Source organism: Hemicordylus capensis, chromosome 6, assembly GCF_027244095.1.
Source record: "Hemicordylus capensis ecotype Gifberg chromosome 6, rHemCap1.1.pri, whole genome shotgun sequence".
NCBI classification, from domain to species: Eukaryota; Metazoa; Chordata; class Lepidosauria; order Squamata; family Cordylidae; genus Hemicordylus; species Hemicordylus capensis.
This window is the reverse complement of record NC_069662.1, coordinates 11,951,450-12,053,123: the sequence shown is the minus strand read 5'-3', so window position 1 is coordinate 12,053,123 and position 101,674 is coordinate 11,951,450. Positions and strand designations below refer to the sequence as shown.

The following is a 101,674-nucleotide window of genomic DNA, read 5'->3' as shown; positions in this document are numbered from 1 at the left end:
AAAATGGAAAGGGTTCAAAAAATGGAAAAGATTTCCAAAAAAAGAAATTTGAGACTGAATCCTGCAGAAGCAGATTCTAGAAGCATCTCTGTATCAACATTCCTTCATATGAAACCATTATTTCATACAAAGAGATGTTTATCTTACTAGAGATGTTTCTGGGTTCTGCTTCTACTGGATTCTGCCTCAGATTCCGAGACAGCTCCTGGAAAATCTCTCAGAAGCAGAGTGGGTAGGAACCTAAGAACTGCATGTGGCTGTCACCTATAATAGATTAAAAACAAATCACTGAGGATGATAACAAAATGCTGTCTTGAGGGGGAAGTTCAATTAAAATTGAACATCCATCAGAGTTAAATCTCATCTGGTTGGGCAGAGCTTCTATCATAAAAATGAAGATCCAACTTTTATTTTGATTAAACAAGTTTTCATATGTGTCTGCACAGTTACTTGTTACTTAAAATGGTTAGGAAGTGTCTAAGTTTATATATTCAATTGGAGCAAATCTCTGGAATACAGTGGAATTTCTGAATAAATTTGCTTGAAATCACACAGCAAGATTGTTTTTAACCATTCTAACAGGTTAATGAGAGAATCAGCGCTAATGTACCAAATTTATTCTATTCCCCCCCCAAAAAAATTCATGATGCGACCTTTGCATTATTTGACAAATATGCATTCATCAGGGAAGGAAGAACACATGAGGGTTTAATCTACCTAATAAAGCTCACATTGATCCAATTTACCACTTCTGTCTGAACATACATTTGGTTTTTAATCTTATTAAAATAAGGTTGCATCAGCTATAGCTTTCCACAGTGTTAGATGGGAAGATATGATGAAAGAGGATCATTTGACATTCATGCCATGGTTATACGAATGACTCCAAAGCAGTCTCATGCGGGTTGTGTCTACAATCTATTAAGACCTTCAACGTTCTTATCTCCCTATCTGACTGGAACCAATGCAAATAGCAACATGAACATTGTGGTGTTTGGGGTTAATCCATTCCTTGATCCAAGACAGCTTTTGAATAGGGCTTTAGTTACTCATATTCCAGTCCTAGAGTAGAGGTGGGACTAACAAATAGCCAGCAGCAAGAGCACAGAAAAGCAGTCTACACTTGCCTTTCTGTACATTGTATCTGTTACGTTAAACTATTCATATTTGTTATTCCACTCCACTGCCTTGTCTTTGCAGACCACAACTCTTTCCCTTGGATTCTACAAATATTTCACATTAAATGCTCTTTAGCACATGCAGCTGTTTCATTTCTCATAATTACTAATCTCACACACATGCATCCTTCTCTTGTTTGGGGAAGCAGAAGATGGATTCCGTGGGCTTCCCTGTCCATCTCCTATTCAGGATGATCCTTGCTGGTTTTATAATGTAAAAGCATCATGTCTATTCTCTAGCCTCATTCCAGGTCTGGCAGGAGGGTTTCCTATCATTACAAAACTTGGCCAAATCTGCCAGATGAGTGCCCTGTAATTAACTTTATTGGAGTGAGCAGAGTCTTATAAAAAAGTAGATTAAGAGGGGCTTTACAGATGCAAGTGTAAAGGACTTCAAAATTTTCAAGGGGAAGTTCAGGCTGCCCTATTATTACCTGGAAAATTTACAATTGGGAGAAAAGGAATTGGCGAGCCTCTCTCCGTCTCTGCCAGAGAGAACTAACTGTACCATGATCTTCAGCAGGCTTGTGACTACAGGAAGTATGATCAAATCATGCTTGGACTTTGTGTCCTCAGTTCCAGCTGAGAATTTCTTTGTGACTACCAGCTTCTCTTTGGCTCCTTCCCAAAGGGGGTACTTTCTATCTGTGAGGGGAGTATAAGGTATTGAAAACGTTAGTAATAGTCCTTAATAAAATGCAATGTTCTATCATGCATGCTTACATTCAATATTTTTAGTAAGAATATCATCTCTCTTTTCTTGGGGTTTGCTGTGAAAGGGTGAGAACAGAAAAAGATGAACGAGGGTAATATCCAGCTTTCAGTTCCCAGATGCATGCGACCCATGGAAAAGCTCTCTCTGAAGAGAAAATGAGACTACTTAAAATGTTGAAGTTCGGGTAGTTGAATGTTTTGTTAATAAAGGAAATCAATGATTTTTTAAAATAGAGAACTCTTTCTGCAGGATAGTTGTGTGTGTGTGTCTTTGAAAGAATTTGGAGTTTGTGGGATCTGAGTGGGTAAAGCAGCTGGTCAAAAACTTTTGCTTAATTGCTAGTTGATTTGAAATCAAGAATAAAACTTAATCACGGGCATTTCTCATAATCTCTCTCTTTTATGCATCTCCACCCCCCCACTATAATTTCTTAATGACCTGTCAACATTTCTTGCAAGACGCCCAGATCTTTTTCCAGAAAGGGGCACCCATTCAAATCCATTCCTTTGCCGTTCTTATTCCTGCCCCTTTTGCCTTGGTCCTGCTTCCCATATCTGTACCTCAGTAGCACTCAAAACGCTCCTCCACCTCATATGTCAGAATGAGACGAGACTATCCTGCTGCTTCCTGGTAAAGTGGTGTAAAGCTGTGGCATTGGTGGGTTTTGGAGGAAAATAGCAGGCATGTTGCGTGTATGAGAGTCTCAATGCTGGCTTAAGTATTTTCTGGCCCTTGGGAATGTGTCGCTCAAGAAGAACATCATTTTCCACCAAGCCAATCTCTCCCTGGAGACGACTTACCTCCCCAGCTGTGTTGAAACACAGATAATTCCCACAGGTAATCACTGTTTCCCCTAACTCTATTTGCTTAATATGAAGCATTTTTGAGCCACTCAGTGGATGCAATGCAATGTGGAAGAAGTTCTATGTCCTGGAAATGTAACAGAAGAGTATTCTGGCCAAAAAAAACCCACCACCGCTCTGTATATATACGGTGAATATTCCTCCCAAAGAAGGTGGATGTTACAGGTCAGGAGATACAGACTGGCAGTAAACATCTAGTCCGACTGATGTGTAAATATTGACTGATATCCAGACAAATGCTGCATTAGAACAATAAGCCAAGGTACACCTATGCAAGAAGGAGAGCAGATGCTCAGCTGAGCAGATGCTCAGAGTTGCTCTGAGGTTGGCAAGGACAGTGGATAGTTTTGCACCAATCCCTGCAATGTATATGGACTCAGGAAGAGGTTTCCGTTATTTATATATAGCAAGGGAAGAACTACTGACCCTACTTAGCCCCAGAACAGCATCCTTCCAGTACCTGTTGCTGGTGTCCACCTCATCTTGCTTTTTTGCTACTACGAATATTTATATACCGCTCTTCAACCAAAGTCCTCACAGCGGTTTATGGAGAAAAATAAATAACCAATAAACAAGATGGTCCCCTGTCCCCAAGGGCTCATTGTTTAAAAAGAAATACAAGACAGACACCAGCAACGCCCACTGCTGTGCTTGGGCTGGATAGGGCCAGTTTCTTCCCCACTGCTAAATGCAAGAGAACCACCACCTTAACGCGACCGTTGCTCATTTAGGAGGAGTACACTGTGAGCCCTTTGGGGACAGGGAACCAACTTATCTATTATTTATTTATTTTCCCATGTAAAATGCTTTAAGAACTTTGGTTGAAAAGCAATATATAAAATATCTGTAGTAGGAGTGGTAAGCAGCAGTAGTATCACTTACAGGAGGTGTGCCACAGTTTGTCCAAGTGCACCTTGTAGCACCAGCACAAAACTAGTCTAGAACACAAGCTCCCAAGGTAGCAGAACTAGCTAACACAATATCCTTGCACTAGTACAAGATGTTTTGCACTAGTGCAGCATTAGTCTGGAAGTCAGTCAGTATTTTTGTCATGTGGATCAAGGCAGTTAACAAAAATAACTTACAAAGGAATATTAAACAAATATTCATTCCCGACATTTCTGATACAATAGGGCTTTAAAATGTCATGTCAGAATTTCTGATATTTTCCCGATATGTTCAGTGTCAGATCCAACAGAAAATATCAGAAATTCTGACATGACATTTTAAAGCCTTATTGTTTCGGAAATGTTGGAATGAAATCTCTGTTGTGTCGGATTTCTGTTGGAATTGTAGGAATGAAAAAGAGCTGTTTTCAGGCTTTAGAAGCCAACCTGAACAATGTTGCCGTAGCAAATGCTTTATTTAGATCAGGCTGTGGGAGATGAGGGAAGAGCTGTGGAGTGACAGATCAAACTTGGCAATGTAATATGTCAAATGGTCTGAGTCTTGTCTTCCAATCACAGCATTTCTGGGGAGGGATGCAGATTCCTATATTCAATTAAAGAAAAAACCTTTGGTTTACAGGATATTTATGGATGTGGCAGCTCCAACTGAGCTCCAAAACCAGGAAATTTGATGGCCCATGATGTTCACACCATGAGGTCGTGAGATCTGATGTTCAGTGTGAGATATTGTACTGGTCTACAAAATCATAACCATGGGAACACAATTTGGCTAGGTCCTTTATGCTCCAATGTACTAATTGCATTAGGAGTGTGCACGGTTAGGATTATGCTTGCAAAGGGGAATTTGGTGAGGATGAGGCCACAGGAGCCAAATAGCCACTTTTCTTCGCTTCATAGGAACATAGGAAGCTGCCTTATACTGAGACAGACCATTGGTCCATCTAGCTCAGTAATGTCTACACAGACTAGCAGAGGCTTCTCCAAGGTTGGGCCGGTTCAGTTTGAGTTTGTACTGGTTGAACCAGGCCGGTTCGGATTGAACCAGGTTGGATTTGTACTGTTTCTGCACACCCCTAACCTGCATAGGCTGATGGCAATACCAAAAGCTGGGGATTAGTCTTAAAGTGATACTTAAGACAAATTTGGTAATAGTGCCATGAGATTTTTTTACTTTTTATTTTTTGGTGGTGATGGCCCCTTCCACAAAGCACCACATCAGTCACTCCTGCTCCTCCTCCACCTGCCACCACTTACCGTGTTGCTCTTGGCCTTGCTGACCTGCATTTGCTGCCACCACCACTTAGGAGCCAGTTTACCCCAGAGATTGGAGCCAGATAGCCACTTTTCCCTGCTCAAGCTAGGAAAAGCAACCATCCAGCTTTCTATTGGTAAGGGAGCCAGAAATGGAGGGCACACATATGCCCTGATGCATAACACATAGTGTACATGCGTGCCCTTCATTTTTTGGCTGGCGACCACAGCAGGAAGGGGTTTCATAGCTTCTCTCCTTACTTGAGCAAAGAGAGAAGCCATGGAACTCCTTACCACTGTGTGAGCCAGCTACCAAGCTACAGGAGGCAACAGGAAGGGGGCAAATGCGGCAGTGGGGAGGCAGCAAGCGGCAGGTGGGATATCCTTGGCAGCCCCTTTTTTGTGTTGACCGTGGGTAGTGGGTCTTCTTGGAAAATGTCTGTCCAAATATAGTTATGCCCCTGGATAAACTTCTTAGCTTCATAGTTGAATTTGGGACTTGAACCCAGGTCTTCTTGCTCCGAGTACACCAGTCTTCCCATTCCATGACAGTGGTGCACCCCTCATCCCATTCTTTACTCTGAAAAATGGGCAACTTTTGCCAAAAAGGCAGCAGTTTGGAAAAACAAACATTAATATGAGCTGCTGGAATCCTGTCTCCCGAGAGAAGTAGTTTCATTGGAAAATGTTGTTCACTGGAGACATGTTCCCATGGTTCATTTTAGTCACTGCTTAAAACTGCAGTCAAAAGAACTCACTGGCATTGAAGCACTGATAGGTGCTCACACATACATGGTGTATCTTTCTTCCTTAAAGCCCACACCATGGTCCTTTATGCCCTTTGTGCCATCAGTATTCGAGATGATCATCCAAGCAAGACAGAGAGCACAGCACCCTTCCTCCCAAATTCTGAGAAAGCAATTGTGGAGAGGCTACAACGGGATGAATCAGGGCTTTGACTCCTGCTGAGGTATAGAAATGGGAATTATGACCCAGGCAAAAGGGATGAGGGGGATTGGTGGGAATCACAGCAGGATGGACATAAATGGATGGTACCTTTAAAAAAACAAGGATTAACAAGGGGTGTCCCAGAAAAAGTTGACAAAGAGGGATAAGAGGGAGAAATGGATCACAAGAAATGCCTATGACTATATCTGATTTAAACTTGATTAAAACTTAAGCCAAAGACGTGGATCAGCTGCTTTCCTCCATGCAGACCAGATGAACCCCAGGCTTTTTCAAAGCTCCTCCTTCACCTTGCAAGTAGACACTACCAAAATGCACAGAGCAGACTAGCAATAGGCCAGGATGATATCCTGGAAAGGACACAATCATACTATATATTTGAAGCTAAGCAGATCTCAGCCTGAATGGGAGATGATCAGGGAGGTCCGAAGAAGCCACACTGGCCATACATTTGATAGATGCAATTTGAATTATGGAGCACCAGGACTAAACAGATTGTAGCAGACACAAACCTTTTGATATTCTTCTGGGGTGAAAATGTCTTGCCAAGGCAAGAATAGCTCTCTTATCACATCTTTATAACTAATTTTCAAGCTTCCTTTCTTAGGCTGATAGAGTTATTATCACTGGGAGCAAATGGAGTTGGGAGATGTTCTCCTTAGGGCTGGGGAATGTCTGTCCTCTCCTCTCCACTCCTCTCCTCTCGGAAGGTGGCACCCTTCAGAGCCAGAGATGGTAGAGCAGTTCACATGACCATAAAGTGGGTAGGAGTCATGTCTTACCCAGTAATGGTTGCTGGCCAAACTCTTGTTTTGTGACAGTGTGTTAGAGAATAACTAGGTTGGAGATGGGGAGCTAGATTGTCCAACCCTGCTGGATTGTTCAACCTTGCTGGGTCAGATGGTTCCTCCCCCTCCTTCAAAAGCTGGGGACAGAACCTTGATAGGGCATGCCAGTCCTGCCCATCTGGGGTATGATGAAGCTCTCCACGGCCTACCTTGTGTAATTTTATCTAACTCACCATTGCAAAAGAGGAGCTCATCCAGTTCCCAAAACTGGATAGGACACTTCTCCTATGTGCTTCATAGTTGTGTGAACTGTCCTAGTGTGTGAAGCCAGATTTTGCAAGAGAGGCAAGAAGAGCTGCAAGTTGGTTGGAGTGGAAGTATCCTTTCTTTTTTTTGGAGAGCAGATGCAGGGCTAACAGTTTCTCTGTCTGCACTATGCAGGATTCCATTTGTTGCCAGTATGCTTATTTATTTATTTCACAGTAGCACAACTTGCTTGCATGAAAGGTTATTTTGTTGAAGTACTCTTGTGTGGTTTGTCAGCTGGTATTAGGTGAGATATTTTTGCACCAGATTTGTTTTATTCTGATTTTTAGCAACAAATTGAGCTGGAGTGATTTCGTGGAGCTTCTGTTCAGTGTTCAGTAGCAGTCGTAGGGACTTTGAGGCAAATCTGACTGATATGTGAATGCACACCCTCCATACCAGGGGAGATGTGAACTAAAAGCTATGTGTGAAAAACGTCCTTGAGTGATTCGGTCTGGCATCTGTTCAGGATTCAGTAGCAGTTGGGGAAATATATTTTGGTGAAGCAGAAGAAAATATAAAAAGCATGGATCTGAACAGTTTTGTAATTAATCTGCCCCAAAGCAGTCTGCTTTAAATGCATTTGTAGGAAGGTAGGTAGGTAGATGAAAGATAATTTTTTATAAGAGCTACAGAGAAAACATTATCCTTAGAGTAATAATCACTTGTGATTGGAAACATATGGGGATAAAATGCAAATGGAATGGCCTGTTGAACTTTCCTACAGCATCTGGGGTTCTTTACCTTGGAAAAGGGGCGATTAAGGGGAGACGTGATCAAGCTGTATAAAATTATGCATGGAGTGGAGAGGGTGGACAGAGAGAAATTTTTCTCCATCTCTTACTAGAGCCAGGTGTCACTGCATGAAACTGAAGGTCGGGAAATTTAGGAGAGACAAGAGGAAGTACTTTTTCACACAGCACATAATTTATCTATGGAATTCTTTGCCATGGGATGTGGTGATGGCCACCAGCTTGGATGGCTTTAAAAGGGGCTTAGAGAATTCATGGTGGACAGGTCTACCAAAGACTACTAGTTTGGTGGCTGTGGGCTACCTCTAGCGTCAGAGGCATAATGCCTCAATACCAATTGCAGGGGAGCAACATCAGGAGAGAGGGCATGCACATACTTCTTGCCTGTGGGCTCCCCAGAGGCATCTGATGGGTCACTGTGTGAAACAGAATGCTGGACAGGCCTTGAACCTGATCCAGCAGGGCTGTTCTTATGTTATGTTCTTGTGCCTGCCTGCTTAGTCCTTACTTTTCAATAGAAACAGATGGGTTGATGCTCTGCAATATCATGTGTATTTCCATAAGTTACATGATGATTTTCTACTCTGATTCCAGATGGAGCTGGCCAATGGGACTGCAGTGCAGGAATTCATCTTACTAGGCTTTGGAGTCACACAGGAGAAGCGGTTCCTGCTGCTTGTCTTTTTTTCCATTCTCTATATGCTCACTTTAGCTGAGAATATCACTGTTATCACACTGGTGAACCTGGATGTGCATTTGTGCCAGCTTCCCATGTACATCCTGCTAAGCAACTTCTCCTGGCTAGAGATATGTTATGTATCAACCACTGTGCCCCGTATGCTCTTTGATCTGACATCGTCTCATGGGATCATCTCCTTCCAAGCTTGCTTTTTCCAGTTCTACATCTTTTTCTCTCTTGGCAACACTGAATTCTTCTTCCTCTCAGCTATGGCCTTGGATCGGTACTTGGCCATCTGTCACCCACTGCGCTACCCACAAATTATGACCCCCAATTCCTGTTGTGCCCTGGTGGCTGCTTGTTGGGTCCTTGGCTTCCTGGGGTACATTGTGTCAGTGATTTTGATCTCCAAGTTGTCCTTCTGTGGCCCCAACATCATTGACCACTTTGTGTGTGATCCTGGGCCTCTTCTGTCTCTTGCCTGCCCTCCCTTAGGAAATGTTCCACGTTGGTACCAGATATCTGTTCTCACTCTGTTTTTAGGCAATGTATTCTTTGTTATGATATCTTATGGCACCGTCATTCTTACCCTGATGAAAGTGTCTAACCAAGGCAGCCGTCAGAAGGCCTTCTCCACCATTTCTTTCCATTTAATGGTGGTCACCCTTTTCTATAGCTCAGTGGCAGGGATGTATTTGGTTCCAGGTGGGGAGAGCCAGTCAGAGGTCACTAAGGCAGTGGCACTCTTCTATAGTGCCATTACTCCTTTTCTCAACCCCCTGATCTATTGTCTGAGGAATGATCAGGTGTGGGAGGCATTGGGCAGGTTGTTGAAGAAGAAAGAGAGATGGATGAGGAGGAAAGTGAGGGAGTGAGAAAGAAATGTAGCTCTCCTTTTCAGAAGCTGAACACGAAGCAGAAAACCAGTTGGGGCAGTGCTTGGGCTGACTCAGCTGTTATAAATATTATGTCATAACTGATATAAAGTTGATTATCGGTTTGTTTTTTTAAAGTGGTATGATTTTAACATGTTCTGTGAAATGGAAATAAATGGAAATTCCCAAAGTTTTTGTTTGTTTTTGTCTGTACAATTTATTTATTTATTTTTATTTATTTATCAGATTTGTACACCACCATTTGTACACTGTTGGACGGTGAACCATAGCATAAAACAAGTTAAAAACATATACAAATAACTTAAAACAATTGAACAATTTAAAAATAATCCAGAGATTAAAACCTAAAAAAAATTTAGGAAGCTGAGAAAGCTTGGGTGAACAGATGGGTTGTCAGGTGTTTTTTTAAAATTGCCAGAGATGGGGAGGATCGTATCTCAGCAGGGAGCACATTCCACAATCTCGGGGCAGTGACCGAGAAGGCCCGTCTCTGTGTAGCCACCAAACGGGTTGGCGGTAACTGGAGACGGACCTCCTCAGATGATCTCAATGGGCGGTGGGGCTCGTAATGAAGAAGACACTCTCTTAGATACCCAGGGCCTAAGCCATTTATGGCATTTTAAGTTATGACTAGCACTTTGTATTTTGTTCGGAAACCTATTGGCAGCCAGTGTAGCTGGCTGACATTTATCCTATGTACATACCTATGCATGTATGCAAGGGCATGTGTGTCAGCAATCTGGCCACCCGGAAGGGAAGTCCAGGAAGATAGTCCACAATACAAACTGGGCTGCAGAAGCAAAACACAGCTCGGGAGTAGTTCTCTCTATCTGGCTTGGGCTGAAAGCTGTCGACAACTCGACACAAGGGTTGACAAATGTTGTCTTCCAGCGGCAAACCAAAAGCTGTTAATGTGCTTTATAGTCCAAGCTGATAACTCTCAGCTGGCAGGGATTCAAGGCTTATCAGCTCTCTGCAAGAGGCGTTTACTTCTCCTGATAGTTTCCAGCTGTGTTCTTCGTCTTGTGACACGCCTCTGTTGTGGAGTCAGTGGGGGTTGCCTGCACAGATCATCTTCTGATTTGTCCGTCGCTGTCTCTGCTGCCTCAGACTGCTGTGCATGCTCTGAACCATCAGCCAGACCTACCTCAGCTATCTCTTGGGAACTGACAGCCGGGCTCTGCCCCTCAGGCACCCCTGCATTGGCTGCAAGGCTGTCAGCTTCCCCTTCCTCCTCACTATCTGAGAGCGAGGGCGTGACACTGTGTTAAATTGAGCTGTTTGGGAAAGAGTATGGGATTAATCGCTTAGATGATGATGACTGATGATGAATACAAAAACTACTTTATTTGTTAGCTAAAGGGATCCTGAGTGTAGCAAAAGGGGGCTAATGTTCAAGCCCCCCTCCCAATTGGCACATGGCTCCCTGGCATTGGCATTTTCCTCTCCTGCTCACCATCAATGGCAGTGCAGCTATTGCTCCTGCTGCCACCTTTGGCGCTTGCCAGAGACCCATGCCTGTTGGGAAGGAGGGAGGCTCTGGAGACAGGGAATGAGACCTCTCTGCTTCTGAGTAGCTCCCAAGCCAGCTGGGAATGGCCCTAATGCCAGCACAGGACACATAGATGCCCTCCATTCCCAGATGGCTCGGGGACTACCTGTAAGAAGGGAGGCCTTGTTCCTTCTCTCTAGAGAATCAACAGGGCCTCCCTCCTTCTGACCAGCTCCCGCCACCACTGAGGAGGGTGGGGAGCTGCAGCTGATGAGTATTGATGCCCCCACTTGCTGCAGTGGCTCCTGCCACCTGCCACAGCACTTGCTTGCCAAGACCTGCATCCTTTGAACATGGACAAGTCCTGGTAGCTCCTCCCCTGAATGGAATGCCAATTTTACAGACTACAACTTTGAAAGAAAATCATTAAAAATCAATAGGTGGACCAATAGGCTTCAGAATACACACACTGAAGCCTAGGGTCATGAATCGCCATATGGGAGATTTGACAGCCTTCTGCCCAGCCATTCTGCAGTTATAATATGGGCTTAATAAAAAGGGAGAGGTGACACCTTTCGTATGGATACAAGGAGCATTTCCCCCCAAATAAAGCATTTCTGATGTTCATGGTGGGGGGCTTCTATTGCTGCACTTTTTGTAACTTTCTGTTATGAGACAAAGTATTTATGGAACTTTAAAATGTTGTCAAAACTCTTTTCAATGTCCAAAATCAATGGGCGAACCAATCCCCTTCTAGTGCCACACATTTAGAGGTACCCTCATGCACTACTCCCTTGAGAAATCGGAGAACCTGCTGCTCAGCCATGCTAGAGTTATACCATGAGGTACCAAAAGGGGGAGAATATGCATTTACACTGGTTGCCGATAATGTAAAGATCTACACTGGTTGCTGATAAGTTTCCGGGCAAAATACAAGGTTTTGGTTATAACCTATAAAGCCCTAAACAGCTTGGTCCCTGGGTATGTAAGAGAACATCTTCTTCACTATGAACCACACCGACTATTGAGATCATCTGGAGAGGTTTGTCTGCAGTTGCCACCGGCTTGTCTGGTGGCTACTCAGGGATGGGCCTTCTCCATTGCTGCCCTGAGGCTTTGGAACACGCTCCCTGCTGCAATAAAAGCCTCCTCATCTCTTACAACTTTTAAAAGGGCAGTCAAGACGCATTTGTTCACCCAGGCTTTTAATTAGATATTGTTTTAATTGTGTTTTTAATAGTTTTAACTTATTAAATTTTAATTGTAATGTTTTAATCTTTTTATCTGTTGTTTTTATTGTTTTGTTGTAAAGTGCTCAGAGACTTGTGTTTTGGAAGGTATACAAATGTGTTAAATAAATAAATTATATATATATATATATATATGGTCAAGGATCAATTTCTTCCGAATAAACCACGCTGGATGTTCTGCGTGAGAGCTTCAATTCAGTTAGAAAATAGTGCAATAATAAAGGGTAAAATGCCCATCCTGTTCAAGATTCTGGCCCAACATAGCTCTTAATCATCAGTAATTGCAAGCCTCCAACTATAAAATGTGGGCATTTAACATCACAGGCAGTTTGGTCCCGAGACAAACCACATTCGCCCATCCTAGTTGCTTATACACCAGAAAAACCTAAAATCAACACATCATTGGTCTAAGCCCTCCTACTAACTGAAAAGACATAGCATAACATTAAAGATATATTTCACCGCTATTCTGATTCAGGGCTGAATTCCTTCTTCTGCAAATTAGCACCTGCCCACCAACTTTTATCTTTAGAAACAGCTATCAGTATCACAGGAGCAGCAGTATGCTATGTGTGGAGGATAACTCATACCATTATCAAGAGATGCTTTACATCCATCCCAAACATCAGATGGAGCGCTTTAGTTTATCATAAAGTGCCCTGCTGGTTCAGACACAAGGCCCATTTAGTCCAACATCTTGCTTTATACAGTGCCCAGCCAGGGGGAAAGAAAGCAATGCCCCATCCCATTGGTGCTCTTGAGCACCTGGTGATCCTAATGGAAATTAACAGCTACCAGGGCCAGAGTACACTGATAGCACTAGCCTCCATGAAATTGTTCTAGCCCTCTTTTAAACCCATCTAGATTGGCAGCCATCACCACATCTGGCTGCAGTGAATTCCATACTTGTCTCTAATAAGCCCAATGTGTTTTGGATAAAAATTCTTTGTTAAGGGCACTTTCACAACTTCAGAAGGAGGCTAAATCCAACCAGCCTCACCAGCCTCATTTCTACAGCCAAACCTTTTAGCTTTTTAGTGGCTTTTAGCTATTTTAATTTGAACTTTTATATGTTTTAAATTTTTGGAATTTTTTAAAAAAGTGTTGTAAACTGCCTAGAGGCTGCGGTAGTGGGTGGTATACAAATATATGTAGTATTAATTAATAAATTAATAAATTAATAAATTGATAAATTAATACATTAATACATTAATACATTAATACATTAATACATTAATACATTAATAATTAAATTAAATTAAATTGAGGCTGGTCTCCTTGGTGGTGCCTTCACCATTGTCTTTTCCTATGTATCTCCTGCTGGATAACTCCCCCTGACTGCAGATGTGTTACATTACAGCTGCTGTTTGATCTGTCCTTTCCATGTGGGGTCATCTCCTTCTGTGACTGTTTCCTCCAGTGTTACATCTTCTTTACATCTTCTTCTCTTTTGAGAGCACTGAAAGGCAGCAGTTTGGAAAAACAAACATTAGTGAAGAGATGGTGGAATCCTGTCCCCCAAGAGATGTTGTTTCATTGGAAAATGATGTTCCCTGGAGACATGTTCCCATGGTTCATTTTATTCACTGTTTAAAGCCGTAGCAAAAAGTAATCACTGGCATTGAAACCCGGATAGGTACTCACACATACATGGTGTATCTTTCTTCCTTAAAGCCCACACCATGGTCCTCTATGCCCTTTGTGCCATCAGTATTCGAGATGATCATTCAAGCAAGACAGAGAGCACAGCATCCTTCCTCCCAAATTCTGAGAAAGCAATTGTGGAGAGGCTACAACGGGATGAATCAGGGCTTTGGCTCCTGCTGAGGTATAGAAATGGGAATTATGACCCAGGCAAAGGCAATGGTGGTGGTGGTGGGGGAATCACAGCAGGCTGGACATAAGTGGGTGCTACTTGTAATAAAAATAAGGATTAACAAGGGGTCTCTCAGGAAATGTTGACAAAGAGAGATAAGAGGGAGAAATTGATCACTAGAAATATCCATGATTATATCTGATTTAAACTTAATTAAAACTTTAGCCAAAGACTTGAATCAGCTGCTTTCCTCCATGCAAACCAGGTGAACCCCAGGGGCTTTTTCAAAGCTCCTCCTTCATCTTGCAAATAGACACTACCAAAATGCACAGAGCAGACTAGCAATAGGCCAGGAGAATATCCTGGAAAGGACACAATCATACTATATATATTTGAAGCTAAGCAGATCTCAGCCTGAATGGGAGATGATCAGGGAGGCCCAAAGAAGTCACACTTTCTGTACATGCAATAGATACATAATTGTGAGAAGAGGAAGTAGGCATGCTCTGTGCAATAGGGTGCCATGTTGATGATGTAATTTGCATTATCAATCACCAGGACACCAACAGAGTGCAGACAGAAGCCTTTTGATATTCTTCTTGGGTGAAAATATCTGGCCAAGGCAAGGATGGCTCTTGTATGTATGTATGTACATATGTATGATATGTTTATTCCACCTGATATGCATATCTCTAGGCGGCGTACAAAATTTAAAGTATTTAAAAGTCACAAATTAAAATACATGACAATAAAAACAATATAATAAAATTATTAAAACAAGTTTCTTAAATTATTCAAAATTCTAATTAAAAGCCTGAGAGAACAAGAGGGTCTTGAGGTTCTTCCTGAAAACAAATAGAGAAGGAGATGCTCTTATTTCAGCAGGAAGCTTATTCCAAAGCCCTAGGGCAGCCACAGAGAAAGCCCAGTCCTGGGTCGCCACCAAACAAGCTGGTGTCAACCGTAACCGGACCTCTCCAAAAGATTGTAACAGGTGGCAGGGATTATGACAAAAGAGGCACTCTCTCAAATATCCTGGACCCAAGCCATTGAGGGCTTTATAGGTAATAACCAGCACCTTGTATTTCACCTGGAAACATATCAGCAGCCAGTGCAGTTCTTTTAGAACCGGTGTTATGTGGTCCCTTCATGTTGTCCCAGAGAACAATCTGGCTTCCGCATTCTGTACCAATTGTAGTTTCCGGACTACATACAAAGAAAGCCCCACATAGAGCACATTACAGTAGTCAAGCCTGGAGGTTACCAGCATATGTTTTAAGGTCATTCACCTCTAGAAATGGACATAGCTGACCTATCAGACGAAGCTGATAAAAAGCACTCCTGGCCACCGCCTTTTATCATACCTTTCCAATAAACTTTCAAGCTTCCTTTCTTAGGCTGATAGAGTTATTATCACTGGGAGCAAATGGAGTTGGGAGATGCTCTCCTGAGGGCTGGAGAATGTCTCTCCTCTCCTCTCCTCTCCTCTTGTAAGGTGACATCCTTCAGAGCCAGAGATGTTAGAGCAGTTCACACGACCATAAACTGGATAGGAGACAAGTCTTACTCAGTTGGGCAAACTCCTGCTTTGTGACAGTGTGTTAGAGAATAACAATGTAGGAGATGGGGAGCTAGATTGTCCAAGCCTGTTGGATCAGACTCTCTCTCCCCCCCCCACCTCCTTCAAAAGCTGGGGACAGGACCTTGGTAGGGCATGCCTTTCCTGCCCATCTGGGGTATAATCAAGCTCTCCACTGCCTACCTTAGTTTGATCTAACTCACCATTGCAAAAGAGGAGCCCATCCAGTTCCCGAAACTGGATAGAACTCATCTCCTACATGCTTCATAGTTGTGTGAACTGTCCTAGTGTGGAGCCAGATTTGGAAAGAGAGGCAAGAAGCCCTGCAAGTTGGTTGGAGTGGAAGTATCCTTTCTTTTCTTTGGGGAATGGATGCAGGGCTAACAATTTCTCTGTCTGCACTATGCAGGAGTCCATTGGTTGCCAGTGTACTTATTTATCTATTTCACAGTAGCACAACTTGCTTGCATGAAAGATTATTGGGCTGAAGTACTCTTGTGCGGTCTGTCAGCTGGTATTAGGTGGGATATTTTGCACCAGATTTGTTTTATTCTGATTTTTAACAACAGATAGAGCTGGAGTGATTTCGTGCAGCATCTGTTCCGGGTTCAGTAGCAGTTTGGAAAGACATTTCAGTGAAGCAAAGGAAAATGTACAAAGCAAGGCTCCTGAACAGTTTGGAAAATAATTTCCCCCAAAGCAGTCTGTATTAAATGCATTTTTAGATAGGTAGAGCAACACAAAAAAACATTATCCTTAGAGAAATAATACCTTGTGATCTGAAACATACAGAGATAAAATGCAGATGGAATGGCCTGTTGACCTCCCCAAATGGCATGCCTGCTTAGTCTTTATTTTTCTATAGAAACAGATGGGTTGTGGTCTGTGGTGCTCTGCAATATCATGTGTGTTTTCATATGTTAAGCCATGATGATTCTCTGCTCCCATTCCAGATGGAGCTGGCCAATGGGACTGCAGTACAGGAATTCATTTTACTGGGCTTTGGAGTCACACAGCAGAAGCGGTTCCTGCTGCTTGTCTTTTTTTCCATTCTCTACACACTCACTTTAGCTGAGAATATCACTGTTATCACACTGGTCACTCTGGATGTGCACTTGTGCCGGCTTCCCATGTACATCCTGCTGAGCAACTTCTCCTGGCTAGAGATATGTTACGTATCTACCACTGTGCCCCGTATGCTCTTTGATCTGACATCATCTCATGGGATCATCTCCTTCCGAACATGTTTTTTCCAGTTTTATGTCTGTTTCTCTCTCGGCAACACTGAATTCTTCTTCCTCTCAGCCATGGCCTTGGATCGGTACTTGGCCATCTGTCACCCACTGCGCTACCCACAAATCATGACCCCCAATTCCTGCTGTGCCCTGGTGGCTGCTTGTTGGGTCCTTGGTTTCCTGGGGTACATTGTGCCGGTGATTTTGATCTCCAAGTTGTCCTTCTGTGGCCCCAACATCATTGACCACTTTGTGTGCGATCCTGTGCCTCTTTTGTCCCTTGCCTGCCCTCCCTTAGGAAACTTTCCTCATGGTTTCCAGATCTTTATTCTCACTCTCTTTTTAGGCAATGTATTTTTTGTTATGATATCTTATGGCACTGTCGTTCTCACCCTGATGAAAGCGTCTAACCAAGGCAGCCGTCGGAAGGCCTTCTCCACCATTTCTTTCCATTTAATGGTGGTCACCCTTTTCTACAGCTCAGTGGCAGGGATGTATTTGGTTCCAGGTGGGGAAAGCCAGTCAGAGGTCACTAAGGCAGTAACGCTCTTCTATAGTGCCATTACACCTTTTCTCAACCCCCTGATCTATTGTCTAAGGAATGATCAGGTGTGGGAGGCACTGGGCAGGTTGTTGAAGAAGAAAGAGAGATGGATGAGGAGGAAAGTGAGAGAGAGAGAATAGAAATGCAGCTCTCCTTTTCAATCATTTTTATTCAGTCCATTGACCAGTAAAACAAATAAATACATAGCAAGAACAAATCACAAAATACATTCAGATAATCCCAAAAGACTCACCCTACATCAATATACTCCGGATTCTGCTAGCAATGTAGCAAAACTTTGCCACTGGGTAAGAAATATCAGCATCCTTATCTTCGAGAAGAAAATTCACTAGCAGATCATTAGGAATGCTGCTTCGACTGCAACCAAATCGTCGTGATAAATAAGGGTACAATGAAGCGTTTCCTAACCTCTTTATACAATTCACAATGAAGCAGGTTATGTGCAACTGTCTCAATTTCATTAGAGCTACAAGGGCAAATTCGTACTTCTATCGGCCAATGATGGAATCTGCCATAAAGTAATGCAGATGGCAGTGCATTAAAATGGGCTCTAGAAAAGGCCCAGCAATACTTGGAGAAGGTGATACTAGATAAATATTGAGTGGTAGAAGATCCTAGCCATGATTTTAAAGGTCTATACAGTTTTGAGAGAAGGGCACTCTCATTTTGTAGCTCAGTATCCAGAAGACGTTGGTAAACCAGAGCCTTTGCACCCTGGAGGCCCAACTCCAACAGATATTCAGGGTCTAACCCTATTGACACTAGTTTGTTGACTATCCTTTCAGATCAGGAGGGACGTGGGGAGATAGCAAGAAAGAAAGGTATTAAACCTACTGGCTGCAAATGAATCTTCAGCCAGTAGTTAATAGTAATTCTCCAAACCCTAGTTTCCACCTTGGGTAGCCCGGCCTCTTGATGCAGTACTGCATTAGCAGTACATTTGGGAGTACCAAACAAAGCTCTAAGAAAACCTGATTGTGTTCTTTCTAAGCGGGTAAAATTTTTATAAAGGCCTAATTGGGCTCCATAGGTAAGTTGTGATAAGGATTTAGCGGTAAATAACTTGATGGCCGCTGGAATAAAGCCATTCCCTTTGGTTCTAAAGAATCTAAGGATAGCAGCAGAACTCCTTTGAACAGAGTCTGCTACTGATTGGATATCAGCAGCTCTCCTTTTCCGAAGCCGAACACAAGGCAGAAAAGAAGTTGGGACAATGAGTGAGCTTACTAAACTGGAATAAATATTATGTTTTGTTTGCTTTTGTCTGTACAATGACATTTAACCCATGTACATACATATTCATGTATGCAAGGGCATGTGTTAAATTGAGCTGTTTGGGATTTTTGTGGTTGGGAGAGAGAGATAAGGACAGACCATTGCCTAGGTGACAAGAGTTTTCAGCTAGCAGACTGAAATAGATAATGAATTTGTTTTTAGAACTAGTGGGGGGAAATGCTTCTTAGCGGCTTCATTCATACTGAAGGAAAATGATTTTACTCCTATTGAAAAACACTACCCTACACTGAGAATGGAGACATCTGACTGAGATTGCTTACGTGCTTGTGTGCTAATTGCTTGGCTGTAACAATAGTTTTCGAATAAAGTTTTCAAATTACCAGCTGTGTGTGTGTCTGTGTGTAAACACCCCCCACTTCACTTTCCTCCCGATTGCACGTGATCTCAGGAATCAAACTGGGAAGAGTAGTCTCTGTTGACTACTAGAAGGGAGTGGCAAAGCCAGCCTGCTCTTTTCTCATCACCAGACTCCTTCTGTCAATATGATATGAACATTGATGCAGGGGGCATAGCCAGACCCTGGGAGGGGCTGTGTGATCCCTCTCCCACTCCTTGCCAGCTGGCGGTTTGTTCACCAGAAGGATGCTTTCTTTCTCTCCCTTGCTTAGAAAGAGTGAAAGATACAATGAAACAAAATTTCATTACGCCCACTAGTAGGTGAGTAAATTTATTGCGCTCCTTAGACCAGCTTAACATTTAAAATTACGCCCACTGTGCTTCAGTCCAGTACCTGCGTGGGTTGGTGGCAACCCACAGTGGTGGATTGGAGCATGGAGGACCTAGATAAATGGCACTTCCATTGTTATGATTTAGTAGGCCCATACAATATCTCAAACTGGACATCAGATCTCATGCCCTTATGGTGTGAACATCACGGGCCATCAAATTCACTTGCTTTTTGGAGCTCAGTTGTAACTGCCATACCCATAGCTATCCCTGTAAGCCAAAGTCTCCCCCCCCCCCCCGTAAATTGAATGGTCTGAGTCTTGCCTTCCAATCTCAGTGCTTCTGGGGATGGACACAGATCCCTATATTATCCTTGATCCACTGCTCATCTTATTATTTGCTAGCAGTCTCTGTGTAGAGGTATTTGACCTTACCACTTGGATTCATTAGTGTAGCTGGAGGGGGTGTATATAAAGAGGGCCTGTGTGTAGCTAAAGGGGGCCAAGCTACAGTGGTGTAGCTAACGGGGGTTTGTGTACACTCCCCCCTCCCCAGTGGCACATGGCTCCCTGGCAGTGGCACATTGCTTCCCTGCTAACCATCAATGGTAGTACAGGTTCTCCTCCTCCTGCTCCCACTTGCCAGTGACTTATGGCTGCTTGGAAGGATGGAAGTTCTTGAGAGAGGGAATGAGACCTCTCTGGTTCTGAGTAGCCCCCGAGCCACTAGCAAGCAGACACTGTGGCAGGTGGCAGGGGTCCCTGTAGAAAGTGGGGGGGGGGGAGGTTGGGGGAGTTATAGCTGATGAGTCTTGGTGCCTCTCCCCCAATGACCTGCATCCTTTGATCATGGGGGAGCACTGGTAGCTCCTCCCCTGCTTGGACTGCCAATTTTATGGACTATAGCTTTTTGGGGGGGAAATATTAAAAATCAATAGGTGGACCTATATGCTTCAGATACATACACTGATTCCTAGGGCCATGAACTGCAATATGGGAAATTTGACAGCCTTCTGCCCAGCCATTCTGCAGAAACTCATATTATGAGTTTCAAAAAAAGGGAAAGGTGACACCTTTCGTATGGATACAAGGAGCATTTCCCTCAAAATAAGGCATTTTTGATGTTCAGGGTGGGGGCTTCAATTTCTGCACTTTCTGTAACTTTCTGTCATGAGACAAAGTAGTTATGGAACTTTAAAATGTTGTTAAAACTCTTTTCAATGTTCAGAATCAATGGGTGAACCAATCTCCTTCTAGTGCCACACATTTAGTGCTATCTGCATGTACGGCTCCCTTGAGAAATCTGAGAACCTGCTGCTCAGTCAGGCTAGTGTTATACCATGAGGTGCCAAAAGGGGGAAAATACACACATTTCTTAACAAAGGCAAGGATCAATTTCTTCCAAATAAACCACACTTGATGTTCTGTGTGGGAGCTTCAATTCAGATAGGAAACAGTGCCGTAATAAAGGGTGAAATGCTCATCCTGTTCCAGATTCTGGACCTATATAGCTCTTACTTACTCTTCAGTAATTGCAAGCCCCTAACTATAAAATGTGGACATTTAACATCAGGGGCAGTTTGGTCCTGAGACAAACCACATTTGCCGAATCCCAGTTGCATATATACCAGAAAACCCTAAAATCAACACATCATTGGTCTAAGCCCTCCTACTAATTGAAAAGACATAGAATAACATTAAAGATATATTTCACAGCAATTCTGATTCAGGACTGAATTCCTCCTTCTGCAAATTAGCACCTGCTCACCAACTTTTATCATTAGAAACAGCTATCCATATCACAGGAGCAGCAGCATGGTCTGTGCAGAGGATAACTCATACCATTATCAAGAGATGCTTTACATCCATTCCAAACATCAGATGGAGCACTTTAGTTTATCATAAAGTGCCCTGCTGGATCAGACCAAAGGTTTGTGTGTTTGTGTATTTGTGTGTTTGTGTGTAAGTACGTAAGTAAGGCAGACTGATTGAGGCTGGTCTCCTTGGTGGTGCCTCCACCATGGTCTTTTCCTAAGTACTGCCCTGGCTGGAGATGTGCTACATTATGGATGGTGTTCGATCTGTCCTTTTCACGTGGGGTCATCTTCTTCTGTGACATCCAGTTTTACATCTTCTTTACATCTTCTTCTCTCTCAAGAGCCCTGAAAGCTTCTTCCTTTTTTCATGGCCTGGAGGTAAAGATACATTTATTCGGTTATTTGTTTTCATTCTCTTAATTTGTAGTAAGATCACAGTGATCAGATGACAATGACAAACTATTTAGCTTCATTGTTGAATTGGGACTTGAATCCAGGTCTAGTCCCTGTGCCAAGTATCCACCAGTCTTCCGGTTACATGACAGCGGCACACCACCTGCAACATTCTTTGCTATGAACAATGGGCAACCATTTGGAAAAACAAACATTAGTGAGGAGATGGTGGAATCCAGTCCCCCAAGAGATGTTGTTTCATTGGAAAATGGTATTCTCTGGAGACACGTTCCCAAGTTCATTTTAGTCACTGTGTTAAGCTGCAACCTAGAGTAATCACTGGCATTGAAGCCCGGATAGGTGCTCACACATCTATGGTGTATCTTTCTTCCTTAAAGCCCACACCATGGTCCTTTATGCCCTTCGTGCCATCAGTATTCCAGATGAGCATCCAAGCAAGACAGAGAGCACAGCATCCTCCCTCCCAAATTCTGAAAAAGCAATTGTGGAGAGACTACAATGGGATGAATCAGGGCTTTGACTTCTGCTGAGGTATAGGAATGAGAATTATGACCCAGGCAAGGGGGATGAGGGGGATTAGTGGGAATCACAGCAGGATGGACATGTGGGTGCTACCTTTTAAAAAAAGGATGAACAAGGGGTCTTCTAGGAAATGTTGACAAAGAGAGATAAGAGGGAGTAATGGATCACTAGAAATGTCTATGATTATATCTGATTTAAAACTTGTTTAAAACTTGTTTAAAACCTAAGCCAAATACTTGGAACAGCCGCTCCAAGGACACAATGATACTATATAGCTGAAGCTACACAGGTCTCAGCCTGAATGGGAGATGATCAGGGAGGCCCATAGAAGCCACACTAGCCATACATTTGATAGATATATAATTGTTAGGCTGATAGAATTATTATCAGTGGGAGCAGATGGAGTTGGGAAATGTTCTCCTGAGGGCTGGAGAATGCCTCTCCTCTCCCTTCCTCTTGGAAGGTGGCACCATTCAGAGCCAGAGACCGTAGAGCGGTTTACACAACCATAAACTGGGTAGGAGACAAATCCAGAGCTGGGCAAACTCCTGTTTTGTGACAGTGTGTTAGAGAATAACAAGGTAGGAGATGGGGAGCTAAATTGTCCAAGCCTGTTGGGTTAGACACTCCCCCCCGCCTCAACCGCCTTCAAAAGCTGGGGACAGACCAACTTGTTTTTATCGAACTCACCACTGCAAAAGAGGAGCCCATCAAGTTCCTGAAACTGGATAGGAATCGTCTCCTAGCTGCTTCATAATTGTGTGAACTGTCCTAGTGTGTGGAGCCAGATTTGGCAAGCGTATTAGAGGCAGAAAGAACTGCAAGTTGGCTGGAGCAGAAGTATCCTTTCTTTTCTTTGGAATGGATGCAGGGCTAACAGCTACACTGTCTGCACTATGCAGGAGTCCATTTGCTGCCAGTGTGTGCTATATTTGCATATTTGTAAAGAAAGGTGAAAAAGACATCTTGAGGGTCAAACTAAACAAGACCTTCAATAATAAAAATAATAATAATAATTCGATTTCTATTCCGCCCTTCCAAAAATGGCTCAGGGCGGTTTACACAGAGAAATAATAAATAAGTAAGATGGATCCCTGTCCCCAAAGGGCTCACAATCTAAAATGCGTTATTTTCTAGTTAAGGGCTTAGTTTTACTCTGAAGTACAGTTGCATGAGACTGTGATTTATTTAACCTTTTATAATCTGTGCTGCTTTCACTGAAAAACCACTCTCTGGGTTCTGGCAACATGCTGTTCATTACGCTGCTGACCTTGAAGCTCGTACTCTCTTTTGCAGAAGGAAGGGGATTTTTTGGCAAGAAATGTTTTGACCCAGAGTGTCTTCTTGTATTATGCCCGAAGATTCCAGTGCTTGTTTTCCAGGAAGGAAACTGAAAGCTTCTGTACTGATGATGGACATTGCACTCTGCAGGGAAGTGGGGAATGCAAACCAACATAATTAAATGAAATAACATTTTATTTCAAGGGAAATGTATATGATTGCAAAGCATACATTTAAGGAAAATACCTCTTCAAACATATTCCCTATAGTGGCACAAAGGTACATCAGTCCAGTAACATCGTGTGCAGAATGTGTCCAGTTGCATGTTTAGATGTCACTGGTTTAGAGAAGATGAGGAGCCCTGGAGTGAGGGGCCTGCCTGCTGGGCAAAGGATGCCAGTGAGGGAAACGGTAAGAGGTAAGTCAGCGTACTGGCCTGAGGCCCACCCAGGGCCGAGAAGACCTAAGGAGAGAGGCCAGAGCTTCTAGCCATTCAGAGTGGAGGCACACCCTCAAGAAGAATGGCTCCCATGGGCAGAGGGGAAGCCCAATAGCCGGTGCTTGAAGAAGAGGCATGGCTCTCCAAACTCCAGAGGAAAATTGGCCCTATGAAGGAGAAGATGCACCCTACTAAGAAGACTGGGAGTTGCGTACCTCAATGCGAAGGGACATTTGAGAGAGTCCAAAGTTGGAGAACTTCCAGTCCCAGAAATGACTGGCCATTGTATCAAGGCCAAATATAGCAGATTTGTATTAAAGAGCATCATGTGATTTTGAGTTTTTTGTTACTGTATGTTCCCAGTGAGTCATTCTAGTCCCTTGGACATGGAGTTACGCCTGGGGCGACTCAGACATCACGTAGAGCTACTGTAGAAATCACACATGAAATGCACAAATGTTGTTACATGAGAGTAATTCTGTTATTTGTAGTGGGATTCCTCTTGTTTAATGACTTTTGCATAATGTTTGTGCTTATTTATTTTAATTATTTCACAGTAGCCCTACTTGCTTGCATTCAATGTTATTAGGCTGAAGTACTCTTGTGCAGTTTGTCAGCTGAGATCAGGTGAGGTATTTTGCATCAGATTTGTTTTATTCTGATTTTTAACAATGAATTGAGCTGGAGTGATTTGGTGTGGCATCTGTTCAGGGTTCAGTAGCAGTCGGGCTACTGAAAAATCTTTCAGTGAAGCAGAGCAAAATATTCAAAGCAGGGCTCTTGAACAGTATGGAAATTAATTTGCCCCAAAGAAGTCTGTTTAAAATGCATTAGTAAGTAGGTAGTTAGGTAGGGAGGTAGATAGATAGATAGATCATTTTTATAAGAGCTACAGAGAAAAACATTGAGTAATAATCATTTGTGATTGGAAACACTCAGGGATAAAATGCAGATGGCATGGCCTGTTGACCTCCACGAATGGAATGCCTGGTTAGTTTTTATTTTTCAATAGAAATAGATAGTTTGATGCTATGCAATGTCATGTGTATTTCCATATGTTAAGCCATGATGATTCTTTACTCCCATTCCAGATGGAGCTGGCCAATGGGACCACAGTACAGGAATTTGTTTTACTGGGCTTTGGAGTCACACAGCAGACACGGTTCCTGCTGCTTGTCCTTTTTTCCATTCTCTACATGCTCACTTTAGCTGAGAATATCACTGTTATCACACTGGTGACTCTGGATGTGCATTTGTCCCAGCTTCCCATGTACATCCTGCTGAGCAACTTCTCCTGGCTAGAGATATGTTATGTATCTACCACTGTGCCCCGTATGCTTTCTGACCTGGCATCGCCTTATGGGATCATCTCCTTCCAAGCTTGTTTTTTCCAGTTCTACATCTTTTTCTCTCTCGGCAACACTGAATTCTTCTTCCTCTCAGCTATGGCCTTGGATCGGTACTTGGCTATCTGTCACCCACTGCGCTACCCACAAATTATGACCCCCAATTCCTGTTGTGCCCTGGTGGTTGCTTGTTGGGTCCTTGGCTTCCTGGGGTACATTGTGCCAGTGATTTTGATCTCCAAGTTATCTTTCTGTGGCCCCAACATCATTGACCACTTTGTATGTGATCCTGTGCCTCTTCTGTCGCTGGCCTGCCCTCCCTTAGGAAATGTCCCCCATACCTGCCAAATCTTAATGCACACTTTCTTTTTCAGCAATGTCTTCTTTGTTCTGTTATCTTATGGCACTGTCATTCTCACCCTGATGAAAGCCCCTAACCAAGGCAGCCGTCGGAAGGCCTTCTCCACCATTTCTTTCCATTTAATGGTGGTCACCCTCTTCTATAGCTCAGTGGCAGGGATGTATTTGGTTCCAGGTGGGGAGAGCCAGTCAGAGGTCACTAAGGCGGTGGCACTCTTCTATAGTGCCATTACGCCTTTTCTCAACCCCCTGATCTATTGTCTGAGGAATGACCAAGTGTGGGAGGCATTGGGCAGGTTGTTGAAGAAGAAAGAGAGATGGATGAGGAGGAAAGTGAAGGAGTGAGAATAGAAATACAGCCCTCCTGCTTTTCAGATGCCAAACACGAAGCAGAAAACCAGTTGGGGCAGTGCTTGGACTGACTCAGCTGTTATAAATATTATGATATAAATTTGCTTATATGAGGTTTTTTTAAAGTGGTGTGATTTTAACATGTTCTGTGAAATGGAAATAAATGGAAATTCCTAATGCTTTTTTTGTTTGTTTTTGTCTGTACAATGACATTTTACCTACGTACATACAGATGCATGTATGCAAGGTATGTGCTAATTTCAGCTTTTGGGGAAAGGGTGAGGGATTAATCAACACATAATAATAATAATCAATAACAACAACAATAAATAAAATAACAACTTTATTTGTTAGTCGCTGCATAACAAAGACAACATTAAAACATGCCATAAGGTGAAAATAAGGTAAAAACAAGTAAAAACACATATTACATGAAATCACAACACACCAATAATTTTGTTTTTGAATTGTTTTTATATTATTTTTAGCAATGTGTCTTAAATGGTGTGTGATTTTATGTCTTTTTAACTTTGTTGTACACCACTCGGAGCCTTTGGATGGGGTAGTTTATAAATGTAATGAATAAATAAATAATAAAAATTAAAAAAAATTGAAAACTTTTTAAAAACAGTTTTAAAAATCAAACTGAAAAATCAAACCTTTTAGAAGGCCTGAGTGAACACAATTCAGTTAGAAAATAGCATCGCAATAAAGTGGTTTTTTGGCTCCTTCCCCCCATTATTTTCCGTTGTAGCAAGATCACATTGATCAGATGAGGAGGAGCAACTTCTTGGCTTCGCTGCTGAATTGGGACTTGAATCCAGGTCTTGTCCCTGTGCCTAGTCCATCAGTCTCCCCATTACTTGACAGTGGTGTACCACCTGCAATATTCTTTGCTACGAACAATGAGCAACATTTGGAAAAAAGACAGCAGTTTGGAAAAACAAACATCAGTGATGAGATAGTGGAATCCTGTCTCCCAAGAGATGTTTCATTGAAAAATTGTATTGTTCCTTGGAGAAATCTTTCAAGGTTCATTTTAGTCAACACTTAAAACTGCAGCCAAAAGTAATCAATGGCATTGAAGCCCAGATCTGCACTCACACATACACAGCGTATCTCTCTCCCTTAAAGCTCACACCATGGTCTTCATGACCTTCATGTCATCAGTATTCCAGATGAGCATCCAAGCTAGACAGAGATTATAGCATTCCCCCCCCCCCCCAATTCTGACACAGCAATCGTGGAGAGGTTACAACTGGATGAATCAGCGGTTTGACTCCTGCTGAGGTATAGAAATGTGTGTTATGACTCACGCAAAAGGTATGGGGGAGTGAGAATCACAACTGAATGAACATAGATGGGTGCCACCTTTGGTGGCAGGGGAACTTGAACGATGGGTCTTCTAGGAAGTGTTGGCAGAGAGAGATGAGTGTGGGAGAAAGGAGTCACAAGAAATGTCCATGATTATATCTGATTTAAATTCAGTTAAAACTTAAACCAAATACTTGGATCAATTGCTTTCCTCCATATAGAGTGACTCAATGAACTCAAGGGTCTTTCAAAGCTCCTCCATCATCTTGCATGTAGACAGTGCCAGAATGTACAAAGCAGACCAGCAATAGATGAGAAGGACAGCCAGAAAGTACACAATATAGTTAAAGCTAAGCAGATCTCAGCCAGAATGGGAGATGATCAGTGTGGACCACAGAATCCACACTGGCCACACGTGCAATGGATGAATCATCATGAGAGGTGGAAGTAGGCATGCTCTGTACAACAGAGCATGATGCAACTTGCATTATGTTGTTCCTGATCCTAATGTTCATAATGCAATTTGGATTAGAGGGCACCTGGATTGAATAGATTGCAGACACAACCCTTTTGATTTTTCCTTGGTGAAATGATGCAAAAAGGATTTTTTAAATTATGAATGACAAGAAAGCATTCTTTGTTATGATGATAGAAATATTATCAGTAGGAGCAAATGATGGTGGGAAATGTTATCCTGAAGGCTGGAGAATGCCTCTCCTCTCAGTGGCACCCTTCAAAGCCAGAAACAGTGTGTGGATCCACATTTTGTAGCAGGAATATTAGAGGTAGGAAGAGCTGCAAGTTGGCTGGAGAGGACATATCCTTGGAGGGGGTGAAATTCTTTTCTTTGGGGAATGGATGCAGGCTTAATAGCTATATGTCTGCAGTCCATTTGCTGCCAGTGTGCTGCACTTGCATATTTGTGAAGAAAGGAAATTTGAAGAGGATATCTTAATGGCCAGACCAAACAAGATATTGGCTACTTTTGCATGAAATGGAGAACTGGAGCTGCAGGGATCTGAGGTTTCCTTATTGTTACATCCAAAGGCATGCAACTCTGGTCCCGTCCATTGTGCAACCCAAGGTGTTGCTCCAGAGACTCCATTTTGAACCCTCAGTTTGTAGTGAGTTTTACTGCAAAACCAAGGGTCCACAGAGCCTCCATTGTGTCTGAATGCAGCACTGGAGGATGCATTTGGCTGGTCTGGAGTTGAGGGATGGAGTTCCTCCCTTTCTCGCTCCATGACTGGCTGTGTGGGCTGCCCTTCAAGCAAGAAGGAAGCCCACACAACCAGTTCCTCTTTCTTTGCAGTCTCACTTATTTCAGAGAGGACGCGATCCCTGTTGTCTGAATGTGAACGGGAGAGTGGAGGCAGGGGAAGTGGAACCACTACTCCATTGGACCCATGGTTCCATGTGATGTGAGAATGCGACCATTCAGTGTGTTCATATCCAATTAAATTTTGAGTTATACTCTTAAGTACAGCTGCATGAGGTCCTGATCTGGATCAGGATGATGGCGTTGATATAGAAGTGTTTAGCCCCTTAATCTGTGCTGCTTTTCCACTGGGGGTGGGGGGAACCGGGGTTATGTAAATTGGGGGACTGAGCATTAATTCAATGCTCAGTTGGGGAGATTGGATCACTGATGAATCATTGATGGGGTCCAGGTTGCCATGATAGAAATGGTGAACCCAAAGTTCCAATGAGAATCTTGGGCACAATAGCAGTCTGAGAAGACAAAGGGGAGAAATTTGAGGTATAAAATGCTAAGTCATCAGGAAAACAGCAGATCATCTCCCTTTATTTCAATCTATTTCCTTCTTGTATACTTCTCCTTTGTCTCCTCTTGGGCTGCCCCTCTTAGAAACTGTTTTCTCTTTCTTTCCATTTTTTTACACAAATCATCCTTCTTAAGTCACAAATATACTATCTTCTTCTATGTATATAGGCTTCATCTATGCAAGTCATTATATCCCTATATAATTACCTATCCACTGAGTAACATATTGCATTAAGAAAGTCCACAACTTACAAACACCAATCCACACACAGAAACAAGATGTCAACCTAGGGAACTACATGCATTCTGAGTTATGAAAATCCAGCTTACAAATCAAGTATTTGAACACAACCCATTTGTAAGGAGAGGTGAGCTGGTCTTGTGGCAGAAAGCATGATTTGTCCCCTTAGCTAAGCAGGGTCTGCCCTGGTTGTATTTGAATGGGAGACTAGAAGTGTGAGCACTAAGATATCCCCCTTACGGGATGAAGCTGCTCTGGGAAGAGCAGAAGGTTCCAAGTTCCCTCTCTGGCATCTCCAAGATAGGACTGAGAGAGATCCCTGTCTGCAACCTTGGAGAAGCTGCTGCCAGTCTGGGTAGACGTCGATACTGAGCTAGATGGACCAGTGGTCTGACTCAGTATATGGTGGCTTCCTTTGTTCCTATATAAGTTGGGGACTTCCTTTACTTTGTTTGTTTTTTTACTAAAGAATAAGTTTGTCCTGAATTCTTTTTGGAGAAGCCTGAACACTTCTAAAGATGCCAGAAGGGTAAGTGTATTTTAGATTAGGGGTATGAGTTAACGGTTTAGAATAATTTTGTATAGAAAGGGTTAAGATATTGGGGTGGATTTTATTATTCAAAACCTCATTCTTAATAGTAGCTTTAAATGCCACATGTATTTTATGCTTCATAGAATTGTATACTTTACTCATGATTATATTTTGATGTATTTTTTTGCCACAGATTTACCTTTATTCAAGATTTATTCAAGATTTTGAATAAAACTTGTAAGCTTTACTTTGTGTAGTCATGGAGTTTGGGGTCTGATAATATGAAAAAGCCTACAGAAGCATTAAAAGAATTGATTTGCCATGCTATACTGCCCTCCTGAAAAGACATGACTGCTTATTTTACAGTGGAAGCAAATGAGTTGATGCTCTGCAATGTGTATTTCTGTATGTTATGTGATGATGATTCTCTCCTCCCATTCCAGATGGAGTTGGCCAATGGAACTGCAGTTCAGGAATTCATTTTGTTGGGCTTTGGAGTCACACAGCAGAAGAGGTTCTTCCTCTTTATCTTGTTTGCTATTCTATACATGCTCACTTTAGCTGAGAATATCGCTATTATCACACTGGTGACTCTGGATGTGCACTTGTCCCAAGTTCCCATGTACATCCTGCTACGCAACTTCTCCTGGCTAGAGATATGCTATGTAACTACTACTGTGCCCCGTATGCTTTTTGACCTGATGTTGCCTCAAGGGAACATTTCCTTCCAAGCTTGCTTTTTCCAGTTCTACGTCTTTTTCTCTCTTGGGACCACTGAATTCTTCTTCCTCTCAGCCATGGGCATGGATCGGTACTTGGCCATCTGCCATCCTTTGCGCTACCCTCAAATTATGACCCCCAATTCCTGTTGTGCCCTGGTGGTTGCTTGTTGGGTCCTTGGCTTCCTGGGGTACATTGTGCCAGTGATTTTGATCTCCAAGTTGTCCTTCTGCGGCCCCAACATCATTGACCACTTTGTGTGTGATCCTGGGCCTCTTCTGTCCCTAGCTTGCCCTCCCTTAGGAAACGTTCCCCGTGGTTTCCAGATCTTTATGCACACTCTGTTTTTAGGCAACGTTTTCTTTGTTTTGCTATCATATGGTGCAGTCATTCTCACCCTGATGAAAACTTCTAACCAAGGCAGCCGTAGGAAGGCCTTCTCCACCATTTCTTTCCATTTAATGGTGGTCACCCTTTTTTATAGTTCAGTAGCAGGAATGTACTTGGTTCCAGGTGGGGAAAGCCAATCAGAGGTCACTAAGGCGGTAACACTATTCTATAGTACCATTACACCTTTTCTCAACCCTCTGATTTATTGTCTGAGGAATGATCAGGTGTGGGAGGCACTGGGCAGGTTGTTGAAGAAGAAAGACAGATAACTGAGGAGAAAAGTGAGCATGTGAAAATAGAAATGCAGTTCTCCTTTTCAGAAACCAAACACAAGGTAGAAAACAAGTTGGGACTCTATTTGGGCTGACTCTGCTGGAGTAAATATTATGCCATAAATGAAAGAAAATGAATTATCTGGGTTTTTACAAAATGGAAATGTTTATGGTGTTGTTTTAGCATGTTCCATGAGGTGGAAATAAAAATAATTAGATGCAAATTCCAAATGTTTTTTATTAGTTTTTATATATACAGTGTCATTTCATCTATGTACATGTATATGTATATATGAAAGTGCATGTGTTAAATTCCATTTTGGGAGGAAGGGTGGGGATTAATCACTTAGCCCTTAAAAGAAAAGCCACATCACTGAAATACCATTTCTACTATCTTGTTCATATCTTTCCTCCAAAGTGTGTGTGTTCTTTTCACCTCAGTAGCAATGTATTGGTTTATTTCAGGATTATTTATTTATTTATTTGGGAGATTTTTATGTTGCTCTAATGAAGACCTCTCTGCCCCATCACTACACACCTTACTTGAGAAGGCAGAGGGATTTGGAGGAGGACCGATGATGATGAATAGAGCACATAACCTATGGAATTTGCTGCAACAAGTTCTGGTGGTGGTCCCTAGTTCAGGTGGATTGGAAGTGCCTTCAACAAAATAGAGAAGTCTATCATTGGCTACTAGACAACCTGTTTATATGCTGCCTCAGCTTTGATGGCAGGATGCCTCACAATACAATACAATACAATACAATACAATACAATACAATACAATACAGCACAACAAATATTTATATACCGCTTTTCAATGAAGGTTTCCAAAGCGGTTTACACAGATATAAATAAACAAATAAAACAGCTCCTTGTCCACAAAGGGCTCACAATCTAAAAAAGCAACAACATAAGATAGACACCAGCAACAGCCACTGGAGGGATGCTGTGCTGGGGACGGACAGGGCCAGTTGCTCTCCCCCTGCTCAATAAAGAGAATCACCACTTTTAAAAAAGTGCCTCTTTGCTCAGTTACAGGGGAGAAACAGCAGGAAAGGGTCATGACTTTTCCTTTTCCTTGGGAATCTAATTTTAAAAAGAATCCTATTCTGTGAGGTTCTCCCTGCTTCCGGGTATCTCAGCTGCCACCATTCAGATCTAAAGTGGGATGATCTGAAATCAGAAATCCACTCCTCCACCCCATCCCATATCTGCGTAGCAGTAGTGTGAGGGTCTCTCTTTTGATGACATGAGAGGGGAAATATAACAATCTGTATTCCTTGACAGAACTTTAACAAGTTTTATTGTTTAAACACAGGTGCTTAAAAGCCGAATGGTTACAGATGTACATAAGTAGAGTGAATTCAAAGGACTGCTAACTTGGCAAAGAGGCACCTTTTAACGTGGTGATTCTCTTTTATTTAGAAGAGGGAGAGTAACTGGCCCTCTCCACCCCCAGCACAGTACCTCCAGTGACTGTTGCTGGTGTCTATCTTGTGTTTCTTTTTAGATTGTGAGCCCTTTGGGGACAGGGATCCATCTTATTTATTTGTTATTTCTCTGTGTAAACCTCCCTGAGCCATTTTTGGAAGGGCAGTAGAGAAATCGAATGAATGAATGAATGAATGAAGAGATTTTAACACTATGGCCGTTAACAAGGTGGTCGTTGCCACTGCCATGTCAACAGAAGATCCCACGGGCTGCAATGGTATTGGCTGGCACGGGCTGTCCTTCCAGGGTTGGAGGAGTTGCTGGCTCCCAGACTGGGATGGTGATCATATGGGGTGGTCGCAGGGGAGGGAGGCAAACTGTGGATCTGTTGGATCCGTGGTTTGCTGTTATGTGTGAAGAGACCTTATTTCTCCACTCTGGGGTTGAGGTGTCTTGCTTGGTTACAGAGTTTCTCCTCAGCCTCCTTTTCTGAGGCCTGCTGGGCCTTCCCCTGAATAGGCCTTGGCCTTCCAGTGGACAACAGGACACCCCTGCCTCCACCTAAGCCCCAGATGACCAGAGCAATCTCTCCTGTAAACTCTCTAGGCCTCCAGCTCACCTTCTCCCCTCTTCACTCATTGACTAACGGTCATCCAACCAACTGATATCTAACTGCCTGTTCCTCCTGCACTCCAAGCAGGGTCTCCTTAACCCTTCTGCAGGGGTCTCAGTACTGCTGCGGTCATTCAGCCTCCTGCACAAAGCTACACCCAATGGTTTACACACCCTTCTATACGTTAACATTTAAACACATATGAATAACACATGTAACCAGGCGCAGAGCCAGCTGAGCAGCGGCCTGGGTCCAGCCCCACCCAGCAGCCCTTCTGACAATATCCCGTGCATGTGATGTCACGCACATGGGGTGTGCCTGGCCCCGAGAGAAATCCCCTCCCCTCCCATGAGCAAGCGTTTGCTGCCTGAAAGCATCTATTCTCCCTTTCTGCCTATTCTCCCCTTTTCGCTCTCTCTCTAGAGAGAAAGGGGAATAGATGCTTTCAGGCAGCAAATGCTGTATGAAAAGGATGGGCAAGCACTGGCTCAGGGCTCTTAGTAGCTCAGGCATGGGTGGGGGGAGTTCGTTCGGGACTCTTCTGGAGCTAGAGCCACAGGGCCCTGGGGACTTTGTTATGAACGGTTTATAACATATCAGGTCCAGAGGTACCAACTCAGAAGTATGGGGAATATAGGCCTGTGTCTGATTTCATTTTATATTAAGAAATGAAATAATACCTGAACTCGAGGTGAACTGGCATACGAGATCTCCACTGCTCTGTGGAGCAGGAGACAATCTAGCATTGTATTGTAAAATAGGTGCTCAAGAAAACACAAAAGCTAGGCCTGGGCTACTCATATGCTAAAATGCAACTGACTACCAGATGTCTGTGAAAGAGGCCAGAGGCTGAGTTCCTGAGTTACAAGAGATCCATGCTAAATCCTGGCCAGCGATTAACGCAATTGCTGTCTATAGAAATTCCACATAGGTAAATGCATACAAAGTAAATACCTGTAGACTTTAATTCTTACCTCACTGTGCTAGCCAAATGTCTCACACATGTAAATTACACACTATATAGAGGTACACAAGAAATAATGTAATGTCTGTCTCTCACCAATAGAACTAAATTTCCTCACTAACTCCTGAGTTTTAACACCTTTTTGGGGTCAGACTGGCAAGATGTAATTTGCAGCTCTGAGAATGCAGATTTGCTGTGGGCAATGTCCCCCCTCCCTTCTGAGCTCACAGTTTACAGGAGATGAGATTGACATCTTTCTGAACTGACCAAATATCCTGAGAGATTTTTGGTAATTAAAAGACAATATTCAGAGGATAGCAGGAATAAACGCCTTTTTGTGATCCAGAAGACTCAAATGGACATCAAAGGATGGAACCACTATAAGAAGGAGTCTCTGGACATGGCAGTTTAGCAGACTTATGCCTTTGGGCAATCTTGCTCACACAAAGATCCGAGAGTTTGCTGCTAAACCGCAAGGCAACAAGCAGGAACTCTGCCCATGCACAGAGGCTGTCTGTGACTTCTACTGCGCAGTGAGAAGTCGAGACTCCCCAGCCATGGTGCTCCGGCTCTCAGCCATGATCTGAAGCAACTGCAACAACTCCTGTCTTCAGCCAAGCGCCTCACTCCTTCAGCTGGCGAGATTCACTGTTCTCAAGTCTCTGATCCTGGGTAAATACGCTGCTCCTACAAGCCTGGAATCCCCTCATCCCTTCCTCTTTTCCTGCTCCCTTCTCCTCCCCCCCTTTCCTCTACTAATCTCCCCAAACCATGCCATCCCTCAGCCTTCCTTCCCCCCCTTCTTTTCTGCCTGTATTTGAATTGTATTAGGCTCTAGGAAGATTTAATTGCACACACATATGGTAGTTAGGAACACTGGTTGTGGTTAGGAAATACTGTTGCTGATATTGATAGAGTGTTCTGCTTTCTGCTTTGCTAGATTATGTTGTTAGTCTTTTACACTAAATAAAGCCCATTGAATCTTTGAGGATTGGTTTGATCTCCTTTCTTCCATGCGCCCAGATCACACATGGTCACTAATATAAAAGAACTTGGTCCAGACCTATTTTGTATACTAGCTAATGAACATATTTAGTATATAAATCGGGCCTGGACTGTAACAACTTCAGCGGCCCAGGTTCTTTGAACCTCTTTGAACAACGGTAACTATGCCCCGGCATGTAACAACCAGTATTGGAAAATGCAAAACATCACATACCCATAGAAAGCTAGTGTGTCAGGAGGAGGTTAGGATGAAAACCTATCTCCCTAATGGCTAGGTTTCAGTGAGAAGAGTAATTTCTGTAAAGAAGAGAATCAACAATACGAGTCTCAGATACAGTCTGAAGTGGGAAAGTATAGAAAGCAAATTCCGGGTTCAGGGTCAGTATGATTCTAAATAAGGATGAGCACTGAAAATATGCTTGAAATATCCCATTTTTAATGGCCCCAGTAGGCCATACAATGGCCAGGATCAATGCATTCCCAAGATTTCAAGTTTCCTCTCTTTTAAAGAACCTTTGGGCATTAGTTTAGCATTTTTGGCTCTATTCTTTTCTCTCATCACAGCTCTGGTGCTTGGAATATTTATTAAGTACTGAGACACTCCCCACATGAAAGCCAACAACAGGAGTCTCACCTATGTTCTCCGTGTTTCTCTTTCTCTTTGCTTTTTATTGTTCATTGGAGAGCCTAAAAAGGAGACCTGCCTCCTCCAACAAACAGCTTTGGGCATCATCTTCTCCATTGCCGTCTCTTCCATTTTGGCCAAAACCATCATGGTAATTGTGGTTTTCATGGCCTCCAAGCCAGAAAACAATTTCCAAAAATTAGTGGGGAAAAGACTGGGACACTCTATTGTCATTTCCTTCTCCCTTGTTCAAACAGGCATTTGTGCTGTTTGGTTGGGTATTTCTCCCCAGATTTGGATCTGATTATGTACCAGATTTTGTGCCAGATTTGAATCTCCCAACTCACAATTGGGAGAAACCATAGGGGGAGGTAACGAGGGGTTGGCCACTATGTTTTACATTGTCTTGAGCTATTTGGGCCATCTAGCCATTGTCAGCTTCATGGTTGTCTTCCTAGCTAGAAAGCTGCCAGACAGTTTCAATGAAGCCAAGTTCATCACATTCAGCATATTGGTCTTCTGCAGTGTCTGGCTGTCCTTTGTTCCCATCCCATCTGAGCACTAGAGGAAAATACATGGTAGCTGTGGAGATCTTCTCCATTTTGGCATCCAGTTATGGTTTATTGGGTTGCATCTTTTCTCCTAAATGTTACATTATTGTACTGAGGCCAAATTTGAACAAAAGGGAGCAGCTAATAAAAAGAAAGCATTAAGATATCTAATAATCAACATTCTTGATCTGAAGAGTCTTGGAGTTAGTAAGCAGACTTGTCCAAAGCTGAGATATTCATTATGGACTGGTTCAGGTGATATGACTGAGCTGAATCTGCTCACACATTGGAGCATAGGAAGCTGCCTTATACTGAGTCAGACCATTGGTCCATCTAGCTTAGTATTGTCTAGACTTCTACGCTGACTGACAGCAGTTCTGCAAGGTTTCAGGCAGGAGTCTTTCCCATCCCTAACTGGTGCTGCCAGGGGTTGAACCTGGAACCTTCAGCTCACAAGCAGAATCTCTACCACTGAGCTACATCCCCATCTCCTAAGGGAATAGCTTATAGCAGTCATGTAGTCACCTAACCAAATAGAAACCAAGCCAACCCTGTTTAGCAAAAAGAAAAATTCATGTCTCCTACTGGAAGATTCCTCCCTGCTCAAGTAGCAAATGGGAGGGCACAGATCTCTCTCCCTGTCCCACCGTGCCATTTTGTTTTTCATAATCACATGGCAGGCAGTTCATCCACACCATCCTCTCAGATATTATTTTAAAATTAATGTCTTTCACATGACCAGCTGGGGATATTTTGTGGGAAGAAAGAATCACTACCCTGATTCCCACAGATGATTAGAGCCTCTGTTGGGCTCTGGCCACCCACCACACAGATGATTGCAGCAGGTTCTTTGTCCATAAGGAGAAAAAGGGAACTAGGTGCTCCAAGTGCCCCATGATGCACTGCACACCCAGTTAGAAAGGCAGCACTCAGCTGACTGGTCCCTCTAACCACAGAACTCTATGGTAAATGGAACTGTATTTCCCTGCAGTAGTAATAATGTTTTGAGGAGCTTGCATTGTGCTACATTCTCCCAGCCCACCTTAGCAGAACATCATTGGGATGAAGTTGAAAGACCCTCCCCTTTTGACCAATGTGAACAACAGTCCTTAAGTGTGGACACTGTACTTCTGTACCTCAGTTCTCAAAAGAGTCAGATTTGTGAACTGTGAGAAAAATAATGGATGGGCAACAAAACACATCATCAATGGATGAGCAAAATTATAAAAGGAATCAAGATGCAAACATTGTACATTTAAGGAAAGGAAGATGGGATAAATCTAAGGCAGTTAGAAAACCATCAATAAAATGTCCATGTTCAGAGAGCACCAGATTTTAATGAAAATTTAAGACCTTGCATAAGGAGAAATAAAAAATTGAAACTTCTGTGAGGGGGAAAACTTGACAACATTGCTTACACTGAAGAAAAGAAACAGCTAGTAATTTAGAACATTTATGAAATTAACAGTGAATGAGAAAATGGAATATTAAAAAGCATGGCAGAAAGATCTCATGAATGTTGCGAAGATGGATTTAAAGTATCCAATCAAATAGAGAAAAAGACCAACAGCAGTACAGAAGGTTGACAAAGTACTGCGAAAGGAAGCAGATGGAATCAATATATAAATATAAGATTTTTTTAAAAAGAAGTTCAGCAAAAGATTACTAAAAAAGATGGGTCAGGAGAGCAAAATCAGCATTAAGGGGGGAAATCTATTCTTTCCCCCTTTCAAATCAAGACAAAAGGCATCAAGAAGAGTCCAAAGCATGGTGACATAAGATTTGCAGAAAAAAGGAAAACTGCAGTGGAAAAACAGAACATTCCCAAAATAAGCAGAAGAAAAATTAAAGCTGTTTTCATTTATTTATTACTGCATTTGTCTGGTTGTGTTTCATCAAATGGTCCCAAGGCAGTTCAGAGCATACTAATTAAAAGCATGTTAAAAACAATCAGTTAAAATACACACTAAAAACAGAGCACAGCAATAGAGTATAACAATAGCCCTATATTCATACATTATGTTCAACACTTGTATAATGAGTGCGCACAGCACACAAGAACAGATCTGTACACAGATACAGTTATTCACATGTTATATTAAACATAGGTACAGCTAACAGTTCCTATTTTGTACCATGCATCTGAGGGACCTGTACCCAGCTTCATTTTTAAAATAAATGCTGGTACAGTCATTTGCATAAAAACATGGAAGTGCCTACACACATCAGGTAAAATGTGTGTGAATAGGGTTGCTCTTAAAGCAATAGTTAAAACTTAGTTAAAGCTGTGACCCCCTCACAGTCCAAAACCTCGGATGGAGGGGATGGGCCTGAACTATTTAGAGAAGACCACGAGGGAAGTGATAGAGGAGGTGTCTCTTTTTACCTTGTCAAATTTAACCTTCACAGTCTCATTTTTCTCCCCTCCCCTTTCTTCGCCGCAACCTACTCAGTGCCTCCTTCACCTGGTTGTTCCTTAGGCAATATATCATGGGGTTGAGAAAGGGTGTAATGGTTGAGTAGAAGAGTGTTACTGCCTTAGTCACCTCTGATTGCTTTTCTCCACCTGGAGCTAAGTACATCCCTGCTATGGATCCGTAGAAAAGGGTCACCACCAGTACGTGCATCAGTATGGTGGAGAAAGCCTTCCTACGACTGCCTTGGTTAGAGGTTTTCATTAGGGTGACAATCACAATGCTGTAGGAAAACACAACAAAGACAACATTCACTAAAAATACAGTGTTCATTAAAATCTGGCAGACCTGGGGAACATTTCCTAGTGGGGGGCAGGCCAGGGAGAGTATTGGCCCAGGGTCACATAAAAAGTGATCAATGATGTTGGGGCCACAGAAGGACAACCTGGAGATCCAGATCACTGGGATAGAATACCATAAGAATCCAAGAACCCAGCAAGCTGCCACCAGGGCATAACAGGAGTCCTGGGACATCAGTTTTGGGTAGCGCAGTGGGTGGCAGATGGCCAAGTAGCGATCCAAGGCCATGGCAGAGAGAAATAAATTTTCTGTTGTGCCCAGAGAGAAGAAGATATAGAATTGGAGGAAACAATCACGAAACGAGATTACCCCATGAGGGGATGCCAGGTCGAAGAGCATACGGGGCACAGTGGTTGTCACATAACATATCTCCAGCCAGGAGAAGTTGCCCAGCAGGATGTACATGGGGAGCCGAGCCAAGTGGGAGTCTAGGAGCACTACTGCAGTGATGACGATGTTCTCACCCAAAGTGAGTATGTAGAGAATGGCGAAAAAAATAAGGAGTAGGAAGCGCTCCTTCTGCCCAATTCCAAAGCCCAGCAAAATGAATTCCTCCACAGCAGTCCTATTGGGAATCTCCATCTTGAGCAGAGAACCCATCTGCCAGGAGGCAGCTTTTCCACTGTTAAATGGTAAGCTAAGGTGCTCCATCAGAAGCTAGGAATTGATTAAATACCTGTTGATAATAGTGCAACTGATCCTTCACACAAAAACTGCAGTTGCTCTTGAAAGATGGCTCTGCTGCTTTTAAAGTTAGCCTCCAGCTAATCTGCAGAAGGAGGAACCATTACAGAAGCAGAAAATGGCTTAGGTGGGCTGAATTCTGCCAAGGGCAGACTCCTTGCTTTTTCTAGATCCCTCATGGTCCATCAACATGTTGTAAATGTGCAAAGCAAGAGGACATATTCAGCATTGATGAACAGTTGTAACATTGCTTATCTATACTAAAAGATCCTGCATACACACTTTTGTTTAGGAAAATAAGAAATGCCCAGCTCAATCCCTAGATCTACCTAGTCGAGAAACCTTTGCAAAAATCCAAGTAATGAGGTTATGGGGGATCCACCAGAAACTGATGGGCAGTGTACGGCTGAGTTTGAAAAGATTGTTGTGGATTATGTACACAGCTTAAGATTTGTTGAAGCTTTCCTTCAAGAAATGATTGCCCCTTGGGAACTTGTCTGTGGAGAGTAGTTCTGTTTTTCCATCCAAACAGGTTCTCCTCAGGAACCTAATGCTCCCTGTGGAGAACTTGCAATTTATTAGGTATTTTTGTCCTTCTGTAATGACTTATTAAATTGAAATATTAGGGTTTTTTTCTTTAGTTGTATTAGTGGCACATTTTATCTGCATTTCCACTCAACTTCCACAATTATTTCCATAATATGTTTTTAGAACATTCCACCATTACCAGATGTGTGGGTCTCCTGACCAAGAGAAGGTCTGTCTTGCCTGGATTTAATTTCAGCTTGTTTGATCCCATCAGAAATAGATCTCACTATAAGTAACCTCTGTAGCTATGATTCATAGATGGGGGCAGCAATATAGGAAGATGCTGAAAGGCATCATCTCATACTGCATGAGAGATGGCAAGGGTAAACCCCTCCTGTATTCTACCAATGAATTCAGTGAATTGGGAGAAAAATCACCCCAGAAATGAATTGACTTTCTATGGTGGGGTGGTTTCGATCTCATGCCTATCTTAAGCTCTTTTGAATAGAAGAGGACACCCTGTTTCTCTTTGGAAACTTCAGTTTTGTTTCCCCAGATGAGGATAGTGTCCCAAAACTAGCCTGAAGCATTCACACTTGACTCATTTGCATGTAATGCAGAACTGAGGGTCCAACAGCGATTCCCCTACGCGCACACACACACACACACACACACACACACACACACACACACACACACTCTTACCTGTCTGTTTTTGGATGAAATGGACAGGAGGTGAGCTGCAGTCTGAGAGACTGCAGAGAGGAGGAAAAACTGGCTGTGCGAGTTTCCTTCTTTCATGAAGGATAGCTCTGACAGCCAATCACAACCAGAGAGGAGCTTTCTCCCTCAAATCCAGTTTCAGCCAGCCCAGTCTGCAGCTCTGCATTCGGACGTACAGCAGGTGGCTGGAAACCACCTATTTGGGACTTAATTGAGGCCGGAGGGGGAGGGAGAACCTCTGGAGACCCCCCTCCCATGGCTACACAGAAGCCCCTGGACTGGGAGGTGGTGAGTTATATTTCTTTTTTAAAAAGTAATTAAAAAACAACAACCCCAAACCGAACCGAGGAGTGTTTGGGGGTGCACAAAACCAAAATGCCTGGACTGGTTCAAGTCCGGTCCGAACTCGAACCGAACCAGGCAACCCAGTTTTGTGCACACCCCTAGTGCTCCTGGGTTAGGGCAGGTGAAACCTCCCACATTGTCAGACCTAGTGTTTGGAGCGAGTAAAGCATTCCGAAGCATCTGACTACACACAAGCAGGGATTTTGACCTGCAGAGCAAAGCCAAAAGGGTCACAATGGCAGCAACCACAACATGTCAGCTTCAATAAGCCTGGCATCAGTGATTCGACCATCTGCAGTATATCTCTGGGCTTTCCCCATTTCTCCTGCTGGGATACAGCCACGAATGGTGGGTGTTGGAGCTTGGTTCAAGATGGGGAGAGCAAGAAGAAGTAGAGGTGGGATGTGTGGCACTGAACAGTTTGCTGAAGCAACTGAGGGGGGACATGATGAACCCTGAGGGAGGAATCCAAGTCCTGGAGGGCCACTGCCAGTAAGAGGAGACTGTGCTGCTCTAGATGGAGCTACAGTCTGACTCAGTAGGCAGCAGCTTCCTATATACTGATGGAAGCATCATGATGTAACAGTTCTGATAGTATATCTTACCTTGCTAGTCCTGGCTGCAGTGACTGTGGGCACTACATTTGGGGCCTTCCTTCTTCTATGCCATGATGCAGCTGAGATGATTTGAGGACATTACAAGTTATTTAAGGTTCAATGAAAAAGCCACACGACAGGAGAGAAATGTGATTGCCAGGCTGGAAACTGTAGCACAGCTATATTCCTGGGTCTGACCAGCAGTTGATGAGCACCTGTTAGGTTTCTGAGATGCTGTCCTTTCTGTCAACACATTCTGTTGTGGACGGTCATAACCCATCATAACCAGAGGTACCAACTCAGAAGTATGGTGAAATATATGGGCCTGGGTGACTCCATGTTATATCAAGAAATGAAATAATATCTGAACTCTGACATACTGTTCCTTGCCCTGTGAGGAGCAGGCAGCAACCTGGCATTGTGTTGCTAAATGGATATGCAAAGAAACACACAAAGGTTTTGGCCTGAAGCTTTCTTATGCTAAGTTGCAACTAGCTACCAAGGTGGCTGTGGACGTTGAGTTCCTCCTTCCATCTTCAGTGAATGGCCCTTCAATGACCAAGTGATTAGCACAGATTGCTGTCTATAGGAATAACCAAATGGATACCGAGAGAATACTTATTTTCTCACTGATGATTCTGAATGTCCCACACATGTAAATATCATCTTGTTTTCAATTACAAGAAAAACACTAGGAAGAGGTATGTGTAATTGCCGTCTGACACCCAAAAATAGGGCCAACTATCTTTACTAACACCTCTGAATCTGAATTGCTGTGTGTTCCCCACCCCTCCCTTCCTGAATGCGCAGCTTCACAGGAGATGAGACTCAAATCTCATCTCTGGACTGGTGAATATCCTGGATAATTAAGATTATCCAGAAAAGTAGCTGCAGTTATCACCCTTTTTGAGGACCCAGGGGAAAAAAAGGAGATTTTTGAACAGATCTATTCAAGGATCAAAGAGAAAAACCCTATAAAGATTGGGGCTTTGAGACAGAGAGCGAGCAGTTCTGTGCCTACGGGCATTTTGCTCACACACTTTCCCAGAGTTTGCTGCTAAAGCTGCGGGGCTAAGCAGGAACTCTGTTCATGAACAGAAACTACAGCAATGCCTGAGTTCCGCTGCCCTAGCTGCCTGATCTGAAGCAACTGCACAGCTCCTGTCTCTGCCAGTGCCTCACTCCTTCAACTGAAGTGATTCTCTCCAGCCTCCAGCCTCGGATCCTGGTAATATGCTACAAACTTTGGGAATTCCCTTCATCTTTTCCCCTTCTCCTGCTCCCTTCCCCTTTTCCCTTCTACTAATCTCTGATCTCCCCCAAAACCTTATCAACCCGCAGCCTCCCCCCCCTTTTCTTTTTCTGCCTGTATCTAAACTGTACTAGACTCTAGGAAGATTTAATTACACACACATAATTTAGTTAGGCACACTGGGTGGGATATTGGTATTGGCTAGATGTTCTGTTTTAATGCTGTTAGCAATTCTACTTTGCTAGGTTGTTGTTAAGCCTTTATGTTCAATAAAGCCCATTGAACCTCTTTGAGGACTAGTTTGATCTCCTTTCTTCCTTGCGCCCAGATCCAACATGGGTCACCATATAAAGAACTTGATGACATTGTGGGCCAGACCTGATTTTGTATACTAGCTAATGAGCATATTTGGTGTATAAGTCAGGCCTGGTCTTTAACAATTCCAAGCAACCCAAAGAAGTACAGTTTGGAATTATGGTGATGCTGTGATGCAGAAACAATCTACCTACTGACAGGAGATGTTTAACTTGGGAAGCAAGCTGGATGGCTGCAACAAAGACAAGTAGGCCTGCAAGTTGTGCAGCAATGTGTATAGCCATAGAACAACACTTGGAGCTTATTGCTGAAGTGCATGTGTGGTGTTCTCTCACACAGTTAAAGGATGTGCCAGGAGTGCATTGGCACATCCACCAGTGACATCAGAGCAGGTGTGTTCTTGCCACGGACCTGATGTTCTTGCATGTGCAAAGCAATGAAAATAACTGTACAGTTACTGAGGGATTCAAGGTTACTTCTATGCAGAAATTAGAAACATAAAATTGAGAACAAATATCAACAATGAAAAAAGAAGTGATGTTCAGGGCAGGTAGATGTTTACAGGTCACAGATAAATTATTGTGAAGGAAAATAATTTTCTTACAGAAGGAAAAAGCTAATAAAAGATAAAAAGCTGAACAGAGTCACTCAGCATAAACTAGGCAGTAAAATTGGTAGAATTCCCTTGAGAAATTTCACTTGTCTTACAGAAACTTGTTTGGCTTCATTGGGATGTAATAAAAACAAAGATTGGTACCCAACAGATTTGGGGGGATAGTCACTTATCTGTCTGGAATAACTGGATGGCAAAGTACATCAACAGACATACTTCTGACCTGACTAGCCTCAAAGGTCTATCTGGTCTATGGTTTCCTCAGAAGCATTATGATACTCTCTTTTAAATCCATGAGTGGTATTTTCAGTCCCAAGTCTTTCTACATTTTGCCACAGGAACAATTTTAATATTCTTTGCAATATGACACTGTCTATGACACATCACAGAGACTTCCCACAACTTGCTCCCTACCCATTCAAGTCTGTGTTTTGGACTCTGTGGAGACGTGGGCCACCAGCCAATACTCCCATCTGGTGCATCTCCAAGATAGGGCTGAGAGATATTCCTGCCTGAAACCTTGGAGAAGCCACTGCCAGATTGTGTAGAGCAGACAATACTGAGCTTGATGGATGAAGGTCTGATGCAGTATATGGCGGATTCCTATGTTCCTATGTACACTTATATAAACAATTCTCTTGAGAGATAGTTGTTGATACTTTAGCTAATGGATTCATACAACAAGTAAATATATATATGACTTGTACAAGGTTTTCTATGTATTATGTTAAGCTGCCAAATAGATCCTGATTGTGGGGGAAAGAACACATTTCTCTCTCTTTTTCTTTCACAAGGAAACTTATGGGCAAAATGTCTGCCTTGATTACAATTTGTTAGTCCCACCAAGGGCCAGACAAGCATTGCTCTGAAAGGCAGATTTGCGTCAAGGTGGCAGCAAGTCCCACTATGTTCAATTTATTTATGGCCAGGTTAGGCTACATTAGTCTGCTGGGTTTAGTTCTGCTCAAAACCAGTTTGGGGCATTCCCTGTCGATTATTTTTATGTCTCCATACACAGAGGTTTTAATTGTATAAATGTTTAAAACAGTTCATACCCAACGTTTCCCAGATTTGACCTTGCCCCTACCCTGGAAAACTGACTGCCCCCTGCAGTTGACTGTCACCACCTTAGATGTTGGGCATCCTGACCAGGCAATATCTCAAGTAGTCCAAGAAATACAATAGTTTCTTTCACTGGATGACTGGAAAATTTATTTCATCTCTTTTTAAAATCCTCATTTTACATTGTCACCTTTGACTGCCGCCATCTCACCTTTCTTCTCCACAATCTACCTAGTGCCTCCTTCACCTGATCGTTCCTCAGACAGTAAATCAAGGGATTGAGAAAGGGTGTGATGGCCGTGTAGAAGAGTGTTACTGCCTTAGTCACCTCTGACTGATTTTCTCCACCTGGAGCTAAGTACATCCCTGCTATGGATCCGTAGAAAAGTGTCACGACCAGCAGGTGCATCAATATGGTAGAGAAAGACTTCCTACGACTGCCTTGGTTGGAAGTTTTCATTAAGGTAACAATAACAATGCTGTAGGAAAACATAACACAAAAGACATTGACTAGAAAGATGGTGTTCATTAAAACCTGGCAGATATGAGGAACATTTCCTAATGGGGGGCAGGCCAGTGAGATTATTGGCCCAGGGTCACATAAAAAATGATCAATGATGTTGGGACCACAAAAGGACAACTTGGAGAGCAAAATCACTGGAACTGGGTACCACAAGAAGCCTAGGACCCAGCAAGCAACCACCAGGGCATAACAGGAATTTTGGGACATCAGTTGTGGGTAGTGCAGAGGGTGGCAGATGGCCAAATACCGGTCCAAGGCCATGGCTGAGAGGAAGAAACATTCTGTATTTCCAAGTGAGAAGAAGATGTAGAATTGGAGGAAACAGTCACGAAAGGAGATGATCCCATGCGGGGATGCCAGGTCAAAGAGCATACGGGGCACAGTGGTGCTCACATAGCATGTCTCCAGCCAGGAGAAGTTGCCTAGAAGGATATACATGGGATGCTGAGCCAAGCGGGAATCTAGAAGCACCAGTGCAGTCATGATGATGTTCTCACCCAAAGTGAGTATGTAGAGAATGGTGAAAAAAACAAGGAGTAGGAAGCGTTCCCTCTGCCCAGTTCCAAAGCCAAGCAAAATGAATTCCTGCACCACAGTCCTATTGGGTATCTCCATCTTGAGCAGAGAACCCATCTGCAAGGAGGCCAGCCTTCCACTGTTAAATGGTAAGCTAAAGTTCTTATGCTCAAAGAGGGCAATCAGAAGCTTGGAACTGATAAAGTACCTGTTAATGAAGTTGTGAGCTGTCCTTCACACAGATCCTGCAGTTGCTCTCAAAAGCACTGCTGGTTGAAAAAAAAAAGCCTTTGGTTGGTACAGCAAGTGCTAAGCTGGAGAAGGATAAGCCATTACTTAGCCTGGAACTCTTGGCAAAAATCTCAGTATTGATAATTTACTGGGGACCCACCAGTTGTCGTTCCACTGCCTTCTGCCCATTCTCTGTTTTGAAGTGAGGTCTTGATTTTGGACAAAGGAGAGACAGCTGAGTTTACATATGTTGGGTAGGTTGTTGTGTATGCAGCTGGAGCCCAATTTTAAAAGGTTTATTGAAGCTTTCCTCCAAGAAATGAATGGCCCTTGGGAACTTGTCTGTTGAGGGTAGTTCTATTTTTTCCATGTAAATATGTTCTCCTCAGTGACCTATTGCTCCCTGTGGACAATCAGTAATATATTAAACCTCCCCCCACCCCACTCCCCTTTGTAATGAGTTCACCATTTGGGATGAATGGAGCTATTCATTTTTTCTCTTCAGTTAGATTGGTGGATGTTTTTGTTCAGATTTCTGCGGAACATCCAAAACTATTTCCAGAATACGTTTTTAGAATATTCCACACAGGGGATTGGGACTGGGATTCTGGCATTGGGAAGGAGACTTTAACCCTTTCTCTTCCTGCTGTGGTCCTATTCTGAATCATCTTCCCTAAGGCTACTATTTTCCCTGTTGGACATCGGACAAGCATGTCTTGATGGAGCAGAATATATTATATACAGATATACAGCGTGCCGGGTGACTCTGGGCCAGTCACTTCTCTCTCAGCCTAAACTACTTCACAGATTTGTTGTGAGAAGAAACTTAAGTATGTAGTACACCTCTCTGGGCTCCTTGGAGGAAGAGCGGGATATAAAATATAAACAAACAAACAAACAAACAAACATATACATGAGCATTTAGTGAAAGCAGTGTGGTATACATTGATGAATTCTCGATGTGCATTCCAGATATGGATATCATTAATCTGCACTGCATACTTTTCAATGGGACTGTGGCATTTGGGTCTGATTCTGCTGTGCATATTACATTTCCCCCCAGATGTTTTTCACCTTTAAGGTTACCTAGGCTTGTTCACTTCACCTATAACTCCGCTGTTATGAAGCCTCTGTAACACTTAGGGTTTCTTATCCAGGTAACGTGACTTTGAAGACGTGGGGAAGGCTGTTGGCAGGAGTCACTCAGTCAGAGATTTTTCGAACAAAAACAACAATAAAATCTTATTAAAGATGATTTCTGAGATTTGTGTAAAAGTAAAGGTAAAGTGTGCCATTGAGTCAATGTCGACTCCTGGCTCCCACAGAGCCCTGTGGTTGTCTTTGGTAGAATACGGGGGGGAGGGGGTTACCATCTCCTCCTCCCACGTAGTATGAGATGATGCCTTTCAGCTTCTTCCTATATCACTGCTGCCCGATATAGGTGTTTTCCATAGTCTGAAAAACATACCAGCAGGAATTCGAACTGGCAACCTCTGGCTTACTAAGACACTACTATTAAATAGGGATGTTAACTTGCTTGGTTACATTATTGATGTTGTTTCTTTTTACAGAGTTTGGTTGCGTTTCATTCAGAAAACTTTAACCCAGTTCCTTCCTAGAGCTGTCCTTTTAAACCAGTCCTTATCACAAATTGTCATTCATTCATGCATGTGCGGTAGCCATGTGTGTGCCAACGCTGCCTGCAGGCTGCTGAGAACAGTGCTGCAGCAACACATGGCCTTTTGAACAGCAAGCACTACACACAGAAAGGCGGTAGAGCGGCGGAGGAGCAGGTAAGGTCCTGCTTACCTGTTTTTTAAAGGAATCGACCCCCCCACCCCCACTGAACCGTTTCGAATGCAGGCACCCGAACCAGATCATCGCTTCCCTAATGAGGTGCCGAACTGGTTCGGCACATCTCTACTCCTTACCCATTCAAGTCCACATTTTGAACCCCAGTTGATTTTCTGCTGAAATCATCCTCAATCCTCATGAAGCCCCGAACTATGATCTTGAACTCCCTGCAGCCTCTGAGCTCTGGTTTAATAACATCTCTATTGCAGTTCTAGGCTACACTTATCAACCATGCAGCTCTCTGTCTTAAGAACAGATGTCCTCGTGACCATGCAAGTGTTCTTGGGGAGGGGTATATTAGATCAGGGCTGCACGTCTTCCGCCTTCCAGCTGTTTTTAGACTACAGCTCCCATAAACCCCCAGTCACAGTGGCCAATAGCTAGGGATTATGAGAGTTGTCGTCCAACTTCTACAGGAGGGCCAATGTAGAAATTGCCTAAGAGGAGGAAAAAGTAATATTAAATGGGTAGCTGGAAAGATGAGGAAAAAGGGAAGTGGCAACAACTAGAAAACAATAACAACATTAGAACAAGTCTTGAAAAGACTGAGGGCCAAACTACATTACTCTCAATGCATAGTTTGCCCTTACATGCATGACGTGCTAATGGTAGCTCTTTCTTCCAGTGGAAAACACCAAATTTAAGGGGCAGAGGATTCAGCAAAGTGTGAGGGGGAAAGTGATCTTTCAGAAAAAATATGCACAAAACAAATTGCATTTGCTAATTTCATTTAATTATTTTTATTGCCCTCCATGGAACAATAGCTAGAGAAACACAATAGCTAGAGAGATTAATGTCCCAGGATCACACAAAAAGTGGTCAATGATGTTGTGGATGCAGAAGGACAACTTGAAGAGCAAACTCACTGGGTACCACAAGAAGCCAACGACTCAGCAAGCTACCACTAGGGCATAACAGGAACGTTAGAGCATCAGTTGTGGGTAGCACAGTAGGTGACGGATGGCTAAATACCAGTCCAAAGCCATGCAGGGGAGTAACAGCAGGAGAGAGGGCATGCCCTCAACTCCTGCCTGTGCCTTCCAGCGGCATCTGGTGGGCCACTGTCCGAAACAGGATGCTGGACTAGATGGGCCATGGGCCTGATCCAGCAGGGCTGTTTTTATTTTCTTATGTTCTTATGGCTGAGAAAAGAAGCATTCAGTATTTCCAAGGGAGAAGATGATGTAAAACTGGAGGAAAACAGTCACGAAAGGAGATGATCCGATGAGGGGATGGCACGTCAAAGAGCATAGAGGACACAGTGGTGGTCACATAGTATATCTCCAGCCAGGAGAAATTGCTCAGCTGGACGTACATGGGATGCTAAGTCAAGTGAGAGTTAGGGGTGTACATGGTACCGATTCTGGCAGTTAGGTTCGATTTCGAGCTGAAGTCGAACCAGACCACTGGACCAATGGTCAAACGGGTCAGAACCGGACTGTGGTTTGACCAATGGTCAAATTGGTCAGAACTAGTCTGACAATGGTCAGAATAGTTCAGAACCAGTTCGATTCAGTTTGAGGGGTATGCTTGTATAAGGGAATCCAGTGAGAATTCCCCTTTACAAGCAAAGGGGGGGCACCTGCCTTTAAAATACTTCTAATTGTGGCTGGTGGTGGGTGGGTGGTGAGATGGCACCTTATCACCAGTGCCACCTCTAAACTATAGACCGGGTCTGGCACTCCAAGCAGCGTAGTCTGGTTCTAGGCTCCATGCATGCACAGGGGCTGGAACCAAGCCACACTGCTGAGAGCGCCAGACCCAGCCCAGAGTTTAGAGGAGCCGCTGCCAGTGGTAAGATGACCTCTTGCCACCCCACCAGCTGCCAAAGGAAGGGTTCCCCCCTTTGCTTGTAAGGAGGAAGAGGGGGAAAGAGAATCCACATTCTTGCCTAGGAACTCTGCTGGTCCTGATTTGTTTATGTGTTTACTCAGAAGTAAGCTCCAGTGGAATCAATGAATGTAATTTATAGTAATTTTTGCTTATTCCAAGCTTTCCAGAGGGACTTTGCTTCCTCACTTTGGTGGGGATGAGAGAAAGGGGACAGAGGACTGTGGTATGACTGCAGATTAAGACTCCCCTCCTGCTGCAGTCGTGCTCCTTTCCCCTTCAATGATGTTCCCTTAGAAGAAAGAAGGACCCACTCTAACCTTGCCAGAGCCCCGTGTGCAAGCTGAAATGGGTAATTCTTCTCCCCATAAAAAAATACAAGTATTCTGTTTCTCCACAAGCAGCACCCCACACAGAGCCCCCGGAACATGGAGCCCTATTCATTTGCTTTTATCGCACTCCCCTAAAGTTGGCTCTAAAGGACAGGTCCCATTGGTGTCAAGTTGGATACAGGCAAGCAAATACATCTAAATGTGCACCCTGTTGAAAGCAATGTGGTCTGAATGAGTGAGATTGGCATTCTGATGTGGATTTGGATGCATTTTCCAGATCTAGTTACCCTCCATCTGTATCACATTTGTAAGGGGTGTTCATACAGATTCTCATTTGAAAGCATCAGTGTCTAAATTTTGACACAACTAGTCAACTATTTGTAGCTGAGGTGATGAAGCATCAATCCAGTTTCTTCAGGTAAGGGGAATAATTTCTCAATACCCATCCTCAACACCCAATCCCCTGGCTTTTTTCATTTATTCTCTTTGTTGGTCTATTACTTTTGTCTCTGTCCCTCTTTTTCCTTCTGTCCCTCAGCTGTCTTATCATTGTTGGATTAAGATTATTAACTTCTTGGGGCAGAATCCTATCTTTTTGGTTTATGTTACTCTTCTAATGTGCAATTATGACAAAGTAGGAGTAAACACAACAATGTGATACAGTAATGTTCCACATGTCTGCTTGTTTATCCACTGTTTAATCTTCACTTCCTTTACCAGTGCAGTTGAAAGAGGCACCATTGGAAAGTTTGGCATGTGAAGAAGATGAGAGGGTGTGTCTGAGCAATATTTTACCAGGTAGAGCCCCTTTCCCATGTTTCTGCTGTTATGAATTACATAGGAACAGCATTACTTTGGTTTAAGGAGGAATTAGAGCCTTTGTGAAAAAGGTCCAGCCAGTTTAGTTCCTGTTAACACTGCTCCCTCTTCCTTCTCTTTCCCTGCATCATCCTCTTTCTTCTCAATAATTTGGCCAACGCCTCCTTTACCTGATCATTCCTAAGACAGTAGATCAAGGGGTTGAGCAGTGGGGTAACAGCAGAGTAGAAGAGAGTCACCACCTTAGTGACCACTGCATGACTTTCTCCATTGGGCCCCACATACATGGCTACCACAGAGCCATAAAAAAGTGTCACTACTGCCAGATGGGAAGACACTGTGGAGAAGCCCTTCATACATCTGCTTTGGCTAGAGGTTTTCACCAGGGTGACACCTATACATATATAGGAGACCAAAATGAAGAGGAAGGTAGCCAGAACCACAGAGGATACAAATACATAGTAGATGAAGGGAGCATACCCCAGTGGGGGGCAAACCAGGGCCAAGATTGGGCCTGGATCACAAACAAAATGGTCAATGGTTCTAGGGCCACAGAAAGACAACCTTGAAATCAAGAACACTGGTGCAATATACCACAGAAAGCCAAGGACCCAACAAGCAGTCACCAGGGCATAGCAGGAATCTTGGGACATTATTTGTGGGTAGCGCAGGGGGTGGCAGATGGCCAAGTAGCGATCCAAGGCCATGGCTGAGAGGAAGAAGCACTCAGTATTTCCGAGGGAGAAGAAGACGTAGAACTGGAGGAAGCAGGCATGGAAGGAGATGGCACCCCATTCGAAGGACAGGTCAAAGAGCATACGGGGCACTGTAGCACTCACATAACACATCTCCAACCAGGAGAAATTGCCAAGGAGGATGTACATGGGAAGCCGGGCCAGGTGAGCATCTTGAACTACGAGCATGGTGATGATGAAGTTCTCTGCCAAAGTGAGGGTGTAGACAGCTATGAAGAAGATGAGAAGGAGCAGGCGTCCCTGCTGTCCAACCCTGAAGCCCAGGAGAATGAACTCCTGCACTGTGGTCCCATTGACCAACTCCATTTAGAGCACAGAATTAATCTACAAGGAGGCTAATCTTCCATTGTTCCACTATGCTGAACTAAGGTGCTCCATCTGATTTTTGAACTGGATGAAGCATTAATTGATACAGTATATATGTTGATACCCCATATGTTAGAGCATGTTCGCAGGAGGGAGGAGGACAGTACTGGCATTCAATTGGTGGTTTGTTAAAAAAAACAACCCAACAACAATTAGTGACTGACATCTGGACTAAATTACTTGGTGTAAGCCCTGTTTAAATTAAGTAGCCCTTTAGAGTAACTCCAGAGTACTACTATGGAGTAGCTAAGTCTGAATATCAGCCACTGTCTTTACCAGCAAGATAAATACTTAACATCAACAGTTCATTTTTGCATGGTGGACTCCCCTCCACCCCACCATATCCCTTGTGGTCCACTGACATGTTTTAAATCTGCAGAGAAAGGATACATACTCAGGATCTTGGGCAGAACTAATATGTGCTAAGCAATCCTAACTTTGCACTGTTGCTTAAGAATATTAACGAGTCCATTCTGGCATCAGCCCAAGCCAGAATTCTTTGAAGGGGCAGGAGGAGTGGTGGTGGAAGAGCCAGCAAGCATCTGGGGATAATTTCCTAGAGATGTCCTAGTGGACCTTGGTCTTCCTTCTGCCCAGATCTGGATTAGACAATGGGTTTAGTATCTAAACTAGATAACAGTAACACATTTATTTGAATCAAGTCTTTGGAGCAGTAATAAGTACCCGAATCTTTCAGACTATTCTGTGGATCTAACACTAAGGCAAATAAAGTCCTCTAAGATTCACATCTCAAGTCCTTTTACTTAAGTAATAACCCACATTTATGTACCTCTGTAGCACACAGTGAGGTTCTCCAACCAGCCACAGACACGATGCAGACACAGTGCTGGTGTTTGAAGTTCATGTATCACTTCTTCTATCATGCCTGTGGTTCAAAGGCGGCTTTCTAACAAAAAGAGAAGAGACTGCAGCGTAGGCTTTGTCTGAGACAGATTGCTGTGGATTCTGTATGGAAGTTCAATTCTGTTTTAAAGGGGAGTGAGAAGCTTTCATCCAAGAAATAAAATGCCATTGGGAACTTGTCTATTGGGGGCAGCTCTATTTTCCTTCAAAACAAGGTCTCCTCAGAGACTAGTTGCCCCTGCAGTCAGAGGCAGTCTTATCCCTGGACTTTGGGGCTGAAGTCCAGGGCCTCCACAGCCCTTGGGGGCCTCCAAATCCTCTTTAGTCTGTCCCAAGTGGTGTGGTCACCCGGAGGAGCATGATGATGCTTAATTTGCAGGGGAGGGGAGGGCCTCCAAAGGTCTTGAGGTCCAGGCTCTAAAATTACCTAAGTGCACCTCTGCCTGCAGTGGAGATTTTGGGATCTGCACCAAATTTCAGAATTCTAGACCAAGCCACTCCAGAAATATAAAAGGGGTGCTCTTTTCTCTTGGGCAAGATCATGGGGCCCTCTAGGAGCACATGGATCTACACTCCTAGGTCCATGCCTAATGGGTCTTTTTAAAAGACCCTTAAGGCACACCTGTTTTCTCAGGCTTTTAATTAAAATTAAACGGTTTAATTGTTTCTATCCTGTGAAATTATTTTAATTGTTTCTCTCTGTGAATTGTTTTGTGAATTTATTTTACACATTTATTTACCATAAAATTCAAATCTCTAGCTGGCTGATGCAATAAAATACAGCAGCACAGAAATTAAAACAATTATTACACCATTTAATTGTAACATGTAATTGTAAATGTTTGAAATTTAACTAAGATTAGTTAAATGTAAGTAAGTAAAACTTTATTTCGGTCATTTTTATAACTACAGGTTGAGTATCCCCTATCTGGACATCCAAAATCCAGAATGCTCCAAAATCTGGACACCGTGCCGTAACAAAAACAAAAAACAAAATGCCTCAGCTCACACGCTCGCAGATTCCCAATTTTGCTGCTTTTAAACATGTGGTCAAAACTTACTTATTTCAGAAGGCTGTTAGTGACATTGGTTTTGTCTGTAATTCTCTCTAGTTGCGGCTCTGCTTTTATTGTGAAGCTTTTTAATGTTCCTCCTCCATGCCCTGCTCAGTTTGGCACCTGCTCTGTTGGCATCTGTTTTGGTGCTCTGTTGGTGCCTGCTCTGTTTGGTAAAGGTACAGTACAGGGTAATGTCAAAAAGGCCTGCTGATACCCCTATGGGTAACAGTGATAATAACAAGATGAAGCATTTATGTTTATTTATAGCACAGAAAGTAAAGCTGCTGGAGAAACTGGACAGTGGTGTAAGTGTGAAACGTCTTACAGAAGAGTATGGTGTTGGAAAGAGCACCATAGATGACCTGAACAAACAGAAGGGTAAACCTAAAAAAATAAAATACAGTAGCCTTTCATGTTTGGACTGGATCCCATGCCCAAGATATCTCATTATGCAAATATTCCAAAATCTGGAAAAATCCAAAATCTGGAACACTTCTGGTCCAAAGCAGTCCGGTTAAGGGATACTCAATCTGTATAGAAAAAAGTTGGCTTTTTCCAGTTGCTGAAAAAGCCAACTGCCTTAATGATCCAGCCACTCCTGTAGCTGCAGAACAACCTCGAACCTTTACTAGTAACTGCATATTTAGAATAATCTGCCAGAATGTATCCTTTCCCTCTTGGCAACATATTTATTTCAGCTCTACAAACAGAAAAATCATGGACATGTTTACTCAGTTCAGTGGGACATAATCCCAAGTGATTGACCGTAAAATTGCAGCTTGAAGCACATTTCCTATACAGCTTCTCTATCTCTAAGATCCAGCAATTATCTATTTTGGCTAAAGTATTTCACTGGGGACTTGGGAACTGCTTCTGTGATTTATGTTCCCCTTAAGGTATAATCATGAGCTACTGAAATATATTCCACATGGATCTGGACATGCAGAAGAATCATCCCATGTCAAAGAGTCTGCAGGAGTTTTCATTGTTGCAAGGTTTCCTATTTTAATGCAGTACTATTTTCTCTGAAATTGATGTTTCTTTCATTTTAAAAAAAATTTCTGCCTCTAGTTCTGGGAGACCAACACCCCACATCTAGTGGTGGAACTGCTGATTTACATGGGAACATAAGAAGCTGCCTTATACTGAGACAGACCATTGGTCCATCTAGCTTAGTATTGTCTTCACTGACTGGCAGCAGCTCTCCAAGGTTTCCAGCAGGAGTCTATCCCCTCTGCATGCAAGCAGACACCCTTCCACTGAATTACGGCTCCATCCCCTAAGGGGATCTTACAGCAGACAGTGCTTGCATGTAATCACCCATCCAAATGCAGGGGAGATCCTGCTTAGCAAAGGGGACAATTCAGGCTTGCGACTAGAAGACCAGCTCTCCTCCCCAAAAGGCTTTCCAGCCTGAGCTGTAGAAGGGGAGTGGCAGGGAAACAGCCTGGTAATCTGGATGCTTTTGATTCTCCTTCCATTCTTATTGGATCTGGCCCCAAAATATACAGGTCACCATACATTTAATTCTTTAAAGTACTATAGAATTCTGGTATTTTTTAAAGTTGGGCATTAGTATTGTTTGTCTAATGAGCATTCTGCAGACATGATAGAGCCCTGCTGCAACTAGATCTGAGATTATTGGTCACATTTCACGCCCCCCACCTTCCTACTTCTCTCCTAGATCTTTCCTCACAACTCTGTAGTGTCATATAGATCAGCAACCTAAGAGGACGTTCATCTCTGCTGCAAACCTCCCCGATGCTTGTCAACAACCAAGGTATTTTGAACTTAATTTTGTCAAGTAGGCGGCTCCAGGGGGATCTTTGGATCCACAAATGAGATCTGACTGCAGATTGAGAGATGTTAAATGGAATGAGGGATCAGTGTGGAGGTGGACATGGTCCACAAGAATGAGACAGAGCTAAAAGCTAAATGAAGCTTGATGTTTAGAAGGCTAAGCATTTATTCAAAAGTGTCAATGCAATAATTTTGTCATTGTGGTTCAGAGAGTGGAAGAAAGGAAACACAGACAACTACATCTATAGCTTAGTTTTTAAGTGGATAAGCCATTGGGATTTAAGTTTGCTTGAAGGCTATCCAGCCTGCCACAGGGGCCAAAACCGATCCCAAGTACTGAATATTTGTGACATTTTTATCCTGCTCTTCCACGGAAGTGCTCAGAGTGAGATATATGGTCCCTCCCCCTTTTATCCTTCTTATTCTATTTTATTGTCATTTTTTCCCTATAGCCACTGCTAGCACAACATATGAGGCCTGGCAAATTGATTTGAAAATTTTGATTTTATCAGAAATTGCCTCAATTTGGTAAAGATCAGTAAATTCCAAATCCATTTTTTAAAAATTGGATTGGTAAATTTGGAATTAACTTTGTACCCACCAATGTGACTTTCCATTTGAAGGGAAACCAAATGAAAGGTAGGAATGGTGTTAAAAGGTACCAAATCCACTTCATTGGCTTTTAACAGTGGTGTAGAAGAGGACATTTTAGCCCCTTTAGTTTTCTTCCCCGCTGTCCAAAAGGCCATACTGGCTGAAAGTCTACCTTCTGTGCAGTGGTTAAAGATAGAAAAACCCCTTTCTCATTGCATTGGCTCACCCTAAACATGATGTAGGAAGACGTATAGGGGAAAAAGAGATGGAAATAATGGGATAAGGAGGGTGGAGAGACATTTTTCATATGCTCAGATGCTAGGGATGTTCAGAACCAGTTTGTGATCAACCTGGATTGCTGTGAACCAGTCCGGTTCAAGCGGTTCAGTCGCAAACCACATTGAACTGGTTCATCAAACCAACTGGCCCAGCCAATCGATTTGACCGAACCAGTTCCCATACCCATGGCAGAAGAAAAGCCCTGCAGTGCAGGATCAGGCCACAGGTCCATCTAATTCAGCATCATGTTTCCCATAGTGACCTGGGAAGGCCACCAGCAGGGCATGAAGGCAATAGCCCTCTCCCGTTGTTTCTCCCCAGCAACTGACATTCAGAGGTACACTGTCTTTGAACATGGGGGTTCCATTTAGCCAGCATGGCTAATAACAATTGATAGACTTTTCCTCCCTGGATTTATCTAAGTAAGTGGCTATCACTACATCTTGTGGCAGTAGAGTTTTAATTTTTTTTTTAAAAAAGTTATTGGTATTGTTGTTGTCCACCACTTAGAGACTTTGGAGAAGGCGGTATACATTTTCTTAAAAAATAAATATGTAAATAAAATGGCACAGAACATCTAGAACATTATTTACTGGCACAGAACATCTAGAAGGGGGGCCCAAAGTTCAAGGGAGGGACAGGATCCTGAGACAAGTAGCACCTTCCTCATCACCAAGCAGATTTGCAGTGGGCTTAATTTGTTACAGCAGAGAAACCTAACTTGCACACATTGGATTCGGAGGCAGGGAAACCAGTTCTCTGCTTGCCCCATTACCCTTGCCAATGTGATTTTAGAAGATCTGCTGCATTGTGTTAAGGGTAAATCCCTGAGTGTGGGTTTAGGAAGGATGAGATGTCTTACTGTGTGTTCCCTTTCCCAATGCTGCTATTAGATTAATGCCCTGCTCTGCAGATCTTTACAAAAAGCAACAGGTTGTATGTGCATGACTGTGTTACAAATCTCTACACACCCTCCTGTAATTGGTTCTGGGTTGGAGGGCAGAAGACAAAATATGTTTCGAAGAGGGGGGGCAGAAGCAGGATCATGACGTAGGGATGTGCAAATTGATTTGAATTCAAATTGATTCAACTCAAATCTGGGTGATCCGTGTGATTTGAATTTGAACCAATCAACCTTTAAAAAGTCAATTCAATTTGAAATCAAAATTTCAAAAATTTATTTGAATTTGATTTGAGAGTCATCTGGCACCTTTTAAAAACCATGCAGCACCCCTGATGGGTTTTTAAAAGGTACCAAAACAGGGTCAAAAGTGATTCAAATTCCATTTGAATCAAATTTTCAGACCAGATTCAAATTTGAAATGAATTTTCAGATTTTGATTTGAATTCAAAACAAATTGAAACATTTATTTTGTGCACATTATTATAATAATAATTATTATATTTATATCCCGCTCTTCCTCCAAGGAGCCCAGAGCGGTGTACTACATACTTGAGTTTCTCTTTCACAACAACCCTGTGAAGTAGGTTAGGCTGAGAGAGAAGTGACTGGCCCAGAGTCACTCAGCAAGTCTCGTGGCTGAATGGGGATTTGAACTCGGGTCTCCCCGGTCCTAGTCCAGCACTCTAACCACTACACCACGCTAGCCCTCTATCATGAAGTGTGTATAAGAAACACAATTGTGGGCATCTAGATAAACACCATATTTGTGGCGATGTCCTTATTCAGAGCACTGACTGACAGTCCTTGCAGTCAACAGCCAATGATGTGTCAGTGGGATAACCTGCAACATGATAACATCATGGAAAGTTGTGTGTTTGGTGTCACAGGGGTACAAATGTGATTGCCTATTGTCTTTGTGGTTTCAATGGAATCTTGATAATTATCACAGTGTTGTGGAAATCATGTTTAAATCAGGGAACATTTAAAATGTGAAAAATGGGATAAATTAAGCGAAATTCCCTTCTAGATTATAAAAAGGAATGCCAGATTCTCAAAGTTAATGAATGTACTATTGTTTCTCCCACCAGGTCCAACCATTTCCATCAATGTCTCCACTGTCACAGAGTTTGTCTTCTTGGGTCTTCCCCAGTTCCGTCCCATCCAGTGCCTTCTCTTTGTTCTAGTCTTGGCTGCCTATGCAGTCGTCCTGTTGGGCAACCTACTCATTGTGGTCACTGTATATGGAGAACCCCGTTTATTCCAGTCCCCCATGTATTTTTTCTTGACCAACTTGTCCTTCGACATCTCCTTGGGCTCAGTGGCTACCCCCAAGCTGTTAACAGACCTGGCAAGCAGCAGCAGGAGCATAACCTTTGTTTGCAGAATGGTCCAGGTCTTCCTCATCCACTTCATTGGGGGCTCAGAGATGCTTCTTGTCACCCTCATGGCCTATGATCGCTACATGGCCATCTGCCATCCACTGACATACATGGCCATAATGAACCGTCCATTTTGCATCAAACTCCTGCTGTCCTGTTGGGCTGGAGGCCTCATCCATGCAACTATCCAGATGGCTTTGCTTCTTCAGCTACCCTTCTGTGGTCCAAATGAACTGGACAATTTCCACTGTGATCTCCCACAGCTGGTCAAGTTGTCTTGTGCTGATACCTACATGACTGAGTAGTCATGTAGGTATCATGACTACTCAGTAGTCATGAGTAGTCATGACTACTCATGACTCAGTAGTCATGAGTAGTCATGTAGGTATCATGACTACATGACTGAGTAGTCATGACCTACTATTGTGGTAGCCAATAGTGGCCTTCTTTCCCTGATCTGCTTCCTCGCCTTGATGGCCTCCTATGGTGTTATTGTGGCCACACTACGTGGCCACTTCAGAGAAAGTGGTGGGAAGGCTCTGTCCACCTGTAGTGCCCACTTGATTGTAGTCTGCATCAGCTTTGTGCCCTGTATGTTTGTGTATCTTGTGCCTTTCTCTCGTTCTAAGACGGACAAGTTGGCTTCTGTGTTCTACACACTAATTGTGCCCTCTCTCAATCCAATCATATATACTTTGAGGAACCGGGATATGAGTGAGGCAATGGGCAGGCTGAAGAACAAGTGCCCATGTTCACATTCTTCTGTGAAGGGAGAACAAATATGAATTGGTTGGTAGTAGTAGTAGTAGTAGTAGTAGTAGAAGTGTGTGTGTGTTTTTTAGGGGCTCTGGGAAGCATGGAACACTTTTTTTGCTTGGTTTCTATATGAATTGGTAGTAGTAGTAGTAGTAGTTGTTGTTGTTGGTGGTGGTGTGTGTGTGTTTAAGGGGCTCTGGGAAGCATGGAACACTTTTTTGCTTGGTTTCTAGATGGTTTCTAGATCTCAGGCCAGGCTCATAGATGGTACCACATCATAGATGGTACCACATAATTGCCTTGAAGGGAATGACCTGGCCAAGAACATGTGAAAAACATTGTTTGTGTGAACTGGCAGCTCCTGATGGTTAGTATGTTTGTGGTTTCCATGATTCCTTTGATCGTAATAGCTCAAAAATAAAATAAAATAAAATAAAATAAACTGCCACCTATGGAGGATGCATTAGCTACATGAGAAAATAGACTTGTTCACATGACCACCAGCAGGGTAGGAGAAGGACCTGGCCAGGTAGGAGAGCCAGGTGCATTCCTGATTTTTGGACATGTGCTTGCAAATTTAAGGTAGGAGGTGGGGAAAATGATCATGTGTAGGCAGCAGCTGGGTAGGCCAGCTTTTCCTCCTATCTTGGTAGAAAGATGGGGTTCTGGGAAAGCAATGAACGTCCTACCCAGCTGCTAACTCACACATGATAGTTCTCTTCATCATCTACCTGAATGTTTGCAAGCACATGACTGAAACTGGGAGTGCACCTGGCTCTCCTACCCAGGCTTCTCCTACCTGCTGGTGGTTGTGTGAACAAGCCCACTACTTCATACAAATGCATATTCAGGGCTGCTCAACTTCAGCCCTCCTGCAGATGCTGGCCTACATAATCCCATAATCCCTGGCTATTGGCCACTGTGGCTGGGGATCATGGGAGTTGTAGTCCAAAAACAGCTGAGGTACCTAAGTTGAGCAGGCCTGGCATATCTGAATAGGCCTTCAAAGTCAGGAGCATAGGGAAACTGACAGCAGCCCCAGTTCAGCTTGCTGCCACCAGCCTCCCCAGCCACGCCCCCACATCTGATGTCAGATGCAGGGGGCGTGGCTGGTTCCAATACTGTGGCTCAGCAGCATACACAGCTAGGAAGGAGGCACACCAAGAGTGCACCCATTGGGACATCCTCCACTGATATTCCCTTGCCAGACTGCTCAAATCTCTGCTATTGCAAGGAGAGAAAGGTAATGCCACAACCTCTCACTCCAGCTAATAGTCTATGGATTTGACTTGTAGCCCAAGGCGAAGAATACCTTCAGCTGAAATTGCTTGTCTCTAATGCTTGACTCCAGATAGAGAACATAGTTTTGGAAGAGATGCTGGGAGGACCACCAGGTGCAGGCTACCATCTTCATGCTACATTTAGAGCTTTCAGAAGCCTCTGACTGTTGGAAACAGGATGTTAGACTAGCTGGTCTGATCCAGCAGAACAAACTTTAGGGCTGTTCTCACAACCCTAAACAGGGTCAGAGGAGTGACCAGCCAAGGTGGGAGAACAGTCCGGGTTCCCGATCCATAGCCGTGTGTTTGCAAAGATCAAGATAGGCGAGGGGAGATTGGTCACGTGGGAGCTGGGTAGGATGGATGTGGCCAACACAACTCTGATCTCAGCATTTTGTTGAGGGTGGACGAAAAGCCCTCCTACCCAGCTCATACACAATCAGTCTTCCCTCCCCCTGCCTTGATATTTATAAACCCATGACCACCTATAGAGAGTATACATGGCTCTCCTGCCCTGGCTGGGTGCTCCTCCGACCCTGTTTAGGATCATGAGAACTAGCCTCTTATATTCATGCTTAAAGCGGAGAAAAGGCTGGGCATCAGGACTCCTTGGTTCTATTTCTAATTTTCCTATTATATGCCTTCCATTGTAATTCTCTGAGGCGGTTCCCACGAGCAGTGGGAACCGCCTCAGCAGGGTTAGCAGGGAGCGTGGGCTCAGCCAGCTCTCCCCGCAGACAACCCAGCAGTCTGCTGCTCCGGGTGGCCGAACCGGCTGCCCACATGACTGCCAGCTCCGTTACGGAGCTGGCAGGGGCTGGGGGGATCGGGGGCCACACGGCCCCCAGAGGTTCCAGAATGCCCTGTGTGAGCGTGCAGGACATGCTGGAGAGACCCCCAAGCTGACAGGCTGCTTTTAAGCCTCCCAGTTGGGTGTCTACTCGTGAGTTGCTGCGGCACCGAGCTGCACTGCAGCAACTCACGATCAGGAAGCCCAGGTTAGTGGAGTGCTCACTCAGCTAACCTGGGCTTAGGGGAGGGCTATTTAAGCGGGTGACCTGCTTAAGAACCACTGGGCTTGCAGCCGAGCCCAGTGGTTCTCACAATGTGAGGAAATCGGGATTTCTCCCATCATGTGAATAGCCTCCATATTTGCCCTCTTCTTATTGTCCCAAAATGTTAGATCCTTTTGTTACACAGATCTGAGATTGCTGGTCACATCTCTCCCTCTTCTTCTCCTCTCTTACACTCTTCTGCATTTCCCCTTATCTTTGCGTTGTGATCTCTGGAGATGTACCGATAATGCCAGCCAGCAACAAAGCCAGCAACAAAGGTATCTAATACCGAGCAGAGGACAAGCTAGTTAACGCAGATCCACAAGTAGAACTCTTGACTTGTTGCATTTTGGTAAAAATGCAGCTGCAGAGGAGCCCAGTTGGGGTTGCACCACAGGACAGCTGGGTTGTGGTGGTGGTGGTGGTGAATACTTCTCTCCCACTGCCCTTTTTATGATGAAGATCACCTACCCTCTGAAGCTGCTGTTAGGGTAAACTTTCAGAGGGGAGTCCTGGGTCTATGAAATGGATCCATCAGAAGTTGGTGATTTGAGCTTCCAGGGTATTCTTAGAGCATTGGAGATGAGGTGGGAATTTTATTGTGAATAACACAACTGAAATACAGATTCCAATGCAGAGGTGCACTTAAGTAATTTTGGAGCCTGGAGCTAAAGGCCTTTGGATGCCTCTCTCCTCTGCAAATTAAGCATCATCATGCTCTGCCGGGTGACCACACCATCCAGGACAGACTAAAGAGGATTCGGGGGCCCCTAGGGGCTGTGGAGGCCCTGGACGTCGGCCCCGAAGTCCAGGGGTTAGGGCGCCTCTGTTCCAATAGGAATGCAGATTCCAATGCAGAGGTCAGCACAGTGGGAAATGGTTCTCACATTGAACATTTTTTGCCCAAGTTTCTCTGCTTAAAAGATAGTGAAGATCACTGGTCTTCACTGCCTATCAGCAGCGCTCCAAAGTTTCAGAAAGTGGGTCTTTCCCAGCCCTTCTTGAAGATGCCAAGGACTGACTGACGCTGGGATTTTCTGCATGCAGAGTGTGTGCTCTACCACTTGATGAGAGTATTTCCCAGGACACTTCCTTTTGGGTTCTCAAGCAAATACTCAGAACCACATAATGCAGCTCACTTATGACTGAACTGAAGCTGGAACACACCCTGATTGTTTTGTAGATTTAAAACACATAGGTGGACCATGGGGAGTCAAAGTAAAGAAATAGTAGACTGCACAACCGCCAGCTTACCTCTGCACTAAAGGTTGAGGAAATTCTGAGTGCTTTTCTTTCCTGACCTGTTTATCCGTCATCGATTCTGCCTTGGGCTCAATGATTATCCCCAAAATGGCAGTGGACCTTATGAATGGTGACCAAAAAAAATTCATTTGGGGGTTGTATGGCTCAGCTCTTCTTCCTCCACTTTTTTGGTGGTTCAGAGATGTTTGTCCTCACCCTAATGGCCTACGATCGCTACATGGCCATCTGCCACCCACTGACGTACCCAACCACAATGAACCGCCCATGCTGCATCAAGCTCCTCACTTCCTGTTGGGCTATTATTCATCCACTCTACCACCCAGCTGATCCTTGTCCTCTATCTCCCATTCTGTGGACCCAACAAACTGGACAACTTCTTTTGTGCTAACTTGGTGCCCCTGCTAACTTGGCAAAGAGGCATCTTTTAACGTGATGATTCTCTTTATTTAGCAGGGGGAGAGTAATTAGCCCTATCCACCCTCAGCACAGTACCTCCAGTGACTGTTGCTGGTGTCTATCATATTTTTCTTTTTAGATTGTGAGCCCTTTGGGGACAGGGTTCATTCTTATTTATTTGTTATTTCTCTGTGTAAACTCCACTGAGCCATTTTTGGAAGGGCGGTATAGAAATCGAATGAATGAATGATGTCCCACAGATTATCAGACTGGTCTGTACTGATACCTACATCATGGGGATATTGATGGTGGCCAACAGTGGTCTGCTCTCACTTGTCTGTTTCCTCATCTTACTAATGTCATATGGCATCTTCCTGGCCACAGTTCAAAGCCACTTCAGGGAGAGTGGAGGAAAGGCTTTGTCCACCTGCAATGCTCACTTGACAGTAGTCAGCCTGTTTTTACTGCCTTGCCTATTTGTGTACCTTATACCCATTTTTGGTTCCAGGGTGGAGAAGACGGCTTCCATGTTGTACACAGTGGTCACCCCTGCCATCAGTCCTATCATATACACTCTAAGGAATCAAGAAATGAAAGAGGCTATGGGACAGTTGAAGGACAAGTGTATTTCTTTCTTTTCATGTATGAAGGGAGAAAAGGTATGAAATCTTTGCAGGAGCTCTGATGACTATTGCTGTGCTCAGATTTCTCTTGGTGTTTGAATGGCTGCATGGGTGGAAGCGACAAATGATTGTCTCTATTAGGATGCACTATTAAAAGATCCTTATGCCAGAAGTGGTTGTTTGAAACACATATACATTTTGCACACATACGAACACCCCATGACCTCATAGTGTGAGGTAGGGATGTGCGAACTGGTTTGAATCTGAACTGGGGTGGTTCGGAGGTTCGGATTCGAACTGAACCAGCCATCAGGTTCGAGCTGCAGGTTCAAATTCGAACTGAACCAGGGGGTGGTTCTATTCGAACTGGTTCGGACTGGTTAAGACTGGTTCAGACACCCAAAAATTGGTAGGATGGTAGCTGGCACCCAGAGGTACCGGTCACCTAAACCCCAAAGCAATCGGACACTCGTACAATTTTTTATGAATCTTTGAAATTTATTTTTATTTTTTTATCATAGGATATAATGGGACTCGAACCAGGCCATTATACCTTATTGTGGAGCACCCATGGGTGCCAACAACCACCCAAACTCTGAAGCAATAGGACAGTCCTACGATTTTTAATGAATATTTGAAATATTTTTAATTATTTTTCTCATAGAGTATAATGGGACCCATACCAGTCCATATCCCCTATTGTGGAGCACCTAGGGCCACAAAAGTGGGGTGGGTGGTAGAAAGACAGGGGTGCCTACCACCCAAAAAAAACCCAAGGCAATTGGACACTCCTCTGATTATTGGTGAATTGTTAAAGTATTTTTGAATTCCTCATAGAGAATAATTAGGATTGCAGCAAATTTATAGCTTCATGTCGGGGGGAAAGGGGTGTCGTAGAGTGGAGTGTGGTGGGTGGTAGTTCCTATGGTGGGCAAGGAAGCTATCAGAATTATTTGAAAGGAATTGGGCAAAGGGCTGATTTTTAAGTGATTTTTGAAATTTACGTGTCTTTAAGGTTCTTCTCCATAAAGAAGCATGGAGGTGTCAGCAAATGTATAGCTTCACGTCGGGGGCAAAGGGGTGGCCTAGAGCAGTGTGGGGTTCGTGGTAGTGCCAGGTAGGGGCAAGGAAGCTACCTGAATTTTTCCAAAGGATTTGGGCAGAGGGCTGATTTTTGGTGAATTGTTGAAGTTTATGCGTCTTTAAGGTTTTTCTTCATAAGCTATAATGGAGCTTTCAGCAGCCCCATAATTGCTCTTGAGGGGTGCTGGGGTGGCCCAGAGCGAGTGGTGGTGTATGGCCCATAGGGTGCCAACCACCCCCATGGGTTGCTAACCCATGGCGTACAGGGTTCTGTTGTTTCTGAAGTGTTCTGCGTGTGGATTCTATGATAGCAAATGAGATTTTCATTGAGACACCATGAATCCACTCACTCTCATTTGCTATCATATGTGAAACAGGGAATGCAGAGAGTGCAGGTGTTCTAGCCTTCCTTCTATGACTCAGCAATTATCTTCTTTGGCAAAGGCATCTGATCTGAGACCAGGGATCAGCCTCTGCGTGTCCTTCCCCAGAAGGCATAATCACAGACCTTTCAGATATTCTTAGCTCATGGTAGAGAGAGGACCTAACTCCTTGCCAGACTTCTTGAAGTTTCAGCTATTGCAAAGAGAGAAGGGTAATGGTTGATGCTTAGTCTCTTGCTCCTTCTACTAATAGCCTGTGGGTTTGACTTGTAGCACTAGGTGTGGATTACCCAGAGTCATCATCACTGATCTCTAGCTGCCAGCTCTAGAAAGAGAACAGAATTTTGGAAGAAGTGTTGGGGATGAACACCAGGTGGGGGCTACTGTCTTCATTCTCCATTTATGTGCTTTCAGAGGCATCTGGCTATCCACGGTTGGAAACAGAATGCTGGATTCGCTGGTCTGTTCCAGAGCAACAGTCCTTATATGCTTATGTCCATGCTTGAATGGGAGAAAGGCTGTGATTCAGAACTCTTGGGTTCTATCTCAACATTGCCTATTAGATGCCATCTGTGATAATTCATTGTTGGCCCTGTGCTCATTATAACACAACAGTGAACATTCCTGTAGCAAAGAGATCTGATATTGCTGGCCACATTATTTGCTTCTTATTATTATGTTTTTTCTTTTCTGCTCAGTAGCATTTGTCTTCTGCATCTTTCCATATACTTATAGTGTGATCTCAACAGCCCAGGAGGCAGACTGATGCTAGTTAACAAGAAAGATATCGAACACTGAGCAGAGATCCAAGCTTGATGAGGTGATAGAGATCCATGGTTGGAACTCCTGACTTTTTGAATTTTTGAAAAAGCAGCTGTGGGGTAGCCCAGTTTGGATTGGGACCACAGTATGAGGGAGCAGGGAGTTCCCATGTGCCTTTTGCTCTTTGTGCATTGTGGGTGGTCTGTTTTCTTTAGACTACAGAATTTGTGCTTTTAAATAATGCTTTCCCCCCTATAGACGCCTTAAAAATATTAAAGCATGTCCTGTTCCAGTGTGGGATATATATATATATTTAACCAACTTTGCTGGTATTTTTCAGGGCCTAAACTCAGCAGAAGAAATGTCCATGATATAAATATATTTTATTTACATTTCTTTTTGCATTATGTTGTTTACAAACATTTCCCACAGTTTTTTATCCCTTCCCCTACCTGTCCCCCCCCCAGCCCAACCTTTCCATGCTAAGGCAGACTTTGCAATCTGTGCTGTTTGGGGGGAAGTGAGCAAAGAAGGAGAGGCTGAGGAAAAGGAAAAGGAAAAGAGGAGAAGGAAAGGAGAAGGAGTAGAGTAGAGTAGAGAAGGTATACACACCTTTGCAACAATAAATATGGACAACTTCTTTGAATTATTCATAGAATAATTTGGCCATGATAATTTAACCAATGAACAAATCAAAATTCTGCTTACAACTTACTGGGATGTTCAGTTGCTATTGTGACAATTGCATTGTTTTTAATTTCTGTAACATTTTCCAGAGTGCAAAGTGCTTTATTATTACATACAAGAATCCTGAGAGACAGAACAGGCAGAGAAACAGTGAGTCACCAATCCCAGCCCTTGTGCAAAGCAACACAAGGACCTGATGGTGAGGAATTATGGTTGGATACTTTTTTGCTAATGTATTTCAATGCTTAGGCAGATTCCCATGGCTGTAAAAATAATAATAATGAATTTTTTAGCATTGCAGCATTTGTGATCTCTTTGTGGTGCTGATTTGTGATCTGTTTGTGGTCCTTTGATTGTGTTTATGTTAGTGGCTGCTATAAGAATCACCCAGGAATCTGATAGAATTTTAGGGGCAGTTAGAAACTACAGTAAATAAAAGAAAGCACCCACATACATTGGTATGTGAGCATTTTATTAATTGTTGATTAAAAATAGGATTCATCCTTCTCTTCAGTCTTCAGAGCCTCAGAGCAGCATGCAGTTTTCAAAAAGATAAGCACATGCTCAATCTCTGAATGGAACATGCACAATTTCAGGTAAAAAAGGATCTCAGTCAGTCAAAGGACTGTGTGAATTAAGACATTCTCACATAATGCTGGAATGAGAGCAGGTGCAATATCAAGTGAGCCTTCCTAGGAAGAGAATTCTGCAGCCACAGGGCCACACAGCCTGGGTGTTTCATGGAGTTTCACAGGAAACAGATAGGTCTGTTTCCCCAAGGAACTTACAATCTAAATGTTAACAGCATGGAAAGCAACACAGGAGGGGGAAGGGAGGGGAAGGAGAGACAGGGAAAGCAAGGTGAGTGAGAAAATTGGATTACACATTATTACATCTGGAAGTTGTAGCCAAAAGCCTCATGGAATATCTGTGATTTATACATAGATGCATAACTGAGAATCTGTGAGTTAACCTTTCATGGATTGTGTACTAAGTCAGGATTGAATTTTCAGGCTTGTGCACTCCCACATCTCCTCTACATGTGAGGGTAGAAACTATCCTTCCAATCCTGGCTTAGAATGAGACAGTGGCCGCATTTGCACATAACATGGAACTGGAGTTGAAGGGGCCAGAGGTTGTCCTACCATTATATATGAATGTGTACAACTCCGGTTCTGTGTGACAACTGACCTGAGGTTCTGTTTTTTTTAACTCCAGTCTTAACCCTTGGGTTGTTGTGAGTTTTATTGCCACAACTCGAGGTTAGATGTATCCTGCATTGCATCCAAATTTGGAACCACAGGCTGAATCCCCTTCAACTCTGGCCATGATTGGCTGTGTGGGCTGTCCTTCCTGTAAGGAGGAAGCTTGCACAGCCAGTTCCCCCTCCTCTCTGCATTCACTGACTGCAGAGAGAGTGCTGTATGTGATGTCAGAATTTGGACAGGAGAATGGGGGTGGGGGGTGGGGAGTGGAACCGCCAGTCCATTGGACCTGTAGTTCTGTGTTATGTTTGAATGCAGCCAGTATCTGTCATGATATGAAAACCAAGTGATCCTGGCTTACTGCAGCCAATTCTTGATATTAGCCAAGATCTAAAGTTAAGAGATCCCAGCTTTGCAGACTTTCCCATGATGAGAAGGAAGGACTTCAGTGTCCTGAACAACTCCTTGTTCCTCTACATGAGACAGAAGCAGAATAAAGCAAATCAATGCAATAAAATAAGTAAATCGATGAGAATTAACAGTATAAGTATAGCCAGGAGAATGAGGACAAGAATTTTGATTCTTTTTAAAAGGAGAAATTATACACAGCCCTAAACATACAGAAACTGTAAGGACATTTCACATGATTCTCAGAATTTAGCTCTTGGTGCATATGTTAGTAAACATGTTGAGTCTCCTAAGCTGAATAGATACTCAAGGTTGAGCAAAATATTGGGTAAGAAACTCCAGGAACTTAAAGGCTGCAAATCAGTCCTCAGAAACCATACAAGTGAGCTGATTTTTAAATATTTTATCCATTAAAATGCAGCTTTGGGGGGCTGAAGATGTGATAAGAGTAGTGGGGAAGTAATGGGAAATTGGCTAATGTCTGCTGCTTCTATGAAATCTGCACCCCTTTGCAGCTTCATTCGAGATCCAGTGTTGTACAGTGGCCACATATTGGACAATGATCAGGGAAATATAGGTTCAAACCCCTGTTCCTTTCCCCCACAATGAACTAGAATGTCATTGCTCAACCATGGAGTCAATGGATGGCCTATACTGCCCTGAGATTTTTGGAGGAAGGGAGGGATACAGATATATCTAGCCATTTCAGGATACAAAAGCTTCTTGACTATTGTCCAGTTTCTGCTGGATCAGCAGGTGCTGAGATTCTTGCAATGGAAGCTGGGCTAGGGAATACTTTGTTTTGATCTAGCACAGCATAGGAAGGCGTCCCTCCTAAGTCACACAATTTGGCTGCCTACATCAATATTATCTTCCATGAACGGTTTCCAAGTTTCAGGCAGAGGTCATGCTTAGAACTACATGGAGATGCTAGGGACTGACCCAGGGAATTTATGCATACCGAGTGTGTGCTCTAGCACTCAACGGCAGTACCTCCCAAGGCACTCTCTTTTGCATTTTAAAGCAAGATTTAATACCCAAGATGACTTTAATACATAAGTGCAAAGAGAAACTCATTGTGCATGCTTGTTAAGCAAATTTAAAAGACATAAGTGGACCATGGGGGTCCTTGTAAACTTCTTACAAAAAGTAGTCTGCACAACAACAGTGTCCACACTTGCACTAAATTATGAAGAAATTCTGAGACCTTCTTACGCCGCATGGATTTGTAAAGTAGTCGGGAAGTTACTAGGGATGTGCATGGAACCGGCTGGCCCGGTTTGGTTCGAGTCTGGACTGGACCTGAACCTGACCGGACCAGTTCGGTCTGGCACCCCCTTGACCCCCCCCCCCGGTTTGGTTCAGTCGGGGGGGGGCAGTTTCACAAAATTTTATTTTTACTTTTACCCCTTTAGGAAAGGTCCTCGAGGCAGTGGGGGGGCAGGTCTGTGGAGGTTCCCCCTCCCCTCGCCAGCCTCTGTTATCACCCACTCTGGCCGGTTGGCTGGTTCTTTGGCCCGTTCGGGCCTCTGTAGTTCGGTGCAGCGCCATTTCGGACTCCGTCACGCATGTGCAGATGGCCTCAGTGAGGCCCTTGGTCATGCCAGGCCTCGCCGAGGCCATTTGCACATGCATGGGGGCATCCAAAATGGCCACAACGCCGATCTACGCAGGCGAACCGTCCGAACCAGCCGGAGGGGGTGATAACGGAGGCTGGCGGGGGGAGGGGGAACCTCCGTGGACCCCCTCGCCACCTCGAGGACCTTCCTCAAAGGGGTAAAGGTAATTAAACAAAAAATCTTTTTAAAAAATCGCCAACCCCCCGGTTCGGTCCCAGGCCGGACCAAACGGGGTGGTTTGGTTCAACATCAAGCCGTCGAACAGAACCTGCTCGATTTCAAACCCGTTTAACATTGAGCCGCTTTGCACATCCCTAGAAGTTACTAAGAACACAAGCAGAGCCCTGCTGGAACAGACTTAAGGTCCATCTTGTCCAGAATCTTGCTTTCCCTCAGAGACCAATCAGGTGCCTCCAAGAAGCCCACAGCAGGGTTTGAGGGCAATCACCCATCTCAGCCAAAATTTTCCAGTGACAGCTATACAAAGGCATACTGATCTGAATATGGAGGTTCAATAAAGCTGTCGTCAGTAAGAGCCACTGATAGCCTATTAGGTCATTCACACAATCAAAAACTATGTTCTACCCAGGTTTGGGAGCTGTGTGTGCTCTCATTTTTTGGTTATGTGGAAGCAAGGTAGGAGGAAAACCTGCGTAGAAGTGATTGTGTGGAAGGAAGGAATACCTGGGTAGTTTTTCCTCCTACCTTGCTTTCCCACAATCACTTCTACCCAGGTTTTCCTCCTACCTTGCTTCCACATAACCAAAAACTGAGAGCACACACAGCTCCCAAACCCGGGTAGAACATAGTTTTTGATTGTGTTAATGACCTCTATGTCTCACATTTTACCTTGTGCCTTTCTTGATTTATTTTGTCATTGCCAGGTTGCCAAAAAATATTCACACTCTTTTTGTTGACATCATTGTCGAAGGTCCCCCTACACAGAGTCACTTACATATAAGTTACATATTGTGGAAGCTTGAGAATCTATCATATGACTGAGTCAGTACAGTTAATGGTATTCCATACTAATAGTTACATTTCAACATTCTCTGTCCTTTGACAACAGAATAATATGAGTTCACTTCTTGTTCCTGTGTTGTTCTTGGCTAGTAAGTGCCAAATCTAACAACCATTGTCTCTCCACCAAGGTCCAGTCATCTCCATGAATGTATCCACAGTCACTGAGTTCGTCCTCCTGGGTCTTTCCCATTCACGACCCACACAGTTGCCTCTTCTTGTATTGATCCTGGCCTGCTACACCGTAATCCTTTTGGGCAACATCCTCATTGTGGTGACGGTATACAGAGAGCCCCGTCTCCTCCAGTCCCCCATGTACTTTTTCCTGACCAGCTTATCCATTATTGATACTTCCTTAGGTTCAGTGACTATCCCCAAGATGGTGGTGGACCTATTGAGCTGTGGCAGGACCATTTCATTTGGGGGTTGTATGGCTCAGCTCTTCTTCCTCCACTTTTTTGGTGGTTCAGAGATGTTTCTCCTCACCCTCATGGCCTACGATCGCTACATGGCCATCTGCCACCCTCTCACCTACACTACCACAATGAACCGCCCACGCTGCATCAAATTCCTCATTTCCTGTTGGGCTGGAGGCTTCATCCACTCTGCCACCCAGCTGGTCCTCATCCTCTATCTCCCATTCTGTGGACCAAACAAACTGGACAACTTCTTTTGTGATGTCCCACAGGTGACTAAACTGGCTTGTACCGATACCTATGTCACTGAGATGCTGATGGTGGCCAATAGTGGCCTGCTCTCACTTGTCTGCTTCATTGTGTTATTAGTATCATATGGTGTCCTCCTGACTTCACTTCAAGGCCGCTTCAAGGAGAGTGGAGGAAAGGCTTTGTCCACCTGCAGTGCTCACTTGACAGTGGTCAGCCTCTTTTATGTACCCTGTCTAATTGTGTATCTTATACCCTTCTTTGGTTCCAGTGTAGAAAAGATGGCCTCTCTCTTCTATACAATGGTCACCCCTGCACTCAATCCTATCATATACACTCTAAGGAATCAAGAAATGAAGGAGGCTATGAGACGGTTGAAGAACAGGTTTCTTTCTTTCCTCTGATTATGAAGGGGAATAAAATCTGAATTCTTTACCTTAAAAGTGATGTCTATTACTTTATCCCAGATGTCTCTTGATTTTTCAGTGTCTGCAAAGGTGAGAGGTGAATACAAAACTGGAAAATCCAGTTCGGTTCAAGTCAAGCTGGACTTGAGTCAAACTGGGCTAGGTCCAGTTTTTTGCATGTTGAGCCAGGTCATGGTCTGGTTTGAGTCCGAAACAGTTCAGGCCCGGCTTGAGAGGGGGGTTGATTTCTCCACCCCGGACATACCACCTCCGGCAACCTTGGCGGTGCTGCCACGGCCACTGGGGGTGGTCTCTGCCAGGTCCACCTCCCCCCACCGACCTCCCCTGGTCTTAAAAGAGCCGTTTTGACCTGTTCTGGGGCTGTTTCAGCCCATTCTGTTTCAGCCCTTTCTGCTCTGGTGGTGCCCATTTTGGAGGCCACTGTACATATGCACTGGTCATTTGTGTGGCCAAGTCATGGTGTGGCAGCATCAAGGCTGCCAGAGAGAAAACATTTTCATGTCGAATCCCGAACTGGTCCCGAGCTGGTCTGGGAACGGGGGGTTGGTTCGACCTCGAGCTGAACTGAGCCTGGCTGGTTCAATGTCAAACTGACTCAAGGCTGAGCTGCTTCACACAACCCTAGTGGAAGGTACAAAGTTATCTAGGCATTTGTTCTATGATGCATTTATAAATGACCACTATGCCAGAAGTTGTTCTTTGAAATATACACTAACGCACATGCACCATTTGTGTCCTCATACACACAGCTCATAACCTCACAGGATAAAGTGGAGAGCCAATCTGGTGTAATAATTAGTAGGGTGGTTCACATGATTGGTACTTGGGTAGGGATGCATCCTACCCAAGTTCAGCAGCTGAACACACTTCCATTTACCAGTTATATGTGACTGAAAAACAAGGTCTTTGGGGGAGATGATTGGCTCATACGCAGCAGCTGGGTTGGATGGTTTCCCCTCCAAACTCATTTAAAAGGTGGGCATAGCTGCTGGTTAGGACAGAACCCGCCTACACAGCTGCTGCTCCCCCCTTTTCCTACCTTGTTTTTCATTCACACATGATGAGTAAACAGGTGCAGTTCCTAAATTTGGGTACGACACACCAGTTACTCAAGTACCGATCATGTGAACTCCCCTAGTATGTTGGACCAGCACCAGAGAAAACCACATTCAAATATCTGCTCAGCTATTAAACTCACTTGGTGACTCAGGTCCGTTCAAAATCCCTCATCTATGTGAACTCGCAGAAGTGCTGTGTGGATAAAATGAGGAAGCAAAATAATGTATACATGTTTCAAAAAAGAAGAATCGGGCATTTGTTGTAATAAAAGTTTGAAGTACCTCTCTCTTTCATTTTGTAAAACAATATGCCTCTTGAGGACAATACTGTAAAAACACAATGGAATTTCACAAATAATTTCTGATTCAGCATGGATGAGGCAGGGTGGTTGCTCTCATAGGAAAAATGTCAACATTTTACTTCACTTGTGCAAGCCACTAAATAGGCATAGAAACAACTTTTTGGATTCTGGTCAGTGTTGCCTATATGAGAGGAATATACATCCAATTATGTTCCTGTGCACCAAACAAACATTTCCCAGGAATTCAGTGACTGGCATCCTGACTAATGCTTTGGATCTGTTTCTGGCATCAGACAGTATGCAGTGCTAGGGATGTGGAAATAGGTTTGACGTCAAACGTGTTTGACGTCAAACAGGTTTGGTTTGACCATTCTGGGTTGAACCGAACCACCCCCTGTTGTGGGGTTTGTGGACATTTTTAAAAAAATGGCCTCTGGGTCACGCAGAAGCCAAATGTGCAGGCACAGCAGCCTCCAAAATGGCCACTATGCTGAAAGGGGAAGGCCTGAATGGGCCGAAGAACCGGCCGGCTGGCTAGTATAGGCATAATGGGAGGCTGGCAGGGGGAGGGGGAACCTCCTCGGACCCTCCCCATATATATATATATATATAAAAATCTGTGAACCCCACTGGACCGAACCAAACTGGGGAGGGGGGGTTCATGCACACCCCTATGCAGTGCTAGTCCTTTCACCAGTTCCTGCACTTCAAAAGCAGGGGTGCTTGTTCATATAATTCAAATAAATTTGAAGCACTGCCTCCACTCCAGAAGTGTCTGTGAATGCAGAGACATGTTCCGGGTATGTTAGAAGCATGCACGCAGCATTCATCAGGATATCAGCCACTCAGTCTCTGGCCAACATTAATCTGGTGCTGGGTGTCATAATAATTGACGGCCAAGATCTTTTGACATGTATTCATGTCTGCTCCAAGATTGTCTCTGCACTACTTTCCCTACACAGCAGCCATTAGGATTCAGTAGACTAGTTCACACCATGGTTTTTGCATAGGTCAAACAGACAGCTTTGGAAGCTGTCCACACTCTCATTTGATGATTGGATGCTCATTAAAAGCAAGATAGGAGGTGGGGAAAATGATCATGTGTGAGGCTCCTGTTGGGAAGGAGAGCTCCATCGCACCCAGTAGGATAGATGTTTAATGAGGTAGGAGGAAAACCCATCCTGCCTACTGCAAGCCTTGTACATTATCCCTTCTCCTGCCTTGCTTTTTATGAGCACACAAAGACAAAACAGGACCATGCACAGCTTGTCCTTCCCTATTGCTGGTCATGAGAACCAGCCTACTTGTGAATGATCCCTAGGTTGGCTCCTTCCAGTTTACTTCTCGTACTATATATTTGCACTGCATTTAAACAAAATAGCACATGAGAGCACTGCACAGCCGATCAGATTTAGCTATGAGACATGGCCACTCAGTGGTGATGTCTCGAATTGTACTCATTGTTCTGACCCCGAATTCCACCCATTGTTCTGAACCCGAAAGGAAGAGGAATTGCATCCCTGTTGCCCAGGCAACCAGGTGGATACTCCCCATCCTGCCATGCTGTGTGGGCAGGTTCATTTCTCAGCTGCACTGCATGGCTTAAGTTTAGTCTTGTTCTTGTTATGCAGGCTTAGGGCTAAGGAAGTATAGAGCTGAGTGTGTGGGTTTTGGAGTCTAGGAGACTCTGAGGCTCTTCTCATGATCGGTGAGAAGAGCCTCTAGTGGGTTTGCAAGGAGAGTGGGCTAAGGAGACCTCCGGTGAGACCTCCGGTGAGACCCCCAGAGCCGGGAGCCGGCTTTTCGCCTCCCCTGTGGGGGTCTCCTCATGAGTAGGTGTGGCGTGAAGCTGTGCCGCAGCTACTCATGATCTTCAAAACCAGGTTTGCAGAGCACTCGCTCCACAAACCTGGTTTTAGGGCAGGGGTTCTTGAGCGGGTTACCTGCTCTAGAACCACCAGGCTCAAAGCTAAGCCCAGTGGTTCTCACGATTGAAGAAAATCGGGCTAGCAGAGGCTAGCCCAATTTTCTTCAATTGTGAGAATAGCCCCAGTTTTTGATTGTGTGAATGATCTCACTGTTGTATTGGGGTGAGAGAGCATGGGCTGTATTGCCTTGGCAACAGAGCTGTGCATTTCCCCCTCCCACACAAACATTTTCCAAAAAGAGGGGATGCATTTCACAGGAGATGAAAATATTTGCAAAATTGAGTCCCACTTTGGTTCTATTTTAAGGCCAGAATTGGAACTGGGATCCCTTGTTGTGTGTCCTTGGATTAGACCTCAGCACAATCTTAACCAAGCTCCTATGAACTGGGTGCAGTGGGCATTTACATTTACATCCATATGGCTGGCTGATTGTAGCTCATAAGAACATAAGAACAGCCCTGCTGGATCAGGCCCAAGGCCCATCTACTCCAGCATCCTGTTTTGCACAGTGGCCCACCAGATGCCAATTGGGAGCCTACAGTCAGGAGTTGAGGGCATGCCCTCTCACCTGCCATTACTCCCCTGCAACAGCTCAAGGAGACACAACACCACTGTGAGTTTTCTGGTTGTACTATTTCAGTAATGGTATTAAGGATCCTCTCTGGATTCTGACCATGTACAAGTGGCCCTCATTATCCGTGGTCCCGGCTACCATGGTTTCTCATATCTGTGGCTGGGCAATGGAGACCCAGCCTCGTTATCTGCAGTTCTAGAAATAATGAAAATTCACCTATCCGCGGTTCCTGAGTGGCCGAAAATGACCTCTGATGTCATCTCCAGCCATGATTTTGCTGAACAGAGGGAAATTTTTTTAAAAATGTTTAAAACATCTTCCCATGATTCTTCATGGAAATCAGTGGAATTGGGTTGCGGGGAGGGGCATTGCTGGACAGCTGGAGACCAGCAGAGTGTGGTACAGTACTTTATTGCTCTTATTTCTGCCCCATCCCCACTTTTTAAGCCCTTTTTTAACCTCCAGGAACCTAATCCTCCCATTTCCTTTGACTCATGGTTTTGTTATCCACAGTTTCGTTATCCACGGTTGAAGGTGAGAAAGGAACCCCCACTGATAACAAGGGCCACCTGTATCCATATTTCTCATATAAAGCAGGGAATCAAAAGGAACTAGATGTTCTAGCCTTATCCCTATGAAAGCACCCAGCTGTTCTAGCCTTGTTTTTATGAGTCAGCAATTATCTCCTTTGGCAACAGGAACTGAACTGGGACCTAGGAACTGCCTCTGTGACCCCTTCCCCATAAGGCATAATCAAAAGCCTCTGAAATTGTCTGGATGTGTTCCTTGGTTCATTGCAGGGCGAGGATTCATCCCCTCCTGGAGTTTCCCAAAGAGAGAAGGTAAAGTTTCCACCACTGCAAAGAGGGAAAGTAATATTGCCACTTTATATCTTACTTCTCCAACTGCGAGCCCTAGACGAAAATTCCCCTGATCCAGAGTTGCTGATCTCCAACTTTTGACCCTAGAAAAATAAGAGAATTTTGGAGACGATGCTGGGAATGAACACCAGGTGTAGGCTATCACCTTTGAGAGCTTTCAGAGGCCTCTAGCTGTCCACTGTTGGAAACAGAATGTTGGACTAGCTGAAACAATCCAGCAGAACAAACTTTATGTTTTACATTCATGTTTAAAGGGGAGAAAAGGCTGGGAGTCTTGACTCTTGGGTTCTTGTTCTAAATTCCCTATTATGCTATTCAGAGCAATTCAGTATTGCCACCATTCTGATTGTACCAGAACAGTGGACACTTTTGTTCCACAGTTCTGAGATTATTGGTCACATTTTCTTTCTCCCTCACCTTATTCTTTTCTCTTGCACTAGCATTAGTCTTCTTCATCTTTCTTTATCTGTCAGTGATCTCAGGAGAGTAACAGCCCTGGAGACAGCCTGATGCCAGCTAGCAACAAAGGTATCAAACACGGAGCAGAGGAGACAATGGCGATCCATGACTGTAACATTTTGCATTTTTAGGAAACACAGCTATGGAAGAGCCCAGTTTGGATTGGGTCCCGGGTGGGTGGGTGGGTCCCATTGCCATTTTCCTGATGAAAATCACCCACCCTCTGAAGCTGCATTTTGCCCTGCTAGGGGAAACTTACAGAGGGGAGTCATGGAATGATGAACCGGACCTTGTGTAAGCCATTGGAGCTTGGGGAAGTGAGACTCCAGGGTATTTTAAGGGTGTTGGTGATGCGGTGGAAGTGAAAATCAGAACACTCAAAGAGGAAATGTGAGGAAACTAATGAGAGAGCATCAAGACTCACAGGAAAAGAGTGTCTAGGTCTGGAAGTGTTTGGTGTCACAAGTATGCATGACTGGTGTTGGCCTCACAGGATCGCTGACTCTTACTGCAGTGGTGAGAAAAGATTGTTCTGAAACTGATAGCATTTGAGTTTGAACCATTGCAGAAACCCAGGAAATTTAGAATCTGCATCAGATTTCCCTTGGCTTCTGACTAGTGACAAAATAGCTTCTGATCAGCTCTGAGCACCAAACAATTCCAGAGGGTCACTTCAGACATCATTCCAAACCGTAGTCTGGCACTACACAGACAGGTTCTCTACTCATAAGCTGTCTCATTCCTTTTTTCTTACTCATTTTTTGTGCACTTGGATTTTCCTTCACTTCCAATTCAGTAGCAAACCAGAGTTTCCTGTTAAACCTGAACCAGGCAAAGTGTGATTTGTGCAGTCATAGGAACATAGGAAGCTACTGTGTCGGACCATTGGTCCATCTAGCTCAGTATTGTCTCAGTATGGGCAGTGGCATCTCCAAGGTTGCAGGCAGGAGTCTCAGTCCTGTCTTGAAGATGCCAGGGAGGGGACTTGGAACCTTCTACATGCAAGCAGAAGGTTCTGCTTCTATGCAGTCCATAGTTTGTCACAAACCAAGACTGCAATCTCAGTCTGAACCAGGGTTGCAATCTGGGTTGAGGACAAACTATGTTTTGCCCATTTCAGATGTAATGATGAATTATAATTTGCTGCTAAATTGGAATTGAAAGAGGGAATCAGAATGCACTTCACTTCTGATCTGACCCAATATGGAGAAACTAACAGTGCAGTATATGAAGTGTGCATTATACCTAGTGAGCACCAGTCTCTGGTTGTGGGTGATGTATACTCCTGTTTATACTACAGAATTTGTGGTGTTAATAATTTGTGTGTGCATGTGTGTGTGTTTGTGTGTACGCGTGCACCTTTAAAAATCCAGGACACATTCTGTTCTTCAATATATATTTTTAATAGAATCACACTTTGATGGGCTTTTTCAGGGCCATCGTGAAAAAAGCGGGAGAACTTGGCAATTATATATTATCAAATAATTATAACAAAAATGTTGCTGGACACTCAGGTGGATGTGCAACTGTTATTGTGATGACTGCATTATTAATAATTTCTTTAACAATTTTCAGAGTGCAAAGTGCTTTATGATCACGTAGCCCCACAAGAATCCTGTGAGCCAACACAGACTGAAAGACAGTGTGTCATTATCTTGAACAAGGCAAAGCAAGGATCTGATTGTGAGCAATTAAGGTTGGATTGGATGTTTTCTTGCTATTTTTTCCAGTGCTTAGAGAGATTTCAACAACTGTTTAAAATGGGATGTTTAGCACTGCAATTTGTTTGGCTGTTTGTGGTGCTGACACCTGCCCCTTTGATTATGGTTATGTCAGTGGCGTTTGGTTATAAGAATCAGCCAGGATGCTGATATATTCTTGGCAATGACATTTATTTATAAAATAGGATTAATGTACTTGGGTTTTTTCTTTTATTGATTACAAATAATAATAATCCTACTCTTCAGTCCAGAGTTTCAGAGCAGCTTAAATTTTTAATAAGGTCAACAATAATTTAGAAGAAGGGGGAGCACCACACCACTGAAGACTGGAGGACAAGGAAGGAATGGTGCATCAATATTCACTTATAGAAATGAGTCCCAGTGTGTTTTGAGGGTGGTGAACCTCATCTTCAGGGGAAAGTTTTTATAAACCACATCAACCAGCTTCTCTCTAACAAATGATAGATTTGTTTCTATAAATACATATTGTTGCACCATTCTTTCAATGATAATTTAGCAATGCCCTGTTAGTCTTTGAACAGACCATATACAACTCTAGGTAAAACAGATCTAAAAGCTAATCAGTCAAAGGTCTGTGTGCATTAAAAAGTGTTCACCTAATGCCAGAATGGCAGGATCAGCCTTCCTAGATCACTTCATTCAGCAGCCACAGTGCCATAACAGCCTGGGAACTGTATGAAATTTCACAGGGAAACAGATAGGTCTCTGCTCCCAAAGAGCTCACAATCTAAACGTTGTCAGTGGGGGGAAAGCAAGTGAGGAGAGAGGAGGGAGTGGAAGGAGAGTACAGCAAGCTGCATGTGTGAGAAAAATCAATTGTAGAAATTTATTTTTTGATTGCATTTGGGAATGGGGGATTTAGCCAAAAGCTTCATGGAAATGAGCTTCATACACTGATGTATGACTCAGAATCTGTTACTCAGCCTTTCATAGACCCAGTTCAGATGTCATAAAAACCAGAACTGAATCCTCGGGCTTACGCACGCCTTGCTCTCCTCTGCTTGTGAGGGTGGAGATGATTCTACTTCCATTGCTAGCTTAGAATGAGCCAAGACCTTTCATGATATCAGATGATCCAGGCTTATTACAGCCAAAGTTCTGAAATAAAGCATGATCTAAAGCCCAGATCCCTGCTTGCAAGTATTTTCCATGATGAGAAGAAAGGACTTCAGTGCCCTGCACAATTCCCTCATGAGCAGAAGTAGAATAAAGCAAATCAATGCAATACTATAAGCAAATCAATGCACATTCTCATAGGCTGGAGAATTGCAGGGGCGGGAGTTTGATTATTATTTTTAATGCACAAATTATACACAGCCCTAGACATACAGAAACTTGTAAAGTCTCTTCACATGATTCCCAGAATTTAACTCTTGGTGCATATGTTAGAATTTATTATTATTAGTTCTTGTTATTATTATTTTGCATCTTTTCAGTACATATTGCATGGTGGGTAACTGATTGTGTCTGCTCAACGTCAAGCAAGAAGCTGGGTTAGGAACTCCAGGGGCATTATGTCTTCAAAGCATTCAGCAGATACCATGCAAGTGTGTTGACTTTTAAATGTTTTTGCAACTACAATACAGCTCCCGGAGGCTGAATATAGGAGTAGTGGGGATGTGATGGGGAAATGGTGGAAGGGGAAAGGGCTAATGCCTGCTGCTCCTATGAAATCTGCAGCCCTTTGCAGCTTCATTCCACGGGCAGTGTTGTGTAGTGGCTACAGTGGTTGCATCTGCATGCAATGCAGAACTGAAGGTTCAAAGGACATGAGGTTCCTCTCCCTGTCACACTAACCTCTCTGCATTTGGACGGAAAAAAACCTCTAGTCAAGGATACTGCAGAGAGGACGGGGAACTGGCTGTCAGGCTTCCTCCTTCACATGGACAGCCAAGTAGCCAATCAGGATGGAGAGAGGGAGGAACTTCCTTCCCTCAACTTTGGTCTCAGAGAAACCTGCTTCTTGTTCAGGGTTTGGGTGTAACGCTGCCCAACACAAACCTCAGGTAGGTGCAGCAAAACTCACATCAACCCAAGGGTTCAAATTGGAGTTTGGGGAATGAAATCTCGGTTCACTTTTTGAACAGGACAGAGGTTCCATGCATTCAGAAGTACAAGGAATCCAACCTCTGCCCTATTTAACTCTGGTTTCCAGTTATGTGCGAATGTGGTGGGTGTTGGATAATGATCAGGGAGACTACAGTTTGAATCCCTGTTCCTTTTTGAAATGAAAAATGTTTGAAATGAAATGGGGTGGACAGCTGGTCTTAAACCCCTTTGCTAAGCAGGGTCTACCTTGGTTTGCATTGGATGGGTGACTACATGTGAGCTCTGTGAGATATTGCCCTTAGGGAACGGGGCTGATAGCTCAGTGGAAGAGCATCTGCTTGCGTGCAAAAGGTCCCAGGTTCACTCCCAGGCAGCATCTCCAGGTAGGGTTGGGAGAAACCCCTGTCTAAAACCTCGAGAGCCACTGCCATTCATCATAGACAATGCTGAGCTACAGTAGATGGATCAATGGATTGATTTTGTATAAGGTGGCTTCCTATGTGCCTATGTAGCTATTCCATTTCAATAAACAACATTGTTTATTGAACAATCTTGTTTATTGAAATAAACAAGTGGGATATCTTGTGTCTTCAGAAATTTATCAATTTTTCTATCTTCTACTTTGTTTCCTTTATATAATTCAGAGTAGTATCTAAAGAATTCCCTGTTTATTTCCCTTTCATCATAGGAAAACTCATTTTTTGTTGATATGTTGTGTGCTATGTGTGCTTATTCTTTTTCTCATTTCTAATTTTCCAAGCCAATAACTTGCCTGGTTTGTTTGCAAATTCAAATGACTTTTGCTTTGCATACTTTAAATTCTGTTCAGTTTCATTTAATAGCAACATAGAGAGCTGCTGCTGAAGCATTTTAATAACTTGAATAGTCTTCTGCTTGTCCTTAGTCCATAGCAGTTCTCTTTCTTTTTTTATAAATCTCCATCAGTAGTCCCTCTTTTTTCAATCCCTTTTTTTTCTTAAGATATGCATTCTGTTGTATAAAAAAGCCTCTCATAACCGCTTTTCCTGCGTCCCAAACTGTTTTATTATCCATTCCTTGGTTTAAATTCAGTTCAAAATAGTCCTTTAACTTTCTTCTGGCTTTCTCCACAATTTCCGCTTTTTTCAGCAAATATTCATTGAGTCGCCAACAAAAAGATACCATTCCCGTCTTCTTCTATGTAAAGCAAATTGCATTATGATCTGATAAAGTTCTAGGCATAATATCCATTCTTTTCATACACGACATGATAGATTTGGATGTCCAGACCATATCTATCCTTGAGTGGGATTTGTATCTTTCAGAGAAATAGGTATATTCCTTCATGAATTCAGTTACTGAATGCCATTTTTATCCATGCCTAAGGTTAAGAAGAGCTTCCTGTTTCCCTGCTGTCATTGAACACTAGCTTAGACCACTGCAGTCTGCTAACCTAAATGCCCCATTGTCTCTTCTCCAAGATCCAACCATCTCCATGAATGGGTCTACAGTTACAGAGTTCATCTTCCTGGGCCTTTCCCGCTCACGTCCCATCCAGTTTCTTCTCTTCGGCTTGGTCCTGGCCTTCTACACCGTAATCCTTTTGGGCAACCTCCTCATTGTGGTGACGGTATACAGAGAGCCCCGCCTCCTCCAGTCCCCCATGTACTTTTTCCTGACCAGCTTATCCATTATTGATACTTCCTTAGGTTCAGTGACTATCCCCAAGATGGTGGTGGACCTATTGAGCTGTGGCAGGACCATTTCATTTGGGGGTTGTATGGCTCAGCTCTTCTTCCTGCACTTTTTTGGTGGTTCAGAGATGTTTCTCCTCACCCTCATGGCCTATGATCGCTACGTGGCAATCTGCCACCCCCTGACATACCCAACCACAATGAACCGCCTACGTTGCATCAAGCTCCTCACTTCCTGTTGGGCTGGCGGCTTCATCCACTCTTCCACCCAGCTGGTCCTCATTCTCCGTCTCCCATTCTGTGGACCAAACAAACTTGACAGTTTCTATTGTGATGTTCCACAGGTTGTCAGACTGGCTTGTACCGATACTTACATCACAGAGATTCTGATGGTGGTCAACAGCGGTCTGCTCTCACTTATCTGCTTCCTCGTCTTACTAGTGTCATATGGGGTCATCCTGGCCTCTCTTCGAGGCCACTTCAGGGAAAGTGGAGGAAAAGCTTTGTCCACCTGCAGTGCTCACTTGACAGTGGTCAGCCTGATTTTTGTGCCTTGCCTATTTGTGTATCTTATACCCTTCTCCAGCTCCAGTGTGGACAAGATGGCTTCCGTGTTCTACACAGTGGTCACTCCTGCCCTCAATCCTATCATATACACTCTACGGAATCGAGAAATTAAGGAGGCTATGAGACGGTTGAAAGACAAGTGTATTTTTCCCTTTTGTGTATGAAAGGAGAAAATGTATGAATTGTTCTTCACAGTACCACTGCTTACTGTGCCCTCAAAGTTCTCTTGTTTTCTCAATGCCTGGAAACTGCAAAAGATCATTTCTCCACAGAGCACCATAGAGAGGGGTGTTCTGGGATGCATATATAAATAACTACTTAAATGCACATATACAGAACAGACATGTGTGCACCACACACACCCCTTCATGACCTCAATGACTCAAATAGAGAGTGAACATAGTGTATGTTAGTGTATTAGATCAGCACCAGAGAAACCCAGGTTCAACTCCCCCATCAACCATGAAACTCCTGGGGTGACCTTGACCTAATCAAAATTTCTCTGCTATAACTATCTCACAAGGGTTTTGTGAGGCTAAAATGAGGAGGGAAACCATGCTCACTATCCTAGGTTGCTTGGAAGAGTGGAAGGTCTACTCAGCAACCTCCTCTGTGCATGAACAGAGAGGGAGTACAGGAAATAGTTCCCCTTTCAGTCATGGGTTAGGCTTGACCTGGAGTTACCTTCTCATGCTATCTCCTAAGCGACTTCTTCTTAGGAGTTAGCCCATGTAGGCAAATGGTGAGTCTACGGTCCTCCGAGTCAAAAATTGAAACTGCAAGCCTTTAGTTCTAAATCACATGCAGGGATGCTGCTGGGAGCCCCCAAGCAGGAAATGCACTCTGTTACCGTGATACCTGCACTATAAAAATATTTGCCAGGAACTCAGTGGCTAATGGACACATATCCACACACTTGTCACACAGAAATGATTTTAGCTTGTCTTTCTTGGTTTCTCTTTGCACTACCTTACCTGTGCAGTAGTCATTTGGAACACAGCAGGTTGATTCACATGATTATGAATAGTGTAGGAGACCCATCCTACCCTAATTTGGAAGCTATGCAAACTATGCATATCCCATTTTCTGCTCATATGTGAGTTGAAAACAAGGTCAGAGTGTTTTCAACTCACCATTTTTTTGGCCAGTTTGACTAGATCCCATGACAAAACATTAGGCTCCATCTTTTACTGCACAAAAGTAGCTACAAATAATTTTAGGAAATTGTTCATGCCAGAGCGTTTTCAGGTGTGCAGTATTATCCTCTCACTTGACAACCGGAGAAAATGGCTTCTGTTTTGTCAGCCACAGAGAAATTTCTGAAAATCAACATGCACAATGACCTCTTGAGGTTGAGGGGACCTCATCTTGTTAGAAGATGCAGTGTATTAGAGACAGACAACAGGCCCATACACATGTTATGTTCAATAGTTGTACGAGTGTAAAGTGTACACAGAAACAGATCTGTATGCAGGTACAGTCATTCACATGTTATGTCGAATGCAAGTGCAGAAGTACACTTCCTATCAGCACCATGCATTTGAAGGACCTCAATCCAGGTTCACTTTTAAAATGAACACAAGTACAGTCATTCAAATGAACACATGTATGAGGCTACAGCCATCTCTGTGCTCATATAATGCAATGTCTGAATCAGGCAAATCTGTCACATTTTTTTAGTTTCATCATTAAAAAAAATGTTATCACTAATTGAAGAGAGAAGGTATTTCTAAATGGCTGCTGCTCCATGGAACGTGAATCACAAACAACTTCAGAAGCAAGATAGACATCTATCTTTTGTTTTTATGGTAAGCCACCACCACCCCTTTTTCTGTCATCACTTGAATTTCTGATTGCATCAGCCTTCACTGACAAGCTGACCAGTGTCTTTAGATTTGATCAAAGACTCTTAAGGGAATGTCATCAATTTCAAGCCTTAAGGAAACCAGGAAGCACCTTTAAAAGGAGAAGAAAAGCAGCACTCATTTATTTAATTGAAATTGCATTGAAGGAGAGCTGGAAAAAAATGAGATGAGGTAGATGTGATTTTGTTCCTTGTGTGTGTGAGGCAGGGTGTGTAAATGGCCCCTTCCTGAAATCCGTATATCACTAGAAGGATAGCCGACGCTTTGCTGATGGAACCCTTCCTCATGTGACCAGAGAGATGTAGCAAAATATTGTTGTAGATTCAACATGCGGCTATTTCTTTAAGCACAATCAGTTGCTGTTTCACTCAACGGGTAAGTTTAAACATCTGAGAAACAGTTCATATCTTGCCGGCAAGGATTACCTCCAGGAGCTGTGACCACAAGAAAGGACTTTGTGCAGGAATTAGTGGGCTGGCTCCTTCCTTACTCTGACTACTGGGTATGGAATGGGCTGCTCCAGCAAATACTGAGGTTGTGCACATGACTTTGCTGGGGTGGCTGAGTGGCCTGCATTCCCTTGCAGACGAACGGCTGCTGTCCTCCCCTCCGCCGCACCGCACGCCCACACAAGTGGTGGTCCGGCAAAGGGAAGTGCTGGGAGCCAGAGGATTTCCCCCTCCTGCATCCCAGGGTGCGCCAGGGCAGGAGCATGGTGGCTGATCTCATCAGAGCAGCCACTCCTTCCCCTGCCCTGGTTGTTGCCAGAAATGGTGGTGGGCCGGGGGGAAGCCACTGGGGGCAATGACCCAGATGATCACTGGCTGAGGTTAAGTGAACCACAGGTTTGCCTGAAGCTGAACCACAGGTTCGCTTAAACTTGGCTAAACGCCAGGTTAAGAAGTGGAGCTTGGCTAAGAAGCGGGCAGTGCCAGGAGCAACCTCGCTCCCAGGTGCTTCACACATGCAGCCGAACCCAGGCTGGACTGCCCTAGCCTGAGTTCGGCTGCGCGTGTGAATCCCCTTACTACTTTTGTACAGACTCACACTCAAGTGCTTGCTCGGCCGCATTTGAAATAGCATGAAATGGAAATGCTCCTTCCAAAAGTGCATCTGAAGAGCAAACCCAACATTGCCTGAAAGGCTTGGAAAAGGGATGCATTGATCTTATCAAGGATCTGTTCAGTAATACCATGATAATGCAGCTGACAGTAAATCAGAAAGCAGGAAGTTGAAACCATGTATTTGGCAAGTTACTTTCAGCACAGCAGCCAGAAGGCAGATGGCGTGGTGGCAAGGACCAGCAGTAGGCAAGTAGGATGATGCATGTGGCAGGGGGACAGGGGGGTGCTCCAAACTTACTGCTCCATGTCCCACTCGCTGCCTCAAGCTGTTGCCTCATGTGGGAGCCACCCATCCTGTCTGCTGTCATCTAGAGAGGGTATTATTCTCTGAAGATATCATCAGGGGGGTGATAATACCTGCCACCCATTAATAACCCACAGCCCACTTTATGTAATGATTTCTTTCACACCTCTAGAGCTCTAGAGAGTAAAGTTAGCAGCAGAGATAACTAGGGATACCTGCCTGTGGATAGTCTTGATTGACCCATGATTATAATTCTCATAAGCATGCATTTTTTAAAAAAAGCGGATTGCTGTCTTTTGGGCTAAACATTCGAAGGGGGCAAGGGAATGAAACCAGGTGGCTTATGACTTTCGGTCATAACATTTTTGTTTGCCAAGAGACAGCTTGTATTTTCAGAGTCCAACTGTGCGCTTGGAAGGCACAGTGAAGATAATTTTCTCGGTCACTTTGGTAGCTTCACTCCACGATTCTTGCTCTGTGTTCACTTTAGTCCCACCATATTCAAAACCGAAGGATAATTGCTGCTTGACAATTGCTTTTATGATGCCTCCTGTCTTGATTTCAACCTTGCTAGATACCTTCCAGCTGCTTTCCACACTGGCCATCTTCTGTTTTTCATATAGCAATAGCACTTACATTTATATACCGCTCTATAGCCAGAGCTCTCTAAGCGGTTTACAATGATTTTAGCATATTGCCCCCAACATTCTGGGTACTCATTTTACCGACCTCGGAAGGATGGAAGGCTGAGTCAACCTTGAGCCCCTGGTCAGGATTGAACTTGTAACCTTCTGGTTACAGGGCGGCAGTTTTACCACTGCGCCACCAGTTTTACCACTGCGCCACCACTGCACCACCATATCCAACTTTCCTAACAACTTTTTCTTCAAAAGTAATGTTTATGGCCCCGTTCTCATTATAGATGATCTTGATAGGTTCCCAGACACCAGCACATGGACCATAAGTGAGCGAAAAACCTCCAGGGAGGAAGTTGACCACATCATGATGGAGGGAAAAAGTGTCAGCCGCCAAGTTCTTATTTAAGTTGGAGATCTGAGAGTATTCAACTCCTCATCCATAATGTGGTCTCAAGTAATAGATGTACTGGTTGGAACCCCAGTAATACAGCCCATCTTTGAGGTCAGGGTGTATTTTCTCTTCAGTGGCACTAGCATCTGAATTCAAGTTGGAGACACAACGGTAAACCCCCTTCTTAATGAACAAGATGTAGAAATTGTTTCCGTGTGAGAAGTAATGGTCTCCATTGCGGCAGTTGTGATGGAGAAGGTAAGCTTAGCTCCTGCATCAGTGGTGAGGCTGGCCACACAACGGTAAGTGTTCCCTTTGATGGTGTAAAAATGGTTATCAGTATGGGCCAGATAGTGCTCTCCTCCCCTCCATGAGAAATGTAGGCTAAATATTTCAATTCCCGAGCCCTGATTTAAATCAGTTGGTTTCATTTAGCAGCCCAAGTCCGAACGGATAATGAAATAAGTTTCCTTTATACCACACACATCAATTCCTTTAGTTTTGCTCTTGGGAAGTATTCCGGATCCACCTTTGGCTGAAAAGGAAAAATCCCTTTTGTTATTTGTGTGATATTACTACTACTGCATTCTACCAAGAAATCCACATGGCTCTGTGGTTGCCAGGAGTCGACACCAGCTCGATGGCACAACCTTTCCTTTCCAACTACTATTTACTACTCATACTTTTACAATCTCTTCACAGAAAATCACTGGAGAGTTTTACCTTAGCTCGTCTATTACCTTTGACTTTATAGGAAGGGAGATTGTCCTTGCCAGTTGGGAGTGGATGAAACCATGTATCATATCCTATTATACTGTCAGTTTTATAGGGATACAGTATCTGTTGCTTTTTTATGACTTCAATTTTAATTACATTTTCAGGTAGATCAGATAAATTCTGTACCTCCCTTCTTTCGGATTCTAATACTGACATCACTCTTAATGTTGCAAAACCAGCCGCCCAGAGACGTAAGTGTGGGCGGGGTATAAATTAAATAAATAAATAAATAAACAAACAAATAAATAAATAAAAATAAAAACTGTGCTCCGGGGATTGTTGTATTAGGAAACAAATGGTCAAATTGGGAACTTACATTCCTAGGAAGTGTGTTGGTCTATTCTACTTTTATTCATTGTATAACGAATAAATGACTAATGCAGCTTTATAGTATGAAGGAATCATTTTTATTTTTGTTGGCTGTTTTGAGTTTGTTGCTGTTCTCTGGTTTTGGACTGTAACAATAAACTGAAACTACGATTCTATTCTTGCACTCCAGTCTTTCTCTAGAGCATATTTTTAGGGGGAGGGGGGAGGATAAAGCTTAGAAAGTTGCAGCATTTAAATAAGACTTGAGTACTACATGACCAGTATGCAGCCAGCTCAGCTAATGGAGAACTTCAGAGACAATCGGGGCATATCAATATAATAAAGAAATAAATTAAAGTATATTGAATGATTCTGCAGTTGCAGTGAAAAGCATAGATGCTGACATTTCTGGGCACAAAGCTCCACTTTCTCAGACCTGTGCACTTTATTTTTAAAAGAAAAAGCTTATGATGAAAATGTGTGTAGTGTCAAAACCAGTGTGTGTGTGTGTGTGTTTGAATGTGTATATGTGTGTGAAGAAGGATCTTGAGAGGGAACTGTGCAGGATTTCTTCTAGTAATAACAAGATGTGGTATCGATGCCGTTCATACTCTTTTATCCCCCCCGCCCACATTAATACCTATCAAAGTTGATTAAATGATGTAGAAATTTTCAAAGCACTCAATAAGGGGTGCTCATAATGTCAAGGGCCGCTGCTTGAATACACACTTGCAGAACAGCGCCATACATGGTTATGTCCACAACTTGCGGTGCAAGCCCATCAGGATTTGTCCCATCAGGGATTGGAGTGACCACAGCTGCCCTGCCCCCAAGGTAAAGTTCTTGAGGGCCCTCGGAGAGGGTAGTGGATACTGTGGACACTTTGTGAACAGTTGCATCAGCTACTGCTTAAACCATGAGAATTTGGGCACATTTGATGGAATGCCAAGCCAGGCAAGGGATGCGTCTTTGACTTGTTTATGTATTTAGTGTGCACAGCACCAGGGACACCTGCAGCCAGTCTGTCAACTCTATGGTTAGATGATGATGATGATGATGATGATGATGATGATGATGATGATTTCGATTTCTATACCGCCCTTCCAAAAATAGCTCAGGGATCTTACAAAGAGAAACAACAAATAAATAAGATGGCTCCCTGTCCCCAAAGGGCTCACATTCTAAAAAGAAACTTAAGACACACACCAGCAACAGTCACTGGAGGGATGCTGTGCTGGGGGTGGATAGGGCCAGTTACTCTCCCCCTGCTCAATAAAGAGAATCACCACGGTAAAAGGTGCCTCTTTGCCCAGTTAGCAGGAGTTTCTCCCTCTTGGGACTGAAAACCTTTTGACTCAAGCTGGAAAAGCCTGCCAGTTGCAGTCCACAAACAAGCTAAGTAGAGCACGGGGCCAGGCCATCCACAAGGCAGACCTAGGCAGTCATCTAGGTCAAGGATTCTCAACGTTGGGTCTCCAGATGTTATTGGACTTCAACTTCCATCATCTCCAACCAAAGGCCACTGGGGCTGGGGATTATGGGAGCTGAAGTCCAAAAACACCTAGGGACTCAACGTTGAGAATCCCTGATCTAGGGTACCAAATTCTTTTGGGGGGGGCTGGGGGGCACTGCCCACTCACCCACCCCCACAGTAAATAAATCATGTTAAAGCTGCCTCTCAAGGAGACAGAAAGGTTGCCTGGCCCTGAAGACTGCAGGGCCTGCCCTGCTGAGGGGTGGGGGAGTAGTGACAATAGAGGAAGGGCAGGAATTGGTTGGCCTCCCAGCTGTGTGCCTCATCCCTTTTGGCTCAGCTACCCTCCACCACATGTAAACTGGGAGCAGAAATCTGGGCAGGCCTGGCAACAGCTCAAGTTAAAGCTGCAGATCCACCCTTTTTCAGCAGAGGGCATGCCAGAGTCAAACTTCACCTGGGGCACCAAAACCTCTGCAGCCAGCCCTGATGGGACACATCATTTGTGTTCCAAATGTGGGACGTATCTCCCCACACTCCAAAGGAAGTGCTTCTGTTTTCTGCTCTGTGTTCACTCCCTCCTTTTCCCAATAGATCTTCAAAGCAGAAACCACAGTAGGGAGTGATAGTTTGCCTTCTCTCTCCCTTAATCTGGAGACAGAAACATGTGTGGGTGGAACAGACATAGGGGCCATTGCTGCTTCCATGAAACTCGAGGGAAAGATTATTCTAAAACCTGAACAAGGCTGAAGAATGGGAGGGTATGGAGTTTGTTGCTGTGCGCCCCCCCGCCCCCATTTCACAGGCTACTCCGCCTTCAACTGGAATTATTTCGACAGTGGCTGCCCTGAGCCCTCTTGAGACATTAAGGAATGTGTGCCTTCCATCCCACATCCGCATGTCTAAAATATTTGTGCCTCTAGTTTTGTACAAACAAAAGGCAACACATTTGCAGACAAAGGGGAGAAGGACTTTCCCCATTTCTCTCTAGTTTTCCTGACATCTTTATCATTTTTGTTTTTTTAAAAAAATAATCTCTTCACTCTGCATAGCTTCCTGGAAAGACTTTTTTTTTTTTGGCATTTTGTGCAAGATAAAAGCTGCTAACTGAGCAAAGAGACACCTTTTAAAGTGGCGATTCTCTTATATTTAGCGGGGGAGAGCAACTGGCCCTATCCAACTCTGGCAGAGCATCCTTCCAGTGGCTGTTGCTGGTATTTTCTTTATGTTTCTTTTTAGACTGTGAATCCTTTGGGGACAGGTAGCCATCTGATTTATGTATTTTTCTATGTAAATTGCTTTGAGCACTTTGGTTGAAGAGCAGTATATAAATATTCATAGTATTAGTAGTATTAGTATTAGTATCATCTCCCAAAGCCTGCATGAGAAGGCTATTATATTCAACAAATGACTGGGTCCTCCTGGCTATCTGTGCTTTTTGTCAGCAGCTGTGGAACAAGATAACTTGGTGGATGAAGATGGACACATGTATAGAGAAAGGAGCTGATCAATGGACATTAGTGCCCCTTCAGCCATGTGCACCTTCCTGGTGAGTCCCAAGGGGAGGGAATCAGATCTTTCTCAAGTTGGGGCAGATTCTTGCAAGTTTCTGTAGGAGCCTTTCTACAATACTCCAGCAGAGGCCTTAGAATTCTCTCCTGGTGTTCAGATACTCCTAGCAGGCGGTGAGCAAGTCGCAATTCTAACTACAATATTAAGGGCTTAGTGGCATAGTTACAAAAGAAGCTGCAGTGAAGCACAAGAGAAGCCAGAGGTGCTTTTACCCCTAGACCTTGGGGCCCCAACTCATGGCCTCCAAGGTCTAAGGGGCCTCCAAAGGCCCATGTGGGGGCTCCTGCCATCACCGCTGTGAGCCCTTCACCCCACCGCCATGAGGCTGAACCACTGATCTTTCAAAGTATTCTAGCCACCATGTGGATGGCCAGGGGTGGCAGATGGCCACTGTCTGGATGGCTAGCAATTGTAAATTGCTCCAGAAGTGTTAGTAAACCTGGATAGATTGTTATGTAATCAATTGTGGAAAATCTGGAACCAGCCCAGAAAGTATGCTCAGATGGTCATCAGCTGTGGCACCATTTAACAGATGTAGATTTAGTCTTTCAAAGGTTTGAGACAAACATAGACCTGCATAGTTCCCTACTCTATCCTTGAATTGATGGGAAATAAGTGGTAAGGGGACCTCATAAGCAGGAGGGAAACATTGAAATTTAGCATACAACAGTTTGTCATCAGTTACCAATCTGGCATTGAAATCACCAGCAATTACTACATGAGCTTGTTGAAAAGAGCACTGTAGCTCTTTTCTATAACCCTTGAGTTTAGACCATACAGACTTAATCTGAGAGTGTTGGTGAATAAATGGTATATAAACATTAATTAACAGCCGAGAAACAACAAAGTCATTGCATATTGTTTGAATGAAGGTAGGTCAGTAGCTGTGGCTCTAACTACTCTAGGGACGAGCAATCTCAGCCCTCCACAGAGTCTATCTCTTCCTACACCTGAGGTTGCTCTTAGTGAGAAAGATGCAAAGCCATCCAGATGAGGTTCCAAAAAGCGGCATATAAATATTCATCATATTCATATTATTTGTTAAAATATGTAAACAGTGCACTGTTGCTTGGGGCAGCATAAAACATTAATAAAATCGATCCAATATAGAACAATTAAAAATTAATCAAATTTCTCAAAAAATTAAAAGCCCAGGCTAAAACTACAATTAGATATTTTGAAATGAAAAGTGATCAATAAAAGCTAAACACTAAGGAACCTACCCGATATAAACAAATTTTTTTAAAGACTCTCTAAAAGAGTGTGCTCTGGGAAGGGAGAGGAGAAGGAAAAAGGGAAGAGCGCTGTCAAAAAAATTAACAGGCTCCAGCCCAGGGCCCCAGTCAAGAGGGCAAGACCAACAAAACAAAGGACCTGGAAAAGATGTGGCATCAGAGAGAAGGTGGGGTGATGGCAGTCCCAACAGCAGGGATGGGGTGGATTGACACCTGCAGTTGCAGGATACAGGACCAGGACCTGCACTCACTGCCCCATGGATCACCCACCACCTAAGGCCATTGCTCATTTCACCTCATGCAGGAGCCACCCCTACCTGCTGCCTGTAGTGAACTAGAGAGGGTCTTTATCACTGTCTGAATGTGTCCTCTTCATATCTGCCAATCACTGGCTGATGATTCGTCCACACCATCCCTACACATGAAGCTTTCGAGAGTAAGGGGAGGGGAGGAAACCACAAAACACCCCTCTAAGTGATGTCTGCCTGTGGACACACTCAACTGACCCAAGATTAAACATGTCACAAGCCAGAATTAAAATCCTGAAGAGGCTCATTGTGGTCTTTTGGGCTAAGCATGTGAAGATGGCAAGGGAATGAAACTAGGCGGCTTACGACCTTCGGTAAGTGCGATGTCACGGCAGAACAGGACATCATGTTTGCCAAAGGACAGTTTGTATTTCCAAAGTGCAACTGTAGTCTTGGGAAGCACAGTGAAGAACATTTTATCTGTCACTTCAGTGGCTTCACTCCATGATTCTTTATCAGTATTAACACTGGTCCCACCATATTCAAAGTCCAAGGACAACTGGGTCTGCAGAAGTAACTGCAGGAGGCCTCCTGGATCTAAATCAACAGAAACACTTATCTCCCAGTTGTTTTGAATAGTGGATATCCTCTGTTTTTCAAATCCAACTTTCCTAACAACTTGTTCTTCAAAAGTAATATTCACTTTATTGTTCTCATTATCAATGATCCTGATAGCTTCCCAGACACCAACACATGGACCATAAGTTAGAGAAATCCCTCCAGGGAGGAAGCTGATCACATCACGATGGAAGGAAAAGGTGTCAGGATTCAAGTTGCGATTTAAGTTGGTGGTTTGGGAGTATTCAATTCCCCAAATATGATGCGGTCTCATGTAATAGATGTACTGTTTGGTACCCCAGTAATAGAGCCCATCTCTGAGATCAGGATGAATCTTCTCCTCGGTAGCATAACTATCTGTACTCAAGTCGGAGACACGGTGGAATATACCTTTCTTCTTGTACAAAATGTAGAAATAGCTGTCATTTGAGAAGTAATGGTCTCCATTGCGGCAGTTGGGATGGAGTTCAAATACCTTAGCACCTGCATCAGTGCTGAGGTTGGTCACACGGCGGTAAGTGTTCCCTTTGATGATATAAAAATTGTTATCTGTATGGGCCAGATAGTGCTCTCCTCCCCTACATGTGAGATGTAGACTAAATATTTCAAGTCCAGAGCCCTGATTTAAATTAGTTGATTTCATATAGCAGCCCAGGTCCGAACGGATAATAAAATAATTGTCATTTATACCACACACATCAATTCCTTCTGTTTTGCTCTTGGGAAGGATCCCAGATCCACCTTTGGATGCAAGCAGAAGAGATAGGTTCTTTGTTATTTGTGTGTTGTTACAACAACAACAACAACAACAACAACAACAACAACAACATTCCTGCATGATATTTTTTTCTTATGGCATATTCTTATGGAGAAAAGTAGATACCTAATTGCAATATAAATAAGACAGCCAACAATCAGACAGTCAACAACAGAAATAAGACAGTCAACTGCAATCAAGCCCATGGGTCCTTAAACTTGGGTCTCCAGATGTTGGACTACAACTCCCATCATCCCCGGCCATTGTGCTTGCGGATAATGGGAGTTGTTGTCCAACAACATCTGGGGACACAAGCTTGAGAACCCTTGGGTTAACCAGTATGCAGCCAACCTAGCTAATGGTGCACTCTGGAGGCTATAGTGGCATATCAATTCTGTAAAGAAATAACATTACCATAAGATATTTTCTGATTCTCCAATTGCACTGTGTAAGCATATATGCTGACATGGCAAGACAAAAAGATTCACATTCTCACAATTGTGTGTGTGTGTGTGTTTTAAAGCATGCTTATGAATGCAAAGGGCAATTGTAGGTGTGTGGGGGTGAGGTTTGACAAACTCTCAAAAGGCCTAGAGTTGTGTGTAGGGGTGTGCATGGAACTGGTTTGGCCGGTTCAGTTCAAATAAGGGTAAGGACCTTATTCACTCTCTCGCCACTCCCACCCGGCCTCCCTGTTATTATCATGCCAAACCATTTCACCAGAACCAGGCCTCATTGGGTTCAATCACAGACCGAACCACTCCGGTTTCAGTTTGCGATCAAACCCCTGAACTGGCCCTGGTTTGGGGTGAACTGCTTCAGCATGAACTGTCCGTGCACACCCCACTTGTGTGTATGTTTGAATGTGAATGTGTGTGGGAAGGATCTGGGAGGGGGGGATTCAGAGCAGGATTTTTTCTAGTAGAAACAAGACATGGCAATGAAGACCCTCTTTGTCTCTTTCATTGCATATCAGAGTTGATAAAGCTATGTGGAAACTCTGCAGTCATTCAGCTGGGGTGATCATAATATTGCATGCCCCTGCTTGAATGGGCACACTCAGAATTAGACACATACAGCCATGTTCACATCCTTTTGTGAGCAGAACAAGCAGGGCTGAGCTTGGCCAAATCCTGCAGCCATACTTGCCTCTGACATTTCTCTGCTCCAATGCCTTCCTGATAACTATCCTGGGATTGAGGTGGTGGGTGCCAGAGGTTGCTTCAAGCCCAGTGAAACATCTTTCCTCACAGGGGATTGGACTGGCATGACATGTCCCAGACAGTATCTCCAGTAGGAAGATAATGTTGTGTGCACTATGCCTCCTACAGAGAAGTCTCGGGGGGCGGGGGGGCAGTTGTTCATTTCATTAGGAATTGGATCCCATTGGTGCCTGGAGTGACCACAGATGCCACCATCGTTTCTGACTTCACCTGTCTCAAAGGAAAGTTCTTGAGGACCTTTGAGCACAGAAATGAGAAGAAGTGGTGGTGGTAGTGGGATGTGCACTCTCTAAGCTGATGAAGCCCTGAGGATGTGGACACCAGATGCAAGCAAGGGGTGCTCGTTGAACTGGGTTGGTTATTTCATGTACACAGCACCAGGAAGACATGCAGCCAATCGAGATACTCTGTGCATAGATTTTTCCCACTTGGAATGAAAAACCTTCCAACTCCAGCTGGGAAAATTTGCCAGCTGCAGTCTGTAAACAAACTGAATAAAACCATCATTCTTGCAAGTTTTGGAACATAGGAGTTTAGGAACTCCGCCTTATACTGATTCAGACCATTGGTCCATCATTATTGTCTACACAGACAGGCAGTGGTTTCTCTAAGGCAGGGCTGCTCAACTTCAGCCCTCCTGCAGATGTTGGCCTACAACTCCCATAATCCCTGGCTATTGGCCACTGTGGCTGGGGATTATGGGAATTGGAATTCAAAAACAGCTGGGGGCCTAAGTTGAGCAGGCCTACTCTAAGGTTACAAGCAGGAGTCTCTCTCAGCTCTATCTAAAGATGCCGAGGAGGTAACCACAAGCATGCAGGTGCTCTTCCCAGAGCAACCTCATCCCCTAAGGGGAATACCCTACAGTGCTCACGTAGTCTCCAGTTCAAATGCAAACCATGGCAGACCTTGCTTAGCAAAGGGGACAAATCATACTTAGTACCACAAGACCAGCTCTTTTCCCATTTCTGCTGGATGGCTCCCCATAGTCATGTTGATGTACAGCATTGACATGATGGGGCCTGGTGGAACACCACTGGGGAGTGCTCTTCATTGTTTAAGGCCTGGGAGCCAGTGCCAGTGATAGCTCCTGACAACCCTAAGTGCGGCTTCTTGACTATTTACATATTGGCCTGTATGAAGCTTCTGCCAAAGCTGACGACCATGATTCCCTGGCACCATGAGAAGGCAATCATTCCCTACGTGCAGTGCTCCACTTTGCCCAGCACTGGTGGGACTCCTTTAAAGGGAAATGGAGTCCACTAGAGCCCCTGCACCATTTTGGAAGGTGTGCACAAAGTTCTGGGAAGCGCTGCTGTGGTGTAGCAGCATTGGCAACAGCCTGCATTCAAATTTTGGGGTGTGCCACCACCGCCACTCCGCTGATAACCTGCCACCTTGCCAAGCCTCAAGCTGTCTCCCAGACCATACTGAAGAACTCACACTAGCCACAAGATGCTGCTGGCGTGCTGAGGTTTGCCGGCTGTGGCACAGGGCAATGATGTCATCATAGCGCCAGGAACTGACATCATTACACAGCAGTGTGACCAGCCAACCTGAGCGAGTCAACCACTTCTCACGGCTACTGTGAGCTCAGTGGAGCCCCTGTGGTGGCAGCAGGGGAGGGTAAGGGGGCGGGGCCCGAGGGTCCTGGCAACAGGTGAGCAGGACTTGGCAGCCTCTCTTCTCGGGGAAAGGTGAGGCAGCAGGTATTCTAGGAAAACGTCTGCCCAGTTGTAGATATGCCATCGAAGTGTTGCCCTTCCCAAGGCTTCCCCCACAGAGCTCTTAAGAGAGGGCTGCGTGTCTCCTAAAGGGTCCTCCCAGCAATGAGAAAAGTTCAGTACCGTGTGGAGGTTAGCACAAGGGTCAATCGCTCCCACATTGAAGGTTTTTGCCAGCTTGAAAACCAGTGGATATCACTGCCAAAGGCCACAGGATATAGCAGGAGCCATCTCCCCCCACCGCCCCCACACCATCTTCTGATGACTGCAGACTTTTAGATGCTGAGCCCTTTGGGGACAGGGATCCATCTTTACTTTTTTTTTTTAATTTCTCTATGTAAGCCGCTTTGGGAACTTTTGCTGGAAAGTGCTGTATAAATATCCGTCATTGTCGCTGTCTGCTAACAGTGCCCCCTCCACCACCATCCCTGCAAGATGACACAGAAGGGCACTATATAACTAGTGATGAGGACTGCTTCTGAAGAATGCCAGGGAGACAGGGTCACACTCATCCTGTCCATTTCCCAGTGCAAGACATCCACTGGGGCAAGGGAAGGCAACCTTGGCTCTCCAGCCCTTGCTGAACTACATCTCCCATCATCTCCAGCCATGATTTATTGCAGCCCCTGATCCCTGCAGCCCCTATCGGCTCTGTGACGGAGCCTCCAGCCGTGTGGGAGGCCGATCCAACCACCCAGCTATGAGTGGCTGCTTGTCTGCAGAACCCCGCCAGGCACTTTGCACGTGTTGTATGAAGTGCCTCAGTGTCTTCTTCATTATGAGCCCCACTGCTCACTGAGGTCATCTGGAGAGGCCTGTCTCCAGTTGCCACCAGTTTGACTGGTGACCACACAGGGACAGGCCTTCTTGATTGCTGCCCTGAGACTGTGGAATGTGCTCTCTCTTGATATACAATCCTCTCCATCTCTGACAATTCTTTAAAAGCATTTGAAAACCCTCCTCTCCACCCAAGCTTTTTCAGCTTCTTAGATTTTTAAGTTTTAATCTGTTTTGGATTTTTAGATTGCCTAAATTGTTTTAAGATGTTTGTGCATGTCTTATGTTATTGTTAACCACCCAGAGACAAAAGTTTCAGGCAGTGTACAAATTTGACAAACAAAGAAACAAATCAGTGGACAAGGGGAGTCCCAAGAGGAGATCAGATCCTTCTCAACCTGGGGCAGACTCCAAGATGTTCCTCTAGGATCTCCCCCCGCAGTTCCCTAGCATAGGCCCTCGAATTCCCTCCTGGCTTTCAGATATTTGTTGCATTTAGTGAGCAAGTGGCAATTCTGCTTGCAACGTTAAGGTATGCAGAATTATAAAAGAACTCACAAACACACACAAAGGCATATTCAGCAGCACACCCTGTTTGGCACAGGTTCTACTCTAGAAGAACCTGTTGGAAACCCTCTGGCTGCCCAATACTCACCATTGAGGTTTAAGGCTGCGGCAGCAGAAGCAGCAAGCGCCTGCCCGCTCAGGAAGGCCAGGAGAGTCAGCAGAATGAGCAGCATCTTTCTTCTCCCTTGCTCCCTAGTGCTCCATGAGGGCTGCTTATATACAAGGCCGAGAAGTTGTAGGAGCAGCCAAAGAAAGGTCCTGGCCAATCACATGTGCCCACAGGAAGTGAACTAATCCAGGTCTAGATGGATGGCATTTCATTGCCATGCCCTGGCTGAGGGGTATGCATCCTTTGATGAGAACAAAATCTGCAGCAAAGACCCTCAGGGAGTAAATTTACCTCTGACTTTGACCAACCTGGTATGTGGGGCTTACCTACCCAGAGGGCACCTTTAGCATTGGTCCTTGCCTTCACCAGGCGCAACCAAAGACAATATAGAGGAACAGGTCCCATTCCTTCAAAATCCTAAACAAGGTGCTCAGTTCTTTATTCATTGACGAATGACCAAAAATAGCGCTTTTGGGGGAGTGAAAGGATGAAAGGAGTGAAAGAAAGTGAAACTCTGGGCAGTTTGGTTTTAATTCTCACTGAACCACTAGTCGGTGAGCCAGTTCATTAGAACAAGCCAGTGGTTCAGTTCATACACTAGAACCTGGCTGAACTGGTTCGGCCCAGTTCAACCCTGGGCATGCTTGCAAAGGGGAATTCTAATAAGTTGTGTGAGTGGGTCTCTGGGCAGCGTCTTTTAGCCAAGCAACAATAGCAGTAGTAATTTTGCTTTAAAGGTGTCTCTGTGTGTGGGTGGGGCGGTTACTGGCTTGCCTTAACCGAATAAAGGAAGCATCAATAATTAAATTTCCATTTATAAAAGACAGTTAATTATTCATGCCATTAGCACATGGGGAGGGGGCCCTCTGGGGCAGACAGGACATTTTGTTCAGAGGCTATGTTGTCCAGAATGGGTAGGACCAAGAATGGGGCTACTTGGAGGGAGGGGATTGGGCTACTTGGGCTACTTGGGTTACTTGGAGGGAGGGGATGGATCCTAGCTGAGGACCAGGGGAGCAAGTCCCTCCCTAAGTGGAGAAGGTTTGGGGATAAGGAAGGCAAACACCCTTAGTTGTGGGGAGCTTGGTTGACCCCCTAAGCATTGAAGCATTGACCCCTTAAGCATTTAAGCATTAAGGTTGCTCAAATGTCATATGCTGAGCCATTTTGCCATTCTGCCTTGTGTATATCCTGGCATCCTGCATGTAGTTCTATTTTTTTGTAGCCTTATACTCCTGTGACACCATTTATATGTAACCAGTGCCACACTTTTATAATCCCCATACCGACACTGTATCCTTGCGGAGTTCTTGAAAAGCCATCTTCATGTATAATTAGAATGTTTGTGGGAAGGGTGGTAAATGCTAACTGAGCAAAGAAGCAGCATTTTAAAGTGGCGATTTTCTTGTATTTAGCAGAAGGAGAGCAACTGGCCCTGTCCAACCCCAGCACAGCATCCCTCCAGTGCTTGTTGTTGGTGTCTACTTCATGTTTCTTTTTAGATTGAGAGTCCTCTGGGGACAGGGATCCATCTTATCTTAGTGATTTATGATTCATTTTCCTATGTAACCCATTTTGAGAACATTTTTTGAAAAGCAGTATATAAGTATTTGTAGTAGTAGTATTAATAATATTAAGTGAGTGGATGAGTGAGTGAAGGTTACTAGAAGGAGGAGTTAGTGCTGGAAAACAATAAACAATGGACAAGGCGGAAGGAAAGGAAGATGGGACTTTGCGACCCAAAAGTGGTGAAATACCAGAGACCATTTCTGAGAAACAACCAGATCGCTTACTTTTCTGAGTGATAGTCGTGCCCCCTCACTATGCCTTAAAGTGACAAAATGTTTATAGATTCCCCTGTATGATTTTATATGCCATTTTGTGCCTTTTAATATATCTTCTTAATACAATCCTTTTTATGCCTTTTATGCCTTTATATGCTTTTATTAACTCTATCTTTCTCCTGTACTTTATGCTGGTCTATGA

At 43.9% G+C, this 101,674-nt stretch overlaps 9 protein-coding genes, 1 long non-coding RNA gene and 2 pseudogenes across 10 annotated transcripts; 9 read left to right on the top strand and 3 right to left on the bottom strand.

Moving 5' to 3' along the window:
- The first annotated feature begins 8,321 nt into the window (after nucleotides 1–8,321).
- Nucleotides 8,322–9,281, top strand: LOC128330869 (olfactory receptor 11G2-like). The gene has a single exon (XM_053264232.1). It carries the CDS (start codon nucleotides 8,322–8,324, stop codon nucleotides 9,279–9,281), a length of 960 nt encoding a protein of 319 aa, XP_053120207.1.
- Nucleotides 9,282–16,392: 7,111 nt separating this feature from the next.
- LOC128330868 (olfactory receptor 11G2-like) lies at nucleotides 16,393–17,358 on the top strand. The gene has a single exon (XM_053264231.1). The coding sequence runs from the start codon at nucleotides 16,393–16,395 to the stop codon at nucleotides 17,356–17,358; it is 966 nt and encodes a 321-aa protein (XP_053120206.1).
- A 7,406-nt stretch (nucleotides 17,359–24,764) lies between these two features.
- LOC128330866 (olfactory receptor 11G2-like) lies at nucleotides 24,765–25,724 on the top strand. Its single transcript, XM_053264230.1, has one exon. The coding sequence runs from the start codon at nucleotides 24,765–24,767 to the stop codon at nucleotides 25,722–25,724; it is 960 nt and encodes a 319-aa protein (XP_053120205.1).
- A 4,319-nt stretch (nucleotides 25,725–30,043) lies between these two features.
- On the top strand, nucleotides 30,044–30,979 carry LOC128330865 (olfactory receptor 11G2-like). Its single transcript, XM_053264229.1, has one exon. The coding sequence runs from the start codon at nucleotides 30,044–30,046 to the stop codon at nucleotides 30,977–30,979; it is 936 nt and encodes a 311-aa protein (XP_053120204.1).
- Nucleotides 30,980–38,585: 7,606 nt separating this feature from the next.
- On the bottom strand, nucleotides 38,586–39,530 carry LOC128330864 (olfactory receptor 11G2-like). The gene has a single exon (XM_053264228.1). It carries the CDS (start codon nucleotides 39,528–39,530, stop codon nucleotides 38,586–38,588), a length of 945 nt encoding a protein of 314 aa, XP_053120203.1.
- Nucleotides 39,531–45,244: 5,714 nt separating this feature from the next.
- Nucleotides 45,245–46,204, bottom strand: LOC128330863 (olfactory receptor 11H6-like). Its single transcript, XM_053264227.1, has one exon. The coding sequence runs from the start codon at nucleotides 46,202–46,204 to the stop codon at nucleotides 45,245–45,247; it is 960 nt and encodes a 319-aa protein (XP_053120202.1).
- Nucleotides 46,205–51,263: 5,059 nt separating this feature from the next.
- On the bottom strand, nucleotides 51,264–52,232 carry LOC128330862 (olfactory receptor 11G2-like). The gene has a single exon (XM_053264226.1). The coding sequence runs from the start codon at nucleotides 52,230–52,232 to the stop codon at nucleotides 51,264–51,266; it is 969 nt and encodes a 322-aa protein (XP_053120201.1).
- Nucleotides 52,233–54,432: 2,200 nt separating this feature from the next.
- Nucleotides 54,433–59,955, top strand: LOC128330861 (olfactory receptor 4Q3-like). The gene is made up of 3 exons (XM_053264225.1): nucleotides 54,433–54,592; nucleotides 58,880–59,472; nucleotides 59,590–59,955. Exons 1-3 carry the CDS (start codon nucleotides 54,433–54,435, stop codon nucleotides 59,953–59,955), a joined length of 1,119 nt encoding a protein of 372 aa, XP_053120200.1.
- A 2,553-nt stretch (nucleotides 59,956–62,508) lies between these two features.
- LOC128330860 (olfactory receptor 4Q3-like) lies at nucleotides 62,509–64,585 on the top strand (annotated as a pseudogene).
- A 5,706-nt stretch (nucleotides 64,586–70,291) lies between these two features.
- Nucleotides 70,292–72,779, top strand: LOC128330859 (olfactory receptor 4Q3-like; annotated as a pseudogene).
- Nucleotides 72,780–77,420: 4,641 nt separating this feature from the next.
- LOC128330299 (uncharacterized) lies at nucleotides 77,421–79,713 on the top strand. The gene is made up of 3 exons (XR_008310038.1): nucleotides 77,421–77,507; nucleotides 77,987–78,074; nucleotides 79,581–79,713. It is a non-coding gene; the product is annotated as an uncharacterized LOC128330299 (long non-coding RNA).
- Nucleotides 79,714–83,270: 3,557 nt separating this feature from the next.
- On the top strand, nucleotides 83,271–84,200 carry LOC128330858 (olfactory receptor 4Q3-like). The gene has a single exon (XM_053264223.1). The coding sequence runs from the start codon at nucleotides 83,271–83,273 to the stop codon at nucleotides 84,198–84,200; it is 930 nt and encodes a 309-aa protein (XP_053120198.1).
- The last annotated feature ends 17,474 nt before the right edge of the window (nucleotides 84,201–101,674 follow it).

Bases quoted from the DNA above. Each gene is read 5' to 3' on its own strand.
- LOC128330858 (XM_053264223.1), top strand. From the start codon at position 83,271: ATGAATGGGTCTACAGTTACAGAGTTCATCTTCCTGGGCCTTTCCCGC.
- LOC128330868 (XM_053264231.1), top strand. From the start codon at position 16,393: ATGGAGCTGGCCAATGGGACTGCAGTACAGGAATTCATTTTACTGGGC.
- LOC128330866 (XM_053264230.1), top strand. From the start codon at position 24,765: ATGGAGCTGGCCAATGGGACCACAGTACAGGAATTTGTTTTACTGGGC.
- LOC128330863 (XM_053264227.1), bottom strand. From the start codon at position 46,204: ATGGAGATACCCAATAGGACTGTGGTGCAGGAATTCATTTTGCTTGGC.
- LOC128330862 (XM_053264226.1), bottom strand. From the start codon at position 52,232: ATGGAGTTGGTCAATGGGACCACAGTGCAGGAGTTCATTCTCCTGGGC.
- LOC128330865 (XM_053264229.1), top strand. From the start codon at position 30,044: ATGGAGTTGGCCAATGGAACTGCAGTTCAGGAATTCATTTTGTTGGGC.
- LOC128330864 (XM_053264228.1), bottom strand. From the start codon at position 39,530: ATGGAGATTCCCAATAGGACTGCTGTGGAGGAATTCATTTTGCTGGGC.
- LOC128330861 (XM_053264225.1), top strand. From the start codon at position 54,433: ATGGGTAACAGTGATAATAACAAGATGAAGCATTTATGTTTATTTATA. The intron at 54,593-58,879 runs GTAAACCTAAAA...TTCTCCCACCAG, and splicing joins TGACCTGAACAAACAGAAGG to GTCCAACCATTTCCATCAAT. The intron at 59,473-59,589 runs TAGTCATGTAGG...TAGTCATGACCT, and splicing joins CTGATACCTACATGACTGAG to ACTATTGTGGTAGCCAATAG.
- LOC128330869 (XM_053264232.1), top strand. From the start codon at position 8,322: ATGGAGCTGGCCAATGGGACTGCAGTGCAGGAATTCATCTTACTAGGC.